General features: G+C 40.5%; 7 protein-coding genes, 2 long non-coding RNA genes and 1 pseudogene across 15 annotated transcripts in view; 9 read left to right on the top strand and 1 right to left on the bottom strand.

The window, feature by feature from the left end:
- LOC307009868 (uncharacterized protein) overlaps positions 1 to 14,277 on the top strand; it is a 27,513-nt gene extending 13,236 nt beyond the window's left edge. Inside the window, exons 34-67 of the mRNA XM_079634051.1 lie at positions 3,394 to 3,397; positions 5,037 to 5,220; positions 5,287 to 5,443; positions 5,547 to 5,599; positions 5,699 to 5,719; positions 5,824 to 5,989; positions 6,071 to 6,155; positions 6,227 to 6,341; positions 6,421 to 6,541; positions 6,639 to 6,748; positions 6,824 to 6,994; positions 7,074 to 7,301; positions 7,364 to 7,576; positions 7,655 to 7,804; positions 10,106 to 10,231; positions 10,303 to 10,396; positions 10,529 to 10,670; positions 10,756 to 10,981; positions 11,070 to 11,193; positions 11,263 to 11,384; positions 11,461 to 11,512; positions 11,608 to 11,691; positions 11,784 to 11,960; positions 12,092 to 12,167; positions 12,246 to 12,402; positions 12,477 to 12,551; positions 12,630 to 12,792; positions 12,860 to 13,044; positions 13,112 to 13,333; positions 13,420 to 13,541; positions 13,658 to 13,739; positions 13,828 to 13,911; positions 13,989 to 14,094; positions 14,178 to 14,277. Coding sequence (XP_079490177.1) covers positions 3,394 to 3,397; positions 5,037 to 5,220; positions 5,287 to 5,443; positions 5,547 to 5,599; positions 5,699 to 5,719; positions 5,824 to 5,989; positions 6,071 to 6,155; positions 6,227 to 6,341; positions 6,421 to 6,541; positions 6,639 to 6,748; positions 6,824 to 6,994; positions 7,074 to 7,301; positions 7,364 to 7,576; positions 7,655 to 7,804; positions 10,106 to 10,231; positions 10,303 to 10,396; positions 10,529 to 10,670; positions 10,756 to 10,981; positions 11,070 to 11,193; positions 11,263 to 11,384; positions 11,461 to 11,512; positions 11,608 to 11,691; positions 11,784 to 11,960; positions 12,092 to 12,167; positions 12,246 to 12,402; positions 12,477 to 12,551; positions 12,630 to 12,792; positions 12,860 to 13,044; positions 13,112 to 13,333; positions 13,420 to 13,541; positions 13,658 to 13,739; positions 13,828 to 13,911; positions 13,989 to 14,094; positions 14,178 to 14,218 — 4,238 coding nt within the window. The 3' untranslated portion in view covers positions 14,219 to 14,277. The remainder of the gene's footprint in view (positions 1 to 3,393; positions 3,398 to 5,036; positions 5,221 to 5,286; positions 5,444 to 5,546; positions 5,600 to 5,698; positions 5,720 to 5,823; positions 5,990 to 6,070; positions 6,156 to 6,226; positions 6,342 to 6,420; positions 6,542 to 6,638; positions 6,749 to 6,823; positions 6,995 to 7,073; positions 7,302 to 7,363; positions 7,577 to 7,654; positions 7,805 to 10,105; positions 10,232 to 10,302; positions 10,397 to 10,528; positions 10,671 to 10,755; positions 10,982 to 11,069; positions 11,194 to 11,262; positions 11,385 to 11,460; positions 11,513 to 11,607; positions 11,692 to 11,783; positions 11,961 to 12,091; positions 12,168 to 12,245; positions 12,403 to 12,476; positions 12,552 to 12,629; positions 12,793 to 12,859; positions 13,045 to 13,111; positions 13,334 to 13,419; positions 13,542 to 13,657; positions 13,740 to 13,827; positions 13,912 to 13,988; positions 14,095 to 14,177) is intronic.
- Positions 14,278 to 17,074: 2,797 nt separating this feature from the next.
- Positions 17,075 to 17,767, top strand: LOC307001138. Of its 2 annotated transcripts, XR_013798173.1 has the most exons (4): positions 17,075 to 17,200; positions 17,281 to 17,333; positions 17,422 to 17,536; positions 17,630 to 17,767. It is a non-coding gene; the product is annotated as an uncharacterized lncRNA (long non-coding RNA). The 2 variants fall into 2 exon arrangements; XR_013798174.1 differs by lacking the exon at positions 17,075 to 17,200 and having other exon boundaries at positions 17,206 to 17,333.
- An 828-nt stretch (positions 17,768 to 18,595) lies between these two features.
- LOC307000866 (uncharacterized protein) lies at positions 18,596 to 25,218 on the top strand. 3 transcript variants are annotated; one of them, XR_013798105.1, is made up of 2 exons: positions 18,596 to 18,733; positions 25,011 to 25,143. XR_013798105.1 is itself a non-coding variant. In XM_079616787.1 (2 exons), exons 1-2 carry the CDS (start codon positions 19,909 to 19,911, stop codon positions 25,092 to 25,094), a joined length of 1,155 nt encoding a protein of 384 aa, XP_079472913.1. In that variant the 5' UTR covers positions 19,769 to 19,908; the 3' UTR covers positions 25,095 to 25,218. The 3 variants fall into 3 exon arrangements, 1 of the variants encoding a protein (XP_079472913.1); XM_079616787.1 differs by lacking the exon at positions 18,596 to 18,733 and adding an exon at positions 19,769 to 20,979 and having other exon boundaries at positions 25,011 to 25,218; XR_013798106.1 differs by lacking the exon at positions 18,596 to 18,733 and adding an exon at positions 24,783 to 24,912 and having other exon boundaries at positions 25,011 to 25,107.
- LOC307001135 lies at positions 24,196 to 24,757 on the top strand. The gene is made up of 3 exons (XR_013798171.1): positions 24,196 to 24,323; positions 24,412 to 24,526; positions 24,620 to 24,757. It is a non-coding gene; the product is annotated as an uncharacterized lncRNA (long non-coding RNA).
- A 908-nt stretch (positions 25,219 to 26,126) lies between the features above and the next one.
- On the top strand, positions 26,127 to 38,186 carry LOC307000065 (alpha-2-macroglobulin-P-like). Its single transcript, XM_079615305.1, has 34 exons — positions 26,127 to 26,304; positions 29,126 to 29,309; positions 29,377 to 29,533; positions 29,685 to 29,737; positions 29,843 to 29,863; positions 29,969 to 30,134; positions 30,212 to 30,296; positions 30,400 to 30,514; positions 30,597 to 30,717; positions 30,803 to 30,912; positions 30,985 to 31,155; positions 31,234 to 31,461; positions 31,543 to 31,755; positions 31,834 to 31,983; positions 32,226 to 32,375; positions 32,463 to 32,538; positions 34,364 to 34,538; positions 34,628 to 34,853; positions 34,936 to 35,059; positions 35,131 to 35,252; positions 35,332 to 35,383; positions 35,479 to 35,562; positions 35,642 to 35,818; positions 35,979 to 36,054; positions 36,141 to 36,297; positions 36,381 to 36,455; positions 36,536 to 36,698; positions 36,773 to 36,957; positions 37,032 to 37,247; positions 37,335 to 37,456; positions 37,573 to 37,654; positions 37,748 to 37,831; positions 37,911 to 38,016; positions 38,087 to 38,186. The coding sequence occupies exons 1-34, from the start codon at positions 26,225 to 26,227 to the stop codon at positions 38,125 to 38,127; spliced, it is 4,347 nt and encodes a 1,448-aa protein (XP_079471431.1). The 5' UTR covers positions 26,127 to 26,224; the 3' UTR covers positions 38,128 to 38,186.
- On the top strand, positions 26,127 to 53,675 carry LOC307000161 (alpha-2-macroglobulin-like protein 1). 3 transcript variants are annotated; one of them, XM_079615551.1, is made up of 35 exons: positions 26,127 to 26,147; positions 44,289 to 44,446; positions 46,452 to 46,635; positions 46,700 to 46,856; positions 46,972 to 47,024; positions 47,155 to 47,175; positions 47,272 to 47,437; positions 47,507 to 47,591; positions 47,668 to 47,782; positions 47,862 to 47,982; positions 48,063 to 48,172; positions 48,250 to 48,420; positions 48,509 to 48,733; positions 48,801 to 49,013; positions 49,092 to 49,241; positions 49,476 to 49,625; positions 49,714 to 49,789; positions 49,974 to 50,106; positions 50,184 to 50,409; positions 50,492 to 50,615; positions 50,685 to 50,806; positions 50,885 to 50,936; positions 51,031 to 51,114; positions 51,203 to 51,379; positions 51,489 to 51,564; positions 51,650 to 51,806; positions 51,887 to 51,961; positions 52,044 to 52,206; positions 52,281 to 52,465; positions 52,535 to 52,756; positions 52,834 to 52,955; positions 53,056 to 53,137; positions 53,224 to 53,307; positions 53,375 to 53,480; positions 53,561 to 53,660. In XM_079615551.1, exons 2-35 carry the CDS (start codon positions 44,367 to 44,369, stop codon positions 53,599 to 53,601), a joined length of 4,308 nt encoding a protein of 1,435 aa, XP_079471677.1. In that variant the 5' UTR covers positions 26,127 to 26,147; positions 44,289 to 44,366; the 3' UTR covers positions 53,602 to 53,660. The 3 variants fall into 3 exon arrangements, 2 of the variants coding, with proteins under 2 accessions (XP_079471677.1, XP_079471676.1); XM_079615550.1 differs by lacking the exon at positions 26,127 to 26,147 and having other exon boundaries at positions 44,206 to 44,446; positions 53,561 to 53,675; XR_013797992.1 differs by lacking the exon at positions 26,127 to 26,147 and having other exon boundaries at positions 44,264 to 44,446; positions 52,542 to 52,756; positions 53,561 to 53,657.
- Positions 53,676 to 60,556: 6,881 nt separating this feature from the next.
- Positions 60,557 to 72,737, top strand: LOC307000091 (pregnancy zone protein-like; annotated as a pseudogene). The gene is made up of 34 exons (XR_013800677.1): positions 60,557 to 60,771; positions 63,545 to 63,728; positions 63,796 to 63,952; positions 64,070 to 64,122; positions 64,230 to 64,250; positions 64,353 to 64,518; positions 64,596 to 64,680; positions 64,760 to 64,874; positions 64,957 to 65,077; positions 65,163 to 65,272; positions 65,345 to 65,515; positions 65,599 to 65,823; positions 65,921 to 66,133; positions 66,212 to 66,361; positions 66,548 to 66,697; positions 66,783 to 66,858; positions 68,943 to 69,117; positions 69,207 to 69,432; positions 69,515 to 69,638; positions 69,710 to 69,830; positions 69,910 to 69,961; positions 70,057 to 70,140; positions 70,220 to 70,396; positions 70,531 to 70,606; positions 70,693 to 70,849; positions 70,933 to 71,007; positions 71,088 to 71,250; positions 71,325 to 71,509; positions 71,585 to 71,800; positions 71,886 to 72,007; positions 72,123 to 72,204; positions 72,298 to 72,381; positions 72,461 to 72,566; positions 72,637 to 72,737. The product of XR_013800677.1 is annotated as a pregnancy zone protein-like (transcript).
- Positions 72,738 to 79,005: 6,268 nt separating this feature from the next.
- LOC307009861 (uncharacterized protein) lies at positions 79,006 to 110,073 on the top strand. Its single transcript, XM_079634041.1, has 68 exons — positions 79,006 to 79,225; positions 81,241 to 81,424; positions 81,489 to 81,645; positions 81,761 to 81,849; positions 81,944 to 81,964; positions 82,061 to 82,226; positions 82,299 to 82,383; positions 82,460 to 82,574; positions 82,654 to 82,774; positions 82,857 to 82,966; positions 83,044 to 83,214; positions 83,303 to 83,527; positions 83,595 to 83,807; positions 83,886 to 84,035; positions 84,269 to 84,418; positions 84,507 to 84,582; positions 84,767 to 84,899; positions 84,977 to 85,202; positions 85,285 to 85,408; positions 85,478 to 85,599; positions 85,678 to 85,729; positions 85,824 to 85,907; positions 85,996 to 86,172; positions 86,282 to 86,357; positions 86,443 to 86,599; positions 86,680 to 86,754; positions 86,837 to 86,999; positions 87,074 to 87,258; positions 87,329 to 87,550; positions 87,628 to 87,749; positions 87,850 to 87,931; positions 88,016 to 88,099; positions 88,167 to 88,272; positions 91,407 to 91,551; positions 91,768 to 91,951; positions 92,018 to 92,181; positions 92,279 to 92,381; positions 92,461 to 92,688; positions 92,764 to 92,976; positions 93,055 to 93,204; positions 94,682 to 94,743; positions 102,024 to 102,138; positions 102,221 to 102,341; positions 102,427 to 102,536; positions 102,609 to 102,779; positions 102,863 to 103,087; positions 103,185 to 103,397; positions 103,476 to 103,625; positions 103,812 to 103,961; positions 104,047 to 104,122; positions 106,246 to 106,420; positions 106,509 to 106,734; positions 106,817 to 106,940; positions 107,012 to 107,133; positions 107,213 to 107,264; positions 107,360 to 107,443; positions 107,523 to 107,699; positions 107,860 to 107,935; positions 108,022 to 108,178; positions 108,262 to 108,336; positions 108,417 to 108,579; positions 108,654 to 108,838; positions 108,913 to 109,134; positions 109,222 to 109,343; positions 109,460 to 109,541; positions 109,635 to 109,718; positions 109,798 to 109,903; positions 109,974 to 110,073. The coding sequence occupies exons 1-68, from the start codon at positions 79,146 to 79,148 to the stop codon at positions 110,012 to 110,014; spliced, it is 9,156 nt and encodes a 3,051-aa protein (XP_079490167.1). The 5' UTR covers positions 79,006 to 79,145; the 3' UTR covers positions 110,015 to 110,073.
- On the top strand, positions 98,644 to 102,054 carry LOC307001027 (ovostatin-like). The gene is made up of 7 exons (XM_079617123.1): positions 98,644 to 98,821; positions 100,808 to 100,991; positions 101,060 to 101,216; positions 101,335 to 101,387; positions 101,495 to 101,515; positions 101,618 to 101,783; positions 101,861 to 102,054. Exons 1-7 carry the CDS (start codon positions 98,742 to 98,744, stop codon positions 101,947 to 101,949), a joined length of 750 nt encoding a protein of 249 aa, XP_079473249.1. The 5' UTR covers positions 98,644 to 98,741; the 3' UTR covers positions 101,950 to 102,054.
- A 2,464-nt stretch (positions 110,074 to 112,537) lies between the features above and the next one.
- cdc42ep1b (CDC42 effector protein (Rho GTPase binding) 1b) lies at positions 112,538 to 134,162 on the bottom strand. Its single transcript, XM_079617016.1, has 3 exons — positions 134,052 to 134,162; positions 117,932 to 120,015; positions 112,538 to 113,506 (listed from the first exon to the last, which is right to left on the bottom strand). Exons 2-3 carry the CDS (start codon positions 118,380 to 118,382, stop codon positions 113,049 to 113,051), a joined length of 909 nt encoding a protein of 302 aa, XP_079473142.1. The 5' UTR covers positions 118,383 to 120,015; positions 134,052 to 134,162; the 3' UTR covers positions 112,538 to 113,048.
- Between the last annotated feature and the right edge of the window lie 6,033 nt (positions 134,163 to 140,195).

Raw genomic sequence — 140,195 nt, 5'->3', positions numbered from 1 at the left:
AAGTCTTGGGAATAAAGGGGTAACAACCAGGAAAATACTGCGTAATTAAAACTAAATTACAGTGTAACTTTCGGTAATTACAGTGTACCTATAAAGTACGTACGTGTAAGTATATAGGGGAACAATGTAAAGTTTAGGAATAAAGGGGTAACAACCAGGAAAAAAAAAATAATATTTAGGCAAATTATTTACAATCTGATATAAAAAAATAAAAACAAATTACCCTACTTTATAAATGCACTGATATATAGGCTACCCCGTAATTTGAAAAAAGCCTTTATGTATTTGTATACACTATTATTACAAAAAGGTGCAGTGTATGTAGCCTACTCGCTAAATTGCTCCCAAAAGTAAGATTGTATTATAGTATAAGTACCCCGTAGTTCTAAAATACTTACAGTATAAATAATTTGCCTAAATAAAAATTTTTTTTTCCTGGTTATTACCCCTTTATTCCTAAACTTTACATTGTTCCCCTATATACTTACACGTACGTACTTTATAGGTACACTGTAATTACCGAAAGTTACACTGTAATTTAGTTTTAATTACGCAGTATTTTCCTGGTTGTTACCCCTTTATTCCCAAGACTTTACATTGTTCCCCTATATACTTACACATAAGTACTTTATAGGTACACTGTAATTACCGAAAGTTACACTGTAATTTCATTGTAATTACGCAGTACTTTCCGGGCTGTAATCTAAAGCGTTAGCGAAAATTCTATATGTGTTCAGACAATGTTAAGATAAGGCTCTTTCAAGCCTACTGTCCTCCACTCTACACTGCCCCATTGTGGGCCAAGTTTAAAAAGACAACCATACATAAGCTTCAGGTGGCTTATAATGACTGTATGCGAATATTGCTTCAAAAACCTAGGTGGTGTAGTGCAAGTGAATTGTTTTGTAAGGCAAGAGTCAACACTTTTCAGGCTTTATTGAGAAATCTGATGTACAAATTTATTGGTCGACTGGATGGTTCTCAGAATGGTATTATTAAGTTACTGGTAAATCCTAGTGAAAGTGTTGTGCCATACCAGTCACAGCTGTGGAAGCACTGGTATAACTGTCTTTTATAATTGGTAATTGTTTGGTTGTTGTTGTGTTGTTGTTGTTGTTGTTGTTGTTTTTTATGGTTTTCTAATGGACCTTGAGTCTGTCAATAAAGTTGAACTGAACTGAACTGAAATCAAGTCATATTATAATAATAATTTCAGTTTTGCTTATCTACCCCGAAGTGATAAAATTCTGTATCAAAATTTGAAGGCCAGACAAGTAGTTTGTTAAAGGTGCCATGTGTAAAAATTGAGGTAAACATATCCAAAAAATGAGCTACACGCATCAAAAGAATGAGAAGAAATAAAGGCGATGATGTCATAAGTCTGCAGAGTGCTGCAGAGATATCAACCTTAATTAGCATTAGCATTACTAGCCACGGCCCGACAGGTGTTGTAATACCAGTTTCGGCCATGGGAGGCGGTATGCAGGCAACATAACCAGCAGTCAACCAGCAATACACGAATAACTCGCACGGCTTGTGGGCGTACTTGAACCTGATGTCAATCGTGTGGACAGTACAGCCCACTACTTCATTTCAATTCAGGGAAGAGAGCCGCTCGTCACGGTCCGGGCTCGAAAGCGCGGGGGACGGCGAGCGAACTGCAGCGCATAGCCCTGTTTTACAACGTTCAGCACCCATTCTGACACGCCCGGGATCGCTTCCCATGCTTTCGCACGCATAGCTAGGGGCAGAATGGTCTCCGTGTTCTGACCGCCGCACTGCGCGGGTTCGAGAAACTGAAACGGAGGTATCAACGCGGCGCGCGCGCCCTCGTTGTCTGAATATTGCTGCTCGCTGACGACAGCAGCCGGCTGTTTCACATTCAATGACTCGGTCGCTAAGGACGGAGAACAATTTGTGGCGCGAACAGGTCATTTGTAGCCTACTGTATCTTTCAACAGTGTTCGTGTTTTTTTTTACTATAGAAGAGATGATCGGTTCACGTGCGCTGTCTGATGTTGACCAATGATGTTGACAGAATGCTGTCTGTCAAATTAATTTAATTTAAACAATGTGTATATACAACTCAAAATGTAATATGAACAAAACGAATATGAACATATTCACTGGTAAAGGTGAAGGGGAGTAGCTTGAAGATGTCATGTTTCAAAATCACTTGACATCACCCAACGTTCCTCTGGAGGCAAAACGTCCTCTATTAGGCTTCGGCTATGGCTCTAGGGTTGTTGTGAAGGTAGGGGCGGAGCATAGAGACTATGCCGTTTCTCGTCTGTTACTCTAGAGTAGACCAATTCACTTTATGGAGGTATTACTGCCCCCATCTGGTATGGAATGTGGAGTATGACTTGATTTTTTTTGCCAGACAATACACATGGCACCTTTACGGCTTGTTTTTTTAGGGAATTACAAACATGCGCACATATATTCAAACGCGCAAAACTATAGAATTAATTCTTGATGCACACGTGAGCGCCATCAGCGTTTCTCACAGGTTTGCGTTTAAAGTCTGTTTAGAGAGAACGGTGTCGTCTTAGCGGCCCCTAATTTAATAACTAATGATCGTTCAAAATTAAAAATAACTTTAGCTGGAAAATATCTTTATTCAAGAACAGCTATAAAGCCAAAACAATGTTACCTTGAATTATCCATTTATCTCTGTTAAGCAGCTTTGAAACAATCTACATTGTTTAAAGCGCTATATAAATGAAGATGACTTGACTTGACTTGACGTCCTCTGAAAGGCATTTTTTGGCCACAACCATCTCAATTTTTCTAGTTGTCCTTTTGTTTTTTTCCAAAACCCCTTCCGATTTTTTTGTCAACATGGAGGCATCCCCAAGATATACACCTAAATATTTTAAACCACCTTTCTTCCACTCAAGTCCAGCAGGGAGTTTAAGAAGGCATCTACCTTCCCACTTTACACCTATAGCTTCACTATTAATCCAGTTTACCAAACTCATTTATTATTACTTGCAGGGTGTCTACTTCTTCTTGATTTTTTTATCATGAAAACAATATCATCAGCATAAGCTGATAACTTAATTTTACATTCAGATTGCGGTATACTAATTCTTGATAACCAAACTCTCTTAGCGTCTGCCAGAGGTATTTATGCTCAACCCGGTCAAAAGCTTTTTCCTGGTCTAAGGAAATAAGACCAAAGTCTAGACCCAATGATCCAGAAATGTCTCTAATTAAATTAATATGGTCAAAAATAGACCAATTGGGAACACAGTATGTCTGGTCTACATGGATGACCCCACCAATCACTTCTCTCAATCTAATCGCAAAGGCTTTGGATAAGATCTTCATAAGATCTGACACAGGTCTCCAGTTCTTTATGTTTCTGAGGTCTCCTTTCTCCGGTAGAAGGGTGATCAAAGAATGCATATTTCTATTTTTTAAGTCCAAAAAAAATTTGGTTGGGCCATCCATCGCTACACTTTGAAAACGTGAGCGCACCAGAGCATTTGTGCTTTGTGCCTGTGCTTTAACACCCAACAAATCATCCAAAACTTTCTTTTTATCTTAAATTTAACACATTCTCTGTCTCTAACGGATTCCATTACATTTTGAATTTCAATTATTTCTCTCTCTAGATCTTCCAGAGATCGGGAAATGTCTATAGGAGCATTGAAAGTATACAGCACAGTTGCTGTATCTCAATTTTTGCATTATCCCACCATTGCTTTATAGGATCAAACAATGACTTCCTATTCTTAAATTGTTTCCAACAATAGCCAAACACCTCACAAAGAAATGTATCCTGCAATAAAACAGTATTAAAGTGCCAATAAGCGCTTCTTGGCTTTACATTAGTAATAAAAACATTACAGCTGACTAAACCATGACCTGAAAAGCCTATGTGAAATTGCACAATAATAATATTTTTTAATACATTTGTATTAAAATAATTTTTTATTTAAAGTCCAAAGTAGTCGATTGTCGAGTGAACTCGACAATCGACTACTGTGGACTTCGACCGAAGACAGGATGTAAATACAGGTATGTGTGCTGGCTGAAAAAACATCATTTGTATTCATATCTTTCACATCTAGTGCAGTCAGATTCACTCGTGTTCACTCTGAAGGAATCACTCAACATGGCTGGGCACTTGTAATGACACATCAAGGATGATAAGAGAAATAAAAGCAGGTTTAAAATTTGCCCCATTCAAGTCAATAGGGTGCAAATTTTAAAAAGAGGATAACACGGTGTAGGCAACACCGATTTTTGTCGTTGTTCTCTGTATTGACAGCACTCCAAATTTACAAAAAATATAGCTCAATGTTAAAATTGACTGGAGTTCTCCTTTAACTGAAAGCAACTTGCACTGACAATATCTTAAAATATGTTTGTTTTTTTTCCCTAAAGGCACATGTATAAAAGCTACTTAAATGCCCTAATTGAACAAATGCCTAATCCTGGCTTAATCTAAGCACCGTCTGTGAAACTGGGCCTACATGTGTCACTGGCAGTATTTAGATGTGTTTTAAATCAATAGATTCACCAGATAGAACTCAATTAACTCAATTAATTCCAGGTGGTGGTTAATCAATTAAATGAGCAAAATAAAGTTAGCATTCCCTGACAATTAAAAGTGTTTAAATATCCCTGCGTTCAGTGCAGAGGATTGAGAGAAGCAGCAGCAATAAACAGTGGTAGCGTAAGAGAAGCGCTCTAAGAATTGTGAAAGAGACTTGATTTTGGTTTGGTCTTGGATGATTTTTCCTCATGGCTGTGAGGGAGACTAGTGTTTGGAAAGGGCTCCTTTTAGCCCTTTTTCTTTTTGCTGTTGATGGACAGAAACCAGGGCCGTAAGTACTGTTAAATGTGATTTGAAAGGAACAAGCATTCTGTTGTCTGTTTTATGTTGGGATTAACTAAACTTTGTAGATAGTTTGTGAACCGATTGAAACTTTTTCAACGTCATTGTTAAAGATCACTATTCTTCATTTGTTGCTATCCAGTGATAAACTAGATGTCCTGTGGTTTCTGTATTTTTTTCACAGGTTATTCATGGTGACGTTCCCTGCAGTGATTGAGTCTGGATCTGATGCCAAATTATGCATAACTCTTCTGAAGCCCCAAGAGCGTCTCACAATGACAGTTTCTCTGCTTGATGAGAAAAACAGGACAACTCAACTTGTGCAGCAAGTTTCTTCAACATCGTTTCACCGCTGCTTTAGCTTCCAGGTCTGTCATGAGATGCATATGCCTTTTTTTTTTTTTGTCTGGTTTGTTAACTGAGTTTCTCCACAGGCTCCTCGAGTAGATAGAGAATCTGTGCAGAAGCTGAAGGTGGACGTTCAAGGGAAGGTCTTCAGAGCGACGGAAGAGAGGAAAGTCATGTTCAGACGTTACCTGCCTTTGACCTTCATCCAACCAGACAAACCCATCTACAATCCAGGACAAACTGGTGAGCTGTGAATGTCCCTTGGTTTAATATCAGAGGTGTAGAAAGTCCATTACGATACAAGTTTTGATCAAGTGCATTAATGTGAGTGTTGATTTCTTTGCAGTGAATTTCAGAGTTGTCACTATGGATGCCAGATTTGTGCCTTTTGATCAGATGGTAAGACCAAATGTTTCACCATATTGAGTTTTCTGGCCATTTCAGTGATCAGTGTGTGTGTTATTTTAAATGTTTAATCTTCATTCCTTTGTCTCGCAGTACAATCTGGTGGTGGTAGAGGTGAGTGTGCTCCAGTGCAAGTCTTTTGAATGGGAGTCAATGCAGCTTTTTGTACTTTTGCTTTGTTTGCTGTTTTTCCTCTGAGCTGTTCATTGTTTTATTAGGATAATCATAATAACCGGATTGGTCAGTGGACAAATGTTTCCTCAACGGGGTGGATATTGCAGCTTTCTCACGAGTTAAACCCAGAGGCTCAGATAGGGATGTACTCACTAAAGGCTTTTATTGGAGACCGAACAATCTCCCAGGTTTTTGAGGTGAAAAAATATGGTAAGTCATTGTGAATAAACTGTGCAGCAGTTCAGTGACCGATCTGAGGTCTTGATTCAAGTCATTTGGTTTCTGGTTAAGTTTTGCCCAAGTTTGATGTGACCGTAAACACACCACAGACGTACAGTGTTGCAGATGTGGGACTGAAAGTTGAGGCTTGTGCCAAGTAAGTAAAGATTTATTTTCTTGTCTTGAAGTTGGTCTGTTCTTGACCTTGTTCCTTGTGATGTTTCTCAGATACACATATGGCCAACCTGTGCTTGGTCAAGCATTGGTGGAAGTGTGCCGTGAGCCGTTTCCATATGTTGTGGTTCCTGATTTGACCCGTCATTGCCTGAATAAAACTGCAAAGGTTTGACTCCTGCCTTACAGTGGAGGGTTTTTCTTCTGCTTGTGCTTGACTTAAATGTGACTCCTTGTTCTGCTACCAGATGAATGCCACTGGCTGTGCCTCCCTTACCGTCGATACATCAGTGTTTTTCAACACCAAATTTGAAAATAATATGCAAGATACTTTTCTTGTAAATGTGAACGTCACTGAGGTGGGAACAGGTGAGATTGGCTGATCCAAACCAATGGCACTTGCTTTAAAGTTTGTTGGCTGTTCACTTTTCTATTGCATTCCTCAACCCCATCCTCACTCCCCCAGATGTAGTCATGTCAAAAGCTGCAACAGTGTCCATTACGTTTGAAGTCGGCAAAGTCACGTTTGTGGATCTCCCAGATTATTTTGAAACCGGATCAATGATTAATGGAAAGGCAAGTAAATGTTAATTCCATGTCACAGGAGCCTTCATATTGGTTCCCTTTCCTAACCTTGATCATTGCCAACAGATATCAGTGTCTCGTTTTGATGGGACTCCAATTGCATACAAAGTGGTTTATCTCCTGGATGGTAACAGCTGGCCCAACAAACTGCTGCAGAATCTGACTACAAACCAGAAAGGACTGGCCACGTTCTCCCTCAGCACTGCTAGTCTTCCTAAAGCTGCTCTGAATCTAGTGGTAAGATTTGCTCTGTGTTTAGTGAAATGGACTTCTCCCAATCTCTCACATGAAACTGATTCAATTCGTTGTTCCCCAGGCAAGTGCGACTCCAGAGGTTGTTTATGGTTACAAATCGCCATATTTCACTACAGATACAAGGGTTGTTCAGCTTCTCCAAACTGCTTCTCCTGACAACCCATCATTTAGTGAACTGACTGTAGTGAAGCTTGAGCAGCCGCTCAAATGTGGTGCTGCATTTCCAGTGACTGTCAATTATTCTTTTGTTGGAGAGGCTGGTGACTACACCACTGACATCATCTATATGGTGAGTGGACATTAGTTTTTTTTTTTTTTCAGCACCTTTTATGCATCCATTTGTCTTGTCAGGTCATGTCCAGAGGAGTGATCGTTCTCCATGGAATTCAGACGGTCACAGCAAGGGCTTCTAATACCGCCACAAGCGGCTCTGTGTCGTTCCAACTGTCTGTCAGTGTCGATATGGCTCCAGCAGTGCAGATTCTGCTCTACTGCGTTCTGCCCAGTGAGAATGTTGTTGTTGGTAGTGCATCATTTGAGACTGAAACATGTTTCCAAAACAAGGTATGATGTGCACTGGCATCTTCTGTCTTTAAGTGAGGAATGGTGATGTATCCTATAGCCTGTCAATTTTTGTCCCAGGTGTCGCTACAGTTCTCTCCTGCTACGGCAGTTCCTGCGGAGGAAAGCGTTATGACGGTCTCTGCTCAAGCAGGGTCTCTGTGTGGCATCAGTGCTGTAGATCAGAGCATCCGGATCATGGAGCCAGGAAGACGTCTGAGTGCTGAAATGGTATTGTGTGCCTCAATCAGATTTCCTTTGTAGCGAATTGGCTTAAAATAAATATGAATAAATCACTACTTGTTATCAATTATAAATATTTTGATCAGTTAATAGAATTTAATTTTATTGTGGAAAAATATAATATTACAATCAATAAACCTGTTTGTCCCATGAACACTTTAACAGTTTAATTATGAGAAATGCACATTTCTGGGGTATGGGAAATGTCTCCTATTGTACAGTACTAAAGAGCAAGTAGTCAAAATCTGCATGATTGGGGACTCGGGTATATGAGCATGAAACATGGACAACTTCATGTGTGACATGAACAAGACTTTTATAGACTAAACTTAAACTACTCTTAACATACACATGCATATGCATGCAAGTTGTAGCATTGTTTGAAATTCAGCAGATCATCAGCCTTGAGCAAACAATCAGTTTAGTTACAACACGCCCTTTAAAGGGGTAAGGATACTTAATGTATCAAATGAGACTTAAAGGGCACCTATTATGGAATTTTGACATTTACCTTTCATGTAGTGTGTAACATAGATCTAAGTGAACTAAAACATCCAGCAAAGTTTGAAATGTGAAAGTGCAACGTATATAAAGTTATTGTCTTTCAAAAGTAAGAGTCGACTCGGAGTCATTTTTATGAATCGTTAGAAGACCGTAGCTTTTTCTCTGACTAGATGACGTCAACTTGTCAAGTTATTTGAATATGATACGCCCACTTATTGCGCTCCAAAGCCAGGGAAAACTTCATGGTGTTATGAAGTGCGACTCAAAAGCCAACTTTTTTCATCTGCCCAAGGAGGAGCATTTGAAGACTAAGTGGCTACAATTCATATAACTATACCACAGAAGTATAGTCCGAGCCTGGTGCTTTGTTCGCGCCATTTTGAAGACGATTGCTTTTTAAATGCAGTCAAACTTGGATTTGCGAGCCGGCTGATATTGAAGGAAGGTTCATTTCTAAGTGTATTTGCATCAGCTTCCTCCTCCGTATCACAACCTGTAAGTGTTATTAATAATTGTTGCTTTTATGTTTTATGTAGCATGCTTAATTATTATTTTGTTTGTTGTGTAAGCACCGTTTAGCTTCTAGGTCTTCAATGGCAATTGTATTGAGATATGTGAAGTGTTTGTCGTTGTTTTCGGAGTTGTCTTAAAGAATAGAATAATACCTCGTAGTAACGTAACTGCATTTTTTTTTTATGCATCGGGCTAATGCAAACAAAGACTGATTGTGCTTTTGCAATATGAACTCTGGGCTATGCTCGCTAACATAACATTAAATTCTTTATCTTATTTTTAGTTTTTTACTACAAACTACAAAGCAGTGGACTATAATCCTTATTATAACATGATTTAATTGATAAAAGCATCATTGTACTCCGTGTTAAACAATAAGTATTATCTCTGTAAACACTGCTGGGTCATCTGACCAATCAACGCAGATTAGCGTCGCGCAAAAGAATGGTTTGGAAAAATGAGTCGTTGAACGAATCATTTGGGAGTCGGTGAGCAAATCAGGTAAAAATAAATGCATATTATACGAAAACAAGTGTTTTTTGACATTGCATGCACGTAAAACTGTTGTTGGGGACTCCCTAAACAACATTAGGAACATTTTAAATGTCATAATAGGTGCCCTTTAAGTTTGATACTTGCATGCCTCGCCCATTTGAATAAAACTGTCCTGATGCAATTTGAGGCTCCAGTTGATCTTTGCTGATGTCTTGATGAGAGAACCAGTGGGAATCAATCTTTGGTGACTGGAAAGACAAGGCCACAGCCTGGCACAAGCTTGGGGGTCCTTCGAAAACTTAGTTCAGCATCTTCACATCAGGATTTCTCAGACTTTATTGGATTTCTAAGATATCTTGTTTTTGGGTTTTTTATTTAAAAGCGTGTGAAGATGTCACACGCTCTGGAGTTGTGTGAGCTAATTTGGAGGGAATTTCTTTTTTACCATTTGTTCTAGCAGGCCCTTGAATATGTAACTTGATTGACGCATTTGTATAAGAATCTTGAAGATTATTTTCTAAACACCCAATGTAAAGTCTTAAGGCTTAATGTTTCCTGTAACTGTTTGCTGGATCATTCATTAAATATGGAGAATTATGTCTGATTTGGTCCAGATGCTACACCTTTTTAGAACTAAAACCCTGTCATGCCATTGAACTAATTTAACCAAATTGAAGACATTTGTCCTTTAAAATGTGATAACATTGTGACTTTGACTTTTGAAGACCAACGTGTGAGACTTAATACTAGAAGACCAGTTTCTCTCTATGTTCTCAGGTGTTCAACTTGCTCCCAGTGCGATCACTATCTGATTATCCATATGAAGTTGAGGATGAACAGGAGTGCATAAATGTTCGACCCCGTCGGGCTGTTCCTACAGACCAAGCCTACGAAACCTTCAAGGTATAAAACTGTTCATTATCCTGTTTAATAAATTCACCTTAATCTTCAAATGTTTTTCTCTTGCCTGACAGAGCATGGGGATGAAGGTTGCCACAAATTTGCCTATCAGAGTACCTCAGTGTGTCATGTACAGAGGCCTGAATTATTATCGTAACTTCCATGATGGTATGTCAGTTTGTTTCTTGCGCTCATATTGCCACATGACTTCATTGATTCCTTACTTTTATTATAGTTTGTAGCTTATGTGACCTGAAACTGCAAGCCATTTGGAAACTTAAAATTGCTGTTCTCTTTCAGTAATGTATTATCGTTATCCTATGGCTATGGCTGGAATGGCTCCTCCAGTAGCTGAAAGTGCTGGAGGTGACGCTTCCTCTTTTGATGTGACCATCAGGACTTACTTTCCAGAAACCTGGATCTGGCAGCTTGCTCAAGTGGGGTTTGTAATACCTTTTTTAACATCTAAAGCTACTTTCCCACAGTTTTTACTTCTTTTTATAGTTGTGTCCTTTTTTTTTCTTCAGAGCGACTGGATCCACACGAGTTCCCCTCACTGTTCCTGACACCATCACCACATGGGAGACTGAGGCATTCTGCCTGTCTTCCAAAGGTTTTGGTCTTGCTCCTCCTGCTCTGCTGACGGTCTTCCAGCCCTTCTTCCTGGAGCTCTCGCTGCCGTACTCCATCGTTCGTGGGGAGTCTTTTGATCTGAAGGCCACGGTCTTCAGCTATCTGTCCAAGTGCATCATGGTCTGTCATGGTTTCTTTATATACTGTAATGGATCTGTATAGAGAAGGTCATGTGTCTTTTCTCCATGTGCTTTTTTTTCATTGGCAGGTTAAAGTAACTCCAGCTTCATCCATGAACTTCACTCTTAAACCATATACTGATCCGTATTCATCCTGTATTTGTGGCAATGGGAGAAAGACCTTCAATTGGGTCCTCTCGGTGTCTGTTCTTGGTCAGTTTTAGACGTCTGATACCAAATTTAAAGTTTGTGGTGTTGCTCACTTCCTGTCTGTCACTGCAGGAGCTGTCAATGTGACTGTCAATGCTTCCGCTGAACCATCCCAGACTCGATGTGGCACTGAGGTTGTGACCGTGCCGACAAGAGGACGCATTGACGTAGTCACTCGAAGTCTACTTGTCCTGGTAAGTGTTACCAGCCTTCTGGAGTTTGATCATGGATCTCATGCGGCTTTACTGATGTTGTGTTTTGCGTTTATAGCCTGAAGGAGTTGAAAGGACAAACACCCAGAGTTGGTTACTGTGTCCAAAGGGTTTGTTTGCACTCAATGATTCCCCAAAACCTTCTCCCTGTATAGCCAAACATTAGCCTAGCACTCAATGCTGATCCATTTTGTTCGGTTTGCAGGAAAAGTTCTTTCTGAAGACGTGACTCTGACGTTTCCGACAAATGTGGTTCAAGGATCAGCTAGATGCTCAGTTTCAGTCCTTGGTACAGCATTTCATGGAGTATAAACTGACACAAATGTTTGGCGGAAACCGGAACGGTTTCTGATGTGGGTTTTATGCTTTACATCCTTGTAGGGGACATAATGGGACGTGCACTGAAGAATCTAGATGGGTTATTACGGATGCCATCTGGCTGTGGAGAACAGAATATGATAATTCTTGCTCCGAATATTTACATCTTGCTGTACCTGGAAGTAACAGGGCAACTGACCGCAGCCATCCGAGAGACCACCACAGGCTACCTTCAGAGTGGTATGGGCGAGCAGATCCATTTTTAGTGTTGTGGAGACTAAATCTTAATGACTTTATTCTTTGATTCCCATCGAAATTATCAAGACTCTCTTATAAGCTCATCCCCTGCCACTGTTCTTTCTTTTGAACAGGATACCAAGGACAACTAAACTACAGGCACAGTGATGGATCATTCAGCACATTTGGTTATGATGCATCCAATACATGGTTAGTTTCATACTAATATTCTAGTGTAACCTTTGTCATAAGTGGTTTGTTCAGTTTAACAACTTCCTCCACTGCCAGGTTGACCGCCTTTGTCTTGAGGTCTTTTGGTCTAGCGAAGCGTTTCATCTTCATTGATCCGAATGTCCTTCAGAGTGCAAAGGACTGGCTAATAAGCCAGCAGGGTTCAAATGGTTGTCTCATGCAACAGGGAACTTTGTACCACAACGACATGAAGGTACATGTGTTATCAAGTGCACCTTAACCATAAACCTTCCAAGTTTGTTTTTAATCTATGTGCTGGTGTTTTAGGGTGGAGTTGGTGATAACGTGACCATGACTGCCTACATTGTTGCATCGCTGCTTGAACTAGGCATCCCCACCACCGTAAACTTATCCAGTAGTTGTAAACTCCTTGCATATTTTCTTTTTCTGGCTGTTGTCTGACATCTGTTTTGCTTTTAGGATTCTGTCATTGCCAACGCTCTGTCATGCTTGAGGCCTGTCGTTGGGAACCTGGGAAACACTTATGCCACCGCTCTGCTGACCTACACCTTCAGTCTGGCTGGAGAGACCACCACTCGATCACAGCTTCTAACAACCTTGAACAAAGTTGCCATTTCTGAAGGTAAGATTTACCAGCATCTTGTTTAATCCAGTACTTTGTAATCAACTTCCTCCCATCTCATCCTAAGGCACTAAGCTCCATTGGTCTCAGACGACATCTGGTGATACTCTGGCAGTGGAGATCAGCTCTTACGTGCTGCTAGCGGTTCTCGCTGTTCAGCCTCTCACGACGGCTAATCTGGGCTATGCTAACCGCATTGTCAACTGGCTCGTGGGCCAGCAGAATCCCTATGGAGGCTTCTCCTCCACCCAGGTGCCTCTGACCACCAAACATGAGTGCAATCATTTGAGGAGATTTTTAATCTGGTGCTTGTTTTTAGGATACAGTGGTGGCTCTTCAGGCTCTGTCTGTGTACGCTGCTCAAGTGTTCAGCTTGGATGGCTCCAGCACTGTTACTGTACAGTCCTCAGTAGTGGGAGGAGACTCTTATAGCTTCGATGTGAATCGGGACAACAGGCTGCTGTATCAGGAGAAGCCGCTGAAGAACGTTCCTGGCAAATATAGTGTTAAAGCATCAGGATCCACTTGTGTGTCTGTGCAGGTCCGTATCTTAACCCTCTCTATTTCTCTTTCTTTTGTGCATATCCAAATCTGATTAGTCTTGTCTGCCTGGCGCTCATACCGTAGGTGGCGTGTTTCTACAACATCCCAACACCCGTTAAAGTCTCCAGGACACTGATTGTTGAAGCGAAGGTGACTGGAGACTGCAGACCGCTCGGGTCCAATCTTATGTTGAACTTCACAGTGAAGTAAGAATAGCTTTGGCTTTGTGTCCTGAAACCATCTCTTGTTTGACTCATTCAAAAGGATCCTGCATTCTTGATTCTGTTGACCTAAACCTCTATTCCCCATCACCTTTATTCAGATACGATGGTGTAAAAGCAAGCACTAACATGGTTCTAGTTGACATTAAGCTTCTGTCAGGCTTCACAGCAGATGCGTCACTGGTTCGTAGGTTTAAAATTTAGAAAGTTCCAAGATGCTTGAAGCTCCTTCAGATGTGATTGTGTCTGTAAATTATGGTATTTTCCTCAGCTTGGATCTCCACCCCAATCGTTCATCCCGCTAGTGGAGCGGGTTGATGTTGAAGATGATCATGTCCTAATATATCTGAAAGAGGTGAGACTGTGTACACTGGGTATATTACTAGCTGCCATCTCGATTGTGGTGTATGTGCTATTCATCCTTTCTCCCAGGTTCTCAAAGGTGTCCCCATGAGTTACACTCTGCAGCTGAAACAGGTTCTTGCAGTAAAAAATATCAAGCCAGCAGTCATCAACGTTTATGACTACTATCAGACAAGTATGCTTTCATCCTAATCATTCATTGCTCTGGCTGAATTCACCATTGAACAGGATCCAGTTAATTTCATGTTCCTTTTTCAGGTGATTCGTTTGAGACCACCTACACGTCTCCCTGTCCATGATTTGATTCAGTACTGGCTGTAGGATATGTGCCTTAATAAAACTGCTTTTATACAATCAGTCCTTTTGTTGCTTTTTATTTATTTGAACATTTGTTTGAATCAGGAATTTGTAGTGTTCATGAGTTTATATTTGTCCTGTGACTTCAAATCCTTAACTTTGCTCACTCAGGCAGTGTCTGTTCTAGTTTGTGGTGTTCAGCTGCAATGATTTACTCAAGAACTATTGCTGTGCTTTACTACAATAGGACAGGAAGAGCTAAATAAACTGATTGCATCTAAACCAGAATGTTTACTACATCGAATATCCACCAATTACTGAAACAGTTGTTACCTGTAGCAGAAGAGCCTCTTCTCAATATTAATTTGTCTTTATTTACAGGTCATGTCCCAAGACTGCTCAAGCTGGCAGTTATTAAGCCTCTCATTAAGAAACAATTAGATCCAAATGAATTGGCAAATTACAGACCCATTTCAAATCTTCCATGTATGTCTAAAATACTAAAGTCATGTCTGCTCATTTGTGATTTCAATCTGGATTCAGGCCCCATCATTGCACAGAAACTGCGCTCATTAGAATTACAAATGACTGACTTCTGACCAAGTCTCTCTCAATACTAGTTGATCTTAGCGTGGCATTATGGATCATAACATACTCTTAGATCGACTACAAAAATAAAGTACATGTATTCAGGGACTGGCATTAAGGTGGTTTAGATATACCTGTCAGACATTACCATTTTTGTCTATTTAAACTGAAAAATCTAAGATAACAACAGTGCCTCAAGGATCTGTGTTAGGCCCACTTATATTTTCAATATATTTGATACATCTTGGTAAACATGAAACTAGTTTCCACTGTTATGCCGATGATACTTATAAATTTCATCATGGTTATGGCCAGCTCGTTTTAAGCCGCAACATAAAAGGGATCAAACACAAATCTTTTTATTTTCTTTAATGTAGTGTCTTGACCAATCAGACAAACAAATTGTTCACATTTAATGAATAATTCAGCAAACTCACTCTCCCAACAATGGTCCTTGAGCCATCCCCTGAAAACTACAACTGTCATCCCAAATGATGCTAACACAGATATAAACCAGGTCTCTGTTTACATCAGCAAACATTAACTGGAGTCTCAAATTGCATTGGGACAGTTTTATTCAAATGGGTGAGACATGCAAGTATTAGCCTCATTTAAGTACCCTTAATACCCATTTTAAAGAAGAGTGTGTTAGAACTAAAATCTCATGGTTTGCTCAAGACTGTCAGTCCAAATCCACACACACTGGTGTGACTAACAGAATAAATAAGAGCGCAACTAAATCTAGACCAACATGAGATCACCAGTTGGAGTTCTTAATTAGGTGTGCACGCTGTACTGCTTAAAGGACAAGTTCGGTATTTTACACTTAAACCCCGGTTTACAGATCGTATCTGATGAAATAGAACGGTTAAGATTAAAATTTGGACACATGCTCCTGTCCCGAGAATTTTAGGTTTATTTCGCATGTGTCCAAATTTTAATCTTAACCGTTCTATTTCATCAGATACGATCTGTAAGCAGGGCTTTAAGTGTAAAATACCAAACTTGTCCTTTAAGTGATGAGGGGAGACTTCAAAAAATGCCAATGCCTTTATATTTTCACGGCAGACTGTTTCTGTTATTGTCAGGCAAACATGCAGTGCCATCTCTGTTCATCTAGGTCCAAAATACATAACGCTGCCTCTCACTGTGCCCAAAGCCCACGAGCTAGAGTCCGCATTTGAACACGCTCATGGTATGCCTCAGTGTTTAGGAGTCGTATATGGCACCCACATCGAAATAAAGCAGCCATCTGTCAACTCAATGGATTACCTGAACCGGACGGGAAGAGATTCCCTGTATGTGCAAACTGTATGTGACTACAAATGCAGATTTATGGATGATGTCATAAAATGGCCAGGGACTGTTCATGACACGCATGTCTTCACCAATTCCAAGCTATATCCATATTTTAAGACCGGAAAGATCCCTGCACTGGAGAAGAAGATTCTGGATGACGAGGAGGCGATACCCATTTTCCTTTTGAGTGATCCTGCCTACCCGCTACTGCCTTTCCTGATTAAAGAATATGTTAATAGTACAGTATCTACTATTGAATCGGTTTGCAATCGGTTGTACATGGGCAGCATACAGGTTTCATACTTTTCGATGCAAGTATCTGTAATAAGCTTATCCCTGGTTGCTTACAACATATTGCATTTTATCTGCTATAAACATGCTTGACGAATATAAACATTGCATTTAGTGTCAAAAAGTGCACCCTCCAATAATCACCATGTAAAAAACAAATTGCAACAAAACAGGTAGAATACTCAACAGGACACATAACACCCAGATTCATCAGTCTTACATATGTAAATATATAAATTGGAAGACATTAAATAAGGGGTCATGTCAAACTTAAACTCATGCCACAGTGTGCCCTCTTATAACTGAGTCAACAATAACTTAAAGAACAACAAATGGCAACATATTGCCACTTTTATATATGTATCTGCCCCAACAATGGAATTACAATGAAGTAAAGTGTCTACCATAGCGGAGGGAAAATGGCTGGTTTCAAAAACCATTGGACTAACATGAGGCTGCGGCTTGAACATTATGCCTCAGTAGTGAAAACCCCTCATGGATGCTGTTGGTAATGGTGGCTATGTTCTCTGTCAGTTTATCTAGCCTTTCTGTGTTACGCCTCTCCGACTCCTCCAGAAGGTCCACCATCCTCCTCTTTATTTGGAGGTCCTCCTGTACGGCTGGATCTGTGTGTAGTTTTCTCTTTAGCCTGTCCCCTCAGTGGCTGTTGATTGTAACCGAGTGAATGAGATGAGTGACATCAGTGAGCACCTATCAGCAGGGAGCCCTCCCTATTTAAGAGCTGGTTGGCTGTAGCTTGGGATGTGTCACGTCCGACTCCGCCTCCTTCCGTGTTTACAGCGACTGTAAGTGTGTGTTAGCATATAGCAATGTTGTTTTTCTGGTTTCTTGTGCGTACGGGACTAATGTATGGTGTTGTGTTTAGCCTGTCTTCTCTAGTTTCCCTCGGCTCGTCTTGGTCTGTGCGCTCACTTTCAGGTATGTGTTAACTGTTGGTGGAAGGCGTATTAGTTGTTTTTATTCAGGGGGGTTTTGGGATCGGCTGATTGCTTTGAGTTATGTGCAGTGTTCCTGAAGTCCAGCTGAACCGCCGATTTCATGATTTTAAGTATCAGTGCCTGACCAACACACAAATAGTTTTTGTGAACGAACACATTGTGTGGATCCATCGTCCCTTTCCGGTAAGCGTTGTGATGTATTTAATTTTAACTACGAGCTGAAAATGTAGCAGTTGAGCCATGCATCTTAGTAGTGTCTTTGTGTATCTGATTTAGGATTCTCCCTCTCGTCCAGGCAAATTGTTTGTCCGGCTGGTGCTATAAACAGCTGTTATAGCCCTGAAACCTCTTGCTGCAAGATTAAGAGAGCCTATTTATCTGCGGTGCTCCAGTTTACCAGACAACCTGTTGCCGTTTGAGAATATCGTGTCACTCCACGCATGAAGATCGTTGCTGTCTGGTTTTATTGACAATTTATTGATTTAATGTTACGTGTGATTGACTTTCTGAGGCTCACGTTTGTTAGCAGTTAAAGCCAGAGCATCAAACCATCTGCCAGTGAGCCCATTGTAGGGATCGAGTTATTTATGTGTTAGTGTTTACCTTTTTGCATACAATTGTATACTATTTGTGATTAATTATTATTTTTGTGATTTGTTTCTTTCAGGTGCTGGGGTCCACGGAGGGAGGATCTCTTTTGGTGGTGGGGTTTTCTTTGAACGTTTGCTGTGACACCTATGAGGCTGTTTGATGGTGTGAGTGTTGTTCTGTGAATTAATTTAGTGATCCCTCCTCCCGTGGTTAACCTCAGCCCTGTTAGTTGTGTTTTTTTCTTTGCTGTGTCTGTGTCTTTTTACTGTGTCTTTGTGATTAGGTGTATTGATACAGAAAAGTGTGTGTTTGGTTAGTTAAATGTGTGTTTTGTCTATTTGAGTGTGGTGTGGTAACCCAAACCCCTTGCCAGTGTGGCTCCTGGTTGTTAGTCTTTTTATGTGAGTATCTTACCGTTTTAAATCAAATTTGTAATAAAATTTTTGTACATTTTGTCTATATCCACGTCTCTGCCTACCTTATTTAGAGAAAGTGAACCTGAGTGACCTAATGATAATAATTTGAGTGTTGTCCATATCTCCCGGGGCGAAATTCCCCGGGTGGCGTAGTCGCAAACTGTTTCTACTGGTAATACCACCTTTCCATCGCCACAATCTGGCGTAGTCGGCAGGGTTCTCTACTGTGTAGCGCAAGGACGTGGGTATTGTTTGTTTAGTGTTTTGGGATATTTTGTTTTTTGTTGTCTTTTTGTTGTTGCAGAAACCAGACAGCAGCGGGTTTTCATCGTGAGTTGTGACAAGTAGACCCGTGAGTTTCATATTTGTATTGGTAAGTGACTTTGCGTGATTTATAATCATGGATGATGAACTACGGGAGTTAAGAGAGTTAGTAATTCAATTAAAGGCAGACAATGAAAGATTGCGACAGGAGCAAACGCCGGCTCCACAGCCTGGCTCATCTAGTACTTCCATGCATGCTGCCGGGGACCTCCCTCAACCAGCTGGTTCCAGCGCTACTGAGCGATTTGTTTTTGTTCCTCGTGACAGAAAGTGTCCAAAATTTAATGGTAGGTCTGGCATTTTTATCGATGAGTGGGTGGAGGAGGCCCAGGCCTGCATGCGGCTTCGTCATCTCTCTAATATCGATCAGGCGTTTTTCTTGGTTGATCATTTGGAGGGCGAAGCAAGGGAAGAGATTCGTTATCGGTCGAGGGATGAGAGGGAGGATCCTAAAAAGATTATTCAGGCATTGTGTGACTTGTATGGCTGTACCAAATCATATGTGGCTCTTCAGGAATCATTTTTTTCCAGGAGACAACAGGATGGGGAGAGCTTATTGGAGTTCTCCCTAGTTCTGATGAGTCTCATGGAAAAAGTAAAAAACCAGTCACCTCAGGGCATGCCTAATGCGGAAATTTTGCTGCGTGATCAATTCGTAGAATACGTAAAGGATGGTGCCCTTCGACGTGAATTAAAACAACTAGTCCGTCGCCAACCCGCTGCAACGTTGTTGGACGTTCGCGGTGAAGCCATCCGCTGGGAACGTGAGGGGGTGCCCGGGGGGACACGTGGTCGAAGCCAGTCCGTTCCTTCCGCGTATGGTATTCAGTATGGAGTGCAGGGTCATCAGCACACAGTGAGTAATGCCGTTTCAACTACATCTGAATTGAGTGAATTACGAGAGATGCTGAAAATACAGCAACAACAATTAAATAAATTGACTCAAAGCATAGCCCAATTTCAAAACCCCCAACCACGAATGCAACTATCCCGGCATAATCAGATTATTTGTAGACGGTGTCAACAACCGGGTCATTTTGCCAGAGATTGTGAGGGGGAGCGGCAACCTCCTCGTTTTCCCCCAGCACTTGCAGATTCCTCTTTGACGAGGAGCGCACAGTCACCATCTAGACAGGCGTCGGGAAACTAGTGCCCGCCAAGCTACAGGGCCACAGCTTGGTTGGGGGAGAGACAGGCTCGGGTGTTTTGATTGGTTCAGGTTTTATGTCTCGGTTTATGTCAACATGTCCCCAACTTATCGTGGGTATGGGTGGGGTCAAGGTGCCGTGTTTGGTGGACACCGGCTCTATGGTGTCCACCATCACTGAGAGTTGTTTCTTGAGAAATTTTGAATCTTGGGGTCAGGAACAGCTTCGGTCATGCCATTGGTTACAGCTCCGGGCCGCAAATGGCCTCTCAATTCCATACATTGGCTATCTAGAACTAGATGTTGAACTTTGCGGGCGAGTGGTCTTAGGGTGCGGAGTGCTGGTGGTCAAGGATCCTCCGGGCGGTTTGTGTGCTCAGGTTCCGGGCGTTCTGGGAATGAATGTCCTGAGCCGCTGCTACCAGGAACTCTTTGGACAGCATGGCATGAGCCTTTTCGATTTACCTGTTGTGTCTCAAGCCCCTAGTTCTGTTTTCCAGGCCTTACAACATTGCTGTTATGCTGACTCTCAGTCAGTTTCGGATCAGGGGGGGCGGGTCAAAGTACGTGGACGTCGGGCGTGTCGCATCCCAGGCGGCACCATGAAATTGGTTGCTGTGACCTGTTCGGCCCAGTACTCGAATGGTACAGTGCTGTTTGAGCCACCAGATGCTGGTCTTCCAGCAGGTTTGTTGGCATCTCCTTCCTTAGTGCCAGTGGAACGCGGTACAGCTTATGTGCCCGTGGTTAATGTTGGCACGGTAGATGTACTATTATATGCTAGCACGGTCATAGGTACTGTCAGCTGGGTTTATGTGGTTAGCTTACCTCCGGAGGTCACTGAGGTTCAGGTGGTTTCGGCTAGAGTGAATACACAAGCGGTGCTGGTTTCCCCCACTATACTAGAACAGATTGAGTCGATTGATTTATCTGTCCTGTCAGTGGGAGAACAAGATAAGGTAAGGGCGCTCCTTGAAAAATATCTAACTGTGTTTTCCAGGCATGAGGGAGATCTGGGATGTTCCAACCTCATTTCTCATGATATCCCTCTTCTGGATGATGTCCCTGTGCGGCAGCGGTACAGGCGTGTTCCTCCCTCTGAGTACGAGGTTGTGAAGGCGCACATTAACCAACTGCTTGACGCCCAGGTAATTAGAGAAAGCTGCAGCCCTTATGCTTCACCCATCGTCCTGGTCAAGAAGAAGGACGGTAGTCTGCGCATGTGCGTAGACTACCGTCATTTAAATTCTAAGACCAGGAAGGATGCCTTTCCTCTACCCCGGATTGAGGAAACATTGGACTCGCTGGCGGGGGCACGTTGGTTTTCCACCATGGACCTTGCCAGTGGGTACAATCAGGTTCCTGTTACTGAGGCAGATCGGGCTAAGACGGCCTTTTGCACTCCGTTTGGCCTCTTTGAATGGAACAGGATGCCATTTGGATTGTGCAATGCCCCCGGCACCTTCCAACGATTGATGGAACGGATGTTCGGGGACCAACAGTGCCAGTCTCTGCTCCTCTACCTGGATGACATTGTGGTGTTTTCCTCGTCAGTTGATCAACACTTGGCTCGAATGGAGGTAGTGCTAAGCCGGCTACACAAGGAGGGTTTGAAGGCCAAATTATCAAAATGTGCCTTCTTCAAACAGGAAGTGAAGTACCTGGGTCATGTCATTTCGTCAGAGGGGGTCTCCACAGACCCAGGAAAGATTGAGGCGGTTTCACAGTGGCCTCTTCCAACCAGTGTGACAGAGTTGCGGTCATTTTTAGGGTTTGCTAGCTATTACCGACGGTTTGTGGAGGGGTTCGCTAGGCTAGCTGCCCCCCTACATAGGTTGGTGGCTGAGCTGGCGAATCCGAAGCACTCAAGACAGCCAAAGCGTATTGATAATGCCTGGTCTGCGGAGTGTCAGAGTAGCTTTGAGGAGTTAAAAAGAAAACTTACCACCGCACCAGTACTTGCCTATGCTGATTTTTCACTTCCGTTCATCCTGGAGGTGGACGCCAGCCATGGGGGACTAGGGGCGGTCCTCTCCCAGGAACAGCAAGGCAAGGTGCGTCCCATTGCCTATGGTAGCCGGGGTCTTAGGCCCACTGAGCGCAATACATCTAACTATAGTTCTATGAAACTGGAGTTTCTTGCGCTCAAGTGGGCCATGACTGAAAAGTTCCGGGAGTACCTGCTGGGGCATAGGTGTATGGTCTACACTGATAATAACCCTCTTAGCTACCTGACCTCTGCCAAGTTAGGGGCCATGGAACAGCGCTGGGCTGCTCAGCTGGCAGCTTTTGACTTTGAGCTCAAATATAGATCAGGTAAGAGTAACCGCAATGCTGATGCCTTGTCACGGCAACACTTCTTGGTGGAGGGAGATCAGGATTTGTGCCGGGGTGTAGCTGTCCCAGTGTTGTTGTGTCAAGCCGCCCAAGGTGGGATGATGACTCGGGTGAACCAAATTGAATCATTCCCCTGTCCCACCAGTGATATGTCTACGCAGCAGAAGGCAGATTCAGTCATTAGGGAGCTCTTAGTGTTCTGGAGGCGGAAGTCACCTCCTAGCTCTGAGGAGCGTAAGAAACTCTCCAGGTCTGCTGTGGTCCTGCTTCGGCAATGGGACCGCTTGGTGGAGAACGAGGGAGTGCTTTATCGCCGGGTGTTTCGCCCGGATGGTGGAGAGGAGGTTCTCCAAGTGTTATTGCCGGCGGCCATGAAGTCTGAAGTACTGACTCAACTTCACCAACAACACGGGCACCAGGGGGTGGAGCGCACTGCCCAGCTGGTACAGCAGCGATGTTATTGGCCAAGGATGTCGGCTGACATTGCCCGCTGGTGCCAAGAGTGTGAGAGATGTCAGTGTGCTAAAGGCGACCAGCCCACCCATGCTAGCTTCATGGGACATTTGTTAGCTGCACGGCCAAATGAGATCTTAGCTTTAGATTTCACTTTGTTGGAGCCCTCAAGTACAGGTATTGAGAATGTTTTAGTTATGACCGACATTTTTACCAAGTATACCTTGGCTGTACCTACCAAGGACCAACGAGCAGAGACTGTGGCCCAGGTCCTGGTAGTCGAATGGTTTTGCAAGTTTGGCGTGCCTGGTCGGATCCATTCGGACCAAGGCCGTAATTTCGAGTCGGCTCTCATTCAGCAGCTCTGTTGCTTGTATAGAGTTGAAAAGTCACGCACCACACCATACCATCCGGCCGGAAACGGCCAGTGCGAACGTTTCAACAGAACCCTGCATAACCTGTTGCGCACGCTGCCGGTGGCAAAGAAGGGGGATTGGCCATCTTGTCTTCCTCAGGTACTCTTCGCCTATAACACTACCCCTCATCAAGCTACAGGGGAGTCACCTTATTTCTTGATGTTTGGGCAGGAGCCTAGACTTCCAGTTGACTTCCTGCTTGGGAGGGTTGAACAACCGCTGGGAGGTAACGTGCATAGGTGGGTCCTGGAGCATCAGGATCGGTTGCAGGTGGCCTTTGAGGGTGCTCGTGAGCGTTTGGGGGCCGCGGCAGATCGCCGGAAGGCCAGGCATGATCGGCAGGTACGAGAAGCACCACTGAAGGAGGGTCAGTTGGTATACCTCCGTGATCATAGTGTGAGAGGTAGACAAAAAATCCACGACCTGTGGAGCTCAGTGGTGTACCAAATCTTGAGGGCACCTAAGGAGGAGGGTGTGGTGTATACCATTGCCCCCACCACAGATTTGGGGAGAATAAAGCATGTGCACCGATCCTTGCTGAAAGCTCAGATTAGCCGGAACCCCCCTCCCATCTTGCACGATAATCCGGTGGTTGAAGTTGTACAGCTTCATGGAGAGGAAGAGTTAGATGAGGGAGATTTGTTTGTCCTGGTGCCGGAAACACCGCAGGTCGACTGTCGGCAGGTACCTGGGGGTAGTGCCCCTCCTGGCCCTCAAGAGGTTGAGGAAATACCACCTGGTGAAGCCCAGGGGGCGGAAGGGGGTCTTGAGATGGAGGTGAACTGGCAGCCTGTAATGAGCATCCCTGCCAGTTCTGTGGTGGTCAGGAGGACTGGAAGGACTACTGCTGGGCAGCATTCTAACGTACATCACCTTCCACGACCATTGGGGTTAGGTACAGTGTCCAGTATATCAGGTAGTGCAGCTGTTACTTGGTTCCGGCCTTGGAACTGATGACTCAGTTCATAGTTCTTTCTCGGTCCACCGCCGGGGCGTCGGTGCATAAGCTGGGGGTGGATTGTAACCGAGTGAATGAGATGAGTGACATCAGTGAGCACCTATCAGCAGGGAGCCCTCCCTATTTAAGAGCTGGTTGGCTGTAGCTTGGGATGTGTCACGTCCGACTCCGCCTCCTTCCGTGTTTACAGCGACTGTAAGTGTGTGTTAGCATATAGCAATGTTGTTTTTCTGGTTTCTTGTGCGTACGGGACTAATGTATGGTGTTGTGTTTAGCCTGTCTTCTCTAGTTTCCCTCGGCTCGTCTTGGTCTGTGCGCTCACTTTCAGGTATGTGTTAACTGTTGGTGGAAGGCGTATTAGTTGTTTTTATTCAGGGGGGTTTTGGGATCGGCTGATTGCTTTGAGTTATGTGCAGTGTTCCTGAAGTCCAGCTGAACCGCCGATTTCATGATTTTAAGTATCAGTGCCTGACCAACACACAAATAGTTTTTGTGAACGAACACATTGTGTGGATCCATCGTCCCTTTCCGGTAAGCGTTGTGATGTATTTAATTTTAACTACGAGCTGAAAATGTAGCAGTTGAGCCATGCATCTTAGTAGTGTCTTTGTGTATCTGATTTAGGATTCTCCCTCTCGTCCAGGCAAATTGTTTGTCCGGCTGGTGCTATAAACAGCTGTTATAGCCCTGAAACCTCTTGCTGCAAGATTAAGAGAGCCTATTTATCTGCGGTGCTCCAGTTTACCAGACAACCTGTTGCCGTTTGAGAATATCGTGTCACTCCACGCATGAAGATCGTTGCTGTCTGGTTTTATTGACAATTTATTGATTTAATGTTACGTGTGATTGACTTTCTGAGGCTCACGTTTGTTAGCAGTTAAAGCCAGAGCATCAAACCATCTGCCAGTGAGCCCATTGTAGGGATCGAGTTATTTATGTGTTAGTGTTTACCTTTTTGCATACAATTGTATACTATTTGTGATTAATTATTATTTTTGTGATTTGTTTCTTTCAGGTGCTGGGGTCCACGGAGGGAGGATCTCTTTTGGTGGTGGGGTTTTCTTTGAACGTTTGCTGTGACACCTATGAGGCTGTTTGATGGTGTGAGTGTTGTTCTGTGAATTAATTTAGTGATCCCTCCTCCCGTGGTTAACCTCAGCCCTGTTAGTTGTGTTTTTTTCTTTGCTGTGTCTGTGTCTTTTTACTGTGTCTTTGTGATTAGGTGTATTGATACAGAAAAGTGTGTGTTTGGTTAGTTAAATGTGTGTTTTGTCTATTTGAGTGTGGTGTGGTAACCCAAACCCCTTGCCAGTGTGGCTCCTGGTTGTTAGTCTTTTTATGTGAGTATCTTACCGTTTTAAATCAAATTTGTAATAAAATTTTTGTACATTTTGTCTATATCCACGTCTCTGCCTACCTTATTTAGAGAAAGTGAACCTGAGTGACCTAATGATAATAATTTGAGTGTTGTCCATATCTCCCGGGGCGAAATTCCCCGGGTGGCGTAGTCGCAAACTGTTTCTACTGGTAATACCACCTTTCCATCGCCACATTGAGCTGCCTTGACATAAATCAGAGTGAATATTTTCAAATGGATCAGAACTCACCAGCAACACATTTAGCACACCTACCAGTGCTACAAGTACACAAAGGACAACTTGCAACGGCCCCTCAACTAGGTACACATACAGACCAATAGAATACAAGCCAATAAAAATGTTCTGCCATGAAGTTCCCTTATATCCCCACTCATGGAATCCCATATTGTTCAATCAGAAATGTATCAATTATCGGGCCGGACCTGACTGTTGTATAAATGACAGTAATGACCTAAGTCACTTAAAGAAGGTCTCTTCGGGACTTAACAGTTTTTAGCTGTTTTCGCGGATCCATCTGAACGGGCATCTTTTTGACAATGTTGTCGTCTGTAAAAAGAAACATCTTTCCGGTTTTTAGTACATTGTTGTGTAAATGTAGCCTACCCTAAGAGCATGTGTTTCAGAGTTGGCAACCCTGTGATTAATTACCGGGGCTCCGCCCTAAAGACGTCCAGATTGCCTGTGATGCTAAATCAACCTGTTCTGAATTATTAAGAGCGTTTAAATAACGCTGGCATCAGTACAGCTGATTTAGAGTTAAGCTGTAGAGCTGTGTGGATCTTAACAGAAGTGCTGCAGGGTTTTTGAAAGAGACTCTTGATTTCTGTCTAGTCTTGGATGATTGCTCTTCATGGCTGTGAGGGAGATTTGTGTTTGGAAAGGGCTAATTTTGGCCCTCTTCCTCTTTGCTGTTGATGGACAGAAGAGGCCGTGAGTACCATGGGCTTTGAAGTGAAATGAAGACTAATGTTTATGCTGATGCAGTTTTAAAGATTGCAAAATTAATCCCCAAAGCTTTAACCATATGTTCAAAGTTAATTAGGCATATTTTACTTTGTGGCCATCTAGTGGTCAAATAATGAATGGTGTTCATTAACACTTGATACAAGTCATTGTTGAAATTAGTTTTTTGTTCCTCATCAACAAAACGGTCTTGTTCTCTTGTCTTTTTTACCATGGTAGTCCAGTGTTGCCAATTCAGTGTTTTGCTCGTTTTTCTGCAGCCTAAAGGTCTCACCCAGACAACCAATCACACATACTTAAACATTCAGTGCTCCAACATACAACCTAGAGCTGCACTATTAATCTTTAAGAGATTGTATCTCGATTCAGACACATCTTATTATTAAATGACAGAATTGCCTGTTTATTAAACCTTTGACAATCAAACAGAACATCAAATCTGTGTTGGTGCTGCTGAGCAGAGCGAGCAGTTGTCATTAAAGCTACACTGTGTTTTTTTTTGTGTTTTTTTTACCCCCATCTAGCGGTGAAAAGGTATATGACCATCCAGTGAATATTAGTTTCTGTTCCTCTCAATTCCGATTTCGTTTTAACTCCTACGGTGGCCAATGTAGTCCAAGATTTACATGGCTTCCAGTTCGACCTCGTCCATGAGTATTCCTTCAAGTGATGAGGTTACTTTAGAAAACTATTATAATTTGCAGTAATTTAATTTGTCAGTTAACATATAGGTTATGACATCTATGTAAAATGAATAGTTTTTTTTTTTTTTTTTTAGTTTTTTTTACCATTTTATTGCTAACATCAGCTATTAGGTTCCCAGACGAATGCAAGCTAATCTTAGTAAAGTAACTTTTATCAGTGCTATCATTATTCTGTATATTGTACGACATCACTAGCGTAAGGCAACGTTTACATTGTAGGCTATATCATTTTCTCCGTGAGCAGAGATCAGTTGATGTGACGGAGGTGCGAGGGAGAGGTAGGGGGAAAGGAAAAAATAAAAACAGGGCTGGTGCCAGTGAATTGCGGAGACGCGAAAGGCGAAGCTTGAATTAACGGGTATGTCCCTCTTTGGCTAATATACTTTCAAGATGGAGGGGCAACATGGCGATCGACATTCGAACCCCTCACCCGTATGTATTTTCAATGGCATATTATACACTCACGAGAATACTTTATTACTTGAACGAAGTAAATGTACATTAATGAGCACATATATTTTTGAAAGAGCTAAGTGTTTTTAGCTAAGAATAAACTAAAAAAGTTACACAGTGTAGCTTTAAACTCAAACTAGAATACTGTGCAAAAGTTAATTTCAGTAATTCAACTTTAAAGGTGAAACTGATACATTATATAGACTCATTACATGCAAAGTGATATATTTCATGCATTTATTTGTTAATTTTGATGATTGTGGTTTACAGCTTATGCACCTTTTCACAATATTCTAATTTTGAATTTGGGGTTTTCAAAAACTCAGTGTGGATTACCCCACCATAATTAGGGGGTAGGCCTACTACTCCTTCACTTCTATGATCATCATGGTCCACTACCATATCAATCCCCACCGTGGTCTAAACATGCGACAAACTGATAATCAGTAGGCTACAGAATATCTCATTGTTCTTATAAATCCAAAATAACTGTTTTGATCAACTCCCAAAAGTTAGAAGTTAAGTGCGCTGTAATGCCATTCTAATTACTAGGAAAAGTAATACCTTTAACAAGAAGCCTATTTCTTGAAATATTGATTTGGTTTATTTTTAGATTTCAGAAGACCTGGAGGTGAGACCCAACCCTCTCGTATACTAAACAGAAACAAATTCCTATACCTGCCTGGACAACAGGGCTATGAGTTGATTCAGTCCAGACAATCCCTACTAGAGGAATTTCCATAGCGTTTTGTCATTCAATGTTGACACTTGCTTGAGAAGTTGAAGTTGTTCTCTATCTCCGTTGTTTCTAGCCACGGCGGTTAAAAATGGTACGGTCCACAATAGAGGTGTCTGAAATCGCTTAACATTAAAATGTTCCTACAGTGAAAATAGGAGTTGACTTGTATTGTAACTGTAATATTTTTTCACAATATCAGAAATTATCTGACCCCCAAAACTGATATTTCTGTCCCTTTGGGAGGTACTGGGTCTTCATTGGGGGCTATAGTACCCCCTGTAATTCGAACTATGCATAAAATGTAAGCCATAATCTTCTAAATTAAAACAAAGGCTTGAAACATCTCACTTTGCATGTAATGAGTCTATAATATATCAGTTTCACCTTTAAGTTGAATTACTGAAGTTAACTTCAGCACAATATTCAAATTTTTCTTATGGAGTTTTGATTGTACACCACTAGGTGGGTGACTAGTAAATGTTAAAGTGTATGTCATTGAATCATTCAAGATATTAATTTAGTAATGAAACAAGTGAGTATTTAAAAAAATCATCTTGTCAACTTATTTTTTCAATAATTATTTTTTAAATGCACTACATCAATTAACATTGTTAGATTTTTCTGTTAAGTAACATGTTATTTGTTCAGAGCTGTGACCTCTTCCAGGTACAAAACCTAGTTTTTATCCAAAATCATGCAGCTTTAATACCACCCCAACTAACCACGCAAACCCTCTTCTCTCCTGATGATCTCTTTTGGGCTGTTTTTGATGCACCGACCTGGCATTCGCAACCCTGTGGCAGACACCTTCTGTGGATGTTAAACCAACATGTTAATGTTCTGACCTGATTCCATTTGGTCCCTGAACCTAAACTTCATGATGTTTACACAGGTTATTCATGGTGACGTTCCCTGCAGTGATTGAAACTGGATCTGATGCCAAATTGTGTGCAAGTCTTCTGAAACCCCAAGAGAGTCTCACAATGACAGTTTCTCTGCTTGATGAGGAAAATGGGATGACTCAACTTATGCAGCAGGTTTCTTCAAAGCCATTTCACCGCTGCTTTTGTTTCCAGGTATGCCATTAGATGCAAGTGGGTTTCTTTTTTTTCTTTTTCCTGGTTTAACTGGGTTTCTCTACAGGCTCCTCGAGTAGATAAAGAATCTGTGCAGACGCTGAAGGTAGAAGTTCAAGGGAAGGTCTTCAGAGCGACTGAAGAGAGGAAAGTCATGTTCAGACGTTACCTGCCTTTGACCTTCATCCAAACAGACAAACCCATCTACAATCCAGGACAAACGGGTGAGCTGTGAATGACCCTTTGTTAAATATTAGAGGTGTAGAAAGTCCATTACACTACAAGTTCTGATCGTCTTTAATTGCATAATGCACTTGATGTAATTTGATGATGTAATTTGTAATTTGATGTTGAATGTTATTGCTGTTTTTGCAGTGAATTTCAGAGTTGTCACCATGGATGCCAAATTTGTGCCTCTTGATCAGATGGTAAGGCCTGACCATGAACAAATTGCAAATTTATTGCAGGTTATTTTTGTGCACATTTTTGCTCTTTTCTTCAAAGACTGCATAAATGTTTATGCTTTCTTACAGTACAACCTGGTGGTGGTAGAGGTGAGAATTTGCTCCAGTGCCAAGTCTTTGAATGGAGCGAACGCAGCTTTTAGTACTTTTGCTTTGTTTGCTGTTTTTCCTCTGAGCTGTTCATTGTTTTATTAGGATAATCATAATAACCGGATTGGTCAGTGGACAAACATTTCCTCAATGGGGTGGATATTACAGCTTTCTCACGAGTTAAACCCAGAGGCTCAGATAGGGATGTACTTGCTAAAGGCTTTTATTGGTGACCAAATGACCTCGCATGTTTTTGAGGTGAAAAAATATGGTAAGTCTGTATATAATGTGCAACAGTACAACACCAGATCTAAGGTCTTAATCTAAAGCATTTTGTTTCTGGTTTAGTTTTGCCCAAGTTTGACATGACCGTAAAAACACCACAGATGTACAGCGTTGGAGATGTGGGACTGAAAGTTGAGGCTTGTGCCAAGTGAGTGGTGCTTTTTTTTTTTCTTTTTTTTTTTTTTTTCTTGCTGCCACATTTCTTGTCTTGTGGTTGGTCACTTGATCTTTTTCCTTGTGACTTTTTCCAGATACACATATGGCCAACCTGTACCTGGTGAAGCCTTGGTGGTAGTATGTCGTGAGCCGTTTCCATATGGTGTGGTTCCTGACTTGACTCTACGTTGCCTGAATCAAACTTCAGAGGTGTGTGTGACTCCTGCCTTACAGTGGAGGTTTTCTTCTTCTGCTTGAGCTTGACTTAAATGTGACTTTGTTCTGCTACCAGATGAATGCCACTGGCTGTGCCTCCCTTACCATCGATACATCAGTGTTTTTCAACACCAAATTTGAAAATAATATGAAAGATACTCTTCTTGTAAATGTGAATGTCACTGAGGAGGGAACAGGTGAGCTATTGGCTGATCTTAACCAATTGCATGTGTATGGAGGAAGTTGACTTGTTAATTCAGTGCGTTTGTTTATTTTCCCCAGATGTATTGATGTCAAAATCTGCAACGGTGTCCATTACGTTTGAAGTCGGCAAGGTCACGTTTGTGGACCTCCCGGATTATTTTGAACCTGGATCAACAATTAAAGGAAAGGCAAGTAAAACTTTATTCCTTGTAGCAGAAGCCTTCACATTGGTTCCCTTTACTAACCTTGAATCCCAACAGATATCAGTGTCTCGTTTTGATGGGACTCCAATTGCAAACAAAGTGGTTTATCTCCTGGATGGTAACAGCTGGCCCAACAAACTGCTGCAAAATCTGACCACAAATCAGAATGGACTGGCCTCGTTCTCCCTCTGCACTGCTAGTCTTCCTAAAGCTGCTCTCAATCTAGTGGTACGATTTGCTCTTGTATCTTGTGAAATGTAGACTTCTCTAAATCTCTTTTGCATTAAACCCATTCCTTGTTGCCAGGCAAGTGCGACTCCAGCGGTTGTTAATGGTTACAAATCGCCATACTTCACCACAGATACAAGGGTTGTTAAGCTTCTCCAAACTGATTCTTCCAGCAACCCATCATCTAGTGAACTGACTATAGTGAAGCTTGAGCAGCCACTCAAATGTGGTGCATCGTTTCCAGTGACCGTGAAGTATTATTTTGTTGGAGAGGCTGGTGACTACGGTGTTGACATCATCTATATGGTGAGTGGACACATATATATGTATATGCGCTCTGGCCTATTTGTCCAGCACATTTTATGCACCCGTTTGTCTCTTTTTCAGGTCTTGTCCAGAGGATTGATCGTCCTCCATGGATTTCAGACGGTCAACGCGAGGGCTTCTAATACAGTCACGAGCGGCTCTGTGTCTTTCCAACCGTCTGTCAGTGTCGATATGGCTCCGGTAGTGCAGATTCTGGTCTACTGCGTTCTGCCCAGTGAGAATGTTGTTGTTGGTAGTGTGTCATTTGAGACAGAACCGTGTCTCCAAAACCAGGTATGATGTGCACTAGCATCTTTTGATTTCAAGTGGGGTATGATGACGTTTCCTACAGCTTATTGGTCCTTGTTCCAGGTGTCTCTACAGTTCTCTCCTGCTACGGCTGTTCCTGCTGAGGGAAATGTTCTGACCGTCTCTGCTGAAGCAGGATCTCTGTGTGGCATCAGTGCTGTAGATCAGAGCGTCTGGATCTTGGAGCCAGGAAGACGTCTGAGTGCTAAAATGGTATCCATGCAGTCGATTTAAATTCTTGTTGGTCTTGATTAACATTCGGGTTCAACTAGAGAATTTGAGTAATGCTGATGGATAAATTTAAAAAACCTATGCTATTATGCAGCTCTTATGATTATAGTTTTTTTTTTACATTTAACACCTAAAATTGTAAACTGACCATAACATGCCAAAATATATTTAGTTAAACATTTTCCAGAAATATGACACAGACCAACACTGTTTTTTGGTCATAGGTGTTTGATTTGCTCCCGGTGCGATCACTATCGGGTTACCCATCCAGCGTTCAGGATGAACCAGAGTGTCTAGGCTTTCAACCCCGTCGAGCTGTTCGGATTAATCCGGCCTACACTGCTCCTACAAATCAAGCCTACACAACTTTCAAGGTAGAAAACAATTCATGACCATAGTTACTGAATAATACAGTCATTGACTTTAAATCTGTCTTGTGTTTTGGCTTGTTTCTATGACAGAGCCTGGGAATGAAGATTGCAACAAATCTCCCTGTACGAGCCCCTCCGTGCCCGCTGTATCCCAGAGTCCCAGAAAGTAGGTCTATGCAGATTGGGTATTTCAGTGGAAACAAATTCTGCATGACTTCCCTTGAGTTATGAGAGGTTATTCCATTTTTCTTTGTGGAGCAGCAAATTGTGCTGTTTTTAACCCTCTGGGGACCAATGTGTTTTTGGGGTCCTTGAGATGTTCTGACATGCCCTGACATTCGTGCTTTTTTCAGTTGCATATAAACCTATTAATGGCAAAGGTGTAATTACACTCTAATTCAATTCAAATTTATTTGTATAGCGCTTTTCACAATACATATTGTTTCAAAGCAGCTTTACAGAAAATGCATTTCAGAAATGTACATACAAAAATACAGTTAGTTAATCATAAATTTAGGGCATAACATATCGCCGGCGTTGGGTCGTCTCTTCACAGGCGTCGAGTCGTCTCTTCACAGGCGTTGGGGCATCTGAAGTCTCCATGAGAGGCTGGATACATAACTGGAGCTGACGAACTCTATTTGAGTTCTCGCATAATGAGCCCGCATAATGAGCTTGCATAATGAGCATTTTATCCAGGTGTCACACGCAAGAATGTTAGGAATAAATATATATACCAAATATAAAGTCAAAAGCACATTTTTAGTACATAGTCATACCTGGAAACCAATCATGTTCAAATAGGCTATATGAGCCATTCTACAGAATTGGTTCAAAGTTAGATTTGGAAACTTTTCTCTTTTCAAATTTTGTATATATGCAAATTGTATAATATCAAGGTAAACATTTCTAGTAATTGTGCAGTTAATTCTCATACTGTATTTTCAGAGTTTTGGAATACATCCTCTGCCCAAATGTGTCACTAATAAAAAACAATAAATCATTTAATGAGAAGGCTTATATTGACCTATTGCCTAAATATTATTTTACATCTACCTTGTAAATATATTTTTAGCCATTTTATTAGTGTTTGTCTATTTTACAGTAAAAACCTTTATAGTCGATCCAAAACTAGCCACAAGTAGCAACAGCGCGCATATATGCCGTTCATTCTTCACACACAGAAACGCGATTCATATTTAAACAGTCTTTTTGCGGTTTACAGACTATTCCATATCGCGATTACAAGGCATATAATAAAAAAACTTACTACTAATCCTCAACTGGATCCATTGCTCCTCGAAGTGAAACCAGCACTTCTGAGGTAAGTTTCCCAGGATTATTCCTCACCACCTCGCAAGATGACACAATACATTCATCTGATTAAACTTGAAGTGTTTTATCGAGCTGATGTGGCCGGTTTGCATGTATTGCCTCAGATCATTTGTGTTTATAGCGCGTGCTCTCCGTGGGTGTGGTCACATTACAAGACAACGAGCTGAAATGAGAACTCGCTCTTTTTATATAGATTACATAAATGGAGCATATTTGTTAGTTTTGAATTGGATAATTTAAAAGTACACACTTAAATGATTATAAAGATATATTGCTCATGCCTGGGTGAATCGTATTCACTGAGTTTAAGTTTACAGACGTGCACCAGAAAAAGTTCACGGAGACGGAGAGGCAGAAAGCACACCCTGTTTATTTTACAAAAACACAATGTTTTTTTTCGATTGTAAGTGTACACAAAGTAGACATTTAACAGCTTATTTTTTCATATGTCTTAAGTCTGAATGACCAAAAATAACAGTATTTTAAATCTATTTTGCTGCTATGTAAAAAAAGAGCAAAACGTGCCGGCGCATTTGCGGTCCCCAGAGGGTTAATCTTATTTTTATAAATGAAACCAGGGGCAATTATGGACCTTATGTTTATTCTGCAGACACTAAGTTCAAAGTAAGTAGGTGTAAAATCGCTTGTCTCTCCAGTGATGAATTTTCGTGGTCGTCCTGTGGCCATGGCTGCAAGGGCTCCTGCTGGAATGGCTCCTGTTGAAATTGCTCTTCCAAAAGAGGAAGTGTCCGCTCCAGCCCTTTCTGCTCCAGAAGTGACCATCAGGACTTACTTTCCAGAAACATGGCTCTGGCAGCTTGCTCAAGTGGGGTTAGTGAAGCATCTTGTTCCTTCTAGAGCTATTTGCCCACATCTTACCTCTCCTGTTCTCCTTATTTCTCTCTCCTGCTGTCCTTCAGAGACACTGGATCCACACAAGTTCCCCTCACTGTTCCTGACACCATCACCACATGGGAGACTGAGGCGTTCTGCCTGTCCTCAAAAGGTTTTGGTCTTGCTCCTCCTGCTCTGCTGACGGTCTTCCAGCCCTTCTTCCTGGAGCTCTCCCTGCCGTACTCCATCGTCCGTGGGGAGTCTTTTGAGCTGAAGGCCACAGTCTTCAGCTATCTGTCCAAGTGCATCATGGTCTGTCATGGTTTATTTATATAATGGATTTTTGTAGAGAAGGTCATGTATTTTTACTCCATGTGCTCTATTTCATTGGCAGGTTAAAGTAACACCCGATTCATCCACGGCCTTCACTCTTAAACCATATACTGATCCATATTCATCTTGTCTTTGTGCTAATGGGAGAAAGACCTTTAAATGGGTTCTATCAGCTTCTGTTCTCGGTCAGTTTTGTACTGCTCTTAGAATTAGAAGTGTATATTAGGTGTTGCTCACTTCCTGTCTGTCACTGCAGGAGCTGTCAATGTGACTGTCAATGCTTCAGCTGAAGCATCCCGGACTCGATGTGGCACTGAGGTTGTGACTGTGCCGACAAGAGGACGCATTGATGTAGTCACTCGAACTCTACTTGTCCTGGTAAGTGTTAACCAGCCTTCTGGAGTTTTATCATGGATCTCATGCTGCTTATTGATGTGGTGTTTAATTGCTTTCATAGCCTGAAGGAGTTGAAAGGACAAACACCCAGAGTTGGTTACTGTGTCCAAAGGGTTTGTTTTCACTCAATGATTCCCCAATACATTCTCAACGTACAGCCAAACATTAGCCTAGCTCTCAATGCTGATCCATTCTTTTCGGTCTGCAGGAAACGTTCTTTCTGAAGACGTGACGCTGACATTTCCAAAAAATGTGGTTCAAGGATCATCTAGATGCTCGGTTTCAGTCCTTGGTAAAGCATTTCATTGAGTAGAAACTGACAGGTAAACTAACTTTTTTCTGATGTGGGTTTTATGCTTGACCTCTTGTAGGGGACATAATGGGTCGTGCGCTGAAGAATCTGGATAGGTTATTAAAGATGCCGTATGGCTGTGGAGAACAGAATATGATTGTTCTTGCTCCCAATATTTACATCCTTCTGTACCTGGAAGTCACGGGGCAACTCACTGCAGCCATCCGAGAGACCGCCACAGGCTACCTTCAGAAAGGTACGGTTGACCAAATCCACTTTACATATGTTGGAGACTAAATTCCAAGGAGGTTTAGTCCTCAGATTAACTCCAATCAGACTAAAGTCCTCTTCCCATTGGAGTGTGCCAGACTGTTTAACTCCTTGACCAATTTACATGTGGCTTTTGGCCTTATCAGGATATCAAAGACAACTGAACTACAGACACAATGATGGTTCATACAGCACATTTGGTAATGATGAATCGAATACGTGGTGAGTTTCTCTGTTCTACTGTTGTGTATAATCTGCTGTGGCACCAGCTTTTTGTAAGTTCAGTTTGACTTCTTCTCCACGACCAGGTTGACCGCCTTTGTCATGAGGTCTTTTGGTCTAGCGAGGCAATTTATCTTCATTGATCCAAATGTCCTGCAGAGTGCAAAGGACTGGTTGATCAGCAAGCAGGGTTCAGACGGCTGTTTCATGCAGCAGGGAACTCTGCACCACATCGACATGAAGGTGCATTACATGTTTCTTAAACTATGCTCTAACCAATTGACTTTGAGACGGTTCTTCTAAATCAGTCTGTGGGTGTGTTTTAGGGTGGAGTTGGTGACAGCGTGACCATGACTGCCTACACTGTTGCATCGCTGCTTGAACTAGGCGTCCCCATCGCAGTAAAAATATCTCTAGTAATTGTATGAGCTCCTTGCAGATGACCTTCCTTTTCTAGCTGTTGTCTGATCTTTGCTTTCAGGATCCTGTCATTAACAGTGCTCTGTCATGCTTGAGGCCCGTCGTTGGGAACCTGGCAAACACTTACACAACGGCTCTGCTGGCCTACACCTTCAGTCTGGCTGGAGAGACCACCACTCGATCACAGCTTTTAACTAGTTTGGACAACTATGCCATTTCTGATGGTGAGATATACTAGTCTCATGATTGTTCATCAGGGTCTTTGTCAACAACTTTCTCCCCTCCATCTCATCCTAAGGCACTAAGCTCCATTGGTCTCAGACGACATCTGGTGATACTCTGGCGGTGGAGATCAGCTCTTACGTGCTGCTAGCGGTTCTCGCTGTTCAGCCTCTCACGACAGCTAATCTGGGTTATGCTAACCGCATTGTCAACTGGCTCGTGGCCCAGCAGAATCCCTATGGAGGCTTCTCCTCCACCCAGGTGCCTCTGACTACCAAACATGAGTGCAATCATTTATGGGTTGAGTTTTTTTTAAATCTGGTACTTGTTGTTAGGACACAGTAGTGGCTCTTCATGCCCTGTCTGTGTACGCTGCTCAAGTGTTCAACTTGGACGGCTCCAGCACAGTCACCGTACAGTCCTCAGGAGGAGACTCGTATAGCTTCAAAGTGAATCGGGACAACAGGCTGCTGTATCAGGAGAAGCGGCTGAAGAACGTTCCTGGCAAATATAGTGTTAAAGCATCAGGATCCACTTGTGTGTCTATGCAGGTCTGTATCTTCACTCCCTCGGTTTCTGTTTCTTTTGTGCACATCCTTATCCTACTGTGCTTTGTTTGCTCTGCACACATACTGTAGGTTGCGTGTTTCTACAACATCCCGACACCTGCTAAAGTCTCCAAAATACTGAGTGTTGAAGCGCAGGTGACTGGAGACTGCCAACCACTTGAAGCCAATCTCATGTTGAACTTCACTGTGAAGTAAGAACCTTTCACTTTGTGTCCTGAAACCAGGTCTTGTTTATGACCCTTACGAAGGGAAGCAGTGTTCTTGATCCTGTTAACTAAATCTTTGTTTCCCCATCACCCTCATTCAGATACAATGGCGTAAAAGCAAGCACTAACATGGTTATCGTGGACGTTAAGCTCCTGTCAGGCTTCACGGCTGATACGTCACTGGTTCGTATGCTTTTAAGTTGATTTAGAAAGTTCCAAGATGCTTGAAGCTCCTTCAGTTGTAATTCTGTATGTAAATGATGGTCTTTTCCTCAGCTTGGTTCTTCACCCCAATCGTTTGCTCCGCTAGTGGAGCGGGTTGATTCTGAAGATGATCATGTCTTGGTGTATCTAAAAGAGGTGAGACTCACCCTGAGCATATTACTAGATGCCATCTCATGTTCTGTGTGTGCTGCTGTTCATCCTTTCTGTCTCACAGGTTCCCAAAGGCGTCCCCATGAGTTACACTCTGCAGCTGAAACGGGTTCTTAAAGTGAACAACCTCAAGCCAGCAGTCATAAATGTTTATGACTACTATCAGACAAGTAAGCTTTCGTCCTAATCATTCTTTGCTCTGACTGAACTCCCAGTTTATTTTTCATGTTCCTCTCTCAGGTGATTCATTCGAGACCACCTACACGTCTCCCTGTTCATGATTTTGATTCAGTACTGATTGTACGATTAATGACTTAAATAAAACTGCTCTTAAACAATCAGTTCTCTTTGCCTCCTTTTGTTGCTAATCTGTGACGTTTGTTTGAAGCAGGAAATTGGTGTTCATGAGTTTTGTCCTGTGACTTCAAATCCTTACATGACTGAAGTGTAGGTTACTCAGGCAGTGACTTAACTTGTTTTTGGACTTTAAACTGCAATTTTTTTTAAATATACACTTATGAAGGCATTCAGTTATATACTATACAGTGCAGCCAGTTTTACTGTAACAAACCAAAAAGCAATAAACAGACAATTGCAGAATAGTGCAGTTGAGTCATTATTCAATGAGCCTCTCAGTGAAGCGGGTTTAATTTGACTATAAATCTATTGTTACATACAAAATACGTGTTTTTTTTTATTTATCATTTCATACTTTCATTGGATCCACAGCCTGTCAGTCTTCATTATGGAAGATTATGTCCTGGTTCTCACTATCACATTAAGCTTCCCTTTTCAAATACTAGTATCTCCACATCCCGCTTGTTCACTTTGCTGGTGCTCATTCACTATTAATTGTTTGCACTACATTTCAAGTACTTTTGTATATTTTTATTCTAATTGAGATGTTAGCAGTTACATGAGTGTTTGTCACTCCATATTGCTATTTCATCCATACTGGAGGCCAGAAGGTGCCCTTTTAGGTTATGGCTTAATATAAACGCATGATTAGTTGACTAATGGCTAAAATGAATGAGCAACTAGAATTTTTAGTCGGACAGCTCTATCTATAGACTATTTTTGTATTATTATATATTGATACAGGCAGTTAAGCAACATGGCACTACAGTAGCCAGGTATTTCAAACATGACTGACGTGTATGTATGGTGATTATTGGATCAAAACACATTCTCATTCATTGAGTTTGACACTGCTAAGGAATTCAAAGGAATGTGGGATTAAATAGTTTGAATATAAATATGACCGTAAAACAAAGTAGGGTTGACCTGTTAAATAAAATGCCCTTTTTTGTTCTACTGAAAATATGCCAGGAGCCCGCTGTTGCTATAGCAACGAGCGTGCATCTGATTGACATGTATCTTATTTCAGTTGTTGCTCATGTTGAGGTTATTTCAGCTTTGTACAAGGTTTGCTTCATACATTTAGATTAACTGGGTTAAGCTGGGAGTGTTAAAAATAGGCGCTGACATCTCTGCCGTGATGGAAAAAAGCAAGCTCTTGTAACAAAAGTATCCAAGTGTTCAGGTTGGCAAGTTAAACACCAAGTTACCTTACACACACACAGACCCAAGTGGGAAAGCAGTAGCGCAACCGCTCATTACACCGCAACATTACACACTAACTAAAGTTAGAAAAGTGAAATCAACCACCCCTTTAAGTAGCTGTTAAGGCATAGGCCTATGTTTACATATTTTAATAAATATGATGGAACATAGTTAGCTTTTTGTTAAAATGTCTTCAGTGAAAATTGAAATATGTTGAGAGAATAATGAAAAAAGACAACCATGTCAATATTAATGGGCTGTTAAGTGATGTGATTTTATATCCAAGAAAAGGGGGGATGTCATGTATCAGGATTACTTTGGTTGTTTCAAGTTTAAGTCAATAGAGGGCGCTTGGTAGTGAGTGCACCCTTTCAGGCTGTAAGAGTATGGCAGGCCTCTTTTACATTTAAGGCCTCCGATCTTTCAGTCACAGGTTGAGCTTTCCGATCTTTCAGTCAGTTTATTAAAAAAGGTATCACCTGTAGTGAGTATTGGCCTCTTCTCAATTAGTTATTTTTCCAAGCCGTCGCTTATCTGAGCTCCAGATAATTGTTATCTGAGCTCTACAAGTAATTGTGCCCAGGGGCCTCTGAACTCTTAATCCGGCCCTGCTGGTAATGAGGCAGCAAGAGCTGTCAATCAACTCCAGAACCTCGCTCATGAGGGAGGGGCCGAGGTCCACTGTGAAGGACGAGAGCGAATCGGATCGTGTCATGGAGACGTCGCTGTTCTCCGGTAGGGAACTCCCTCGACTGTCTTCGCTGAGCAGTTCAGACGTTTCTGCAAAGCTTTGGTCCAGTCGTGATACACGAGGCAGCGTGATGAAGCCAGATCGAAGACCTGCAGGAGAGGAGAGGAATAACAACATGTCTCCGCAAATCTTTCACATTAGTTAAGCGTGAAAGGATGACTATTTAGCCTACTATTAGTCGGGATGACTAAGACTATTTACTTTCTTAATTCACGTGGTTTTATTGTGAATGATTTATCACATACACACTAATATGTGCATTTTACACTCTTTTGACATCACCAGTCCCTCTTATTTTACAAACACCTTCATATTAAGACTTTCTCCATCCAATCAATTCCTCAAAAATCAAGTCCTGTCCTTTATTATTCATTCACTACACATATTCTTAACATAAAAGCTTGAGTGAAAAGTTGTATTGAAATGACAAACATAAATTTGAGAATTAACATAATTTTAAATCTAGATCTTGAATACTGTTTAATTCACTGTCTTTGGGTAAAAGCGTCTGCCAAATGCATAAATGTAAAAAATGTATGATAGCAGCACTGGAGCTAAATAAACAAAACCTGATGAAAATTTGACCAGCTGTACAATGAGTCGCATGATCGATGACACTCGTTTACAGTTTTTTTCAATCGCTAACAAGCGCTTACCCATACTTCAGATACTTTTTCTAAACTCTTAACACAGACTCACACCTACAAAACACAATTGGCCAAATGGATAATTTTCTTCTCAAAAACACATTTTGTTAATTATATACTAACTCTTCATTTCAAAATAGAACACATCTTTCTCTGCACACACTAACTTTACCAAAACACTGGAAATCTGACTCAAAATGAAATGATTATGTCAAAGAATAACACTTGTTTTCACTTCACAAGATACATGCAGTCAATCAAAGTACACCAGGTTTCAGAATACTGGCTATTCTTGACATTACAAAAACTGCATAGACTTTTATGTTTCTTGGTTGGGAACTGTATGTCCACATGTAGTAATGTTCACATTCAAAAGCATTCCAGTAACAAGCAAATCCTTTACTGTTTACTACAGGAGGTACAGTAGAAACAGGGTATGATAGAACAGAAAAAGTGTTACAGTATTGCTTACAGTGAACAAAATATCCATGAAACACATGAGCATTCTGAAAAAAAAAAAAAAAAAACCTTTTTTTAGTACTTTTGTTTTAGTACTAAAAAAGCACAAAATTACTGTATCTAGTCTCTGCGATCTTCAGGGTTATGCCACATGTTTTCATCAACATCACATCTGATATTATCCAAGACGATGCAATCAAGAACTGTGATGTCCCTGCACCAGCATCCATGGCTTCAAGGAGGGACATCTGGTCATGTGGATGATGGTCATAAACCTTCCACCTCCATGCAGAAACAAACTCCTCTATGGGGATGAGGAAAGGTGAATAGGGTGGAAGGAAGAGACTTACCAGTCTTGGGTGGACTTCAAACCATGTTGTTATTGCTTGAGAATGATGGAAAGCCACATTGTCCCAGGTAATTACAAAGGTTCTCATGTTTTCATGAGAACCAGGCGCTGCTCTGGAACCAGGCGCTGGTGGAGATCATTGAGAAAGGCAAGGTGTGTGTGTGTGTGTGTGTGTGTGTGTGTGTGTGTTATATTTAGTTGTCTTTATGTCAGTCTTTGAGGATTTTGGATTTCCCAGAATGAGGGAAGTTCCAGAATTCCTGAGACATGAAACACACACCATTGAAACCAGCACTGCACTTTTCCTCAGTCCCATTCTCAATTGTGTGAGTTTCTGCTTCATTTTGTGTGTGTGTGTGTGTTTTTCAGTGTCATGTTAAAAATCGCTTAACTGTAGACATGCAGTGCAGAAGATTGACCTCACTTTCAAGATTGTACAGGATTTAATGCAGTTATAAATGCAGTTTTTCTTCATTTCCACTGCAGCGTTCGTGCAGACTCGATTACAAAAGGACCAAAACTATGACTTAAACTGTGACGCAATCTTTTATTGGCTTCCATAGTCATTTGTTTGCCAACATGTTGGCTCTGCCTAGTGATGTGACATTTGAACCGAGGCGTCGGAGCTTGTGTCGAGAAAAAAGGGGCGTGCCAGATGAAGCCGCGATTCGAGGCTTGTGTTGTTAACGTGAAAATCACGTGACTCATGACAAACGAGGCCTCGGTTTGTGTGGATACGTCACCGGTTCGTTCTGAGTGTCGTTTCCGGATAAAGGGGGTTCGAAACTTGCGCCACCTTGTGGGTGTTGTCAGGAGTAGTTGAATCAGTTGTAGTAGAGTCAGAGAGTTAGAGTTACAGTTAGATAGTTGTGTCGTCGTCATTATTGTGTCATACATGTGTTAGGGCTGTATATTATTAGATTATATCAGGTTAGATTAGTTATAGTATATTGTTATTATTAATTATAGTAGTTATATTATTGTTAAATTAATTAGATAAGATTATTTGGATTGCTTTGGTTTTTGGATTTGGACTGGACTGCTTTTTGATTTGGATTGCCCTTTTTGATTTGTTTGCTTTTTGTGACCTCTTTCTTTTTCCTTGTAATGGAGCCAGCAAGAAAGAGGAAATCCTCCCCTGTCTGGGAGTTTTTTTCTTTGTACCTCCATTATTAGGTGACCTTTGGCATCTGCTGGATAGCACGGTGGATCACTGTAGAATGAGCTCAAGTGCAACAGCAGATGCTACTGTAGAAGTGGATCGATATTTATCCAAAGTGAACCTCACAAGATCTGAGGATCCACTAGTATATTGGGCTCAACATAAACATCTGTATCCTCATTTATACCTGCTGGCACTGACATTTTTATGTTCCCCCGCATCCTCTGTTCCATGCGAAAGGATCTTTTCCAAGGCTGGAGAGGTTCTGTCCAAGAAGAAGAATCGTCTAAGCCCCAACACACTTGAAAAAATTCTGTTCCTCAAAAAAAATAATGTGTGATCCTTCCTTCATCCACCCCAAACTTCAGTTTGTTCCTCTAAATTCATAGTCCCATAAGCACAACACTGCACTAAAACTGGTAACACGTCAATGCACAAAACACACCAGAAACTATTCTTAACATTTCCCACCCCACACTTTTCTGTTGCAATTTGCATTATTACACTCCCTCCACCATTAGCACTGCACTCAACACAGTCTCACTTTTGTTGTTCCTACTGTCACTATCCAAACAATTTATGAATAATTAATGAACTGTGTGTGACAGTTGTCTCTGCACAAGTAAATTCAGGCAGAGAGAGAAACATATTTTATTTGGTACCCAGGCAATGGAAAAATGTCTGCTCAGGACATTGATTCAGTATTCATTTATTGGTCTGCTATTTCTTTGCACAGTAGCTAGGTGTCACTAGTGAGCAATAGTGAATGCAGCTTCGAGTAATGAACCTTTTGGTGAAGCAATGGGCTGCGAGGTCTCAGTGGTTCAGAAAGCCTCATTTTGCCATCATTAATTTTGCGCTGACATGTTTCTACAGTGGCCCTAAACGGACAAACGCGTTTCGTCACTATGTTGTTCTTTATAGGGGATTATCACGATTCCGGGTTTCATGGGCGGGATTTTTCAACTTTGTGCATGTCCACTTCCGGCGCAGTTCAACAATGGCTGAAACGAAGGCTAGATGTCACTGCTCTGTTCCACTTTGTCAATCAAACAAACAACGCCAACCTTATTTAAGTTTCCATGGATTCCCGACTGAAATGAGTCTAAGGAAGAAGTGGATTAAAGCGGTTCGCCGGGATGAAGGGTCAAACTTTAAAATAAAACAAGGTAGCACGTTTTTTGGGATGCAGTAGCTATACTAGGGATGTAGTATAATTATACCAAATTTACCAGGATGCAGTATAAATAAACTTAGGGTCGTCCATCATGGGTTCGCCAGAGTGATGAGTGATTCCCCGGAAGTGGCAGTGCACAAAGATCACTGAATGCGGAAGTACTACGTATCAGCGTGATAATCCCCTATTGGCATCCCTGTGATTAATTACCGGGGCTCCGCCCTAAAGACGTCCAGATTGCCTGTGATGCTAAATCAACCTGTTCTGAATTATTAAGAGCGTTTAAATAACGCTGGCATCAGTGCAGCTGATTTAGAGTTAAACTGTAGAGCAGTGTGGATCTTAACAGAAGTGCTGCAGGGTTTTTGAAAGAGACTCTTGATTTCTGTCTAGTCTTGGATGATTGCTCTTCATGGCTGTGAGGGAGATTTGTGTTTGGAAAGGGCTCATTTTAGCCCTCTTCCTCTTTGCTGTTGATGGACAGAAGAGGCCGTGAGTACCGTGGGCTTTGACGTGAACTGAAGCAGACTAATGTTTATGCTGATGCAGTTTTAAAGATTGCAAAATTAATTCCCAAAGCTTTAACCATATGTTCGAAGTTAATTAAGCATCTTTTACTTTGTGGCCATCTAGTGGTCAAATAATGAATGGCGTTCATTAACACTTGATACAAGTCATTGTTGAAATGAGTTTCTTGTTCCTCATCAACAAAACGGTCTTGTTCTCGTCTTTTTTACCATGGTAGTCCAGTGTTGCCAAATCAGTGTTTTGCTCGTTTTTCTGCAGCCTAAAGGTCTCACCCAGACAACCGATCACACATACTTAAACATTCAGTGCTCCAACATACAACCTAGAGCTGCATTATTAATCTTTAAGATATTGTATCTCGATTCAGACACATCTTATTATTAAATGACAGATTTGCCTGTTTATTAAACCTTTGACAATCAAACAGAACATCAAATCTGTGTTGGTGCTGCTGAGCCAGAGCGAGCAGTTGTCTTTAAACTCAAACTAGAATACTGTGCAAAAGTTTATTTCAGTAATTCAAGTTTAAAGGTGAAACTGATGTATTATATAGACTCATTACATGCAAAGTGATGTATTTCATGCATTTATTTGTTAATTTTGATGATTATGGCTTACAGCTTATGAACCTTTTCACAATATTCTAATTTTGAATTTGGGGTTTTCATAAACTCAGTGTAAATTACCCCACCATAATTAGGGGGTAGGCCTACTACTCCTTCACTTCTATGATCATCATGGTACACTACCATATCAATCCCCACCGTGGTCTAAACATGCGACAAACTGATAATCGGTAGGCTACAGAATATCTCATTGTTCTTATATATCCAAAAGAGAACTGTTTTGATCAACTCCCAAAAGTTAAGTGCTCTGTAATGCCATTCTAATTACTAGTAAAAGTAATACCTTTACAAGAAGCCTATTTCATGAAATATTGATTTGGTTTATTTTTAGATTTCATAAGACCTGGAGGTGAGACCCAACCCTCTCATATACTAAACAGAAACAAATTCCTATACCTGCCCGGACAACAGGGCTATGAGTTGATTCAGTCCAGACAATCCCTACTAGAGGAATTTCCCTAGCGTTTTGTCATTCAACGTTGACTCTTGAGAAGTTGAAGTCGTTCTCTATCTCCGTTGCTTCTAGCCACGGCGGTTAAAAATGGTACGGTCCAAAATAGAGGTGTCTGAAATTGCTTAACATTAAAATGTTCCTACAGTGAAAATAGGAGTTGACTTGTATTGTAACTGTAATTATATTTTTTCACAATATCAGAAATTATCTGACCCCCTCAAAACTGATATTTCTGTCCCTTTGGGAGGTACTGGGTCTTCATTGGGGGGTATAGTACCCCCTGTAATTTGAACTATTCATAAACTGTAAGCCATAATCATCTAAATTAAAACAGACTTGAAACCTCTCACTTTGCATGTAATGAGTCTATAATGTATCAGTTTCACCTTTAAGTGTAATTACTGAAGTTAACTGAAGCACAATATTCTAATTTTTCTTATGGAGTTTTGATTGTACACCACTAGGTGGGTGACTAGTAAATGTTAAAGTGTATGTCATTGAATCATTCAAGATATTAATTTAGTAATGAAACAAGTGAGTATTTAAAAATCATCTTGTCAAACTTATTTTTTCAATAATTATTTTTTAAATGCACTACATCAATTAACATTGTTAGAACTTCTGTTAAGTAACATGTTATTTGTTCAGAGCTGTGACCTCTTCCAGGAACAAAACCTAGTTTTTATCCAGAATCATGCAGCTTTAATACCACCCCAACTAACCACGCAAACCCTCTTCTCTCCTGATGATCTCTTTTGGGCTGTTTTTGATGCACAGACCTGGCATTGGCAACCCTGTGGACACATTCTGTGGATATTCAACCAACATGTAAATGTTCTGACCTGATTCCATTTGGTCCCTGAACCTAAACTTAATGATGTTTACACAGGTTATTCATGGTGACGTTCCCTGCAGTGATTGAAACTGGATCTGATGCCAAATTGTGTGCAAGTCTTCTGAAACCCCAAGAGAGTCTCACAATGACTGTTTCTCTGCTTGATGAGGAAAATGGTTTGACTCCACTTATGCAGCAGGTTTCTTCAAAGCCATTTCACCGCTGCTTTAGTTTCCAGGTATGCCATTAGATGCATTTTTTTTCTTTTTTTTTTCGTCTTGTTAAACTGGGTTTCTCCACAGGCTCCTCGAGTAGATAAAGAATCTGTGCAGACGCTGAAGGTAGAAGTTCAAGGGAAGGTCTTCAGAGCGACTGAAGAGAGGAAAGTCATGTTCAGACGTTACCTGCCTTTGACCTTCATCCAAACAGACAAACCCATCTACAATCCAGGACAAACTGGTGAGCTGTGAATGACCCTTGGTTGAATATTAAAGGTGTAGAAAGTCCAATCTGCTACAAGGTCAGATCATCAAGTGCATTATGCAATTAATGTAAGTTCATTGTGTCTTTGCAGTGAATTTCAGAGTTGTCACTATGGATGCCAAATTTGTGCCACTTGATCAGATGGTAAGGTCTGGCCATGAAATTGCACATTTATTGCAGGTTATTTTTACTTGAGCAGTTTTGCAGTTCTCTTCAATGACTGCTGCAATGGTGTCTTTCTTTTAAATGCTTAATATTTCTGTCTGTCTTTCAGTACAATCTGGTGGTGGTGGAGGTGAGTTTGTTCTGGTGCAAGTCTTTGAATGGAGCTGCTGCCACTTTCTGTACATTTTGGTTTGCTGTTTTTATGAGCTGTTCATTGTTTTAATAGGACAATAACAATAACCGGATTGGTCAGTGGACAAATGTTTCTTCAACGAGGTGGATATTGCAGCTTTCTCATGAATTAAACCCAGAGGCTCAGATAGGGATGTACACACTAAAAGCTTTTATTGGCGACCAAATGACCTCCCATGTTTTTGAAGTGAAAAAATACGGTAAGTTGTGAATGTGCAACAGTTCAACGAAAGATCTGAGATCTTACAGTGTTTTTATTTCTGGCTTAGTTTTGCCCAAGTTTGATGTGACCGTAAACGCACCACAGATGTACAGTGTTGCAGATGTGGGACTGAAAGTTGAGGCTTGTGCCAAGTGAGTGAAACCTACAGATATTTTCTTATCTTGTGGTTGGTCCGTTCTTGATTTTGTTCCTTGTGACGTTTCCCAGATACACATATGGCCAACCTGTACCTGGCCAAGCCTTGTTGGAAGTATGTCGTGAGCCGTTTTCATATGTTGTGGTTCCTGATTTGACCCGTCAATGCCTGGATAAAACTGCAAAGGTTTGACTCCTGCCTTACAGTGGAGGGTTTTTCTTCTGCTTGTGCTTGACTTAAATGTGACACTTTGTTCTGTTACCAGATGAATGCCACTGGCTGCGCCTCCCTTACCGTCGATACATCAGTGTTTTTCAACACCAAATTTGAAAATAATATGCAAGACACTTTTCTTGTAAATGTGAATGTCACTGAGGAGGGAACGGGTGAGATTGGCTGATCTGAACCAAAGATGTGTATGGAGGAAGTTAACTTGTTTATTTGAGTTGGTTTAATTTTCCCCCAGATGTAGTCATGTCAAAATCTGCAACAGTGTCCATAACGTTTGAAGTTGGCAAAGTCATGTTTTTGGACACCCCGGAATATTTTGAACCTGGATCAATGATTAATGGGAAGGCAAGGAAAAAAGTTAATTCCTTGTTGCAGAAGCCTTCACATCGGTTCCCTTTCCTAACCTTGATCATTCCCAACAGATCTCGATGTCTCGTTTCGTTGGTACTCCAATTGCAAACAAAGTGGTTTATCTACTGGATGGTAACAGCTGGCCCAACAAACTGCTGATGAATCTGACCACAAATCAGAATGGACTGGCCTCGTTCTCCCTCAACACTGCTAATCTTCCTAAAGCTGCTCTGAATCTTGTGGTATGATTTGCTCTTTGTATTTTGAGATGTAGACATTAAATTTCTCTAAAAATAAAATAAAATAACGATTGCATTCATTGTTCCCCAGGCAAGTGCGACTCCAGTGGTTGTTAATGGTTACAAATCGCCATACTTTACCACGGACACAAGGGTTGTTAAGCTTCTCCACCTTGATTCTCCCAACAACCCATCTAGTGAACTGACTATAGTGAAGCTTGAGCAGCCTCTCAAATGTGGTGCTTCGTTTCCAGTGACTGTGAAGTATTCTTTTGTTGGAGAGGCTGGCGACTACAGTGTTGACATCATCTATATGGTGGGTGGACATAAAAAAATAAAAAAAATAAAAATATTAGGAACTTATGTATCTGTTTGTCTGTCAGGTCTTGTCCAGAGGAGTGATCGTCCTCCATGGATTTCAGACGGTCAAAGCGAGGGCTTCTAATACAGTCACGAGCGGCTCTGTGTCGTTCCAACTGTCTGTCAGTGTCGATATGGCTCCAGCAGTGCAGATTCTGGTCTACTGCGTTCTGCCCAGTGAGAATGTTGTTGTTGGTAGTGCGTCGTTTGACACAGAAACTTGTCTCCAAAACCAAGTATGATGTGCACTAGCATCTTTTGTCTTCAAGTGGGGAATGGTGACATATCTTACAGCGTCTTGGTCATTGTTCCAGGTGTCTCTACAGTTCTCTCCTGCTACGGCAGTTCCTGCTGAGGGAAACGTTCTGACTGTCTCTGCTCAAGCAGGATCTCTGTGTGGCATCAGTGCTGTAGATCAGAGCGTCTGGATCTTGGAGCCAGGAAGACGTCTGAGTGCTAAAATGGTATCCATGTGTAGTTAAATTCTTGTTGGTCTTGACTGACATTCAGGTTCAGCTTTAGAATTTGAGTTGTGCTGAGATCAATAGGACAAACCTTTTGTTGTGATTGTAGCAGTTTTAGTGTACGTCTTAACATACATTCATGTTCTGACATAACATGCCAAACATTAATGAATTTATTCAACATTTTTCAAAAGTGACATACCTAAACACTTTTTTTTTTCTTCATGGTTCCAGGTGTTTGATTTGCTCCCAGTGCAATCACTATCAGGTTACCCATACAACGTTGAGGATGAATCAGAGTGTCTAGGTTTTCAACCCCGTCTAGCTTTTGATATGGATCCTGGCTACACTGATGCTACAAATCAAGCCTACACAACCTTCAAGGTAGAAAAACATATTTTGTGACTACATGGTCATGAACTGAGTTATTGACTTTAAATCTGTATTGTGTTTTGACTTGTCACTCCAACAGAGCCTGGGAATGAAGATTGCAACAAATCTCGCTGTACGAGCCCCTCCGTGCCCGCTGTATCCCAGATTCCCAGAAGGTAGGTCTATGCAGAGAGGCCATTCTTTCAATGAAAACAAATTATGCATGACTTGAACTTTCATTAAGTTATGTGAGGTTACACCTCCTTAGTGGAAAAGCAAGTTGTGGTGTTGGGTGTTTTAATCATTTCTATAGATGCAACAAGAGGGGCAGTTTGGTGTAAAATTGCTTGTCTTTTTCAGTGATGAATTTGAATGGTCCTGTAGAAATGGCTCTTCCAGAAGCAGAAAGTGCTGGAGGTGACACTTCCACTTTAAAAGTGACTGTCAGGACTTACTTTCCAGAAACATGGCTCTGGCAGCTTGCCCATGTGGGGTTAGTGCCTTCTAAAGCTACTTACCCAGGTTTTACTTCTCCTGTTCCCCTTATTTCTCTCTTCTGCTGTCTTTCAGAAACACTGGATCCACACAAGTTCCCCTCACTGTTCCTGACACCATCACCACATGGGAAACAGAGGCATTCTGCCTGTCCTCAAAAGGTTTCGGTCTTGCTCCTCCTGCTCTGCTGACGGTCTTCCAGCCTTTCTTCCTTGAGCTCTCCCTGCCGTACTCCATCGTCCGTGGGGAGTCTTTTGATCTGAAGGCCACGGTCTTCAGCTATCTTTCCAAGTGCATCATGGTCTGCCATGGTTTTCTTTTAGATAATTTCTGTATAGAGATGGTCATGTGTCTTTGCTCCATGTGTTCCGTTTCATTGACAGGTTAAAGTAACACCAGCTTCATCCACGGCCTTCACTCTTAAACCATATACTGAACCGTATGTGTCCTGTCTTTGTGCCAATGGGAGAAAAACCTTTAAATGGGGTTTCTCAGCTTCTGTTCTAGGTCAGTTTTGGATCTATCTAAATTGTAAGTGTATATTTGGTGTTGCTCACTTCCTGTCTGTCACTGCAGGAACTGTCAATGTGACCGTCAATGCTTCAGCTGAAGCATCCCGGACCCAATGTGGCACTGAAGTTGTGACTGTGCCGACGAGAGGACGCATTGATGTAGTCACACAAAGTCTGTTTGTCCTGGTAAGTGTTAACCAGCCTTCTGGAGTCTGGTCATGGCACTCATGCTGCTTTACTGATGTTGTTTTATTGCTTCTATAGCCTGAAGGAGTTGAAAGGACAAACACCCAGAGTTGGTTACTGTGTCCAAAGGGTTTGTTTGCACTCAATGATTCCCAATACGTTCTCCATGTACAGCCAAACATTAGCCTAGCTCTGAATGCTGATTTATTCTGTTCGGTCTGCAGGAAAAGTTCTTTCTGAAGATGTGACTTTGACATTTCCAAAAAACGTGGTTCAAGGATCTGCCAGATGCTCAGTTTCAGTCCTTGGTAAAAAATGTAATTCAGTAGAAACTGACATGTGAAGGTTGGTAGAATAACTGTTTCTGATGTGGGTTTTATGCTTGACCTCTTATAGGGGACATAATGGGTCGTGCACTGAAGAATCTAGATGGGTTATTACAGATGCCATGTGGCTGTGGAGAACAGAATATGATCATTCTTGCTCCAAATATTTACATCCTGCTGTACCTGAAGATCACAGGGCAAATCACTGCAGCCATCCGAGAGACTGCAACAGGCTACCTTCAGAGCGGTATGGATGACAAACCCACTTTGCATATGTAAATGATAGTCCAATGGGAAGAGCAGGACTAGGCTTCCTTGGAATTTAGTATCCTACATTTGGCTTTTGACCCAATCAGGATACCAAGGAGAACTTAACTTCAGACACAGCGATGGATCATACAGCACGTTTGGTTATGATGAATCAAATACATGGTGAGTTTCTCATTGTTCTAGTGTATAATCTGCTGTGGCACCAGCTTTTTGTAAGTTCAGTTTGTGACCTCTTCTCCATGGCCAGGTTGACCGCCTTTGTCCTGAGGTCCTTTGGTCTAGCGAGGCAATTTATCTTAATTGATCCAAATGTCCTGCAGAGTGCAAAGGATTGGTTGATCAGCAAGCAGGGTTCAGACGGCTGTTTCATGCAGCAGGGAACTCTGTACCATAGTGATATGAAGGTGTGTTACATGTTTCTTAATGCACTGGAATCTATTGAGTAGGTTGAGACTTTTCTTGTAAATTGTATTTTTTTTATTAGGGTGGAGTTGGTGACGGTGTGACCATGACTGCCTACATTGTTGCATCGCTGATTGAACTTGGTGTCCCCTCCATGGTAAAATCGACCCAGTAATTGTATGAGCTCCTTGCAGATGACCTTCCTGTTCTGGCTGTGATATTTGTTTTGGCTTTTTTAGGATCCCATCATTACCAACGGTCTGTCATGCTTGAGGCCTGTCATTGGGAACCTGGGAAACACTTATGCAACGGCTCTGCTGACCTACACCTTCAGTCTGGCTGGAGAGACCACCACTCGAGCACAGCTTTTAACTGCCTTGGACAACCTTGCCATTTCTGAAGGTAAGATTTACCAGCTTGATGTTGGTTCATCAGGGTCTTTGGCATAAACTTTCTCCCCTCAATCTCATCCTAAGGCACCAAGCTCCATTGGTCTCAGACGACATCTGGTGATACTCTGGCGGTGGAGATCAGCTCTTACGTTCTACTAGCAGTTCTTGCTGTTCAGCCTCTCACGTCGGTTAATTTGGGCTATGCTAACCGCATTGTCAACTGGCTTGTGGCCCAGCAGAATCCCTATGGAGGCTTCTCCTCCACCCAGGTGCCTACCAAACATGAGTGCAATCATTTGGATTTTTTATTTATTTTTTAATCTGGTACTTATTTTTAGGACACAGTGGTAGCTCTTCAGGCTCTGTCTGCGTACGCTGCTCAAGTGTTCAGCTTGGATGGCTCCAGCTCCGTCACCGTACAGTCCTCAGCAGTGGGAGGAGACTCGTATAGCTTCAAAGTGAATCGGGACAACAGGCTGCTGTATCAGGAGAAGTGGCTGAAGAACGTTCCTGGCAAATATAGTGTTAAAGCATCAGGATCCACTTGTGTGTCTGTGCAGGTCTGTATCTTCACCCTCTAGATTTGCTGTGCACATCCAAATCTAAAAGCGTTTGTTTTTTTCTACTCGTACTATAGGTTGCATGTTTCTACAACATCCCAACACCCGTTAAAGTTTCCAGGACACTGAGTGTCGAAGCGAAGGTGACTGGAGACTGCCAAACGCTTGGAGCCAATCTTATGTTGAAGTTCAATGTGAAGTAAGTAGCATTGTGTCCTGAAACTGATGTTTATGACTCTTACAAAAATGAAGCGTTGTTCTTGATCTTTTTGACTAAACCTCTTTTCATCCTCATTTAGATACAATGGTGTAAAACCAAGCACTAACATGGTTCTAGTAGACATTAAGCTCCTGTCAGGCTTCACGGCAGACACGTCACTGGTTTGTATTTAAGATTGTTTAGAAAGTTCTAAGATGCTTGAAGCTCCTTCAACTGTAATTGTGTAAATGATGTCTCTTACCCATAGCTTGGTTCTTCACCCCAATCGTTTGCCCCGCTAGTGGAACGGGTTGATGTTGAAGATGATCATGTCCTAGTGTATCTAAAAGAGGTGAGACTGGGTATATTACTAGCTGCCATTTTCTCATGTGCTGTGGTTCATCCTTTCTGTCTCACAGGTTCCCAAAGGCGTCCCCATGAGTTACACTCTGGAGCTGAAACAGGTTCTTGTAGTGAAAAATCTCAAGCCAGCAGTCATAAACGTTTATGACTACTATCAGACAAGTACGCTTTCGTCCTAATCATGCTTTGCTCTGGCTGAATTCACTGTTAATAATCCAGTTAATTTTCTGCTCCTATTTCAGGTGATTCCTTTGAGACCACCTACACATCTCCCTGTCTATGATTTGATTCAGTACTGGCTGTAGGATGCGTGACTTGAATAAAACCACTTTTACAACCAGTTATGTTGCTTGTTCATTATCTGTGATTGTTTGAATTAGTCAGTGTTCATGAGTTTCTAGTTGTCCCGTGACTTCAAATCCTTAACATGGCTCACTCGAAGTTGCAGTTCTTTTTTTTTTTTTTTTTTTTTTTTAACTAGGCATTTAAAATTGAGGTGCTTTGCTTGCAGGTGACCTTCATTAACTGGCAAATTTAACTTTCTTTTCCAACCATGGTAATAACTGTTCCAATGCCTGATCAGTGACTTTCTGATTTGTATTCAAATTCAGACAGTCTTTCTCAAACCATTCAATACTGTTTATGCATCTGTAAATCAAGCCAGTGACTAAAATATCAAATCACATTGTTCCTCTTAGTAGGATAAAAAAATTATCTTATTTAAACTGATTAAAATGTATGCAGAGTAATCAAAGAACGCTCCATTTCCAATAGCCCAAGCTGTCAATCACACAACGTGAGTTTTTGGAGACTTGCCAAAACTCGTTACGTTCTCAATGCTGCTGTTACACTGCATAATGAAGCTCTTACTATACTGCATGTTTGCATTATTTGGTGAAAGCATTCGTGAGTGCAGAAATTGCCTAGCAATGCTGCTATCTTTTCATTCATGCGATCAACAGACCGTCTGCTCAATGCTCATCACTGCAACCTTTCATGTGATGGAATAGATCTAAATAGCAATCTTGATAGCTGTAAAAGTATTTGAGAGATTTCCACATGTAATGCTAGCTATTTAAATGCAAACATGTCAACCAATCACAGCAGTGGGCGTTAACACAAGTTTCACAGCAGACACTCCTCTTCAAACAGAGCGTTGAAATCTGAGGCTAAAATCAGGATAGGAAAATTGCTTTTATGTCTAAATTATGACAATTTTTCATGTAAAAATCATAGTAACATTATATAATAAAATAGTTCAGTTCATGACCCCTTTAACAGCTTTTAAGCCTGGGTAAGGAAGCATTTCACACTTGTTATTTAAAAAAGGGGTTAGCACTGCTTTTTACCTGGGGTTATGAAACCCAATTCTGATTCTACCAGACTCTTGTACATTTCATTTGTACAGAGAGTCTGGCCTCTCCATTGACAAGCGTTAACTTATTTGATGGCGGGTACTCTGTTGAAGTTTAAAACTATTGGATCTGCCCAGAGTCACTCTGGATCTAACCAATCGCTAACGTTTGGTCGTGACGTATGACGACTCAAACAAGCGCACAACCTCAACGTCATCGTTCTCAGCCACTCCCTCTGTTCGCTGATTGGACCTGCAAAAAAATGATCGGAGAAAACCCAAGAATACACCACAATCCCAGACCTAGTACTGAAGGAAAATGAAAATTGAGCGGAAGTACGTAGGAGGGCGGAGCCAGGCTAATGAAACCCTGCTCTGGAGCAGGATTAGCTCTGCTTTTATTGTGTTAACTCCACGTTGCGGTGCCAAACTTGTACAGTGTGAAGTGATGCGGTGTTAGAATGCTACAACTATGCTTAGCAACTGACAACTAATCGTGAGCCTTCTATTCACGCACTTTAGGCAGTCACGGAAACACAGCGTGGTGCCTGGGGATTTAGGAATGTGCAGTGTGAAACGACAGCTTATGAATAACCAGGATTAAATGAAACACCCGTTTCCGCTGATTGGCCAACATATCGTGCTGTCATCAGTTACTCAGTTATGCGCAACAGAATAATAGTAATACGGCCCGATCAATAATACTTATTTACTTGCACAGAAAAAGTAGAAACATTTTTGTTTAAGAAAATTCCAGGTTTAATGTATATTTTCAATTTGATTTCACACTTTTATTAACTAGTGCAGCCAAACAAGAGCTGCATTTACAGTAATTAAACTACAGTCTTCACATCCACTTTACAGAAACACAAAGTCGGTCACACAAAACAGGTGTGAAGATGTGTCTTAATGACCAAATATACAAACCAGGAATAATTTCACCACACAGATGGATCACAGATTTAATCAGATGTTAAATTTAACCCCTCTGATAAATCAAGTCATATTATAACAATAATTTCGGTTTTGCGTATCTACCCCGAAGTGATACAATTCTGTATCAAAATTTGAAGGCCAGACAAGTAGTTTGTTAAGGCTTGGTTTTTCAGGGAATTACAAACCTGCGCACATATATTCAAACGCGCAAAACTATAGAATTAATTCTTGATGCACACGTGAGCGCCATCAGCGTTTCTCACAGGTTTGCGTTTAAAGTCTGTTTAGAGAGAACGGTGTCGTCTTAGCGGCCCCTAATTTAATAACTAATGATCGTTCAAAATCAAAACTAAATTTAGCTGGAAAGTATCTTTATTCAAGAACCGCTATAAAGCCAAAACAATCTCTGTTACCTTAAATGATCCGTTTATCACTGTTAAGCAGCTTTGAAACAATCTACATTGTTTAAAGCGCTATATAATGAAGATGACTTGACTTGATTTGACTTGACGTCCTCTGAAAGACATTTTTGGCCACAACCATCTCAATTTTTCTAATTGTCCTTTTGTTTTTTTTCTAAAACCCCTTCCCAGTTTTTTTGCAACATGGAGGCATCCCCAAGATATACACCTAAATATTTAAAACCACCTTTCTTCCACTCAAGTCCAGCAGGGAGTTTAAGAAGGCATCTACCTTCCCACTTTCCACCTATAGCTTCACTATTAATCCAGTTTACCAAACTCATTTATTATTACTTGCAGGGTGTCTACTTCTTCTTGATTTTTTATCATGACAACAATATCATTAGCATAAGCTGATAACTTAATTTTACATTCAGATTGCGGTATACTAATTATTGATAACCAAACTCTCTTAGCGTCTGCCAGAGGTATTTATGCTCAACCCGGTCAAAAGCTTTTTCCTGGTCTAAGGAAATAAGACCAAAGTCTAGACCCAATGATCCAGAAATGTCTCTAATTAAATGAATATGGTCAAAAATAGATCAATTGGGAACACAGTATGTCTGGTCTACATGGATGACCCCACCAATCACTTCTCTCAATCTAATCACTAAGGCTTTGGATAAGATCTTCATAAGATCTGACACAGGTCTCCAGTTCTTTATGTTTCTGAGGTTTCCTTTCTTCGGTAGAAGGGTGATCAAAGAATGCATATTTCTATTTTGGCCATTTTTCTTTTCAAGTCCAAAAAAATTTGGTTGGGCCATCCATCACTACACTTTGAAAACCGTCTATGTGAACCGATTGAAACTTTTTCAACGTCATTGTAAAAGATCACTACTCTTCATTTGTTGCTATCCAGTGATAAACTAGATGTCCTGTGGTTTCTGTATTTTTTCCACAGGTTATTCATGGTGACGTTCCCTGCAGTGATTGAGTCTGGATCTGATGCCAAATTATGCATATCTCTTCTGAAGCCCCAAGAGAGTCTCACAATGACAGTTTCTCTGCTTGATGAGAAAAACAGGACAACTCAACTTGTGCAGCAAGTTTCTTCAACATCGTTTCACCGCTGCTTTAGCTTCCAGGTCTGTCATGAGACATATGCCTTTTTTTTTTTTTTCGTCTGGTTTGTTAACTGAGTTTCTCCACAGGCTCCTCGAGTAGATAGAGAATCTGTGCAGAAGCTGAAGGTGGACGTTCAAGGGAAGGTCTTCAGAGCGACTGAAGAGAGGAAAGTCATGTTTAGACGTTACCGGCCTTTGACCTTCATCCAAACAGACAAACCCATCTACAATCCAGGACAAACGGGTGAGCTGTGAATGTCCCTTGGTTTAATATTAGATGTGTAGAAAGTCCATTACGATACAAGTTTTGATCAAGTGCTAAGTGGTTTATCTCCTGGATGGTAACAGCTGGCCCAACAAACTGGTGCAGAATCTGACTACAAACCAGAAAGGACTTGTCACGTTCTCCCTCAGCACTGCTAATCTTCCTAAAGCTGCTCTCAATCTTGTGGTACGATTTGCTCTGTTTTGTGAAATGGACTTCTCCCAATCTCTCACATGAAACTGATTCAATTCGTTGTTCCCCAGGCAAGTGCGACTCCAGAGGTTGTTTATGGTTACAAATCGCCATACTTCACTACAGATACAAGGGTTGTTCAACTTCTCCAAACTGCTTCTCCTGACAACCCATCATTTAGTGAACTGACTATAGTGAAGCATGAGCAGCCGCTCAAATGTGGTGCTGCATTTCCAGTGACTGTCAAGTATTCTTTTGTTGGAGAGGCTGGTGACTACACCACTGACATCATCTATATGGTTAGTGGACATTCATTTAGTAGCTTTTTTTTCAGTTTGTTCAGCACCTTTTATGCATCCATTTGTCTTGTCAGGTCATGTCCAGAGGATTGATCGTTCTCCATGGATTTCAGACGGTCACAGCAAGGGCTTCTAATACAGTCACGAGCGGCTCTGTGTCTTTCCAACTGTCTGTCAGTGTCGATATGGCTCCAGCAGTGCAGATTCTGGTCTACTGCGTTCTGCCCAGTGAGAATGTTGTTGTTGGTAGTGCATCATTTGAGACAGAATCATGTTTCCAAAACAAGGTATGATGTGCACTGGCATCTTCTGTCTTTAAGTGAGGAATGGTGATGTATCCTATAGCCTGTCAATTCTTGTCCCAGGTGTCTCTACAGTTCTCTCCTGCTACGGCTGTTCCTGCGGAGGAAAGCGTTCTGACAGTCTCTGCTCAAGCAGGGTCTCTGTGTGGCATCAGTGCTGTAGATCAGAGCATCCGGATCATGGAGCCAGGAAGACGTTTGAGTGCGGAAATGGTATCGGCTTAAAATAAATATTAATAAATCACTACTTATTATCAATTATAAATATTTTGATCAGTTAATAGAATTTAACTTTAATGTGGAGAAATGTAATATTACAATCAATAAACCTGTTTTTCCCATGAACACAATTTAATTCTGAGAAATGCACATTTCTGGGGTATGGGAAATGTCTCCTACTGTACAGTACTACTCAAGATTAAGTAGTCAAAATCTGCATGATTAGGGACTCCAGTATATGAGCATGAAACATGGACAACTTCATGTGACATGAACAAGACTTTAACTAGACTAAACTTAAACTACTCTTAACATACACATGCATATGCATGCAAGTTGTAGCATTGTTTGAAATTCAGCAGATCAACAGCCTTGAGCAAACAATCAGTTTGGTTACAACACGCCCTTTAAAGGGGTAAGGATACTTAATGTATCAAATGAGACTAAGTTTGATACTTGCATGCCTCGCCCATTTGATTAACTGTCCTGATGCAATTTGTTGAGGCTCCAGTTGATCTTTGCTGATGTCTTGATGAGAGAACCAGTGGGAATCAATCTTTGGTGACTGGAAAGACAAGGCCACAGCCTGGCACAAGCTTGGGGGTCCTTTGAAATCTTCTAGTTCAGCATCTTCACATCAGGATTTCTCAGACTTTATTGGATTTCTAAGACGTTATCTTGTTTTTGGGGGCATTTTTTTTAAAGCGTGTGAAGATGTCACACCCTCTGGAGTTGTGTGAGCTAATTTGGAGGGAATTTCTTTTTGACCATTTGTTCTAGTAGGCCGTTGAATATGTAACTTGATTGACGCATTGGTTTAAGAATCCTTAAGATTTTCTAAACACCCAATGTAAAGGCTTAATGTGTCTTGTAACTGTTTGGGATGTTAGTTTTGAGGGAAGTTTCATTGACCTTTGTTGGGAGAGTTTGCTGGATTATTCATTAAATGATGGGGAATTATGTGTCTGATTTGGTCCAGATGCTACACCTTTTTAGACTTAAACTGAAGTGGGATTCTAATCTGATGTGTGCCACACTAAAATATTCAGTTTACTGCAGATCAAAGACAGGGAAACCCCTGTCATGCCATAATTGAACTAATTTAACCAAATTGAAGACATTTGTCCTTTTTTAAAATGTGATAACATTATGACTTTGGCTGCGTTCCAAACCGCATACTTCCCTACTATTTAGTATGGGAAAAAGAGTAGGCGAGCGAAAAAGTATGTATGAATCCAAAAGAGTAGGCGAGAATTACCTGGGTGACGTACTAATTATTGCGAGATTCGGACTTAAGTGCGTTCGAATATGCCTACTTTCCTACTATATAGTAGGTGAAAACAGTACGTGAAGGAAGCAGTACGTTCGAAACATCAGTATTCATAAAACTTATTAAAATTAAGTACCTACTCATTGAGTATGCGGTTTGGAACGCAGCAACTTTTTCGCTCGCCTACTCTTTTTCCCATACTAAATAGTAGGGAAGTATGCGGTTTGGAATGCAACCAGTGGTTCAGAAAGCCTCATTTTGCCATCATTAATTTTGCGCTGACATGTTTCTACAGTGGCCCTAAACGGACAAACGCGTTTTGTCACTATGTTGTTCTTTATAGGGGATTATCACGATTCCGGGTTTCATGGGCGGGATTTTTCAACTTTGTGCATGTCCACTTCAGGCGCAGTTCAACAATGGCTGAAACGAAGGCTAGATGTCACTGCTCTGTTCCACTTTGTCAATCAAACAAACAATGCCAACCTTATTTAAGTTTCCATGGATTCCCGACTGAAATGAGTCTAAGGAAGAAGTGGATTAAAGCGGTTCACCGGGATGAAGGGTCAAACTTTAAAATAAAACAAGGTAGCACGTTTTTTGGGATGCAGTAGCTATACTAGGGATGTAGTATAATTATACCAAATTTACCAGGATGCAGTATAAATAAACTTAGGGTCGTCCATCATGGGTTCGCCAGAGTGATGAGTGATTCACCGGAAGTGGCAGTGCACAACGATCACTGAATGCGGAAGTACTACGTATCAGCGTGATAATCCCCTATTGGCATCCCTGTGATTAATTACCGGGGCTCCGCCCTAAAGACGTCCAGATTGCCTGTGATGCTAAATCAACCTGTTCTGAATTATTAAGAGCGTTTAAATAACGCTGGCATCAGTGCAGCTGATTTAGAGTTAAGCTGTAGAGCAGTGTGGATCTTAACAGAAGTGCTGCAGGGTTTTTGAAAGAGACTCTTGATTTCTGTCTAGTCTTGGATGATTGCTCTTCATGGCTGTGAGGGAGATTTGTGTTTGGAAAGGGCTCATTTTAGCCCTCTTCCTCTTTGCTGTTGATGGACAGAAAAGGCCGTGAGTACCGTGGGCTTTGGCGTGAACTGAAGCAGACTGTTTATGCTGATGCAGTTTTAAAGATTGCAAAATGAATTCCCAAAGCTTTAACCATATGTTAAAAGTTAATTAAGCATCTTTTACTTAGTGGCCATCTAGTGGTCAAATAATGAATGGTGTTCATTAACACTTGTTACAAGTCATTGTTGAAATGAGTTTCTTGTTCCTCATCCACAAAACGGTCTTGTTCTCTTGTCTTTTTTACCATGGTAGTCCAGTGTTGCCAATTCAATGTTTTGCTTGTTTTTCTGCAGCTTAAAGGTCTCACCCAGACAACCAATCACACATACTTAAACATTCAGTGGTCCAACATACAACCTAGAGCTGCACTATTAATCTTTAAGAGATTGTATCTCGATTCAGACACCTCTTTATTAAATGACAGATTTGCCTGTTTATTAAACCTTTGACAATCAAACAGAACATCAAATCTGTGTTGGTGCTGCTGAGCAGAGCGAGCAGTTGTCTTTAAACTCAAACTAGAATACTGTGCAAAAGTTTATTTCAGTAATTCAACTTTAAAGGTGAAACTTATGTATTATATAGACTCATTACATGCAAAGTGATGTATTTCATGCATTTATTTGTTAATATTGATGATTATGGATTACAGCTTATGAACCTTTTCACAATATTCTAATTTTGAATTTGGGGTTTTCAAAAACTCAGTGTGAATTACCCCACCATAATTAGGGGGTAGGCCTACTACTCCTTCACTTCTATGACCATCATGGTCCACTACCATATCAATCCCCACCGTGGTCTAAACATGCGACAAACTGATAATCAGTAGGCTACAGAATATCTCATTGTTCTTATAAATCCAAAAGATAATTGTTTTGATCAACTCCCAAACGTTAGAAGTTAAGTGCGCTGTAATGCCATTCTAATTACTAGTAAAAGTAATCCCTTTACAAGAAGCCTATTTCATGAAATATTGATTTGGTTTATTTTTTAGATTTCATAAGACCTGGAGGTGAGACCCAACCCTCTCATATACTAAACCGAAACAAATTCCTATACCTGCCCGGACAACAGGGCTATGAGTTGATTCAGTCCAGACAATCCCTACTAGAGGAATTTCCCTAGCGTTTTGTCATTCAACGTTGACACTTGAGAAGTTGAAGTCGTTCTCTATCTCCGTTGCTTCTAGCCACGGCGGTTAAAAATGGTACGGTCCACAATAGAGTTGTCTGAAATTGCTTAAAGGAGAACTCCGGTCAATTTTAACATTGAGCTCAATTTTTAGTAAATTTGGAGTGCTGTCAATACAGAGAACAACGACAAAAATCGGTGTTGCCAACACTGTGTTATCCTCTTTTTAAAATTTACACCCTATTGACTTGAATGGGGCAAGTTTTAAACCTGCTTTTATCCTCTTAACATCTTTGATGTGTCATTACAAGTGCCCAGCCATGTTGAGTGATTCCTTAAGAGTGAACACGAGTGAATCTGACTGCAGGAGATGTGAAAGATATGAATAAAAATGATGTTATATCAGCCAGCGCAAATACCTGTATTTAGTTCCTGTTTTCGGTCGAAGTCCAAAGTAGTCGATTGTCGAGTTCACGCGCGTGATCATAGTAACTAAACCTATGCACGTGAACTCGACAATCGACTACTTTGGACTTCCACTGAAAACAGGAACTAAATACAGGTATTTGCGCTGGCTGATATAACATCATTTTTATTCATATCTTTCACATCTCCTGCAGTCAGATTCACTCGTGTTCACTCTTAAGGAATCACTCAACATGGCTGGGCACTTGTAATGACACATCAAGGATGATAAGACTAAGAACTGGTTAAGTTTAAAACTTGCCCCATTCAAGTCAATAGGGTGTACATTTTAAAAAGAGGATAACACTGTGTAGGCAACACCGATTTTTGTCGTTGTTCTCTGTATTGACAGCACTCCAAATTTACTAAAAATTGAGCTCAATGTTAAAATTGACCGGAGTTCTCCTTTAACATTAAAATGTTCCTACAGTGAAAATAGGAGTTGACTTGTATTGTAACTAATTATATTTTTTCACAATATCAGAAATTATCTGACCCCCTCAAAACTGATATTTCTGTCCCTTTGGGAGGTACTGGGTCTTCATTGGGGGGTATAGTACCCCCTGTAATTTGAACTATGCATAAACTGTGAGCCATAATCATCAAAAATAAAACAAAGACTTGAAACATCTCACTTTGCATGTAATGAGTCTATAATGTATCAGTTTCACCTTTAAGTGTAAATACTGAAGTTAACTTTAGCACAATATTCTAATTTTTCTTATGGAGTTTTGATTGTACACCACTAGGTGGGTGACTAGTAAATGTTAGTGTATGTCATTGAATAATTCAAGATATTAATTTAGTAATGAAACAAGTGAGTATTTAAAAATCATCTTGTCAAACTTATTTTTTCAATAATTATTTTTTAAATGCACTACATCAATTAACATTGTTAGAACTTCTGTTAAGTACATGTTATTTGTTCAGAGCTGTGACCTCTTCCAGGAACAAAACCTAGTTTTTATCCAGAATCATGCAGCTTTAATACCACCCCAACTGCCCACGCAAACCCTCTTCTCTCCTGATGATCTCTTTTGGGCTGTTTTTGATGCACAGACCTGGCATTGGCAACCCTGTGGCAGACACCTTCTGTGGATGTTCAACCAACATGTAAATGTTCTGACCTGATTCCATTTGGTCCCTGAACCTAAACTTAATGATGTTTACACAGGTTATTCATGGTGACGTTCCCTGCAGTGATTGAAACTGGATCTGATGCCAAATTGTGTGCAAGTCTTCTGAAACCCCAAGAGAGTCTCACAATGACAGTTTCTCTGCTTGATGATGAAAATGGTTTGAATCCACTTATGCAGCAGGTTTCTTCAAAGCCATTTCACCGCTGCTTTAGTTTCCAGGTATGCCATTAGATGCATTTTTATTTTTTTATTTTTCATCTGGTTTGTTAACTGGGTTTCTCTACAGGCTCCTCAAGTAGATAAAGAATCTGTGCAGACGCTGAAGGTAGAAGTTCAAGGGAAGGTCTTCAGAGCGACTGAAGAGAGGAAAGTCATGTTCAGACGTTACCTGCCTTTGACCTTCATCCAAACAGACAAACCCATCTACAATCCAGGACAAACTGGTGAGCTGTGAATGACCCTTGGTTGAATATTAGAGGTGTAGAAAGTCCATTACGCTACAAGTTCTGATCGTCTTTAATTGCATAATGCACTTGATGTGTTTATTGCTGTTTTTGCAGTGAATTTCAGAGTTGTCACCATGGATGCCAAATTTGTGCCTCTTGATCAGATGGTAAGGCCTGACCATGACCAAATTGCAAATTTATTGCAGGTTATTTTTCTGCACATTTTTGCTCTTTTCTTTAAAGACTGCATAAATGTTTATGCTTTGTCTTACAGTACAGTCTGGTGGTGGTAGAGGTGAGTGTGCCCCGGTGCAAGTCTTTGAATGGAGCCAACGCAGCTTTTTGTACTTTTGCTTTGTTTGCAGTTTTTCCTCTGAGCTGTTCATTGTTTTAATAGGACAATCAGAAAAACCGGATTGGTCAGTGGACAAACATTTCCTCAACGGGGTGGATATTACAGCTTTCTCACGAGTTAAACCCAGAGGCTCAGATAGGGATGTACTCACTAAAGGCTTTTATTGGCGACCAAATGATCTCGCATGTTTTTGAGGTGAAAAAATATGGTAAGTCTGTATATAATGTGCAACAGTACAACACCAGATCTAAGGTCTTAATCTAAAGCATTTTGTTTCTGGTTTAGTTTTGCCCAAGTTTGACATGACTGTAAAAACACCACAGATGTACAGCGTTGGAGATGTGGGACTGAAAGTTGAGGCTTGTGCCAAGTGAGTGATAGTTTTTTTTTTTTTTTTTTTTTGCTGCCACATTTCTTGTCTTGTGGTTGGTCACTTGATCTTTTTCCAGATACACATATGGCCAACCTGTACCTGGTGAAGCCTTGGTGGTAGTATGTCGTGAGCCATTTCCATACGCTGTGGTTCCTGACTTGACTCTACGTTGCCTGAATCAAACTGCAGAGGTGTGTGTGACTCCTGCCTTACAGTGGAGGTTTTCTTCTTCTGTTTGAGCTTGACTTAAATGTGACTTTGTTCTACTACCAGATGAATGCCACTGGCTGTGCCTCCCTTACCGTCGATACATCAGTGTTTTTCAACACCAAATTTGAAAATAATATGAAAGATACTCTTCTTGTAAATGTGAATGTCACTGAGGAGGGAACAGGTGAGATATTGGCTGATCTTAACCAATGGCACATGTATGGAGGAAGTTGACTTGTTAATTCAGTGCGTTTGTTTATTTTCCCCAGATGTATTGATGTCAAAATCTGCAACTGTGTCCATTACGTTTGAAGTCGGCAAGGTCACGTTTGTGGACCTCCCGGATTATTTTGAACCTGGATCAAAGATTAATGGAAAGGCAAGTAAAAGTTTATCCCTTGTAGCAGAAGCCTTCACATTGGTTCTCTTTCCTAACCTTGATTCCCAACAGATATCAGTGTCTCGTTTTGATGGGACTCCAATTGCAAACAAGGTGGTTTATCTCCTGAATGGTAACAGCTGGCCCAACAAACTGCTGCAGAATCTGACCACAAACCAGAACGGACTGGCCTCGTTCTCCCTCAACACTGCGAGTCTTCCTAAAGCTGCTCTCAATCTAGTGGTACGATTTGCTCTTGTATCTTGTGAAATGTTGACTTCTCTAAATCTCTTTTGCATTAAACCCATTCCATTCATTGTTGCCAGGCAAGTGCGACTCCAACGGTTGTTTATGGTTACAAATCGCCATACTTCACCACAGATACCAGGGTTGTTCAGCTTCTCCAAACTGCTTCTTCCAGCAACCCATCTAGTGAACTGACTATAGTGAAGCTTGAGCAGCCGCTCAAATGTGGTGCTTCGTTTCCACTGACCGTGAAGTATTCTTTTGTTGGAGAGGCTGGTGACTACAGTGTTGACATCATCTATATGGTGACTGGACACCTACAGATATTTATCTAATTTATTTTTTTATTGCTCTGCCCCATTTGTCCAGCACATTTTATGCACCCGTTTGTCTCTTTTTCAGGTCTTGTCCAGAGGATTGATCGTCCTCAATGGATTTCAGACGGTCACAGCGAAGGCTTCTAATACAGTCACGAGCGGCTCTGTGTCGTTCCAACTGTCTGTCAGTGTCGATATGGCTCCGGTAGTGCAGATTCTGGTTTACTCCGTTCTGCCCAGTGAGAATGTAGTTGTTGGTAGTGCATCATTTGAGACAGAAACGTGTCTCCAAAACCAGGTATGATGTGCACAAGCATCTTTTGATTTCAAGTGGGGTATGATGACGTGTCCTACAGCTTATTGGTCATTGTTCCAGGTGTCTCTACAGTTCTCTCCTGCTACGGCTGTTCCTGCTGAGGCAAACGTTCTGACCGTCTCTGCTGAAGCAGGATCTCTGTGTGGCATCAGTGCTGTAGATCAGAGCGTCTGGATCTTGGAGCCAGGAAGACGTCTGAGTGCTAAAATGGTATCCATGCAGTTGATTTAAATTCTTGTTGGTCTTGACTATGCTATTATGCAGCTGTTATGATTAGTTTTTTTTTACTTTACATTTAACACCTAAAATTGTAAACTGACAATAACATGCCGAAATATATTTAGTCAAACGTTTTCCAGAAACGTGACACAAACCAACACTGTTTTTTGGTCATAGGTGTTTGATTTGCTCCCGGTGCGATCACTATCGGGTTACCCATCCAGCGTTCAGGATGAACCAGAGTGTCTAGGCTTTCGACCCCGTCGAGCTGTTCGGATTAATCCGGCCTACACTGCTCCTACAAATCAAGCCTACACAACTTTCAAGGTAGAAAACAATTCATGACCATAGTTACTGAATAATAGTCATTGACTTTAAATCTATCTTGTGTTTTGGCTTGTTTCTATGACAGAGCCTGGGAATGAAGATCGCAACAAATCTCCCTGTACGAGCCCCTCCGTGCCCGCTGTATCCCAGAGTCCCAGAAAGTAGGTCTATGCAGATTGGGTATTTCAGTGGAAACAAATTCTGCATGACTTCCCTTGAGTTATGAGAGGTTATTCCATTTTTCTTTGTGGAGCAGCAAATTGTGTTGTTTTTAACCCGCTGGGGACCAATGTGTTTTTGGGGTCCTTGAGATGTTCTGACATGCCCTGACATTTGTGCTTTTTTCAGTTGCTTATAAACCTATTAATGGCAAAGGTGTAATTACACTCTCACAAACATGACTTCCATATGTGAACAACATGTTTGTATTTTTGAGAGAATAGTTTATGCATGGTTATTCAAAAAACAAAAAATTAAAGTGTCTGAAATAACGCCACAGAACGCATAGTAAATGTTTTCACAATACTTTTGAGTAATGGATGTTGTCGCCTAGAGTTTTTCCTTCAAAATGATCTGAAAATCATCCTGCCTAGTCACTCACATAAAACAATACATTGATTTACATTTTGTAAAACACTTTTTGTTTGGGAAGGCAATATGCGTAGGGGCGTGGATGATCCAACGCCATGTATAGTAAGTGTTTCACACCTGAGAAGACATTGGCCCACATAATGACCCCGCGTAATGAGCTTGCATAATGAGCCCTTCATTCAGGTGTCACACGAAAGAATGTGAGGAATAAATGTATATATCCAAATATAAATTAAAGTCAAAAGCACATTTTTAGTACAGTCACCTGGAAACCAATCATGTTCAAATAGGCTATAAGAGCCATTCTACAGAATTGGTTCAAAGTTAGATTTGGAAACTTTTCTCTTTTTTTATACATGCAAATTGTAAAATATCCAAGGTAAACATTTCTAGTAATTGTGCAGTTAATTCTCATACTGTATTTTCGGAAAGTTTTGGAATACATCCTCTGCCCAAAATGTGTCACTAATAAAAAACAATAATAAATAATTTAATGAGAAGGCTTCTATTGACCTATAGCCTAAAGATTACTTTACATCTACCTTGTAAATATATTTTTCGCTATTGTATTAGTACTCGCATGTAAATCAAAAACAATTACAATTTTAACAATATTTCAAGTGTAATCTTTCTTTTTTTAAAGTGTCATACATATTTCAAAGTTAAGGATTCATTAGTTTGATATAGCCTAACGTTACATCTATAGTTTGAGTTTTTGACAAAACATACTATATATTTAACATATCTGCAGAAACTGGCTAAAAAAGCTTATTTGATGTCTATTTTACAGTAAAAACTTTACAGTCTAGCCACAAGTAACAACAGCGCGCATATATGCCATTCATTCATCACACACAAACGCGATTCATATTTAAAGTCTTTTTGCAGTTTACAGACACTATTCCATATCGTGATTACAACAAAGCATATAAGAATAAAAAAACGTACTACTAATCCTCAACGTGATCCATTGCTACTTGAAGTGAAACCAGCACTTCTGAGGTAAGTTTCCCAGGATTATTCCTCGCAAGATGACACAATACATTTATCTGATTAAACTTGATGTGTTTCATCGAGCTGATGTGGCCGGTTTGCATGTATTGCCTCAGATCATTTGTGTTTATAGCGCGCGCTCTCCGTGGGCGTGGTCACATTACAAGACAACGAGCTATAAGCTGAAATGAGAACTCGCTCTTTTTATATAGATTACATAAACCGAGCATATTTGTTTTAGTTTTGAATTAGATAATTTTGCTCATGCCTGGGTGAATAGTATTCGCTGCATTTAAGTTTACAGACGTGCACCAGAAAAAAAGTTGACGGAGAGGCAGAAAGCACACCCGGTTTATTTTCTTTATTTTACAAAAGCACAATGTTTTATTTAGATTGTAAGTGGGCACGTAAAAAAGTAGACATTTAACATCTTATTTTTTCATATTTCTTAAGTCTGAATGACCAAAAATTACGGAGTATTTTAAATCTCTTTTGCTGCTATGTATATAAAAAAAAAGAGCAAAACGCACCGGCGCTTTTGCGGTCCCCAGAGGGTTAATCTTATTTTTATAAATGAAACCAGGGGCAGTTATGGACCTTATGTTTATTCTGCAGACACGAAGTTCAAAGTATGTGGGTGTAAAATCGCTTGTCTCTCCAGTGATGGATTTTCGTGGTCGTCCTGTGGCCATGGCTGAAAGGGCTCCTGCTGGAATTGCTCCTGTTGAAATTGCTCTTCTAAAAGAGGAAGTGTCCCCTCCAGCCCTTTCTGCTTCAGAAGTGACCGTCAGGAGTTACTTTCCAGAAACATGGCTCTGGCAGCTTGCTCAAGTGGGGTTAGTGAAGCATCTTGTTCCTTCTAAAGCTATTTTCCCACATCTTCCCTCTCCTGTTCCCCTTATTTCTCTCTCCTGCTGTCCTTCAGAGACACTGGATCCACACAAGTTCCCCTCACTGTACCTGACACCATCACCACATGGGAAACGGAGGCATTCTGCCTGTCCTCAAAAGGTTTTGGTCTTGCTCCTCCTGCTCTGCTGACGGTCTTCCAGCCCTTCTTCCTGGAGCTCTCCCTGCCGTACTCCATCGTCCGTGGGGAGTCTTTTGAGCTGAAGGCCACGGTCTTCAGCTATCTGTCCAAGTGCATCATGGTCTGTCATGGTTTATTTATATAATGGATCTGTGTAGAGAAGGTCATGTATCTTTACTCCATGTGCTCTATTTCATTGGCAGGTTAAAGTAACACCCGATTCATCCACGGCCTTCACTCTTAAACCATATACTGATCCGTATTCATCTTGTCTTTGTGCTAATGGGAGAAAGACCTTTAAATGGGTTCTATCAGCTTCTGTTCTCGGTCAGTTTTGTATTGCTCTTAGAATTAGAAGTGTATATTAGGTGTTGCTCACTTCCTGTCTGTCACTGCAGGAACTGTCAATGTGACTGTCAGTGCTTCAGCTGAAGCATCCCGGACACGATGTGGCACTGAGGTTGTGACTGTGCCGACAAGAGGACGCATTGATGAGTCACTCGAACTCTACTTGTCCTGGTAAGTGTTAACCAGCCTTCTGGAGTTTTATCATGGATCTCATGCTGCTTATTGATGTGGTGTTTAATTGCTTTCATAGCCTGAAGGAGTTGAAAGGACAAACACCCAGAGTTGGTTACTGTGTCCAAAGGGTTTGTTTTTACTCAATGATTCCCCAATACATTCTCCATGTACAGCCAAACATTAGCCTAGCTCTCAATGTTGATCCATTCTTTTCGGTCTGCAGGAAACGTTCTTTCTGAAGAAGTGACTCTGACACTTCCAAAAAATGTGGTTCAAGGATCATCTAGATGCTCGGTTTCAGTCCTTGGTAAAGCATTTCATTGAGTAGATACTGACAGGTAAACTAACTTTTTTCTGATGTGGGTTTTATGCTTGACCTCTTGTAGGGGACATAATGGGTCGTGCGCTGAAGAATCTGGATAGGTTATTAAAGATGCCGTATGGCTGTGGAGAACAGAATATGATTGTTCTTGCTCCCAATATTTACATCCTTCTGTACCTGGAAGTCACAGGGCAACTCACCGCAGCCATCCGAGAGACCGCCACAGGCTACCTACAGAAAGGTACAGTTGACCAAATCCACTTTACATATGTTGGAGACTAAATTCCAAGGAGGTTTAGTCCTCAGATTAACTCCAATCAGACTAAAGTCCTCTTCCCATCCCACCAATTTACATGTGGCTTTTGGCCTTATCAGGATATCAAAGACAACTGAACTACAGACACAATGATGGTTCATACAGCACATTTGGTAATGATGAATCGAATACATGGTGAGTTTCTCTGTTCTACTGTTGTGTATAATCTGCTGTGGCACCAGCTTTTTGTAAGTTCAGTTTGACTTCTTCTCCACGACCAGGTTGACCGCCTTTGTCATGAGGTCTTTTGGTCTAGCGAGGCAATTTATCTTCATTGATCCACATGTCCTGCAGAGTGCAAAGGACTGGTTGATCAGCAAGCAGGGTTCAGACGGCTGTTTCATGCAGCAGGGAACTCTGCACCACATCGACATGAAGGTGCATTACATGTTTCTTAAACTATGCTCTAACCAATTGACTTTGAGACGGTTCTTCTAAATCAGTCTGTGGGTGTGTTTTAGGGTGGAGTTGGTGACAGCGTGACCATGACTGCCTACACTGTTGCATCGCTGCTTGAACTAGGCGTCCCCATCGCAGTAAAAATATCTCTAGTAATTGTATGAGCTTCTTTCAGATGACCTTCCTTTTCTAGCTGTTGTCTGATCTTTGCTTTCAGGATCCTGTCATTAACAGTGCTCTGTCATGCTTGAGGCCCGTCGTTGGGAACCTGGCAAACACTTACACAACGGCTCTGCTGGCCTACACCTTCAGTCTGGCTGGAGAGACCACCACTCGATCACAGCTTTTAACTAGTTTGGACAACTATGCCATTTCTGATGGTGAGATCTACTAGTCTCATGATTGTTCATCAGGGTCTTTGTCATCAACTTTCTCCCCTCCATCTCATCCTAAGGCACTAAGCTCCATTGGTCTCAGACGACATCTGGTGATACTCTGGCGGTGGAGATCAGCTCTTACGTGCTGCTAGCGGTTCTCGCTGTTCAGCCTCTCACGACAGCTAATCTGGGTTATGCTAACCGCATTGTCAACTGGCTCGTGGCCCAGCAGAATCCCTATGGAGGCTTCTCCTCCACCCAGGTGCCTCTGACTACCAAACATGAGTGCAATCATTTATGGGTTGAGTTTTTTTCTAAATCTGGTACTTGTTGTTAGGACACAGTAGTGGCTCTTCATGCCCTGTCTGTGTACGCTGCTCAAGTGTTCAACTTGGACGGCTCCAGCACAGTCACCGTACAGTCCTCAGGAGGAGACTCGTACAGCTTCAAAGTGAATCGGGACAACAGGCTGCTGTATCAGGAGAAGCGGCTGAAGAATGTTCCTGGCAAATATAGTGTTAAAGCATCAGGGTCCACTTGTGTATCTATGCAGGTCTGTATCTTCACTCCCTCGGTTTGTTTCTTTTGTGCACATCCTTATCCTACTGTACTTTGTTTGCTCTGCACACATACTGTAGGTTGCGTGTTTCTACAACATCCCGACACCTGCTAAAGTCTCCAAAATACTGAGTGTTGAAGCGCAGGTGACTGGAGACTGCCAACAACTTGAAGCCAATCTCATGTTGAACTTCACTGTGCAGTAAGAACCTTTCACTTTGTGTCCTGAAACCAGCTCTTGTTTATGACCCTTACAAAGGGAAGCTGTGTTCTTGATCCTGTTGACTAAATCTTTGTTTCCCATCACCCTCATTCAGATACAATGGTGTAAAAGCAAGCACTAACATGGTTATCTTGGACGTTAAGCTCCTGTCAGGCTTCACGGCTGATACGTCACTGGTTCGTATGCTTTTAAGTTGATTTTGAAAGTTCCAAGATGCTTGAAGCTCCTTCAGTTGTAATTCTGTATGTAAATGATGGTCTTTTCCTCAGCTTGGTTCTTCACCCCAATCGTTTGCTCCGCTAGTGGAGCGGGTTGATTCTGAAGATGATCATGTCTTGGTGTATCTAAAAGAGGTGAGACTCACCCTGAGCATATTACTAGATGCCATCTCATGTTCTGTGTGTGCTGCTGTTCATCCTTTCTGTCTCACAGGTTCCCAAAGGTGTCCCCATGAGTTACACTCTGCAGCTGAAACGGGTTCTTAAAGTGAACAACCTCAAGCCAGCAGTCATAAATGTTTATGACTACTATCAGACAAGTAAGCTTTCATCCTAATCATGCTTTGCTCTGACTGAACTCCCAGTTCATTTTTCATGTTCCTCTCTCAGGTGATTCATTCGAGACCACCTACACGTCTCCCTGTTCATGATTTTGATTCCGTACTGGTTGTAGGATTAATGACTTAAATAAAACTGCTCTTAAACAATCAGTTCTCTTTGCCTCCTTTTGTTGCTAATCTGTGACGTTTGTTTGAAGCAGGAAATTGGTGTTCATGAGTTTTGTCCTGTGACTTCAAATCCTTACATGACTGAAGTGTAGGTTACTCAGGCAGTGACTTAACTTGTTTTTGGACTTTAAACTGCAATTTTTTTTAAATATACACTTATGAAGGCATTCAGTTATATACTATACAGTGCAGCCAGTTTTACTGTAACAAACCAAAAAGCAATAAACAGACAATTGCAGAATAGTGCAGTTGAGTCATTATTCAATGAGCCTCTCAGTGAAGCGGGTTTAATTTGACTAAATCTATTGTTACATACAAAATGCGTGTTTTTTTTTTTATCATTTCATACTTTCATTGGATCCACAGCCTGTCAGTCTTCATTATGGAAGATTATGTCCTGGTTCTCACTATCACATTAAGCTTCCCTTTTCAAATACTAGTATCTCCACATCCCGCTTGTTCACTTTGCTGGTGCTCATTCACTATTAATTGTTTGCACTACATTTCAAGTACTTTTGTATATTTTTATTCTAATTGAGATGTTAGCAGTTACATGAGTTTGTCACTCCATATTGCTATTTCATCCACACTGGAGGCCGGAAGGTGCCCTTTTAGGTTATGGCTTAATATAAACACATGATTAGTTGACTAATGGCTAAAATGAATAAGCAACTAGAATTTTTAGTCGGACAGCTCTATCTATAGACTATTTTTTTTTATTATTATATATTGATACAGGCAGTTAAGCAACATGGCACTACAGTAGCCAGGTATTTCAAACATGACTGACGTGTATGTATGGGGATTATTGGATCAACACATTCTCATTCATTGAGTTTGACACTGCTAAGGAATTCAAAGGAATGTGGGATTAAAATAGTTTGAATATAAATATGACCGTAAAACAAAGTAGGGTTGATCTGTTAAATAAAATGCCCTTTTTTGTTCTACTGAAAATATGCCAGGAGCCCGCTGTTGCTATAGCAATGAGCGTGCATCTGATTGACATGTCATGTATCTTTTTTCAGTTGTTGCTCATGTTGAGGTTATTTCAGCTTTGTACAAGGTTTGCTTCATTTAGATTAACTGGGTTAAGCTGGGAGTGTTAAAAATAGGCGCTGACATCTCTGCCGTGATGGAAAAAAGCAAGCTCTTGTAACAAGTATCCAAGTGTTCAGTGGTGTTGGCAAGTTAAACACCAACCAAGTTACCTTACACACACAGACCCAAGTGTGAAACCAGTAGCGCAACCGCTCATTACACCGCAACATTACACACTAACTAGTAAGAAAAAGTGAAATCAACCAAGTAGCTGTAAAGGCATAGGCCTATGTTTACATATTTTAATAAATATGATGGAACATAGTTAGCTTTTTGTTAAAATGTCTTCAGTGAAAACTTAATGTTGAGAGAATTATGAAAAAGAAAACAATGTCAATATTAATGGGCTGTTAAGTGATGTGATTTTATATCCAAGAAAAGGGGGATGTCATGTATCAGGATTACTTTGGTTGTTTCAAGTTTAAGTCAATAGAGGGCGCTTGGTAGTGAGTGCACCCTTTCAGGCTGTAAGAGTATGGCAGGCCTCTTTTACATTTAAGGCCTCCGATCTTTAAGTCACAGGTTGAGCTTTGAAGGTCACATGTTTATTAAAAAAGGTATCACTTGAGTGAGTATTGGCCTCTTAATTAGAGTTATTTTTCCAAGCCGACGCTCATCTGAGCTCCAGATAATTGATATGGCAAGCGTTCGGGCCTCTTAGGAGATTCTTTGATAAAATCTGTATGGTGGCCTGTATACAGTATATAGCACATGTCAAGCGGGATTTATCACTTATGCCATCACTTCAAAAGAATTATATTTAAAACTAGACCTCTGAGTAATACTGATGATTTTGCTATAAATGACAGCAATAACTCCCCCTTTTCCTTTTAGACGAGGCTAATTTTTATAACAGTAATCTTTGGGGGTGGACTCATTTAAGGTGATGCCAGAATTGACTGAATATACCATACATTTTTTTTACCCCATTAAATTTCTGTACTATTTTTTTTTTGTACTATACATGTGGAAATACTACAATGCCGACAATGACTGTAAATGACTATTTTCAACGGTATGTGTGGATAAATTAGTCTTATGTTATTAGCGAGTCATTGAGTTGACTCAACTGAGACACACACACACACACACACACACACACACACACACACACACACACACACACACACACACACACACACACAATATTCATTCACAAATGCCACTTTTATGCTTATTATATCTTTATCATTATCCTTAGACTAACTACTGAAATACGGTCATTTAAATGTAAAATGCCCTTTAGAAAAGTTTCTTCCCTACAAAATAATGTTCACTCACCTCCTGCTTAAAGTGCAGAATGTACTTGTGAGAATATGCAAGGACAGATTCATCAAATCAAATACACTTGATTCCAAGTTTAATTGCATGACAAATAAAGACATTTACAGCTGAATGTTGGCTCTTCTGAATGATGCTCATCTTTAGAGAAATACTCTCCATTCATGAACAGACTGTATAGCATGTCTCTTTCAGGTCCTTTAAAATGTAAGAATGGATTCTTATTTCCCAATTTGAACATTTGTGTTGTCTTAAAAATTGAGATCCTTTAAAAAAAAACTAAATTGTCTTTGAAATCAAACTGGTTTTTAATATCCTACCGGTGCATTATCTGATGTTCATACTTTGATTTCTTCATCCGCCTCAGTGAAGCTGTACGGCGTTCTTGTGTGTCTGAAAGACGAAGCTCTCTGCCGCTCCTCTTCAGATCTTGCTCCTCCAAAGTGACGTGTTAGCATGCTAGCAGCCTGCTGGAACCTCTTGGGCTCAATCCCGGCGTTTGCTGTGATCGGCCCATTATGATCCATCTCGAACACAGAGCTCGGCTCCTCCTCTTCCTCCTGACGGCTGGTAATGAGGCAGCAAGAGCTGTCAATCAACTCCAGAACCTCGCTCATGAGAGAGGGGCCGAGGTCCACCGTGAAGGACGAGAGCGAATCGGATCGTGTCATGGAGACGTCGCTGTTCTCCGGTAGGGAACTCCCTCGACTGTCTTCGCTGAGCAGTTCAGACGTTTCTGCAAAGCTTTGGTCCAGTCGTGATACACGAGGCAGCGTGATGAAGCCAGATCGAAGACCTGCAGGAGAGGAGAGGAAAAACAACATGTCTCAGCAAATCTTTCACATTAGTTAAGCGTGACAGGATGACTATTTACTATTAGTCGGGATGACTAAGACTATTTACTTTCTTAATTCACGTGGTTTTATTGTGAATGATTTATCACATACATACTAATATGTGCATTGTACACTCTTTTGACATCACCAGTCCCTCTTATTTTACCTTCATATTGAGAGACTTTCTCCATCCAATCAATTCCTCATGAAGAAAATCAAGTCCTGTCCTTTATTATTCATTCACTACACATATTCTTAACATAAAAGCTTGAGTGAAAAGTTGTATTGAAATGACAAACATAAATTTGAGAATTAACATAAAATCTTAAATCTAAATCTTGAATACTGTTTAATTCACTGGCTTTGGGTAAAAGCGTCTGCCAAATGCATAAATGTAAAAAATGTATGATAGCAGCACTGGAGCTAAATAAACAAAACCTGATGAAAATTTGACCAGCTGTACAATGAGTCGCATGATCGATGACACTTGTTTAATTACATCTACAATAAATGTAAGTAACAACTCTTGTAATATTGTTGCAATATGTAATATGTCCAGAGGGTGGCAGCATGAGATCTTTGTGTTGTGTGTGTGTGTGTGTGTGTGTTATATTTAGTTGTCTTTATGTCAGTCTTTGAGGATTTTGGATTTCCCAGAATGAGGGAAGTTCCAGAATTCCTGAGACATGAAACACACACCATTGAAACCAGCACTGCACTTTTCCTCAGTCACATTCTGAATTGTGTGAGTTTCTGCTTCATTTTGTGTGTGTGTGTGTGTTTTTTTCAGTGTCATGTTAAAAATCGCTTAACTGTAGACATGCAGTGCAGAAGATTGACCTCACTTTCAAGATTATACAGGATTTAATCCAGTTATGAATGCAGTTTTTCTTCATTTCCACTGCAGCGTTCGTGCAGACTCGATTACAAAAGGACCAAAACTATGACTTAAACTGTGATGCAATCTTTTATTGGCTTCCATAGTCATTTGTTTGCCAACATGTTGGCTCTGCCTAGTGATGTGACATTTGAACCGAGGCGTCGGAGCTTGTGTCGAGAAAAAAGGGGCGTGCCAGATGAAGCCGCGATTCGAGGCTTGTGTTGTTAACGTGAAAATCACGTGACTCCTGACAAACGAGGCCTCGGTTTGTGTGGATACGTCACCGGTTCGTTCTGAGTGTCGTTTCCGGATAAAGGGGGTTCGAAACTCGCGCCACCTTGTGGGTGTTGTCAGGAGTAGTTAAATCAGTTGTAGTAGAGTCAGAGAGTTAGAGTTACAGTTAGATAGTTGTGTCGTCGTCATTATTGTGTCATACATGTGTTAGGGCTGTATATTATTAGATTATATCAGGTTAGATTAGTTATAGTATATTGTTATTATTAATTATAGTAGTAATATTATTGTTAAATTAATTAGATAAGATTATTTGGATTGCTTTGGTTTTTGGATTTGGACTGGACTGCTTTTTGATTTGGATTGCCCTTTTTGATTTGTTTGCTTTTTGTGACCTCTTCCTTTTTCCTTGTAATGGAGCCAGCAAGAAAGAGGAAATCCTCCCCTGTCTGGGAGTTTTTTTCTTTGTACCTCCATTATTAGGTGTCCTTTGGCATCTGCTGGATAGCACGGTGGATCACTGTAGAATGAGCTCAAGTGCAACAGCAGATGCTACTGTAGAAGTGGATCGATATTTATCCGAAGTGAACCTCACAATATCTGAGGATCCACTAGTATATTGGGCTCAACATAAACATCTGTATCCTCATTTATACCAGCTGGCACTGACATTTTTATGTTCCCCCGCATCCTCTGTTCCATGCGAAAGGATCTTTTCCAAGGCTGGAGAGGTTCTGTCCAAGAAGAGGAATCGTCTAAGCCCCAACACACTTGAAAAAATTCTGTTCCTCAAAAAAAATAATGTGTGATCCTTCCTTCATCCACCCCAAACTTCAGTTTGTTCCTCTAAATCCATAGTCCCCTAAGCACAACACTGCACTAAAACTAGTAACACGTCAATGCACAAAACACACCAGAAACTATTCTTAACATTTCCCAACCCACACTTTTCTGTTGCAATTTGCATTATTACACTCCCTCCACCATTAGCACTGCACTCAACACAGTCTCACTTTTGTTGTTCCTACTGTCACTATCCAAACAATTTATGAATAATTAATGAACTGTGTGTGACAGTTGTCTCTGCACAAGTAAATTCAGACAGAGAGAGAAACATATTTTATTTGGTACCCAGGCAATGGAAAAATGTCTGCTCAGGACATTGATTCAGTATTCATTTATTGGTCTGCTATTTCTTTGCACAGTAGCTAGGTGTCACTAGTGAGCAATAATGAATGCAGCTTCGAGTAATGAACCTTTTGTTGAAGCAATGGGCTGCGAGGTCTCAGTGGTTCAGAAAGCCTCATTTTGCCATCATTAATTTTGCGCTGACATGTTTCTACAGTGGCCCTAAACGGACAAACGCGTTTCGTCACTATGTTGTTCTTTATAGGGGATTATCACGTTTCCGGGTTTCATGGGCGGGATTTTTCAACTTTGTGCATGTCCACTTCCGGCGCAGTTCAACAATGGCTGAAACGAAGGCTAGATGTCACTGCTCTGTTCCACTTTGTCAATCAAACAAACAACGCCAACCTTATTTAAGTTTCCATGGATTCCCGACTGAAATGAGTCTAAGGAAGAAGTGGATTAAAGCGGTTCGCCGGGAGGAAGGGTCAAACTTTAAAATAAAACAAGGTAGCACGTTTTTTTGGGAAGCAGTAGCTATACTAGCGATGTAGTATAATTATACCAAATTTACCAGGATGCAGTATAAATAAACTTAGGGTCGTCCATCATGGGTTCGCCAGAGTGATGAGTGATTCACCGGAAGTGGCAGTGCACAACATCACTGAATGCGGAAGTACTATGTATCAGCGTGATAATCCCCTATTGGCATCCCTGTGATTAATTACCGGGGCTCCGCCCTAAAGACGTCCAGATTGCCTGTGATGCTAAATCAACCTGTTCTGAATTATTAAGAGCGTTTAAATAACGCTGGCATCAGTGCAGCTGATTTAGAGTTAAACTGTAGAGCTGTGTGGATCTTAACAGAAGTGCTGCAGGGTTTTTGAAAGAGACTCTTGATTTCTGTCTAGTCTTGGATGATTGCTCTTCATGGCTGTGAGGGAGATTTGTGTTTGGAAAGGGCTCATTTTAGCCCTCTTCCTCTTTGCTGTTGATGGACAGAAGAGGCCGTGAGTACCATGGGCTTTGACGTGAACTGAAGCAGACTAATGTTTATGCTGATGCAGTTTTAAAGATGACAAAATGAATTCCCAAAGCTTTAACCATATGTTAAAAGTTAATTAAGCATCTTTTACTTTGTGGCCATCTAGTGGTCAAATAATGAATGGCGTTCATTAACACTTGTTACAAGTCATTGTTGAAATGAGTTTCTTGTTCCTCATCAACAAAACGGTCTTGTTCTCTTGTCTTTTTAACAATGGTAGTCCAGTGTTGCCAATTCAGTGTTTTGCTCGTTTTTCTGCAGCTTAAAGATCTCACCCAGACAACCAATCACACATACTTAAACATTCAGTGCTCCAACATACAACCTAGAGCTGCATTATTAATCTTTAAGAGATTGTATCTCGATTCAGACACCTCTTATTATTAAATGGCAGATTTGCCTGTTTATTAAACCTTTGACAATCAAACAGAACATCAAATCTGTGTTGGTGCTGCTGAGCCAGAGCGAGCAGTTGTCATTAAACTCAAACTAGAATACTGTGCAAAAGTTCATTTCAGTAATTCAACTTTAAAGGTGAAACTGATGTATTATATAGACTCATTACATGCAAAGTGATGTATTTCATGCATTTATTTGTTAATTTTGATGATTATGGCTTACAGCTTATGAACCTTTTCACAATATTCTAATTTTGAATTTGGGGTTTTCATAAACTCAGTGTAAATTACCCCACCATAATTAGGGGGTAGGCCTACTACTCCTTCACTTCTATGATCATCATGGTACACTACCATATCAATCCCCACCGTGGTCTAAACATGCGACAAACTGATAATCGGTAGGCTACAGAATGTCTCATTGTTCTTATATATCCAAAAGAGAACTGTTTTGATCAACTCCCAAAAGTTAAGTGCGCTGTAATGCCATTCTAATTACTAGTAAAAGTAATACCTTTACAAGAAGCCTATTTCATGAAATATTGATTTGGTTTATTTTTAGATTTCATAAGACCTGGAGGTGAGACCCAACCCTCTCATATACTAAACAGAAACAAATTCCTATACCTGCCCGGACAACAGGGCTATGAGTTGATTCAGTCTAGACAATCCCTACTAGAGGAATTTCCCTAGCGTTTTGTCATTCAACGTTGACACTTGAGAAGTTGAAGTCGTTCTCTATCTCCGTTGCTTCTAGCCACGGCGGTTAAAAATGGTACGGTCCACAATAGAGGTGTCTGAAATTGCTTAACATTAAAATGTTCCTACAGTGAAAATAGGAGTTGACTTGTATTGTAACTGTAATTATATTTTTTCACAATATCAGAAATTATCTGACCCCCTCAAAACTGATATTTCTGTCCCTTTGGGAGGTACTGGGTCTTCATTGGGGGGTATAGTACCCCCTGTAATTTGAACTATTCATAAACTGTAAGCCATAATCATCTAAATTAAAACAAAGACTTGAAACCTCTCACTTTGCATGTAATGAGTCTATAATGTATCAGTTTCACCTTTAAGTGTAATTACTGAAGTTAACTTTAGCACAATATTCTAATTTTTCTTATGGAGTTTTGATTGTACACCACTAGGTGGGTGACTAGTAAATGTTAAAGTGTATGTCATTGAATCATTCAAGATATTAATTTAGTAATGAAACAAGTGAGTATTTAAAAATCATCTTGTCAAACTTATTTTTTCAATAATTATTTTTTAAATGCACTACATCAATTAACATTGTTAGAACTTCTGTTAAGTAACATGTTATTTGTTCAGAGCTGTGACCTCTTCCAGGAACAAAACCTAGTTTTTATCCAGAATCATGCTGCTTTAATACCACCCCAACTAACCACGCAAACCCTCTTCTCTCCTGATTGCGATCTCTTTTGGGCTGTTTTTGATGCACAGACCTGGCATTGGCAACCCTGTGGCAGACACCTTCTGTGGATATTCAACCAACATGTAAATGTTCTGACCTGATTCCATTTGGTCCCTGAACCTAAACTTAATGATGTTTTCACAGGTTATTCATGGTGACGTTCCCTGCAGTGATTGAAACTGGATCTGATGCCAAATTGTGTGCAAGTCTTCTGAAACCCCAAGAGAGTCTCACAATGACAGTTTCTCTGCTTGATGAGGAAAATGGTTTGACTCCACTTATGCAGCAGGTTTCTTCAAAGCCATTTCACCGCTGCTTTAGTTTCCAGGTATGCCATTAGATGCATTTTTATTCTTTTTTTTTCCGTCTTGTTAAACTGGGTTTCTCCACAGGCTCCTCGAGTAGATAAAGAATCTGTGCAGACGCTGAAGGTAGAAGTTCAAGGGAAGGTCTTCAGAGCGACTGAAGAGAGGAAAGTCATGTTCAGACGTTACCTGCCTTTGACCTTCATCCAAACAGACAAACCCATCTACAATCCAGGACAAACTGGTGAGCTGTGAATGACCCTTGGTTGAATATTAAAGGTGTAGAAAGTCCAATCTGCTACAAGGTCAGATCATCAAGTGCATTATGCAATTAATGTAAGTTCATTGTGTCTTTGCAGTGAATTTCAGAGTTGTCACTATGGATGCCAAATTTGTGCCACTTGATCAGATGGTAAGGTCTGGCCATGAAATTGCACATTTATTGCAGGTTATTTTTACTTGAGCAGTTTTACAGTTCTCTTCAATGACTGCTGCAATGGTGTCTTTCTTTTAAATGCTTAATATTTCTGTCTGTCTTTCAGTACAATCTGGTGGTGGTGGAGGTGAGTTTGTTCTGGTGCAAGTCTTTGAATGGAGCTGCTGCCACTTTCTGTACATTTTGGTTTGCTGTTTTTATGAGCTTTTCATTGTTTTAATAGGACAATAACAATAACCGGATTGGTCAGTGGACAAACGTTTCTTCAACGAGGTGGATATTGCAGCTTTCTCATGAATTAAACCCAGAGGCTCAGATAGGGATGTACACACTAAAAGCTTTTATTGGCGACCAAATGACCTCCCATGTTTTTGAGGTGAAAAAATACGGTAAGTTGTGAATTATGTGCAACAGTTCAACGAAAGATCTGAGATCTTACAGTGTTTTTATTTCTGGCTTAGTTTTGCCCAAGTTTGATGTGACAGTAAACGCACCACAGATGTACAGTGTTGCAGATGTGGGACTTAAAGTTGAGGCTTGTGCCAAGTGAGTGAAACCTACAGATATTTTCTTATCTTGTGGTTGGTCCGTTCTTGATTTTGTTCCTTGTGACGTTTCCCAGATACACATATGGCCAACCTGTACCTGGCCAAGCCTTGTTGGAAGTATGTCGTGAGCCGTTTTCATATGTTGTGGTTCCTGATTTGACCCGTCAATGCCTGGATAAAACTGCAAAGGTTTGACTCCTGCCTTACAGTGGAGGGTTTTTCTTCTGCTTGTGCTTGACTTAAATGTGACACTTTGTTCTGTTACCAGATGAATGCCACTGGCTGCGCCTCCCTTACCGTCGATACATCAGTGTTTTTCAACACCAAATTTGAAAATAATATGCAAGACACTTTTCTTGTAAATGTGAATGTCACTGAGGAGGGAACGGGTGAGATTGGCTGATCTGAACCAAAGATATGTGTATGGAGGAAGTTGACTTGTTTATTTGAGTTGGTTTAATTTTTCCCCAGATGTAGTCATGTCAAAATCTGCAACAGTGTCCATAACGTTTGAAGTTGGCAAAGTCATGTTTTTGGACACCCCGGAATATTTTGAACCTGGATCAATGATTAATGGGAAGGCAAGGAAAAAAGTTAATTCCTTGTTGCAGAAGCCTTCACATCGGTTCCCTTTCCTAACCTTGATCATTCCCAACAGATCTCGATGTCTCGTTTCGTTGGTACTCCAATTGCAAACAAAGTGGTTTATCTACTGGATGGTAACAGCTGGCCCAACAAACTGCTGATGAATCTGACCACAAATCAGAATGGACTGGCCTCGTTCTCCCTCAACACTGCTAATCTTCCTAAAGCTGCTCTGAATCTTGTGGTATGATTTGCTCTTTGTATTTTGAGATGTAGACATTAAATTTCTCTAAAAAAAAAAAAAAATAACGATTGCATTCATTGTTCCCCAGGCAAGTGCGACTCCAGTGGTTGTTAATGGTTACAAATCGCCATACTTTACCACGGACACAAGGGTTGTTAAGCTTCTCCACCTTGATTCTCCCAACAACCCATCTAGTGAACTGACTATAGTGAAGCTTGAGCAGCCTCTCAAATGTGGTGCTTCGTTTCCAGTGACTGTGAAGTATTCTTTTGTTGGAGAGGCTGGCGACTACAGTGTTGACATCATCTATATGGTGGGTGGACATAAAAAAATTAAAATAAAAAAAATATTAGGAACTTATGTATCTGTTTGTCTGTCAGGTCTTGTCCAGAGGAGTGATCGTCCTCCATGGATTTCAGACGGTCAAAGCGAGGGCTTCTAATACAGTCACGAGCGGCTCTGTGTCGTTCCAACTGTCTGTCAGTGTCGATATGGCTCCAGCAGTGCAGATTCTGGTCTACTGCGTTCTGCCCAGTGAGAATGTTGTTGTTGGTAGTGCGTCGTTTGACACAGAAACTTGTCTCCAAAACCAAGTATGATGTGCACTAGCATCTTTTGTCTTCAAGTGGGGAATGGTGACATATCTTACAGCGTATTGGTCATTGTTCCAGGTGTCTCTACAGTTCTCTCCTGCTACGGCTGTTCCTGCTGAAAGAAACGTTCTGACTGTCTCTGCTCAAGCAGGATCTCTGTGTGGCATCAGTGCTGTAGATCAGAGCGTCTGGATCTTGGAGCCAGGAAGACGTCTGAGTGCTAAAATGGTATCCATGTGTAGTTAAATTCTTGTTGGTCTTGACTGACATTCAGGTTCAGCTTTAGAATTTGAGTTGTGCTGAGATCAATAGGACAAACCTTTTGTTGTGATTGTAGCAGTTTTAGTGTACGTCTTAAAATACATTCATGTTCTGACATAACATGCCAAACATTAATGAATTTATTCAACATTTTTCAAAAGTGACATACCTAAACACTTTTTTTTTTTTCATGGTTCCAGGTGTTTGATTTGCTCCCAGTGCAATCACTATCAGGTTACCCATACAACGTTGAGGATGAATCAGAGTGTCTAGGTTTTCAACCCCGTCTAGCTTTTGATATGGATCCTGGCTACACTGATGCTACAAATCAAGCCTACACAACCTTCAAGGTAGAAAAACATATTTTGTGACTACATGGTCATGAACTGAGTTATTGACTTTAAATCTGTATTGTGTTTTGACTTGTCACTCCAACAGAGCCTGGGAATGAAGATTGCAACAAATCTCGCTGTACGAGCCCCTCCGTGCCCGCTGTATCCCAGATTCCCAGAAGGTAGGTCTATGCAGAGAGGCCATTCTTTCAATGAAAACAAATTATGCATGACTTGAACTTTCATTCAGTTATGTGAGGTTACACCTCCTTAGTGGAAAAGCAAGTTGTGGTGTTGGGTGTTTTAATCATTTCTATAGATGCAACAAGAGGGGCAGTTTGGTGTAAAATTGCTTGTCTTTTTCAGTGATGAATTTGAATGGTCCTGTAGAAATGGCTCTTCCAGAAGCAGAAAGTGCTGGAAGTGACACTTCCACTTTAAAAGTGACTGTCAGGAATTACTTTCCAGAAACATGGCTCTGGCAGCTTGCCCATGTGGGGTTAGTGCCTTCTAAAGCTACTTACCCAGGTTTTACTTCTCCTGTTCCCCTTATTTCTCTCTTCTGCTGTCTTTCAGAAACACTGGATCCACACAAGTTCCCCTCACTGTTCCTGACACCATCACCACATGGGAAACAGAGGCATTCTGCCTGTCCTCAAAAGGTTTCGGTCTTGCTCCTCCTGCTCTGCTGACGGTCTTCCAGCCTTTCTTCCTTGAGCTCTCCCTGCCGTACTCCATCGTCCGTGGGGAGTCTTTTGATCTGAAGGCCACGGTCTTCAGCTATCTTTCCAAGTGCATCATGGTCTGCCATGGTTTTCTTTTAGATAATTTCTGTATAGAGATGGTCATGTGTCTTTGCTCCATGTGTTCCGTTTCATTGACAGGTTAAAGTAACACCAGCTTCATCCACGGCCTTCACTCTTAAACCATATACTGAACCGTATGTGTCCTGTCTTTGTGCCAATGGGAGAAAAACCTTTAAATGGGGTTTCTCAGCTTCTGTTCTAGGTCAGTTTTGGATCTATCTAAATTGTAAGTGTATATTTGGTGTCGCTCACTTCCTGTCTGTCACTGCAGGAACTGTCAATGTGACCGTCAATGCTTCAGCTGAAGCATCCCGGACCCAATGTGGCACTGAAGTTGTGACTGTGCCGACGAGAGGACGCATTGATGTAGTCACACAAAGTCTGTTTGTCCTGGTAAGTGTTAACCAGCCTTCTGGAGTCTGGTCATGGCACTCATGCTGCTTTACTGATGTTGTTTTATTGCTTCTATAGCCTGAAGGAGTTGAAAGGACAAACACCCAGAGTTGGTTACTGTGTCCAAAGGGTTTGTTTGCACTCAATGATTCCCAATACGTTCTCCATGTACAGCCAAACATTAGCCTAGCTCTGAATGCTGATTTATTCTGTTCGGTCTGCAGGAAAAGTTCTTTCTGAAGATGTGACTTTGACATTTCCAAAAAACGTGGTTCAAGGATCTGCCAGATGCTCAGTTTCAGTCCTTGGTAAAAAATGTAATTCAGTAGAAACTGACATGTGAAGGTTGGTAGAATAACTGTTTCTGATGTGGGTTTTATGCTTGACCTCTTATAGGGGACATAATGGGTCGTGCACTGAAGAATCTAGATGGGTTATTACAGATGCCATGTGGCTGTGGAGAACAGAATATGATCATTCTTGCTCCAAATATTTACATACTGCTGTACCTGAAGGTCACAGGGCAAATCACTGCAGCCATCCGAGAGACTGCAACAGGCTACCTTCAGAGCGGTATGGATGACAAACCCACTTTGCATATGTAAATGATAGTCCAATGGGAAGTGCAGGACTAGGCTTCCTTGGAATTTAGTATCCTACATTTGGCTTTTGACCCAATCAGGATACCAAGGAGAACTAAACTTCAGACACAGCGATGGATCATACAGCACGTTTGGTTATGATGAATCAAATACATGGTGAGTTTCTCATTGTTCTAGTGTATAATCTGCTGTGGCACCAGCTTTTTGTAAGTTCAGTTTGTGACCTCTTCTCCATGGCCAGGTTGACCGCCTTTGTCCTGAGGTCCTTTGGTCTAGCGAGGCAATTTATCTTCATTGATCCAAATGTCCTGCAGAGTGCAAAGGATTGGTTGATCAGCAAGCAGGGTTCAGACGGCTGTTTCATGCAGCAGGGAACTCTGTACCATAGTGATATGAAGGTGTGTTACATGTTTCTTAATGCACTGGAACCTATGGAGTAGGTTGAGACTTTTCTTGTAAATTGTATTTTTTTTATTAGGGTGGAGTTGGTGACGGTGTGACCATGACTGCCTACATTGTTGCATCGCTGCTTGAACTAGGTGTCCCCTCCATGGTAAAATCGACCCAGTAATTGTATGAGCTCCTTGCAGATGACCTTCCTGTTCTGGCTGTGATATTTGTTTTGGCTTTTTTAGGATCCCATCATTACCAACGGTCTGTCATGCTTGAGGCCTGTCATTGGGAACCTGGGAAACACTTATGCAACGGCTCTGCTGACCTACACCTTCAGTCTGGCTGGAGAGACCACCACTCGAGCACAGCTTTTAACTGCCTTGGACAACCTTGCCATTTCTGAAGGTAAGATTTACCAGCTTGATGTTGGTTCATCAGGGTCTTTGGCATAAACTTTCTCCCCTCAATCTCATCCTAAGGCACCAAGCTCCATTGGTCTCAGACGACATCTGGTGATACTCTGGCGGTGGAGATCAGCTCTTACGTTCTACTAGCAGTTCTTGCTGTTCAGCCTCTCACGTCGGTTAATTTGGGCTATGCTAACCGCATTGTCAACTGGCTTGTGGCCCAGCAGAATCCCTATGGAGGCTTCTCCTCCACCCAGGTGCCTACCAAACATGAGTGCAATCATTTGGATTTTTTATTTATTTTTTTAATCTGGTACTTATTTTTAGGACACAGTGGTAGCTCTTCAGGCTCTGTCTGCGTACGCTGCTCAAGTGTTCAGCTTGGATGGCTCCGGCTCCGTCACCGTACAGTCCTCAGCAGTGGGAGGAGACTCGTATAGCTTCAAAGTGAATCGGGACAACCGGCTGCTGTATCAGGAGAAGCGGCTGAAGAACGTTCCTGGCAAATATAGTGTTAAAGCATCAGGATCCACTTGTGTGTCTGTGCAGGTCTGTATCTTCACCCTCTAGATTTGCTGTGCACATCCAAATCTAAATGCGTTTGTTTTTTTCTACTCGTACTATAGGTTGCATGTTTCTACAACATCCCAACACCCGTTAAAGTTTCCAGGACACTGAGTGTCGAAGCGAAGGTGACTGGAGACTGCCAAACGCTTGGAGCCAATCTTATGTTGAAGTTCAATGTGAAGTAAGTAGCATTGTGTCCTGAAACTGATGTTTATGACTCTTACAAAAATGAAGCGTTGTTCTTGATCTTTTTGACTAAACCTCTTTTCATCCTCATTTAGATACAATGGTGTAAAATCAAGCACTAACATGGTTCTAGTAGACATTAAGCTCCTGTCAGGCTTCACGGCAGACGCGTCACTGGTTTGTATTTAAGATTGTTTAGAAAGTTCTAAGATGCTTGAAGCTCCTTCAACTAATTGTGTAAATGATGTCTCTTACCCATAGCTTGGTTCTTCACCCCAATCGTTTGCCCCGCTAGTGGAACGGGTTGATGTTGAAGATGATCATGTCCTAGTGTATCTAAAAGAGGTGAGACTGGGTATATTACTAGTTGCCATTTTCTCATGTGCTGTGGTTCATCCTTTCTGTCTCACAGGTTCCCAAAGGTGTCCCCATGAGTTACACTCTGCAGCTGAAACAGGTTCTTGCAGTGAAAAATCTCAAGCCAGCAGTCATAAACGTTTATGACTACTATCAGACAAGTACGCTTTCGTCCTAATCATGCTTTGCTCTGGCTGAATTCACTGTTAATAATCCAGTTAATTTTCTGCTCCTATTTCAGGTGATTCCTTTGAGACCACCTACACATCTCCCTGTCTATGATTTGATTCAGTACTGGCTGTAGGATGCGTGACTTGAATAAAACCACTTTTACAACCAGTTCTGTTGCTTGTTCATTATCTGTGATTGTTTGAATTAGTCAGTGTTCATGAGTTTCTAGTTGTCCCGTGACTTCAAATCCTTAACATGGCTCACTCGAAGTTGCAGTTCTTTTTTTTTTTTTTTTAACTAGGCATTTAAAATTGAGGTGCTTTGCTTGCAGGTGACCTTCATTAACTGGCAAATTTAACTTTCTTTTCCAACCATGGTAATAAGTAATAACTGTTCCAATGCCTGATCAGTGACTTTCTGATTTGTATTCAAATTCAGACAATCTTTCTCAAACCATTCAATACTGTTTATGCATCTGAAAATCAAGCCAGTGACTAAAATATCAAATCGCATTGTTCCTCTTAGTAGGATAAAAAAAATAATCTTATTTAAACTGATTAAAATGTATGCAGAGAGTAATCAAAGAACGCTCCATTTCCAATAGCCCAAGCTGTCAATCACACAACGTGAGTTTTTGGAGACTTGCCAAAACTCGTTACGTTCTCAATGCTGCTGTTACACTGCATAATGAAGCTCTTACTATACTGCATGTTTGCATTATTTGGTGAAAGCATTCGTGAGTGCAGAAATTGCCTAGCAATGCTGCTATCTTTTCATTCATGCGATCAACAGACCGTCTGCTCAATGCTCATCACTGCAACCTTTCATGTGATGGAATAGATCTAAATAGCAATCTTGATAGCTGTAAAAGTATTTGAGAGATTTCCACATGTAATGCTAGCTATTTAAATGCAAACATGTCAACCAATCACAGCAGTGGGCGTTAACACAAGTTTCACAGCAGACACGCCTCTTCAAACAGAGCGTTGAAATCTGAGGCTAAAATCAGGATAGGAAAATTGCCTTTATATCTAAATTATGACAATTTTTCATGTAAAAATCATAGTAACATTATATAATAAAATAGTCCAGTTCATGACCCCTTTAACAGCTTTTAAGCCTGGGTAAGGAAGCATTTCACACTTATTTAAAAAAGGGGTTAGCACTGCTTTTTACCTGGGGTTATGAAACCCAATTCTGATTCTACCAGACTCTTGTACATTTCATTTGTACAGAGAGTCTGGCCTCTCTCCATTGACAAGCGTTAACTTATTTGATGGCGGGTACTCTGTTGAAGTTTAAAACTATTGGATCTGCCCAGAGTCACTCTGGATCTAACCAATCGCTAACGTTTGGTCGTGACGTATGACGACTCAAACTAGCGCACAACCTCAACGTCATCGTTCTCAGCCACTCCCTCTGTTTGCTGATTGGACCTGTAAAAAATTGATCGGAGAAAACCCAAGAATACACCACAATCCCAGACCTAGTACTGAAGGAAAATGAAAATTGAGCGGAAGTACGTAGGAGGGCGGAGCCAGGCTAATGAAACCCTGCTCTGGAGCATGATTAGCTCTGCTTTTATTGTGTTAACTCCACGTTGCGGTGCCAAACTTGTACAGTGTGAAGTGATGGGGTGTTAGAATGCTACAACTATGCTTAGCAACTGACAACTAATCGTGAGCCTTCTATTCACGCACTTTAGGCAGTCACGGAAACACAGCGTGGTGTCTGGGGATTTAGGAATGTGCAGTGTGAAACGACAGCTTATGAAAAACCAGGATTAAATGAAACACCCGTTTCCACTGATTGGCCAACATCAAATCGTGCCGTCATCAGTTACTCAGTTATGCGCAACAGAATAATAGTAATACGGCCCGATCAATAATACTTATTTACTTGCACAGAAAAAGTAGAAACATTTTTGTTTAAGAAAATTCCAGGTTTAATGTATATTTTCAATTTGATTTCACACTTTTATTAACTAGTGCAGCCAAACAAGAGCTGCATTTACAGTAATTAAACTACAGTCTTCACATCCACTTTACAGAAACACAAAGTCGGTCACACAAAACAGGTGTGAAGATGTGTCTTAATGACCAAATATACAAACCAGGAATAATTTCACCACACAGATGGATCACAGATTTAATCAGATGTTAAATTTAACCCCTCTGATAAATCAAGTCATATTATAACAATAATTTCGGTTTTGCGTATCTACCCCGAAGTGATACAATTCTGTATCAAAATTTGAAGGCCAGACAAGTAGTTTGTTAAGGCTTGGTTTTTCAGGGAATTACAAACCTGCGCACATATATTCAAACGCGCAAAACTATAGAATTAATTCTTGATGCACACGTGAGCACCATCAGCGTTTCTCACAGGTTTGCGTTTAAAGTCTGTTTAGAGAGAACGGTGTCGTCTTAGCGGCCCCTAATTTAATAACTAATGATCGTTCAAAATCAAAACTAAATTTAGCTGGAAAGTATCTTTATTCAAGAACCGCTATAAAGCCAAAACAATCTCTGTTACCTTAAATTATCCGTTTATCACTGTTAAGCAGCTTTGAAACAATCTACATTGTTTAAAGCGCTATATAATGAAGATGACTTGACTTGATTTGACTTGACGTCCTCTGAAAGACATTTTTGGCCACAACCATCTCAATTTTTCTAATTGTCCTTTTGTTTTTTTTCTAAAACCCCTTCCCAGTTTTTTTGCAACATGGAGGCATCCCCAAGATATACACCTAAATATTTAAAACCACCTTTCTTCCACTCAAGTCCAGCAGGGAGTTTAGGAAGGCATCTACCTTCCCACTTTCCACCTATAGCTTCACTATTAATCCAGTTTACCAAACTCATTTATTATTACTTGCAGGGTGTCTACTTCTTCTTGATTTTTTATCATGACAACAATATCATTAGCATAAGCTGATAACTTAATTTTACATTCAGATTGCGGTATACTAATTCTTGATAACCAAACTCTCTTAGCGTCTGCCAGAGGTATTTATGCTCAACCCGGTCAAAAGCTTTTTCCTGGTCTAAGGAAATAAGACCAAAGTCTAGACCCAATGATCCAGAAATGTCTCTAATTAAATGAATATGGTCAAAAATAGATCAATTGGGAACACAGTATGTCTGGTCTACATGGATGACCCCACCAATCACTTCTCTCAATCTAATCACTAAGGCTTTGGATAAGATCTTCATAAGATCTGACACAGGTCTCCAGTTCTTTGTTTCTGAGGTCTCCTTTCTTCGGTAGAAGGGTGATCAAAGAATGCATATTTCTATTTTGGCCATTTTTCTTTTCAAGTCCAAAAAAATTTGGTTGGGCCATCCATCACTACACTTTGAAAACCGTCTATGTGAACCGATTGAAACTTTTTCAACGTCATTGTAAAAGATCACTACTCTTCATTTGTTGCTATCCAGTGATAAACTAGATGTCCTGTGGTTTCTGTATTTTTTCCACAGGTTATTCATGGTGACGTTCCCTGCAGTGATTGAGTCTGGATCTGATGCCAAATTATGCATATCTCTTCTGAAGCCCCAAGAGAGTCTCACAATGACAGTTTCTCTGCTTGATGAGAAAAACAGGACAACTCAACTTGTGCAGCAAGTTTCTTCAACATCGTTTCACCGCTGCTTTAGCTTCCAGGTCTGTCATGAGACATATGCCTTTTTTTTTTTTTTCGTCTGGTTTGTTAACTGAGTTTCTCCACAGGCTCCTCGAGTAGATAGAGAATCTGTGCAGAAGCTGAAGGTGGACGTTCAAGGGAAGGTCTTCAGAGCGACTGAAGAGAGGAAAGTCATGTTTAGACGTTACCGGCCTTTGACCTTCATCCAAACAGACAAACCCATCTACAATCCAGGACAAACGGGTGAGCTGTGAATGTCCCTTGGTTTAATATTAGATGTGTAGAAAGTCCATTACGATACAAGTTTTGATCAAGTGCTAAGTGGTTTATCTCCTGGATGGTAACAGCTGGCCCAACAAACTGCTGCAGAATCTGACTACAAACCAGAAAGGACTGGCCACGTTCTCCCTCAGCACTGCTAGTCTTCCTAAAGCTGCTCTGAATCTAGTGGTAAGATTTGCTCTGTGTTTAGTGAAATGGACTTCTCCCACTCTCTCACATGAAACTGATTCAATTCGTTGTTCCCCAGGCAAGTGCGACTCCAGAGGTTGTTTATGGTTACAAATCGCCATACTTCACTACAGATACAAGGGTTGTTCAACTTCTCCAAACTGCTTCTCCTGACAACCCATCATTTAGTGAACTGACTATAGTGAAGCTTGAGCAGCCGCTCAAATGTGGTGTTGCGTTTCCAGTGACTGTCAAATATTCTTTTGTTGGAGAGGCTGGTGACTACAGCACTGACATCATCTATATGGTTAGTGGACATTCATTTAGTAGCTTTTTTTTTCAGTTTGTTCAGCACCTTTTATGCATCCATTTGTCTTGTCAGGTCATGTCCAGAGGATTGATCGTTCTCCATGGATTTCAGACGGTCACAGCAAGGGCTTCTAATACAGTCACGAGCGGCTCTGTGTCTTTCCAGCTGTCTGTCAGTGTCGATATGGCTCCAGCAGTGCAGATTCTGGTCTACTGCGTTCTGCCCAGTGAGAATGTTGTTGTTGGTAGTGCGTCGTTTGACACAGAATCATGTTTCCAAAACAAGGTATGATGTGCACTGGCATCTTCTGTCTTTAAGTGAGGAATGGTGATGTATCCTATAGCCTGTCAATTCTTGTCTCAGGTGTCTCTACAGTTCTCTCCTGCTACGGCTGTTCCTGCGGAGGAAAGCATTCTGACAGTCTCTGCTCAAGCAGGGTCTCTGTGTGGCATCAGTGCTGTAGATCAGAGCATCCGGATCATGGAGCCAGGAAGACGTTTGAGTGCGGAAATGGTATCTGCTTAAAATAAATATTAATAAATCACTACTTATTATCAATTATAAATATTTTGATCAGTTAATAGAATTTAACTTTAATGTGGAGAAATGTAATATTACAATCAATAAACCTGTTTTTCCCATGAACACAATTTAATTCTGAGAAATGCACATTTCTGGGGTATGGGAAATGTCTCCTACTGTACAGTACTACTCAAGATTAAGTAGTCAAAATCTGCATGATTGGGGACTCCAGTATATGAGCATGAAACATGGACAACTTCACGTGACATGAACAAGACTTTAACTAGACTAAACTTAAACTACTCTTAACATACACATGCATATGCATGCAAGTTGTAGCATTGTTTGAAATTCAGCAGATCAACAGCCTTGAGCAAACAATCAGTTTGGTTACAACACGCCCTTTAAAGGGGTAAGGATACTTAATCTATCAAATGAGACTAAGTTTGATACTTGCATGCCTCGCCCATTTGATTAACTGTCCTGATGCAATTTGTTGAGGCTCCAGTTGATCTTTGCTGATGTCTTGATGAGAGAACCAGTGGGAATCAATCTTTGGTGACTGGAAAGACAAGGCCACAGCCTGGCACAAGCTTGGGGGTCCTTTGAAATCTTCTAGTTCAGCATCTTCACATCAGGATTTCTCAGACTTTATTGGATTTCTAAGACGTTATCTTGTTTTTTGGGGCATTTTTTTTAAAGCGTGTGAAGATGTCACACCCTCTGGAGTTGTGTGAGCTAATTTGGAGGGAATTTCTTTTTGACCATTTGTTCTAGTAGGCCGTTGAATATGTAACTTGATTGACGCATTGGTTTAAGAATCCTTAAGATTTTCTAAACACCCAATGTAAAGGCTTAATGTGTCTTGTAACTGTTTGGGATGTTAGTTTTGAGGGAAGTTTCATTGACCTTTGTTGGGAGAGTTTGCTGGATTATTCATTAAATGATGGGGAATTATGTGTCTGATTTGGTCCAGATGCTACACCTTTTTAGACCTAAACTGAAGTGGGATTCTAATCTGATGTGTGCCACACTAAAATATTCAGTTTACTGCAGATCAAAGACAGGGAAACCCCTGTCATGCCATAATTGAACTAATTTAACCAAATTGAAGACATTTGTCCTTTTTTAAAATGTGATAACATTATGACTTTGGCTGCGTTCCAAACCGCATACTTCCCTACTATTTAGTATGGGAAAAAGAGTAGGCGAGCGAAAAAGTATGTATGAATCCAAAAGAGTAGGCGAGAATTACCTGGGTGACGTACTAATTATTGCGAGATTCGGACTTAAGTGCGTTCGAATATGCCTACTTTCCTACTATATAGTAGGTGAAAACAGTACGTGAAGGAAGCAGTACGTTCGAAACATCAGTATTCATAAAAGAGTAGGCGAGAAGTTCCCGGATGGCTTACTGCTTCCGGCCCGATTTTTGAGTGCTCAACCGATGGATACTCTTCCATCCCAGGAGGCCACGCGAGAGGATACGTCATTATCAAACATCACGGAGATCAGCGAGTCAGCGACGCGGTGGGTTTCCAAATGTGAGTAAACACGGTTTCTTGTGTTAAAATTGCATGTGTTAAACTACTATAGAGTAAACGTTTTAACTGTTGAAGGTGTAAATGAGTTAGACAGTATAGTATAGTTGTGATTTTGCTGTAAAAACACGTTTTAGTATAGCTCTAGCTGACAGGGGAGCTCCAGTAAGGACACGTAAGTTAACGTTACGTCTCTAAACTGGATTGACATAAACCAAAAACATCTTAAATACGCTTATTTTAAACGTCTATTTATATCTGACAGGTAAATCTTCTATATGTATTGCAGAAGAGCACATCACAACATGAAATAGACATCTGAGTGATGTATGTGTGCTATTATGTAGAACATATCTATAAATTAACTAAACATAAGTTATCTATTTTATTTGTCCATTAGTAGCCTATACTGTTGATAAATTGGGGAACATTAATGTTGGATAAAAAGTTAAAACAACCTCAACATGTAAATGTAGTGTTGAGCTCATAAATCACAGAGGTTATGTTAATCTTGTCTGGATGTTACAGGGACAGAAGAACAGATGTGCGTTTATTCGATGAAGAGAGGCTCATGAAGCTGAAGGCTTTGAGTGAGTATACTACAGAAATGAATAACAACAACTATTTAAATATGAAGTTGTAGTTTATTTTAATTATTCTAATTTCAAACAGAGCTATTACAGCCCTTTTCTGATTCTTGATTTCTGTGCATTTGCTGCACAGCTTTTGTGGTGGAGCAGGACCGGCAAGGAAAGATGATGAAAAAAAGCGTTTTTGTTTTCTAAATAATACTGAAATCAAATTACATTGTGCCGTTAAAATGACTGCTTTTGTGTTATGCTTGTGCATTTTTGTAGGATCTGAAATGTCAGCAGACTGGTGTGAGCACTGAGGATGAAGAGCACAGAGCTGAATCCTGGAGATGGTGCCATGGACGAGACCCTCCATCACTCCACTGGCCCTTATGAGTCCCTCCATCACTCCACCGGCCCTTTTTGCCTCAGATTGTGAAGCACAACACATCACGCAACAACCTCCGGCACGGCTCACCTCCGGCGGTCCGCTGGTTTAATCAGAATAAAGCCGCAGAATGGGAACCGCTGTGTTGAGAAGATGGCAGTAGATGTGGTTCAGCGCCTGTAGTCTACATGATTGTAGTTTGAATAAAGCTTTGTTTCATGTGTTGACTTGTATATGCATTTGTTTATTGTGTGATGGTGACTTTCATTCATTAATTTACTCATTTATTAATATTTATCATTGTTGTCAGTAAATAAAATATAATTAATTAATTAATGCTTTAATTAATTGTTTGAATGAAAATGTAGATGTTTACAATATACACATCTAGAGTGTACTTATGCATAGCTATGTCCTATGACATACATTACATTTTGTTTGTTTTATTAAATTATATAATTTTCAGTAAAAAGTAATTTAATTAAGTATTGGTCAGTATTTGTCATTGTTATTATTGTATGTTTTGGGGTGGGATAGCAATGCAATTTATTCTGGGGTAGCCTAATATTGATTTGTAATATTAATGATACGTATAAAATCAACAGTTTTCTCCAAAGGCGAATCTTCATGCTCAACGTCTCCTTTGTGCAGACATTACAAACGCTGAGGAAAACCATTCTAGGGCTGTCGAGTTACTGATGTTATGAGGTGTGTGTATATATATATAATCATGGGTTTGCATACATAAAATGAGATTTTATAGGAAAAAAAATAATATCTTAATATATATTTTCTTAAATAATTCATTATAATACATAAAAAAAATGCATTTTTTGTTATTTATAGGCCTGAGGGATGAAACGAGAGTTAAATTCAACATGGAAAAGAGGAAAACAGCAGTAAGCCACTTTTGCTTGTGGATGAAAATGTTTGGATATAAAATAAAGAAATTAACTAAATATTCAAGAGATGACAATTTGGGGATTTCGTAATAAAAATAAATAATATCGTTAATGGTGGGTCTCATATGTAGGGTTAAATATAAGAACTTAAATCAACCCTAAATGTATTCACAAAATAAATGGGCAGCAGTTTATTAAAAAAGACCATAAAATGAGCAAGTTTAATCAATATCAAGATATTTACAGATAGATTAATTAAACGTGTCGTTCAAATCTTTTAAGTTGTTGCACTTGTGATAACGCGTCGTAGATCACATGATAACGTCAACATGGCAGATGTCCGGTTCGCATTCATAATTAACGAGATTTGGCTATAAATACCTACTCTTTTAGCGCTCGTTAAGTAAGTACTTATTAAAATTAAGTACCTACTCATTGAGTATGCGGTTTGGAACGCAGCAACTTTTTCGCTCGCCTACTCTTTTTCCCATACTAAATAGTAGGGAAGTATGCGGTTTGGAATGCAGCCAGTGGTTCAGAAAGCCTCATTTTGCCATCATTAATTTTGCGCTGACACGTTTCTACAGTGGCCCTAAACGGACAAACGCGTTTCGTCACTATGTTGTTCTTTATTATTTTTTTTTTTAATTGAATTTTAATAATAACAAAACAGTTTACACACAAGAACAAGAGTACATATAACCATACATGTCAGGGGTAGAGAAGAAATGAAAAGAAAAATAAATAAATAAAAATAAATAATAAATAGGCTACTGAAAGATTTTTTACAAAAAAAGCTTGTACTTGTCAAACAGCTGTTTAGTTTTCATAGCTTTCAGGTTTTTACTTTTGGAAATAGTTTCTAAATATATCTTAACATCAATTTTAAAATGTTCAAAATTTGGCATTTTTCCATTCCATTTGACCTTATGAATGTAGTAACGGGAAATTATAACAATTAAATCAAAAATAAACAAAATGTTTTTTTCACCCTCAAATGAGAAACACTTTAACATTACATCAATTTCTTCAAAGTTAACAGGAATCATAACTTTACTTTGCAAGTACTTACTAAGTTCTTTCCAAAACATTTGGGTCTTAGGACATTCCCAAAATAAATGCTTAATAGTCTCAGGGGTGGTTTTACAAAAAGCACAAATATCTTCAATGTTCACTTTAAAACGTTGTACCACAAGTGATTTAACTGGGTAAACTCGATGGAAAATTTTATATGAAACCTCTTTTACTTTGTTTGTAATGCAATACTTGTGAGGTGTCATCCAAACTTTACTCCACTCAATATGTTTCTTAAATAAAGAATTCCAGTGAATAGTAACAGCAAGTATACATTTAGATTGAAGAAGGGACCGCAAAAAAATATTATTACATCCAGAACTTGTGAAATCCTTACCCTGCAATTTAATACAAGAAGTAAATTCTTCTACTGTTGTTTGAAGAGAACAATTATTATGACCTTCCAATAATCTCAAAATTTCCTTGGGAATTGCATGTAAAACCAAAAAATATTTGACAGGATCAACTGAAAAGTTATATATATGAACAAACTCATTATAATTGTATAAGACACCATCACTTTTTATCAACTGTTTAACCCAAATAATTCCCTTTACGAACCAATTTTCAAAAAAAATTGATTTGTTTCTAATCCTTATACATCTGTTGTTCCAAATGGTACATTTATGAGGGGAAAAATTATGACTATACATTAGAGTCCATGAAAGTAAAGCTTGTTTGTGGAAACTTGCAAGTTTAACGGGTATTTTGTTAACATCATAATCACATTTTAGTATAAATTCTATACCACCTACTTTTTGAAAGATATAATTAGGTACCGTATACCATATACTTTGTTTATTCTTTAAATAATTTTGAAGCCAAAATTAAAATTCTTTAAATAATTACCGGGGCTCCGCCCTTAAGACGTCCAGATTGCCTGTGATGCTAAATCAACCTGTTCTGAATTATTAAGAGCGTTTAAATAACGCTGGCATCAGTGCAGCTGATTTAGAGTTAAGCTGTAGAGCTGTGTGGATCTTAACAGAAGTGCTGCAGGGTTTTTGAAAGAGACTCTTGATTTCTGTCTAGTCTTGGATGATTGCTCTTCATGGCTGTGAGGGAGATTTGTGTTTGGAAAGGGCTCATTTTAGCCCTCTTCCTCTTTGCTGTTGATGGACAGAAGAGGCCGTGAGTACCGTGGGCTTTGACGTGAACTGAAGCAGACTATTGTTTATGCTGATGCAGTTTTAAAGATTGCAAAATGAATTCCCAAAGCTTTAACCATATGTCAAAAGTTAATTAAGCATCTTTTACTTTGTGGCCATCTAGTGGTCAAATAATGAATGGCGTTCATTAACACTTGTTGCAAGTCATTGTTGAAATGAGTTTCTTGTTCCTCCTCCACAAAACGGTCTTGTTCTCTTGTCTTTTTAACAATGGTAGTCTAGTGTTGCCAATTCAGTGTTTTGCTCGTTTTTCTGCAGCTTAAAGGTCTCATCCAGACAACCAATCACACATACTTAAAAATTCAGTGGTCCAACATACAACCTAGAGCTGCATTATTAATCTTTAAGAGATTGTATCTCGATTCAGACACATCTTATTATTAAATGACAGATTTGCCTGCTTATTAAACCTTTGACAATCAAACAGAACATCAAATCTGTGTTGGTGCTGCTGAGCCAGAGCGAGCAGTTGTCATTAAACTCAAACTAGAATACTGTGCAAAAGTTCATTTCAGTAATTCAACTTTAAAGGTGAAACTGATGTATTACATAGACTCATTACATGCAAAGTGATGTATTTCATGCATTTATTTGTTCATTTTGATGATTATGGCTTACAGCTTATGAACCTTTTCACAATATTCTAATTTTGAATTTGGGGTTTTCATAAACTCAGTGTAAATTACCCCACCATAATTAGGGGGTAGGCCTACTACTCCTTCACTTCTATGATCATCATGGTACACTACCATATCAATCCCCACCGTGGTCTAAACATGCGACAAACTGATAATCGGTAGGCTACAGAATATCTCATTGTTCTTATATATCCAAAAGAGAACTGTTTTGATCAACTCCCAAAAGTTAAGTGCACTGTAATGCCATTCTAATTACTAGTAAAAGTAATCCCTTTACAAGAAGCCTATTTCATGAAATATTGATTTGGTTTATTTTTTAGATTTCATAAGACCTGGAGGTGAGACCCAACCCTCTCATATACTAAACAGAAACCAATTCCTATACCTGCCCGGACAACAGGGCTATGAGTTGATTCAGTCCAGACAATCCCTACTAGAGGAATTTCCCTAGCGTTTTGTCATTCAACGTTGACTCTTGAGAAGTTGAAGTCGTTCTCTATCTCCGTTGCTTCTAGCCACGGCGGTTAAAAATGGTACGGTCCACAATAGAGGTGTCTGAAATTGCTTAACATTAAAATGTTCCTACAGTGAAAATAGGAGTTGACTTGTATTGTAACTGTTATTATATTTTTTCACAATATCAGAAATTATCTGACCCCCTCAAAACTGTTATTTCTGTCCCTTTGGGAGGTACTGGGTCTTCATTGGGGGATATAGTACCCCCTGTAATTTGAACTATGCATAAACTGTAAGCCATAACCATCTAAATTAAAACAGACTTGAAACCTCTCACTTTGCATGTAATGAGTCTATAATGTATCAGTTTCACCTTTAAGTTGAATTACTGAAGTTAACTTCAGCACAATATTCTAATTTTTCTTATGGAGTTTTGATTGTACATTACTAGGTGGGTGACTAGTAAATGTTAAAGTGTATGTCATTGAATCATTCAAGATATTAATTTAGTAATGAAACAAACTTATTTTTTCAATAATTATTTTTTAAATGCACTACATCAATTAACATTGTTAGAACTTCTGTTAAGTACATGTTATTTGTTCAGAGCTGTGACCTCTTCCAGGAGCAAAACCTAGTTTTCATCCAGAATCATGCAGCTTTAATACCACCCCAACTGCCCACGCAAACCCTCTTCTCTCCTGATTGCGACGATCTCTTTTGGGCTGTTTTTGATGCACAGACCTTGCTTTGGCAACCCTGTGGACACTTTCTGTGGATATTCAACGAACATGTAAATGTTCTGACCTGATTCCATTTGGTCCCTGAACCTAAACTTCATGATGTTTACACAGGTTATTCATGGTGACGTTCCCTGCAGTGATTGAAACTGGATCTGATGCCAAATTGTGTGCTAGTCTTCTGAAACCCCAAGAGAGTCTCACAATGACAGTTTCTCTGCTTGATGAGGAAAATGGTTTGACTCCGCTTATGCAGCAGGTTTCTTCAAAGCCATTTCACCGCTGCTTTAGTTTCCAGGTATGCCATTAGATGCATTTTTATTTTTTTTATTTTTCGTCTGGTTTGTTAACTGGGTTTCTCTACAGGCTCCTCAAGTAGATAAAGAATCTGTGCAGACGCTGAAGGTGGACGTTCAAGGGAAGGTCTTCAGAGCGACTGAAGAGAGGAAAGTCATGTTCAGACGTTACCTGCCTTTGACCTTCATCCAAACAGACAAACCCATCTACAATCCAGGACAAACTGGTGAGCTGTGAAATGACCCTTGGTTGAATATTAGAGGTGTAGAAAGTCCATTACGCTACAAGTTCTGATCGTCTTTAATTGCATAATGCACTTGATGTGTTTATTGCTGTTTTTGCAGTGAATTTCAGAGTTGTCACCATGGATGCCAAATTTGTGCCTCTTGAGCAGATGGTAAGGCCTGACCATGACCAAATTGCAAATTTATTGCAGGTTATTTTTGTGCACATTTTTGCTCTTTTCTTTAAAGACTGCATAAATGTTTATGCTTTGTCTTACAGTACAGTCTGGTGGTGGTAGAGGTGAGTGTGCTCCGGTGCAAGTCTTTGAATGGAGCCAACGCAGCTTTTTGTACTTTTGCTTTGTTTGCAGTTTTTCCTCTGAGCTGTTCATTGTTTTAATAGGACAATCAGAAAAACCGGATTGGTCAGTGGACAAACATTTCCTCAACGGGGTGGATATTACAGCTTTCTCACGAGTTAAACCCAGAGGCTCAGATAGGGATGTACTCACTAAAGGCTTTTATTGGCGACCAAATGATCTCGCATGTTTTTGAGGTGAAAAAATATGGTAAGTCTGTATATAATGTGCAACAGTACAACACCAGATCTAAGGTCTTAATCTAAAGCATTTTGTTTCTGGTTTAGTTTTGCCCAAGTTTGACATGACCGTAAAAACACCACAGATGTACAGCGTTGGAGATGTGGGACTGAAAGTTGAGGCTTGTGCCAAGTGAGTGATGCTTTTTTTTTTTTTTTTTTTTGCTGCCACATTTCTTGTCTTGTGGTTGGTCACTTGATCTTTTTCCAGATACACATATGGCCAACCTGTACCTGGTGAAGCCTTGGTGGTAGTATGTCGTGAGCCATTTCCATACGCTGTGGTTCCTGACTTGACTCTACGTTGCCTGAATCAAACTGCAGAGGTGTGTGTGACTCCTGCCTTACAGTGGAGGTTTTCTTCTTCTGTTTGAGCTTGACTTAAATGTGACTTTGTTCTACTACCAGATGAATGCCACTGGCTGTGCCTCCCTTACCGTCGATACATCAGTGTTTTTCAACACCAAATTTGAAAATAATATGAAAGATACTCTTCTTGTAAATGTGAATGTCACTGAGGAGGGAACAGGTGAGATATTGGCTGATCTTAACCAATGGCACATGTATGGAGGAAGTTGACTTGTTAATTCAGTGCGTTTGTTTATTTTCCCCAGATGTATTGATGTCAAAATCTGCAACGGTGTCCATTACGTTTGAAGTCGGCAAGGTCACGTTTGTGGACCTCCCGGATTATTTTGAACCTGGATCAAAGATTAATGGAAAGGCAAGTAAAAGTTTATCCCTTGTAGCAGAAGCCTTCACATTGGTTCTCTTTCCTAACCTTGATTCCCAACAGATATCAGTGTCTCGTTTTGATGGGACTCCAATTGCAAACAAGGTGGTTTATCTCCTGAATGGTAACAGCTGGCCCAACAAACTGCTGCAGAATCTGACCACAAACCAGAACGGACTGGCCTCGTTCTCCCTCAACACTGCGAGTCTTCCTAAAGCTGCTCTCAATCTAGTGGTACGATTTGCTCTTGTATCTTGTGAAATGTTGACTTCTCTAAATCTCTTTTGCATTAAACCCATTCCATTCATTGTTGCCAGGCAAGTGCGACTCCAACGGTTGTTTATGGTTACAAATTGCCATACTTCACCACAGATACCAGGGTTGTTCAGCTTCTCCAAACTGCTTCTTCCAGCAACCCATCTAGTGAACTGACTATAGTGAAGCTTGAGCAGCCGCTCAAATGTGGTGCTTCGTTTCCAGTGACCGTGAAGTATTCTTTTGTTGGAGAGGCTGGTGACTACAGTGTTGACATCATCTATATGGTGACTGGACACCTACAGATATTTATCTAATTTATTTTTTTATTGCTCTGCCCCATTTGTCCAGCACATTTTATGCACCCGTTTGTCTCTTTTTCAGGTCTTGTCCAGAGGATTGATCGTCCTCAATGGATTTCAGACGGTCACAGCGAAGGCTTCTAATACAGTCACGAGCGGCTCTGTGTCGTTCCAACTGTCTGTCAGTGTCGATATGGCTCCGGTAGTGCAGATTCTGGTTTACTCCGTTCTGCCCAGTGAGAATGTAGTTGTTGGTAGTGCATCATTTGAGACAGAAACGTGTCTCCAAAACCAGGTATGATGTGCACTAGCATCTTTTGATTTCAAGTGGGGTATGATGACGTGTCCTACAGCTTATTGGTCATTGTTCCAGGTGTCTCTACAGTTCTCTCCTGCTACGGCTGTTCCTGCTGAGGCAAACGTTCTGACCGTCTCTGCTGAAGCAGGATCTCTGTGTGGCATCAGTGCTGTAGATCAGAGCGTCTGGATCTTGGAGCCAGGAAGACGTCTGAGTGCTAAAATGGTATCCATGCAGTTGATTTAAATTCTTGTTGGTCTTGACTATGCTATTATGCAGCTGTTATGATTAGGTTTTTTTTACTTTACATTTAACACGTAAAATTGTAAACTGACAATAACATGCCGAAATATATTTAGTCAAACGTTTTCCAGAAACGTGACACAAACCAACACTGTTTTTTGGTCATAGGTGTTTGATTTGCTCCCGGTGCGATCACTATCGGGTTACCCATCCAGCGTTCAGGATGAACCAGAGTGTCTAGGCTTTCGACCCCGTCGAGCTGTTCGGATTAATCCGGCCTACACTGCTCCTACAAATCAAGCCTACACAACTTTCAAGGTAGAAAACAATTCATGACCATAGTTACTGAATAATAGTCATTGACTTTAAATCTATCTTGTGTTTTGGCTTGTTTCTATGACAGAGCCTGGGAATGAAGATCGCAACAAATCTCCCTGTACGAGCCCCTCCGTGCCCGCTGTATCCCAGAGTCCCAGAAAGTAGGTCTATGCAGATTGGGTATTTCAGTGGAAACAAATTCTGCATGACTTCCCTTGAGTTATGAGAGGTTATTCCATTTTTCTTTGTGGAGCAGCAAATTGTGCTGTTTTTAACCCGCTGGGGACCAATGTGTTTTTGGGGTCCTTGAGATGTTCTGACATGCCCTGACATTTGTGCTTTTTTCAGTTGCTTATAAACCTATTAATGGCAAAGGTGTAATTACACTCTCACAAACATGACTTCCATATGTGAACAACATGTTTGTATTTTTGAGAGGATAGTTTATGCATGGTTATTCAAAAAACAAAAAATTAAAGTGTCTGAAATAACGCCACAGAACGCATAGTAAATGTTTTCACAATACTTTTGAGTAATGGATGTTGTCGCCTAGAGTTTTTCCTTCAAAATGATCTGAAAATCATCCTGCCTAGTCACTCACATAAAACAATACATTGATTTACATTTTGTAAAACACTTTTTGTTTGGGAAGGCAATATGCGTAGGGGCGTGGATGATCCAACGCCATGTATAGTAAGTGTTTCACACCTGAGAAGACATTGGCCCGCATAATGACCCCGCGTAATGAGCTTGCATAATGAGCCCTTCATTCAGGTGTCACACGAAAGAATGTGAGGACTAAATGTATATATCCATATATAAATTAAAGTCAAAAGCACATTTTTAGTACAGTCACCTGGAAACCAATCATGTTCAAATAGGCTATATGAGCCATTCTACAGAATTGGTTCAAAGTTAGATTTGGAAACTTTTCTCTTTTTTTTATACATGCAAATTGTAAAATATCCAAGGTAAACATTTCTAGTAATTGTGCAGTTAATTCTCATACTGTATTTTCGGAAAGTTTTGGAATACATCCTCTGCCCAAAATGTGTCACTAATAAAAAACAATAATAAATAATTTAATGAGAAGGCTTCTATTGACCTATAGCCTAAAGATTACTTTACATCTACCTTGTAAATATATTTTTCGCTATTGTATTAGTACTCGCATGTAAATCAACATTAATTACAATTTTAACAATATTTCAAGTGTAATCTTTCTTTTTTTAAAGTGTCATACATATTTCAAAGTTAAGGATTCATTAGTTTGATATAGCCTAACGTTACATCTATAGTTTGAGTTTTTGACAAAACATACTATATATTTAACATATCTGCAGAAACTGGCTAAAAAAGCTTATTTGATGTCTATTTTACAGTAAAAACTTTACAGTCTAGCCACAAGTAACAACAGCGCGCATATATGCCATTCATTCATCACACACAAACGCGATTCATATTTAAAGTCTTTTTGCAGTTTACAGACACTATTCCATATCGTGATTACAACAAAGCATATAAGAATAAAAAAACGTACTACTAATCCTCAACGTGATCCATTGCTACTTGAAGTGAAACCAGCACTTCTGAGGTAAGTTTCCCAGGATTATTCCTCGCAAGATGACACAATACATTTATCTGATTAAACTTGATGTGTTTCATCGAGCTGATGTGGCCGGTTTGCATGTATTGCCTCAGATCATTTGTGTTTATAGCGCGCGCTCTCCGTGGGCGTGGTCACATTACAAGACAACGAGCTATAAGCTGAAATGAGAACTCGCTCTTTTTATATAGATTACATAAACCGAGCATATTTGTTTTAGTTTTGAATTAGATAATTTATAAGTACACACTTAAATGATTATAAAGCTATATTGCTCATGCCTGGGTGAATAGTATTCGCTGCATTTAAGTTTACAGACGTGCACCAGAAAAAAAGTTCACGGAGACGGAGAGGCAGAAAGCACACCCGGTTTATTTTCTTTATTTTACAAAAGCACAATGTTTTATTTAGATTGTAAGTGGGCACGTAAAAAAGTAGACATTTAACATCTTATTTTTTCATATTTCTTAAGTCTGAATGACCAAAAATTACGGTGTATTTTAAATCTCTTTTGCTGCTATGTATATAAAAAAAGAGCAAAACGCACCGGCGCTTTTGCGGTCCCCAGAGGGTTCATCTTATTTTTATAAATGAAACCAGGGGCAGTTATGGACCTTATGTTTATTCTGCAGACACGAAGTTCAAAGTATGTGGGTGTAAAATCGCTTGTCTCTCCAGTGATGGATTTTCGTGGTCGTCCTGTGGCCATGGCTGAAAGGGCTCCTGCTGGAATTGCTCCTGTTGAAATTGCTCTTCTAAAAGAGGAAGTGTCCCCTCCAGCCCTTTCTGCTTCAGAAGTGACCGTCAGGAGTTACTTTCCAGAAACATGGCTCTGGCAGCTTGCTCAAGTGGGGTTAGTGAAGCATCTTGTTCCTTCTAAAGCTATTTGCCCACATCTTACCTCTCCTGTTCCCTTATTTCTCTCTCCTGCTGTCCTTCAGAGACACTGGATCCACACAAGTTCCCCTCACTGTACCTGACACCATCACCACATGGGAGACGGAGGCGTTCTGCCTGTCCTCAAAAGGTTTCGGTCTTGCTCCTCCTGCTCTGCTGACGGTCTTCCAGCCCTTCTTCCTGGAGCTCTCCCTGCCGTACTCCATCGTCCGTGGGGAGTCTTTTGAGCTGAAGGCCACGGTCTTCAGCTATCTGTCCAAGTGCATCATGGTCTGTCATGGTTTATTTATATAATGGATTTTTGTAGAGAAGGTCATGTATCTTTACTCCATGTGCTCTATTTCATTGGCAGGTTAAAGTAACACCCGATTCATCCACGGCCTTCACTCTTAAACCATATACTGATCCGTATTCATCTTGTCTTTGTGCTAATGGGAGAAAGACCTTTAAATGGGTTCTATCAGCTTCTGTTCTCGGTCAGTTTTGTACTGCTCTTAGAATTAGAAGTGTATATTAGGTGTTGCTCACTTCCTGTCTGTCACTGCAGGAACTGTCAATGTGACCGTCAATGCTTCAGCTGAAGCATCCCGGACACGATGTGGCACTGAGGTTGTGACTGTGCCGACAAGAGGACGCATTGATGTAGTCACTCGAACTCTACTTGTCCTGGTAAGTGTTAACCAGCCTTCTGGAGTTTTATCATGGATCTCATGCTGCTTATTGATGTGGTGTTTAATTGCTTTCATAGCCTGAAGGAGTTGAAAGGACAAACACCCAGAGTTGGTTACTGTGTCCAAAGGGTTTGTTTTTACTCAATGATTCCCCAATACAATCTCCATGTACAGCCAAACATTAGCCTAGCTCTCAATGTTGATCCATTCTTTTCGGTCTGCAGGAAACGTTCTTTCTGAAGAAGTGACTCTGACATTTCCAAAAAATGTGGTTCAAGGATCATCTAGATGCTCAGTTTCAGTCCTTGGTAAAGCATTTCATTGAGTAGAAACTGACAGGTAAACTAACTTTTTTCTGATGTGGGTTTTATGCTTGACCTCTTGTAGGGGACATAATGGGTCGTGCGCTGAAGAATCTGGATAGGTTATTAAAGATGCCGTATGGCTGTGGAGAACAGAATATGATTGTTCTTGCTCCCAATATTTACATCCTTCTGTACCTGGAAGTCACAGGGCAACTCACCGCAGCCATCCGAGAGACCGCCACAGGCTACCTACAGAAAGGTACAGTTGACCAAATCCACTTTACATATGTTGGAGACTAAATTCCAAGGAGGTTTAGTCCTCAGATTAACTCCAATCAGACTAAAGTCCTCTTCCCATTGGAGTGTGCCAGACTGTTTAACTCCTTGACCAATTTACATGTGGCTTTTGGCCTTATCAGGATATCAAAGACAACTGAACTACAGACACAATGATGGTTCATACAGCACATTTGGTAATGATGAATCGAATACGTGGTGAGTTTCTCTGTTCTACTGTTGTGTATAATCTGCTGTGGCACCAGCTTTTTGTAAGTTCAGTTTGACTTCTTCTCCACGACCAGGTTGACCGCCTTTGTCATGAGGTCTTTTGGTCTAGCGAGGCAATTTATCTTCATTGATCCAAATGTCCTGCAGAGTGCAAAGGACTGGTTGATCAGCAAGCAGGGTTCAGACGGCTGTTTCATGCAGCAGGGAACTCTGCACCACATCGACATGAAGGTGCATTACATGTTTCTTAAACTATGCTCTAACCAATTGACTTTGAGACGGTTCTTCTAAATCAGTCTGTGGGTGTGTTTTAGGGTGGAGTTGGTGACAGCGTGACCATGACTGCCTACACTGTTGCATCGCTGCTTGAACTAGGCGTCCCCATCGCAGTAAAAATATCTCTAGTAATTGTATGAGCTCCTTCCAGATGACCTTCCTTTTCTAGCTGTTGTCTGATCTTTGCTTTCAGGATCCTGTCATTAACAGTGCTCTGTCATGCTTGAGGCCCGTCGTTGGGAACCTGGCAAACACTTACACAACGGCTCTGCTGGCCTACACCTTCAGTCTGGCTGGAGAGACCACCACTCGATCACAGCTTTTAACTAGTTTGGACAACTATGCCATTTCTGATGGTGAGATATACTAGTCTCATGATTGTTCATCAGGGTCTTTGTCAACAACTTTCTCCCCTCCATCTCATCCTAAGGCACTAAGCTCCATTGGTCTCAGACGACATCTGGTGATACTCTGGCGGTGGAGATCAGCTCTTACGTGCTGCTAGCGGTTCTCGCTGTTCAGCCTCGCACGACAGCTAATCTGGGTTATGCTAACCGCATTGTCAACTGGCTCGTGGCCCAGCAGAATCCCTATGGAGGCTTCTCCTCCACCCAGGTGCCTCTGACTACCAAACATGAGTGCAATCATTTATGGGTTGAGTTTTTTTTAAATCTGGTACTTGTTGTTAGGACACAGTAGTGGCTCTTCATGCCCTGTCTGTGTACGCTGCTCAAGTGTTCAACTTGGACGGCTCCAGCACAGTCACCGTACAGTCCTCAGCAGTGGGAGGAGACTCGTACAGCTTCAAAGTGAATCGGGACAACAGGCTGCTGTATCAGGAGAAGCGGCTGAAGAACGTTCCTGGCAAATATAGTGTTAAAGCATCAGGATCCACTTGTGTGTCTATGCAGGTCTGTATCTTCACTCCCTCGGTTTCTGTTTCTTTTGTGCACATCCTTATCCTACTGTACTTTGTTTGCTCTGCACACATACTGTAGGTTGCGTGTTTCTACAACATCCCGACACCTGCTAAAGTCTCCAAAATACTGAGTGTTGAAGCGCAGGTGACTGGAGACTGCCAACCACTTGAAGCCAATCTCATGTTGACCTTCACTGTGCAGTAAGAACCTTTCACTTTGTGTCCTGAAACCAGGTCTTGTTTATTACCCTTACAAAGGGAAGCAGTGTTCTTGATCCTGTTGACTAAATCTTTGTTTCCCCATCACCCTCATTCAGATACAATGGTGTAAAAGCAAGCACTAACATGGTTATCGTGGACGTTAAGCTCCTGTCAGGCTTCACGGCCGATACGTCACTGGTTCGTATGCTTTTAAGTTGATTTTGAAAGTTCCAAGATGCTTGAAGCTCCTTCAGTTGTAATTCTGTTTGTAAATGATGGTCTTTTCCTCAGCTTGGTTCTTCACCCCAATCGTTTGCTCCGCTAGTGGAGCGGGTTGATTCTGAAGATGATCATGTCTTGGTGTATCTAAAAGAGGTGAGACTCACCCTGATCATATTACTAGATGCCATCTCATGTTCTGTGTGTGCTGCTGTTCATCCTTTCTGTCTCACAGGTTCCCAAAGGCGTCCCCATGAGTTACACTCTGCAGCTGAAACGGGTTCTTAAAGTGAACAACCTCAAGCCAGCAGTCATAAATGTTTATGACTACTATCAGACAAGTAAGCTTTCGTCCTAATCATTCTTTGCTCTGACTGAACTCCCAGTTCATTTTTCATGTTCCTCTCTCAGGCGATTCGTTCGAGACCACCTACACGTCTCCCTGTTCATGATTTTGATTCAGTACTGGTTGTAGGATTAATGACTTAAATAAAACTGCTCTTAAACAATCAGTTCTCTTTGCCTCCTTTTGTTGCTAATCTGTGACGTTTGTTTGAAGCAGGAAATTGGATTTCATGAGTTTTGTCCTGTGACTTCAAATCCTTACATGACTGAAGTGTAGGTTACTCAGGCAGTGACTTAACTTGTTTTTGGACTATTGTTACATACACAATACGTTTTTTTTTTTTTTTTTATCATTTCATATTTTCATTGGATCCACAGCCTGTCAGTCTTCATTATGGAAGATTATGTCCTGGTTCTCACTAATATCACATTAAGCTTCCCTTTTCAAATACTAGTATCTCCACATCCCGCTTCTTGCTCACTTTGCTGGTGCTCATTCACTATTAATTGTTTGCACTACATTTCAAGTACTTTTGTATATTTTTATTCTAATTGAGATGTTAGCAGTTACATGAGTGTTTGTCACTCCATATTGCTATTTCATCCATACTGGAGGCCAGAAGGTGCCCTTTTAGGTTATGGCTTAATATAAACGCATGATTAGTTGACTAATGGCTAAAATGAATAAGCAACTAGAATCTTTAGGTGGACAGCTCTATCTATAGACTATTTTTTTTTTATTATATATTGATACAGGCAGTTAAGCAACATGGCACTACAGTAGTCAGGTATTTCAAACATGACTGACGTGTATGTATGGTGATTATTGGATCAAAACACATTCTCATTCATTGAGTTTGACACTGCTAAGGAATTCAAAGGAATGTGGGATTAAATAGTTTGAATATAAATGTGACCGTAAAACAAAGTAGGGTTGACCTGTTAAATAAAATGCCCTTTTTTGTTCTACTGAAAATATGCCAGGAGCCCGCTGTTGCTATAGCAATGAGTGTGCATCTGATTGACATGTTATGTATCTTATTTCAGTTGTTGCTCATGTTGAGGTTATTTCAGCTTTGTACAAGGTTTGCTTCATACATTTAGATTAACTGGGTTAAGCTGGGAGTGTTAAAAATAGGCGCTGACATCTCTGCCGTGATGGAAAAAAGCAAGCTCTTGTAACAAAAGTATCCAAATGTTCAGGTTGGCAAGTTAAACACCAAGTTACCTTACACACACAGACCCAAGTGGGAAAGCAGTAGCGCAACCGCTCATTACACAGCAACATTACACACTAACTAAAGTTAGAAAAGTGAAATCAACCACCCCTTTAAGTAGCTGTAAAGGCATAGGCCTATGTTTACATATTTTAATAAATATGATGGAACATAGTTAGCTTTTTGTTAAAATGTCTTCAGTGAAAATTGAAATATGTTGAGAGAATTATGAAAAGACAACTATGTCAATATTAATGGGCTGTTAAGTGATGTGATTTTATATCCAAGAAAAGGGGGGATGTCATGTATCAGGATTACTTTGATTGTTTCAAGTTTAAGTCAATAGAGGGCGCTTGGTAGTGAGTGCACCCTTTCAGGCTGTACGAGTATGGCAGGCCTCTTTTACATTTAAGGCCTCCGATCTTTAAGTCACAGGTTGAGCTTTGAAGGTCACATGTTTATTAAAAAAGGTATCACCTGTAGTGAGTATTGGCCTCTTCTCAATTAGTTATTTTTCCAAGCCGTCACTTATCTGAGCTCTAGATAATTGATATGGCAAGCGTTCGGGCCTCTTAGGAGATTCTTTGATAAAATCTGTATGGTGGCCTGTATACAGTATATAGCACAAATGTCAAGCGGGATTTATCACTTATGCTATCACTTCAAAAGAATTATATTTAAAACTAGACCTCTGAGTAATACTGATGATTTTGCTATAAATTACAGCAATAACTCCACCTTTTCCTTTTAGACGAGGCTCATTTTTATAACGGTAATCTTTGGGGGTGGACTCATTTAAGGTGATGCCAGAATTGACTGAATATACCATAATATACCATTAATGTTTTCCAATTGATTTCTTGTTTTTTCCCCCATTCATTTTCTGTACTATTTATCTTAGTACAATATATGTTCTGGAAATACTGCGATGCCGACAATGACTATAAATGACTATTTTCTGTAGGCTTTCAACGGTATGTGGGGATAAATTAGTCTTTTATGTTATTAGCGAGTCATTGAGTTGACTCAACCGAGTCGTATACACACACACACACACACACACACACGTATATTCATTCACAAATGCCACTTCTACACTAATTATATCTTTATCATTATCCTTAGACTAACTACTGAAATGAAATACGGTCATTTAAATGTAAGGTCCCACTTTATATTAAGTGGCTTTAAGTACTATGTACTTACATCGAAAAATAAGTACAATGTACTTATTGTGTTCATGTTGTATTGTAAAACACTTTTTCTGCTATTGAGATGTGATACTGGTAAGGTTAGGGACAGGTGTGGTGGTATGGTTAGGTATAAGGGTGGGTTAAGGTATAAGGGAAGGGTCAACAGTGTAATTACAAATGTAATTACATACAATAATTACCGCTGTAATTACATGCAGGTATTTTAAAAATATAAGTACAATGTAAAATCATGTATGTACACAATAAGTCCATTGTATCAAACTATTAATTTCAATTTAAGTACATAGTACTTAAAGCCACTTAATATAAAGTGGGACCAAATGTAAAATGCCCTTTAGAAAAGTTTCTTCCCTACAAAATAATGTTCACTCACCTCCTGCTTAAAGTGAATAATGTACTTGTGAGGATATGCAAGGACAGATTCATCAAATCAAATACACTTGATTCCAAGTTTAATTGCATGACAAATAAAGACATTTACAGCTGAATGTTGGTTCTTCTGAACGATGCTCGTCTTTAGAGAAATACTCTCCATTCATGAACAGACTGTATAGCATGTCTCTTTCAGGTCCTTTAAAATGTAAGAATGGATTCTTATTTCCCAATTTGAAAATGTGTGTTGGCTTAAAAATAGAGATCCTTTTTAAAAAACTAAATTGTCTTTGAAATCAAACTGGTTTTTAATATCCTACCGGTGCATTATCTGATGTTCATACTTTGATTTCTTCATCCGCCTCAGTGAAGCTGTACGGCGTTCTTGTGTGTCTGAAAGACGAAGCTCTCTGCCGCTCCTCTTCAGATCTTGCTCCTCCAAAGTGACGTGTTAGCATGCTAGCAGCCTGCTGGAACCTCTTGGGCTCAATCCCGGCGTTTGCTGTGATCGGCCCATTATGATCCATCTCGAACACAGAGCTCGGCTCCTCCTCTTCCTCCTGACGGCTGGTAATGAGGCAGCAAGAGCTGTCAATCAACTCCAGAACCTCGCTCATGAGGGAGGGGCCGAGGTCCACAGTGAAGGACGAGAGCGAATCGGATCGTGTCATGGAGACGTCGCTGTTCTCCGGTAGGGAACTCCCTCGACTGTCTTCGCTGAGCAGTTCAGACGTTTCTGCAAAGCTTTGGTCCAGTCGTGATACACGAGGCAGCGTGATGAAACCAGATCGAAGACCTGCAGGAGAGGAGAGGAAAAACAACATGTCTCAGCAAATCTTTCACATTAGTTAAGCGTGACAGGATGACTATTTACTATTAGTCGGGATGACTAAGACTATTTACTTGCTTAATTCACATGGTTTTATTGTGAATGATTTATCACATACACACTAATATGTGCATTGTACACTCTTTTGACATCACCAGTCCCTCTTATTTTACCTTCATATTGAGAGACTTTCTCCATCCAATCAATTCCTCATGAAGAAAATCAAGTCCTGTCCTTTATTATTCATTCACTACACATATTCTTAACATAAAAGCTTGAGTGAAAAGTTGTATTGAAATGACAAACATAAATTTGAGAATTAACATCATTTTAAATCTACATCTTGAATACTGTTTAATTCACTGGCTTTGGGTAAAAGCGTCTGCCAAATGCATAAATGTAAAAAATGTATGATAGCAGCACTGGAGCTAAATAAACAAAACCTGATGAAAATTTGACCAGCTGTACAATGAGTCGCATGATCGATGACACTCGTTTAATTACATCTACAATAAATGTAAGTAACAACTCTTGTAATATTGTCGCAATATGTAATATGTCCAGAGGGTGGCAGCATGAGATCTTTGTGTTGTGTGTGTGTTATATTTAGTTGTCTTTATGTCAGTCTTTGAGGATTTTGGATTTCCCAGAATGAGGGAAGTTCCAGAATTCCTGAGACATGAAACACACACCATTGAAACCAGCACTGCACTTTTCTTCAGTCCCATTCTCAATTGTGTGAGTTTCTGCTTCATTCAATGCAGGTGTGTAGTGTGTGTGTCACTCACTCTGTCTTTGGTCATTACAGATTGTATCGCTGTTTTTCAGTGTGTCATGTTAAAAATCGCTTAACTGTAGACATGCAGTGCTGAAGATTGACCTCACTTTCAAGATTGTACAGGATTTAATGCAGTTATGAATGCAGTTTTTCTTCATTTCCACTGCAGCGTTCAGTGCAGACTCGATTACAAAAGGACCAAAACTATGACTAAGACTGTGAGGCAATCTTTTATTGGCTTCCATAGACTTTCATAGTAATTTTTTTGCCAACATGTTGGCTCTGCCCACAACCCAGCTAACAGACTTTTGTTATAAGAACGTTCTCCAATTATTCAGTGTTGGTTCCGGGAATGTGAAAATGTCCAGTTTTTAAAACACGTTCCTCCAACGTCAAGAAAACTGGACATTTTTACATTCCCGGAACCAACACTGAATATTTGGAGAACGTTCTTATAACAAAAGTCTGTTAGCTGGGAAAACACGTTGTCAATTTGTTAAACACCCAAATGGTCTATAGAGACAGAGCGTAACGCGTTGTCATAATATGCGGGAAAACAATCCAACCGTCTCCATTGACTTTGCACTGCGAGAGGCTGCCTCCTTGTCATTTCTTGCTCCTAACAAAATACAGAAAAATTCCTAAAAGCTGCTGTGTGACGAGGTGTACAGCAAACAAGCTAAGAAACCCAGAAATAAGTTTTTATAAGCCGTCGACCCCCAAAAAACAAGCGTTTAAGGACTTAAAAGTGGACACAGGCTGGAACGAATGGGTAAATTGTGGGATCCTGACACTCAGTATGCACTAAAAACACAGTTACGTGTGCAGTAAGTTAAACATTTGGTCACTGGTGAGTCAAATATCCAAATGTCAGTTATATATATTATATTTCTGTAAGATAAGCGATCCTGTGTTGCCGATTACATTCTCCTCCCGCGGGTGTACGTTAGTTCTCAGAGTAATGAGACACGTTACACTCTGTCTCAACTGCCTGATCCACTTTTAAGTCCTTAAACGCTCGTTTTTTGGGGTCGGCGGCTTATAAAAACTTATTTCTGTTTTTTTTTTTAGCTTGTTTGCTGTACACCTCGTCACACAGCAGCTTTTAGGCATTTTTATGTGTTTAGTTAGAAGCAAGAAATGACAAGGAGGCAGCCTCTCGAAATGCAAAGTCAATGGAGACGGTTGGATTGTTGTGGGCGTGGCCTAAATACTGTTGCATACTGTCTGAGTAGCTATTGACAAGGAACAAAAAAATTATAATAAGTATGTTCTACTGTATATAGTATGAATGTAAACTGGATGAACATCTGCCATAATATTGTAGGACAAGTCACGTCTGAATCCAATGATCGTGTCACACACTGAGATACCTTCATCTGATTGATTTTTGAAGACGGCATATCCTTTGTTGCCTTTGATATCCCACAATCCTGTGTGTTCCCTTCCCTGACAATTGAGCTAAAAAAGTAGTTGACTATCTAAAAGTTGCGGTCAGTTGGTGATCAGTTTGTGTGTAAATGTATGTTTTTCCACTTTTGATGTCATTTCCAGGTAGAAATGAGTATTGTAGAAGGCTAATTAAATATTTGCTTAGTTATCACTAAAGCTCTCTTTACTTTGCTGTAGATCATTAAACCGTTACGCAGCCTTTCGCAGTTTCATGAGGTACCTTTGTCTGCAAAGTCATTGCCTGATAAGACTAGGGTTGCCACCTTCAGTGTGGCAAAATAAGGGACACCCATTCACCCCCCCCCCCCCCCCCAAATGCTCAACTTTGACAAAGTCATTTTTATTGTTTTATTTATAATTGTGATTTCATAATATGTAGATCCAACTAAAAGCTATTGAAAATATGTATTTTAGTCAAATAGAAAATGGTGTAGCTCTGCAGCCATCTACTAAAGTGATGATTTCTTTACTTTTAAAACAGCATTTTCCAAAAGATGGGCAAAAATCTTACACTAAACCATGTCAAATTATCTATATCCATGAATGTTAGAAATGTGGGTCTTTTATAAAGTGAATTTAACTTTTTTTTTTTACTGTTTAAAAAATATTTATTTATACAGCCTAAAGTAAAAAAAATATAATAAATCATCCTAAAACTATAAATCCTAAAACTATAAATCCTAAAAAAAAAAACCTATTATGTTTCAAAATGACATTTTGTTGAAACAACACAAGTGTGACTTTTTCCCCCCACACTAACATAAAAAACAGATATTATTCAAATTTATTTAATTTTTTTTTGTAGATGTAGAAAGTGTTGTCAACCGTGCAAAGTCTCACATCATTTGGACAAATATAATGTTTTATTTATTTCAGCAAACGTCATTTGGGGTCAGAGACCCGAACAGCGCGCTACAAGGGGTTAAAAAACGTGCAGGTTTACAGCGCATGTTCACGAGACTCAGTCGCTATAGAAACAAAGACGCTAAAATGCAATCACGCAATGAGCTTCTCTACTAAGAAATTGATTTCTTTATATTTGCTATTAGTATTATCCATACTGCAAAATCCTTATGTTTTTATTCAACTATATGTGGGCCTAATGTAAAATACGGGACAAATCGCGTCCCTTATTGATTTGATACGGGACGAATCATCTTACTTGTAAATACGGGACGATTCCGTATTTTAAGGGACGGGTGGCAACCCTAGATAAGACAGCGAGGCAACGAGTCACTGCCTACGCTTTCAGACGCAGCCACTGCCATTCTTGCCCCATGGCCTCATGGGATAGTGTCCATCAGATGCGCATTTCAGAATCTTGGTGAAAGTACACCAAAAAATCCTGGGTTTTTCCAACCCAAATTTGGGTCAAATATGGAGAAACCCAACCATTGGGTTAAAAATGTAACCCAATGGTTGGGCTAGTTCATATTTGACCCAAATTTGGGTTGAAACAACAGTAAGACCCTTTAGTACTGGTACTTTTCGTCTAGTGTTTTATGAATATTACGAATTCGGACACTCTTTTCACATATTGGTTTTTGTATACTATACAGCCTATAGGGAAGAAGGCATAGTCGGACCAAGCGGAAACCTGCCTGCCTCTCTCTTGAAACCAGCACGGAAGTGTGACTTAAACTGCAATTCATCGACTGGCCACTAGAGACCGGCTGCAAAATTGAGTCAATCCCTTAGACCCCCATGTTAAAATGCCCAACTTTACAGTAGAAAAAAATGTGTTTACAGCCTGATGCAAAAAGTGGTTTTGGTCTGTATAGCTAATTTTGCCTTTCATGACGACTGTGAGGGTGGTGAATTTTTTTATAACTCATTGGTTTATATTATATTAAGCCTTAAAGTTCTGCATAATTAAGGGCGTGGCCACTTGAGTGACAGGTGTATTGTCGGTGCTGCCACTACTAGCCGCTTGTCTATTAGCGTCACGTCTCCTCAGCTAATCCACTTCTTTGCCCATTTTCGGTTATCCGGGAGTGACACGCTGCCAAGATGGCAACGCCCACTTTGGGCTTCAAAAATGCTCTTTTCAGAAACCTACGGGTGACGTCACCGACACTACGTCCATATTTTTTTACAGTCTATGATTCGAACGCATCACTAGACAAAACTACAGTGGTGTTTGATATGTTTGGTGTTCGTACCGTATGAGCAGAGCGGCTCGTCCGGCGAGCTGGTGGAGGAGGGCTGCAGCACCCTCATCAGGCCATCGTTGGTCATGTTCAGCTGAGGCAGCGAGATGGCGTTTTTAATGATGGGCGAGATGGGCGGCGGGGGGGACGAGAAGTCACGCGACCCTCCTCTCAGCCGGGGCATGGGGGGTTTCCGCACGTGCTGTAGAGTTCGCGAAAAAAACCGTGTCGTTCTGGAGCCAGAGGGTGAATCTGGGTAACTATCGTTGTTAGCCGATCCGCCGTAGTTGCTCAGGAACGAAGTGTCACCGAAGACGTCGCCACCGCGGCCCACGTGCATCGTGTGGCGGAAGTCGCCGAGCGGCGGGCTGATCATGTCCACCGACAGTTCGCTCTTAAACCGCCGTTTGGCGTGAGACGTGGACACCAGGCCTTTGATCGCCGGCAGCTTTCCCAGACTCATGACGAGAAATATGCGATTTATATGATCCTTAAAGAAGATCCAAAATGTCTGTCAAAAATATAGCAAGCTGTTGATGATGATGATGATGTGCTCCTCAAATATTAACAGACGTTGAACGTACTGCAAATGCAGCATAAGTAGCAAATTAATTCCCCAAAAAGTGATGGAAAGATGGAAGGTGTCTAAAAAAAATAGTTAATCAAACATTTACAGATAAATGAAGCATAATAGAGGCTAAACTAATGTCAAATAATCCCCAAAACTGATCCGGAGAGAGAGAGAGATTGTTTTATGAAGCAATAAAATACCCAGATGAACAAAGTTTATCAATAAATGCTAAAATAACGTTGAATAATCCTTAAAAAATGTATCAGAAAAATACTACAAAAAATGCCAAATTCTAGTTCTATGAAGATCTAATACCCATATAAATACAGCTGAAATAATGCTAAATTAATAAAAAGTAATCATTAGACAGATTAAAAAAGACAGATACAGAAAAATACAAAACAATTATTGTGATAGTTGAGGGAATCAATCAAATACCTGAATAAATCCAGATGAATAAACACTAAATTAATGTGAGATAATTATTAATGAGATCCAGAAGAAAATAATTTGTCAAAAAATGTCAGAAAATGCTCAAATAAATGTCCTAATGCTATAAGCTTAAATATAAACATAAATGCATTAATTAAACAAAACAGCAGTTTAGGTTAATTGAAGTGTTTTTTCAGATTCAAACTTCTAGATGTGCAACAAAAACACAACAACTCTGTCTGATTATAATGTTCTTCAATATTTGTCAGTTTTGACGAACTCCCAACCGCTCTGATACGAGTGCCATCTAGATAGTGATAACATCACATCTACTAATAAACACGAACTCCAAATTCATTCGTGTTTATAAGTGTTCATATAGAGACACGCATTCATCCTGTACTGCATGAGCGCCATCCGTCCGTGAGCCGCTGCCCATCCCGACCTGGAGTTTAAAAATAACCTGGTAAAGAAGCCTAATAGGATTTACCAAGAGTTTAAACACCTTCCAGTGAGCACACAACACTGCACTCTCTCTGATAGTGGAAAAAAAATAGCTTTCTTGCACAAAATGTCTTCAAAAATGTCTTTAAAAAAACAGCACACTGCTTTTAGAGACACCTTCAGATTTCAGAACTTCTTCCAAACATCCGTTTCTCCCCTTCATCACCTCGCATATCTCTGTTTGAGCATCCACACATGCACTGATCGCTGTTACTCCACAGATTTGGCTTTCCGTTAGATTTGTGACTTCCAGCACCGTGCTTTTCCTTCAGTCCTGGCACACCTGTCTTCCACTGTCGCCCTGACCCGATGTTTGAGTGTTTATGAATGCCACCGCAGGCCCTTCGGAGTCCCCGATTCCCCCAAAACACCCGATGTAAAGCGCATCAGGCGTGCGTGTGATCCGCTGTGTTTTGTCTGTGGCTCCAGAGGAGTTTGAGCGGCTGGGATTGGCCTGGATTAGCGGGATTATTAGTCCTCACTCTTTCTCTCTCTCTGTCACTTCTCTTATTCTTTCTCTCGCCGGACCGTCTCAATCCATTTAGCCGCCCGTCAGTCAGTATTTTCTTTTCACACCGTGACACGCGTCCTGAGAAAGAGAAAGAGAGAGTCAAAAAACAGACGACTATTGACATCATGTCTTCTGTTAAACAAGCATCTTTCTGATCGTCATTTATGCAACACTTTCATAAAACGATGCAAGACAAAAAATGCTTTACATATAGGGGAAAATGCTTAATCATCATGAAAATACACACAATGATAGTCACATATATAGTCACAATGATACTCAAATAATATATAATTTCTTCCTAATTGTCTTCATAGGCTACACTGTATTTTACAGAAAATAACAGACGTTCATTTTCTTTCATTTTAAATTGTACTCAAAACTCATTTTAGGTATTGGGACATTAATGACAAATTGCAGTAATTCACATTTTTATACAGAAAATGTACTGTATTTTTCATACAGTATTTTTTCTGTTTTCTTAAATTGACTGGGAATCGAATGACTGGTAGCCGCAAAAAAAGAAAAAACCTGTAACATTAAAGTGGAATATCCTAAGTTTAATAAACTGAAAACACTGTTATTTCACAGAACACCTCCTGAAGTGGTTTGAGCAATCTGATTAAAACCTGGTCTTGGATTTTCACGATTGGCCAGGTGTAAAAAGTTAAAGTAGACAGAGAAATGGAAAAGTTAAAAACTGAAAACCCAACTAAAGCAAACACTGATCTCCATCATGGTGTCATCAAACTTTATTATTTTCAATAAAACATCCACTTCTAAACCTCTGTTAATTCTCAATAAGAATGTTAATGAAAGAAAAAAAGTCTGGATTGTGTAATAATAAGTGAAGATGCTGAGATCTTGAGAGATCTGTTAGTGTGTAATGTTCTATTGGGATGTAAAGTGTGTCTGTATGCTGTGTTTTGTGTATCACCATTGTGTTGAAGAGTAGAGCTTGTGCTTCAGTGCAGGATGAGCAGAGAAACACTGAAGAAATGCTGTGTGTTGCTTTATTTAACTGACAGTAATAGTAAATCATGCATGTAGTTAACAGATTAATAATCCTGAAAGTGAATAGAAATCATGAGTGCAAAAAAAAATTCTTGCAGGTTTACGTTTATACACAACTTTCTCATGCAGTCACACTCAGACATCAAGTTTTCGCATAATAATCACAACAACGGTGATTATCAAAACAAACAAAGTTTCATGCTGCAATGCATGTATTCATATATAGCACGAAACTCATCATTCATTCCCAAGCTTTTTTGTCACCATTGTTGCGACCATCAGTGTCTGGAGAGAGCTGTGGTGAGGAGACCTGAAGCCCCTGCCAGCAGTGATCAACCTGAAGCTTTTGCCTGCACTCCCACTGAAGCTCAGGAGGGTTGAGCCCAGTCTTCATTCAGATGGGAAACCTCTGGAAGACTGGGTAGCTGCTGGAAGAGGTGTTAGAGAGGCCAGCAGGTCTGATCAACCCGGGGCCTGAGTGGGTCTCAACGCCCCAGTACAGTTGCAATAAACTGTACTGTATAAAGGGAAACCCTGGTGTAAAATAGTCCCTACAGCACATATCGCCAATGCCCCAGTACAGTCGCCATAAGCTGTACTGAATAAAGGGTTAAAATAAACCCCAGACAATATGGGGTGTAACCCTGGGGCAAAAAATTATCCCTAATATAACATAAGTTACTTAGTTTCACATCACAAATTATATCATACGTTAGTTAGTTCTTACAACTACAACTTTGTGTAATGGTTTTGTGTAGTGGCGTGATGCCAATTACTTTCTGTTGTATAGAGTGGCATAATGCCAATTACTTTTCAATGTATACAGCAGCGTGAGGTGTGAGGACAATTACTTGATTGTAAATGTGTATCTTTTTTTCTTCTACTGTTTTTATGTAATGTGTTTGTTTTATATGTTCGGCGCTGCTGTGGCTGTATTCGTGAGCCCAAAACAAATTTCCCTTTGGGACAATAAAGTATACCTAACCTAACCTACATGGAAGTGAAAAAACAAAATGCCATGAAAAAAGTATCTTATGCTCATCAAGCCTGCATTTATTTGATCAAATATACAGAAAAAAACTGTAATATTTTGAAATATTATTACAATGTAAAATATTTTTTTTCTATTTGAATATACTTTAAAATATAATTTATTTCTGTGATGCAACGCTGAACTTTCAGCATCATTATTCCAGTCTTTAGTGTCACATGATCCTTTAGAAATCATTCTGATATGCTGTTTCTGGAGGGCCACAGTCCTGTAGAGTTTAGCTTAATAAATAAATAAAATAAATAAATAAACACACCCGGACCAGCTAATCAAGACCTTCAGACAAACTACACAGCAAAAAAAAAAAAAAAAAAAACCTGTTAAATTAGCTCAGCGTTTATTTGGCTACGTTCAGACACTCAGTCCAAATCAGATTTTTTTTTTGTGCATATCCAATTGATCAAATCGGATACACAAATAATCGAATTTGGACTGACAGTCTGAACGTAACAAGTCCACACTGAAGTAGAAGTGTTAAAGTTAATGAGATAATTAAATGATTAATTAACTGTTGATTGACAATTAGTGATGAACACCTGATGTTATCAATCAGAATCACCGAAGGAAAGAGTGAAGAGTCCGCTTTAAGTCAGCATTATGGTTATCAGTGTTTGGTTTACTTGGGCTCTTGACCATTAATTATTTTGTATAGCTTTTGGCAAAGAAAGCAAAGAAAAAATATGATAATTTTTTGGTGCTTATGGTTTAACCTCATTAAATGCTTTTCAGTGTTGTTGTCACAAGTTGTTCTGCTCAAAAAGGTTTGATCTACTCTATCACTTACAGTGTATGAATCTCAACAATGGTGACAACAGAAAAGTATGATGCAGTGCATTCTGGGTGCACCAATCAAAATTAATCCATGGCTCCCAGCATGCATTGTCGCATGAATAAATTATAAGCTGAATTAGTAATTTCTGATAATTTTACTATTTTCTTTTTGCTCTTTTGATGTGACTTTTTAGTAGCTCGCTTTGTGAAGTTCAAAGCTATGTTCAAAGTATACATAAGCATTAAACTGATAGCTGATAGCAGTAGCAGACAGAGGTGGTTAATCCAGGGGCCAAAGAGTAAAAGTCCACCCATTCCACCCATAAACTCAGTCAGCTGATTTTGCTAATTAGTTCTCTCTCCTGTCTGAATTAGCAAATCCAGGTGATTGGAACAAAATACTGAGGAGGACTTTTACTTTCTGAACCTGGACTTTACACTAGGGCTGGGCGATATATCGCATGACATTGTTATGCGCATCTCGTCAGTAAAGCCGGTTCCTTGATTAGTAGTAAATCGCCATCACCTGCTTTCAGATGTAGCGGCATTTACTACACAGAGCCGTAGTTAACTGACAAGCTGAGCAATATCGCATAAGTATCGCGGACGTATCGCCTGCGATAATTAATGCGATATGGCTCAGCTTGTCAGTTAACTACGGCTCTGTGTAGTACAGTTAGGTTTTGCTGCAGGGGGTGTCAGGGAGACGTCCCTGTTCACTGCCCCGCCACCATGAGACGTTCTGGGTTAAGGGGCGAAACGTCAATGAGCGGTGGTCCCCAGCTGAAGACCCTGCAGCAAAATCGTGTGGTATGCGGTCAGGTTTAGGCCTGCCTCAGAGAAAAGGACGCCTCTGCCATGCATAGTCCACCAAAGGCACCGTTGGAGGTGCGACAGGCTTAAGGCCCAGCAGAAATACCATCTTACTGTAATGAAGAATGCATTTCTGGAGACAGTGGCTACTGTGAATAGAGCAGTTGGAGTCCAGGGAAGACTGGAGGACAACCAGGAGAGACTGGTGGCAGCAGGATAGACTGCTCCGGGAGAGGCGGGCTAGTAACCCTACCCTCTAGTTTTCCAAGAGGAAGGCACCCAAACCCTACTACGAAGAAGAAACAAAGAAAACAACCCGACGGCCCTCCGAGAGGCGGGATGAAAGAAGGGCCAACAAGGACGGACCACACGGTAACGAACGCAAGGATATCGGCAAAAGAGAAGATCCCAAGGAAGTGTGGGTGCGGCTGGGAAAAAACAACAACTTTGAGGGGACTTCACATCCACATTGGAAAGAAGAAGTGTGGTGGTGGTAGTCTGATGCAACCTTGCACTGCCTTGGCAAGGGCAGGTCAGACAAATGGGATCCAAGGCCGGGTTGACAACCACAGTGCCAACGGGCCCAATGTTGCAGAGGTAGAGCAGGTGGAAAGGGAGGAGGAAGAAGGGGATGTTGATGAACCCCAAGAAGCGAACCCAGTAGCACCCCCGAGTGACTCAAGAACAGAGTCGAGCCAAAGAGTCAGGAACCTGAAGAAACCATTCCGAAGGAATAAGATCAAGTGGCCAAAGGCCAACGAAGCTGAGGAGTGGAGGAAGTTGGACGAACATCTGAGCGGGCTGCTGCAAAAAGCTCTGCGCGGGTCAGTGGTAGCCAAGCTAAATCTGTTCGGGGAAATCCTGTATGAAGAATGCAGCAACAGATATGGTGAGGTGACCATCAGAGAAGCCGCAATAAGATCAAAGGGAAGGAGGGAGAAAGAGATTGATGACCTGGTAGCAAGCAGAAGGCTGGTTCGCAAGCGTTGGAGGAAGGCAGACGAGTCTGAGAAGGAGGGCCTGAAAGCTCTCTGGGATGAGATCAGAAGACGCCTTGCTAACCTCCGGAGGGCAGAACGCATTAGAAGACGGAGAAAAAGGAAGGAGAAGGAAAGATCAAGCTTCTTCAGGAATCCATTTCGGCATGCACGCGGGCTCCTTGAGGAGAAAACAAGTGGAACCCTGGATATCTCCAAAGAAGAACTACAGGAGCACATTCGCACTCAGTACAGTGACCCAGCAAGGAACAACCCCCTAGGCTCGCCAGGGTATGTGCCTAGACCCTCAGAACCATCAGCCCTGTTTGACGTATCACCACCCAAGCTCAGCGAGGTCAGAGAGGTGATCCAGCGGGCAAGATCTGCCTCAGCACCAGGCCCGAACGGAATACCGTACAAGCTGTATAAGAACTGCCCAGGAGTTCTGAAGCTGCTATGGACCCTGATGAGAATCACCTGGACTAAACAGACCATACCATCTGAGTGGCAGAGGGCAGTGGCAGTCTCTATTCCCAAGCAACAGAACGCCAAGACCATCGAGCAGTTCAGGAGCATAGCACTACTGAATGTGGAGGGGAAAATCTTCTTCTCCGTGATGGCAAGAAGAATGTCCATCTACTTCACGGAGAACAACTACATCGATACCAGCTGCCAGAAAGCCGGGATTCCAGGCTTTCCTGGCTGTGTAGAGCATGCTTCCATGATTTGGGAACAGATCCAGACCACTAAGAGGGAGAAGAAAGATCTGCACGTCATATGGCTAGACTTAGCCAATGCCTATGGGTCAGTGCCACACCTGCTCATAGCTTACGCTTTAGAATTCTTCTACATCCCAGATAATATCAGGACCATGATCATGAACTACTTCCAGGACATGCACATGTGCTTTGCACTGAAGAATTTCACCACTGGCTGGCAACAACTGGAAGTAGGGATCGCAATGGGATGCTCCATTTCCCCCATCCTTTTCGTGGCAGCGTTTGAGGTCATCCTGATCGGGGCAAGGCAAGTGGTGGGTGGGGTCCGGTTGCCTGCAGGCCGCAGGCTCCCGCCCCTAAGGAGCTATATGGATGACATCACCTGCCTGCTACGAACCGCCCCATGCACATCTAGGCTGCTCAAGAGGCTGGATGAGCTGATCACCTGGGCCAGGATGAAGTTCAAGCCGCAAAAGTCAAGGAGCCTCTCATTGCGAAAGGGGGAGAGAAATGACAGACTCACCTTCACCATCAGCGGGGAAGACATCCCCCGCATCGCGGATCAGCCCATCCGAAGCCTAGGAAGACTTTATACATCTGGTCTCTCAGATAAGGATATGGGGAAAATCATCCTTCTGCAGCTGTCAGAAGGCCTATCCAAGATTGACGCAAGCCAGCTACCTGGAAAGTACAAGGTGTGGTGTTATCACTTCACCCTGTACCCAAGGGTGATGTGGCCTCTGAAGCTGTGCGAAGTCACCTCATCAGCCGTGAGCCGGATGGAGGCAAAAGCCAACTCCTTCCTCCGTAAATGGCTTGGCCTTCCACGGTGCTTTTCAGCTGCTGGCCTGTATGGATGGAACTCACTCCGGCTACCCTTGAAATCCATCACCCTGGGCTATAGGCAGGAGAAGGCAAGGCTGGTGATGGAATTAAGGGACTCCTCCGACAGGACAGTGGCTGATGCAAATGCCAGAGTGGAGACTGGAAGGAAATGGAGGGCCAAGGAGGAGGTGCAGAAGGTGATGGGAAGACTGCAACATCAACAAGTCGTGGGCATGGTCCAGACAGGGCGGGCAGGCCTGGGATGGAGCAAGCCACTCATCCCTTGGTCCAAGGCAAGCAGGAAGGAGAGGAAGGACCTTGTTGTTGCAGAGTTAACGAGGATTGAGCAGGAGGAGATCAGAGTGAGGTCTGTGGTACAGGGGCAGCAGGGGCGGTGGACAACTTGGGAGGGTGTCGCGAGCCGAGAAATCAGCTGGGCAGAGTTCTGGAAACTGCCACAGGCTAGGCTCAGTTTCCTCATTAGGGCAACGTACGACACCCTCCCGAGCCCTAAAAACCTCCACCAATGGCTTGGAACAGAGCAATCCTGTGACATTTGCGGGACCATCAATGCCTCTCTCCAGCATATTCTGTCGGGCTGCAAAACAGCACTGACACAGGGGCGGCTTAGATGGCGGCACGACCAAGTGCTCAGAAAACTGGCAGAGGTGCTGGAGAAAAGTCGACAGGAGGCAAACAACAATAGTCCATCAGAGAGTCGATGCAGGATCCACTTCATTAGGCAGGGGGAACACGCAATGCATACCAGCAAGAGACAACCTGCCAAGCTTTTAACACCAGGGGCGGGGTGGAAGATGGAAATAGACTTGGGAAGGCAGCTCCAGTTCCCACAGGAGATATGCAGCACCACCTTAAGACCAGACGTGGTGCTGTGGTCTGAAGCTGTGAAATTAGTAATACTGATCGAGCTGACAGTTCCATGGAAGGAGGGACTGGAAGCTGCCTATGAGAGAAAGAAGGCGAAGTATGCAGACCTGGTTGCGGAGTGCAGGGAAAGTGGATGGAGTGTGAGGTTGTATCCGGTGGAGGTGGGAGCCAGAGGCTTTGTGGGCAGATCAACATCACGTCTGCTCAAGGATCTGGGACTACGGGGAGCCACACTAAGCAGATCCACCAAAGAGCTCTCTGAGGAAGCGGAGAAAGCAAGCCACTGGCTCTGGCTGAAATGACGAGACAAGGCTTGGGGGGTAACATCAAGTTAGGTTTTGCTGCAGGGGGTGTCAGGGAGACGTCCCTGTTCACTGCCCCGCCACCATGAGACGTTCTGGGTTAAGGGGCGAAACGTCAATGAGCGGTGGTCCCCAGCTGAAGACCCTGCAGCAAAATCGTGTGGTATGCGGTCAGGTTTAGGCCTGCCTCAGAGAAAAGGACGCCTCTGCCATGCATAGTCCACCAAAGGCACCGTTGGAGGTGCGACAGGCTTAAGGCCCAGCAGAAATACCATCTTACTGTAATGAAGAAAGGGGTCCTCAACTCTGGAGCACGAGATCCACTTTCCTGCAGAGTTTAGATCCAACCCTAATCAAACACACCTGAACAAGCTAATCAAGCTCTTCATGATTAATACAACGTTACAGGTACACAATAAAATCCCCAATGTTAAATCAACATTGCTCAGAGTACATATTTTCCCATTCTACAGAGTGTTAAAAGTGTTAAAGTTAATGAGATAATTAAGTGATTAATTAAGAGATGATTGAGCATTAGGGATGAACCAGTAAAGATTTGATTTCTGCCATGCTTGTATACAGAAGTTATTTTTGAGAATTAGCCTAACAGAGGTTTAAATGTTGATATTTTATTGATAAATAAATATTTATGATATAAAAATATAATGCCACCATTATAGAGATCAGTGTTTGCTTTAGTTGGGCTGTTGACCCGTCACTCACTATGATAGATTTTATTCTGCAACAACATATATAATGTTTGAAAAGCAGTAAAATCAGAATATGATAGCATATCATTGGAACCTGAAATTATTGAATGTAAAATCACTAATCAGTGTTTTGTCATTAATACATTTGAGGGCTTTGCCTTGTCTACGCTGGGAAACTACATCCATTATTTATCGTGTGGAATTTTAAAACTGTTAAGTGCATACAAGATATTATTGTGCAGTTTCTACCGAACTCACATACAGCAAAAATCAGCATACAAATCTCAACAATGGTGACAATAAACAAAAAGTTTCATGCTGCAATGCATGCTGGGTATCATAATTTGAAAAAAAATCCCAGCATGCACTGCAGTATGGATAATTATTGTCACCACTGTTGAGGATTGTATGGTAAGTGTTGATAGAAGTGTATACTTTCAGAAGATATATATGTGCATTTTTACCACTGACTATTGTTTATTAAGGTTTTTTTTTGTTTTTTTTTACAAATTTAGTTTAGTGTACCTCTCTCAATAACCAAAATAAAATATTAATTTTGTAACAAATGACCATTAACAAATATCTCATTATGAGTTTCATTCAAGCGTCTTGCACGCACAAAGTCATATTTTTTTTATCTGAACAAAACTTGAGCTTTGTTCAGCAAAGCTCAAGTGTTTATTGTGAAACACTATGGCAAATGCTTAAAGGGATACTCCACTTTTTTTGGAAACAGGCTCATTTTACAGCTCCCCCAGAGTTAAACAGTTGAGTTTTACCGTTTTCGAATCCATTCAGCCGAACTCCGGGTCTGACGGTACCACTTTTAGCATAGCTTAGCATAGATCATTGATTCTAATGGGACCATTAGCATTTCTTTCCAAATGACCAACGAGTTTCAATATTTTTCCTATTTAAAACTTGACTCTTCTGTAGTTAAACCGTGTACTAAGATCGACGGAAAATGAAAAGTTGCGATTTTACAAGCCTATATGGCTAGGAACTACTCTCATTCCGGCGTAAGAATCAAGGAACTGTGCGGCCGTACCATGGGTGCAGCAGGCGTAATGATATGACGAAACACTTGCCGTCAACAAACCAACGTGACAACCTGCTTGCACAGGGAGCGTGCTTTGTAGCATGGAGACATTTGTGAGAGACGATTTAGAGAACATCTAAACAGACCCGAACACCATACAAGGGTTAATTAAACTATACGCTGACAGTGACAGTGGGAAATCCATATTTACCTTTTGAATGTTGAGCGCGTTATTAACTTTTGAATAAAAGCTGACGCGGGACAAAATGCCCGATTTCCCAACGCGTTGAACTGAGCAATGCCATTGTGCCATTTTAATAGGCTACTTTTAAACGCATATAATGTCAGTTTTATGTATTTGCTGAGAGGGGGCGGGGTTTTTGTTGGGAAAGTCGGAGAGACGCACACTTTGATTAGACTGGATAAACACATGCAGCGTCTTAATTGTTAAGAAAATGAAACGAAATAAATGAATAAATCAGCCTTTATTAAAAAACACTAGGCGATATCATACAGCATTCAGAAAAATGCGCACCCCTAGTTCCGTCTATGGCCCATATGACGCTACGATGAGCATTTACTAGCTACTTTAAAAAAAACCGCGGATCGGGTACAATATTTTCTTTCTTTTTTTCCCGGTCCGAGTTGCGGGCGGGTTAGTTGAAAACGTCGGTCGGGTGCGGGTTGTTTATACATTGACCCGCGCATGGTACTTACAGCCATGGGTGATGATGATGATGCACTTGGACCTGTCTGTACATTGAAGATTGTTGGGATGGCTGTATCCTTAGACGCTGTACCGTACTGTCCGTGTTTTCTTTATAGTCATCTGGTCCAAAATGCTTTCAGCAAACACGCCATTTTTTGATAGATTCTATCGGTGTTTTTAGATCAATGTTCAGAGCACCATTGATTTTTTTAGTTTCTTTTTGTTCGTTGGTATTCGGTGTAACATTACGGTAGAATATACCTTCGCCTTACTATCACAGCCCTTTACTAGTACGCACAGAACCATGACTAATCGCACAGGAAACCTAATTTGCCGCCTAAAAACTACACAAACTTAGTCCCGGTCATGTTGGAAGTTACCGAGCTGGGGACTATTTTCAGGTGCTTCGTCATATCATTACGCCTGCTGCACCCATGGTACGGCCGCACAGTTCCTTGATTCTTACGCCGGAATGAGAGTAGTTCCTAGCCATATAGGCTTGGAAAATCGCAACTTTTCATTTTCCGTCGATCTTAGTACACGGTTTAACTACAGAAGAGTCAAGTTTTAAATAGGAAAAATATTGAAACTCGTTGGTCATTTGGAAAGAAATGCTAATGGTCCCATCAGAATCAATGATCTATGCTAAGCTATGCTAAAAGTGGTACCGTCAGAACCGGAGTTCGGCTGAATGGATTCGAAAACGGTAAAACTCAACTGTTTAACTCTGGGGGAGCTGTAAAATGAGCCTATTTCCAAAAAAAGTGGAGTATCCCTTTAAAGAAGCTTGCTTTGGAAATCAAATGGGTCACGAGACCAACCAAAGCAAACATTGACCACCATAATGGTAGCATACTTTTTTGAAGACTTAAACATCATCAACTCTCAACAATCAACTTGTGACAAAAATAAAGTCAGTCTGGTTAGTAATAAATGAAGCTGGTAATGCTGTTTGTGGAGTTGTTTATTCCTCCTCTGCTGATATCTTCACAGATTTAATGTTTTCTTCATTTGACTTCAACTAAGGGTGTGGTTGAAGTCAGTTGTAGTTCTTGTATTAATCATTAAGAGTATTAATCATTAAGTTGTATTAATCATGAAAAGCTTGATTAGCTTGTTCAGGTGTGTTTGATTAGGGTTGGAGATAAACTCTGCAGGAAAGTGGATCTCTCGGTCCAGAGTTGAGGACTCCTGGTGTAGTAAATGCCGCTACATCTGAAAGCAGGTGATGGTGATTTACTACTAATCAAGGAACCGGCTTTACTGATTAGATGCGCCTAACAATGTCATGCGATATATCGCCCAACCCTACTTTACACCTCTGCATAGCAATACCACATATTACATACGTCATTTCAGCCACAGTCTTAGATGAAATCAACTGAAGAGAAAAGAAGACATTACATCTGTGAAGATCCCAGCAGAAGAGGATTAAAATAACTCCATACACAGACATCAACAATCAGCTTATGAATCTCAACAATGGTGACAATCAAAAATACTTTGCTGCAATGCATGCTGGGTACCAGCATAGTACAAAACTCCCAGCATGCATTGCAACATGAATAAATTATGCAGCTGAATTGTCCTATAATTTAGTTTGATTCTTTAAATATTTGTTTTTGCTGTTGTTTTTGTTGTGAATTAGTAGCTTTTCATTGATGTTCTGAATTAATCTGTTTATCTAAATATTTGTGGTTGTCACCATTGTTGAGATTCATACGCTGATTGTTGATAACTGTGTGTGTCAGTGTAAGCCAATTATTTTGACATGTTTGTTAAAAGATTTGAACTGATTGTTATATGTTTGTGATGTGAATGTTAATAGAATAAAGTAATAAAACATATAAAAGCTCCTCAATATTTTGTTCCAATTACCTGGATTTGATAATTCAGACAGGAGAGATAATTAATTAGTGAAATCAGCTGACTGAGTTCATGGGTGGAATAAACATATGCAGGACTTTTACTCTTTGACCACTGGAATACCCACCATTGTGTTGAACCAACATCACATTGTAACATTGATTCAATGCCATCATTTTTTTTTGGATGAAATCTTTAAAAAATGTAAATTGTTGAGTAAAAAATTGACACATTAACATTGATTTAACAGTGTTTTGATGGTTGCTATCTATCTGGGACCCTAATCACACACACCTGAACTATATGAAATTAAATCTAAATGAACCATGCTTTTACTACAGATTTCCCAGCCTGAAATTTTGTCCCATTCCGGCCCTGTTCTACAATGTGATTGTTCAGCCTAGATACATTCCTTAGCTAACAAAATTTGAAATGTAAGTTCGTTTGTATTAATGTATTAATATAATGTGACTGAGGTCCAGTTACCAGCATGACACGTAGTAGTAGTAGTACTGACTACACTTTTTTACTCAAGCCTTTTTAAACATGAGTATACTTTAGTAAAGGATGTGTGCAGGTACTTTTGCCATCTGTGAGGACAGAACAACAGTGATTGGAGACAGGAATAATGATTTGTGGGCACCTTGTTACAATTTTATTATTAGCAGGCTACACAAAAGAAAGAAGGATTTATGTTTTACACAACATTATGGTGCATAACATTATACTTAGAATAAAAACGAAGGCTAGAAATACTTATGTTAGATGTAGTTCTGCCAAGAGTGCTCTGGTTTCCCCCACAGTCCAAACTCATGCAGGACAAGTGAACTGAAGAAGGTAAATATGTGGTAAGTATATTTTAGTTTTTTTTTTCTTTCAAATATTTGACTGCAAGAGATTCACTTTTAACAATAAATGTGTTTGTTAGTAAAAAATTAGGAAATGTGGAAAAAAAAACTGTGTTTCTGTTAAAAAGTTTAATGAAGATTTTTGTAAAAGTCTTTTGCACTTTATTGAAATTAGGATAATTCATTCATTTGATGGTTTTTGTAGCCATATGCCTTTTTTTTTTTACAGTGAAGGTGTTTAATAGTAATAATTCAGGAAATAGCTGTAAAATAACTGTTTTTCTGTAAAACATTTAAAGAACATTTCTGTAAAAGTTTTTTTGCACTTTATTTAAATTAGGATATTTGACTTTATTGTTACAGTGTTTGTTTGGCAGCCGCAGCTGACGACAGTCATTGGCCGTTTTTTTTTAAGATTTTTTTTTTTACAGTGTGTTTTCCGTTTTTTAGGCTCATTGTCAAATAAAATCACTAGATGAAGTGAGGATTGATCAGTATTTTATATTAAGCTCACTAAAAATTACAAACACTTCAAATAAAAGTCATTTTAAACAGAAAAGCGCTCAGAAAACTGCATGTGATACTAAAGTGACTCTAATGAGCCCCAGCAAGTTATTGTCAGCTAGTTATTTCCTCTCGCCCTTTTAATTTACACAATTAGTGTAGAGAAACAGCAGCATCTGGCTCGATTTTGTCCTCACAGACATGCTTGTTTACATGCTTTAACATAAACATAAACACACACACACACACACATGCACATGTGTCTCCATCCATCCAGACTGTTGTGTTTAATTACACCTGTGAGTCTCTCTCTACACACACACACACACACACACACACACACACACACACACACACACACGTTCAGCCCCTCTGAGGAAGTGAGTGGGAACTAATGGAAACAATCTGTGTGTTTGTCTGTTTCTTTCACTCACTCAGGCCATGCATTAATCTTTACACTTTTTGTGATGATCTCAATTTCCTCTTGATGAAGTGAACATAGTAGCTGTTTTCTACTATTTTTGTCTTGATCTGAATGTAACAAATCCTCACTGCATGCTCATATAATGATGTTTGACAGACAATTCAATTCAACTGTTTTCACCCCAAAATCAAAAGAAATACAAAATGATGTTTGGCATAATGAAAATGAAGTCCATTATTATAGTGCGATATATGTATTCTGATTTCTGACATTATTTTAATAACAATAAAGTTAATGTACACCCAAAAGCTCATTTCTGTAATGCAAAATAATCTCATTCTCATTACTGTAAAGTGAACAATTATTTTGTGATGACATTTACAGTATGACATATTCGCCAACTATGTCTGCCTGTTAGGGAAAAAACAAAAACAGTTCACAAACACAATATGACTGAACCATGAATCATTGCTGTCCTTCAATCTCGGTATCGTGATCGTCACAAATAACAGTTCGTTTGTTTACTTACAGTAATTAAACGTCATGAGGCGAGCGAATAAAATAACCAAACATGCATTCACCTTTAAAGCCTTTTAAAATGTCATTCACGCGAGCAGTTTATTTTCATTTTGACGGAATAAACATCAAACTTACCAAACACACAGAATAATGCCAAAGTTTCAGAGCGTTGATGGATAATCTCCAGAGATCGCTCAGCGCGCACCCATAGACAGGCGCGCACCCGCGACTGGCCGCGAGGCGAGGAGGACGCGCATGCGCAGTAGGATCAGCATGCTCACTTTTGACAGATTTTAGTTTTATTATTTTTATTTACCAAATGTTATACAGGAAATATATAAAGGCTACATGACATTAACAGCCATTTTTCTTTAACAAAAAAAAAAGAAAAGAAAGAAAGAAAAGAAGCAACCCACAGCTTATTTATTGAGGCTATGGCTATCTATGTCAATAGCTGTACTAACATGTAATGTTTACCTTCTCACTCGCTCTAAAACATGTTTCCTCCCAGAAAAGAGGAAAAACTAGAAGCAGAATAAGAATTTATATTATTCTGCTGCTTCTTTTTCCTATTTTCCCTCTGATTCTCATTCTCATTCCATTCATCTCCAAGAAAAACAGTCTGAACGGCTGAAGAAATTTATTCATATGAAGAGAAAATGTTTTTTGGATTTGGACGCCGGACAGACGCTCCCACAGCGAGGACAAAATTACACTTTCACCTTCACGTCTGCATTCCCAGACAGCAAACTAACTCCAGAACGGATCCGCCGCGGAGGTGGGCGGATCCGCAAAACGGGTCCGGAACGGAGTCCACTTGCACACCGCAACGGATCCGGAACAGATAAGGATTGCGGATCCAGACCAGATCCGCGGCAGACCCTACCCGTATCCGCTGATAAAGCTATCCGCCGCGGATCCGATCTGGACCCGTTTATGAAGCAGCGGATCTGCCGCGGATCCGATCTGGACCCGTTTATTTAGTGGATCATTTGTTCTGGAAACCTTTCAGATCCCTCATTCAAAACAAGTAATCTGGCCAATACTAGCTACAGACTCTCTACAAAAAGAAAAAAGTATCTCAACAGATTACAAGCAATATTATTAATTAAATTTAACAAATTAGAATTGAGTAATAATTAATCAAATTAATTCATTAAATGTTAACCATTTAAAATTAGTAACATTTACAAAATATATGTTATTGCCAACATTGAAGACACCTGATGTTAACAAGCAGAATCACTGAAGGAGAAAACCATAATTAAAGTCTCCATTATGGAGATGAGTGTGTGTTTTAGTTGGGCTCTTCACCCTTAAATTATTAACTTTTAGTTTTGTTTGGCTGCTGTACATGAGTTATAACAGCCAGAAGAACAAATAGAAAAGGTGATCTAATGCTGTTGGTTGTGTTTTAACATAATCAATATTTCACAATCATTTGACCTGAATCACTGAACTCATATAGAGTCCAACTTATGTAGAAATATATATATATTTCATATAGGATCTATCAAATGAGTAAGGTTAACTATATTACTTAAATAGTCTTATTAATTTATTAATCACTGGCCTTGTAACACCATAATATTTTTAATTTTTGCAATTTTATACAATTAATTTCTATAAAGTTTCTCTCAAACAAAAAAGTGTCACACAGACATCAATCATCAGCCTGTGCATCTCAACAATGGTGACATTTATAAAGCATGTTGCAGTGCATTCTATTTTCCACCAATCAAAACTCATTCATGGCTCCCATCATGCATTGCTGCATGAATAAATAATGAGCTTATGCTCGGAGGTGATCTGTTTGTCACCATTGCTGAGATGAATACGCTAAATGTTGATGTCTGCGTGTGTGCCTAAACAATTGTGTATATATGTATCATTTTTTTAATTGATTTGATCTTTTGGATTTCATTGAAAAGGCTAAAAATGTTACGCAGTTAGAATTAATTAAATAAACCCAACTCATAAATTGGGCTCTATATGAGTTCAGTGATTCAGGTCAAGTGATTGTGAATTAATGATTATGTTATAACACAACATCACATTTTCTCTTTGATCACCTGACTGTTATAACTCATGTACAGCAGCCAAACAATACTTAAAGTTAATAATTTAAGGGTGAAGAGCCCAACTAAAACACACACTCATCTCCATAATGGAGACTTTAATTATGGTTTTCTCCTTCAGTGATTCTGCTTGTTAACATCAGGTGTCTTCAATGTTGGCAATAACATATATTTTGTAAATGTTACTAATTTTAAATGGTTAACATTTAATGAATTAATTTGATTAATTATTACTCAATTCTAATTTGTTAAATTTAATTAATAATATTGCTTGTAATCTGTTGAGATACTTTTTTCTTTTTGTAGAGAGTCTGTAGCTAGTATTGGCCAGATTACTTGTTTTGAATGAGGGATCTGAAAGGTTTCCAGAACAAATGATCCACTAAATAAACGGGTCCAGATCGGATCCGCGGCAGATCTGCTGCTTCATAAACGGGTCCAGATCGGATCCGCGGCGGATAGCTTTATCAGCGGATACGGGTAGGGTCTGCCGCGGATCTGGTCTGGATCCGCAATCCTTATCTGTTCCGGATCCGTTGCGGTGTGCAAGTGGACTCCGTTCCGGACCCGTTTTGCGGATCCGCCCACCTCCGCGGCGGATCCGTTCTGGAGTTAGTTTGCTGTCTGGGTTACTTCCTCTCACTCTCACACACACACACACATTTATGTCACATATATTAATTTATGATTGAGAGGAAGTATTTAATATTTAAAGTATATAATATGATGTATGTAATATTAATATATATATATATATATATATATATATATATAATCAAAATCAAAATATCAGAAACTATAACTTTTCATGTTCCATAAGTAACTGTTTTCATGGCTCTCTCTCTCTCTTCTCGTGTCGGTGACCACAGACAGACACACCCTGAACCTCCAGCCAAACGCTCTCGCTGCCCACACTGGCTTCCCACAGCTCTTTACAACCTTCCCACAGCATCCATGCAACCTTTACTAGCGTCTGCGGGGTTCATGAAGCCTCAAGCTCTCCAGGCGTCACATGAGGATCCATCACGGTCACGGTTATGCTTAGAAATGGTTTTGCTGGTGTCTTCTGGTGTGGTCTGATGGTTTTCATGATCCCATGTTCCCAGGCAACACTGATCAAATATAAATTATGAAATCACTATGGATGAAATCTGCCAAATAAATACAGTTTTGAACTGACTGCTGATAAATCACATCAATTTCCATTTCCCCCCATCTGATTTATGCGTTCAATGTTTATAATTATTACACGTATGAGTGATTATGAGGTGTTTCATTCGTCTACACAGGTTTCAGGGTTTCGCCATCACTCATGAACATGACGTCACACTGACAGACACAGTTTGACAGATGTGGGTTTTTTTTTTTTCACTGTCTCTATCTTTCTCATGGGAAACAAACAGATAGTCTACTCTCATACTCCTGTGATAGAAATATTTGATATACAGTAATAGGTATTTTCAACCTTAAATGTACAGAGAAATGCAGACTAAAGATGCTTACATGTAGGTCAAAGGCCATTAATCAAAAAGTGCTTAACACAGTAGAACTAACAGTCATATGATTAGATCATTACAAACCAATCACCAGAACAAATCACAGCGAAGAAGACGAGTGACATTGATTATTAGTCAATTGTATGATATAAATGTACATGTATCTTTCTATTCAGGAGACTCACTTCTTGGTTGCTGTGGCCAGTGATCTCCCGGCGGTGAATAAAATGTAATTTCTACAAAGACCAACCCAGCTAACAGACTTTTGTTATAAGAACATTCTCCAAACGTTCACTCTCTGATTCTATAGCATATGGTTTTCAGCATTTTCTGTATAATCAAAATGATTTCTAACAAATAGTTGTTCTGATAAAAAAAAAAAAGACTTTGAACCCTTTTATTTATTTAAATACACTTGTCATCAATAACCAGCCTGTGAATCTCAACAATGGTGACGATAATAAAGCATGTGCATTCTGGGTACCACCAATCAAAACTCATCCACGGCTCCCATCATGCATTGATGTATGAATAAATTATGATCTGAATTGTCTTAGTAATTTTCTTTTCCTAATTGAATATTCTTTTTGTCACCATTGTTGAGATTCATACACTGATTATTGATGTCTGTGTGTGCCTAAGAGAAAGATTTTTTATTTATTTATTAGACTATTTTCTATAAGAAATCATTTGTATTAATGTATATCATCACTGGATCTTATTATGTAAATTCACTGTAATGCGATAATCAATAACATTAATTTAAACCCAAGATTAGGCTCTAAATAAGTTCAGTGATTCAGGTAAAATGATGAATATGTTGAGACATGACCACCAACACCTGATCACCTTTTCTTTTTGTCCATCTGTCTGTTATAACTCAGTTACAACAATAAAACAAGATCTAAGGTTAAATACATAAGGGTCAACTGGCCAACTGAAGCAAACACTAATCTCCATAATGGTGACGGTAATGGTAAAATTAGATTTTCTCCTTCAGTGATTCTGCTTGTTAACATCAGGTGTCTTCAATAATGCTCATTCATCACTCAGTTAATCACATAATTATCTCATTAACTGTAACACTCTTCAGTGTTAATGTAACACTCATAATGTAACACTAATGTAATATTTTGACACTCTTGAGGCTGGAACCAAATAAACTCACAGGAGAGTTATAATTTTTATATTTTATATAAGTATATATTTATAAGACTGGAGTTTTTGCTGTGTACCTTTTAAAACACGTTCATCTAGTCTAACGTCAAGAAAACTGGACATTTTCACATTCCCGAAACCAACACTGAACGTTTGGAGAACGTTCTTATAACAAAAGTCTGTTATCTGGGAACTTGGCAGTCTGGTGTCAGGTATATGCTGCGCAGCTGAGAAATAGTTTATACGCTCAAAAGACAACAACACAACATGTGTGATTGAGGTAGTGATATATCTCATTGACGGGACGCCGTCACCTTACTTTAGGGAAGTATTGTATTAAGAAGTCAGATTTAGTTGGTTATATTCGTATTACAAATTCCCATGACACTCCTCATTTGGATGAGGTCACTTTGGATAAGTGTCTGCTAAATGAGTAATATGAATAATACTATCATGATGACATTTAGTTGACATTACAACATCTCTGTGGCTGATGTGGGTTTCAAGTTAAAGTTGATATTATGTATTTACAGTAATAGTGTGCCCAATCAAAGCAGACACTTGATAAATGTTCCTCGGTGTCTCCGGGAAACACAGTTAGGAATCGTTTGGTGTCGGGACAACCGGAGCGCTCGGGGAAGCAGCTTGGGACAGAAGCGCGAGGAATCTCGCATGTTTTTGAGGAATCAATCACTGCTGAAGGAAGTTCACAGTCTGAGCAGATTGCAATGCAAACGAACTTGTGTTTAAGAGCCGGATTCCACAGCTTCCTGAACGCCGTCTCCCTGGTTTCGTTTTCCCAACAGTTCATAGAAGAGAGTCCACACACAGCACACACACTCACTGTGTGTTCACTGTAGCTGCACACACACACAGATATCAGCTTTTTACTGGCCCATCTAACAGGAAACGTTTCATAACTTTTGGCTAACGTTCTGGCAAGGTTTTCTCAAAGTTATGAATAGACGCTCTTCCAGTAAAGTTACAGTTTTTATTTCAACAATTTATTAACACAAACTGTAATAGAACCTTCGTTCAAAGTTATTCTGAAACATTTTAGTTGGATGTTTGTCTAACATTTTTGAATGTTATTTATTTCGGATCGAATGTTCCCCCCACATACACACTCGGAACATCATAAACTTATTTTACATCTTGTGAAAAGGGCTTTATACCAACCCTTTAATATATCGCTGCAGTAATAGTTGGGAAAAATACAGTACCGTAATTGTTGGTTGTGTCTGGTATGAGGATGATGTCTGAATTCTAGTGATATTCAGACTTGATCACCTGACGCTGACGAACCCTTTCTGATTGGTTGAACATGTGGAACTCATTATGTGATCAGTGTTGGTGAAGCTATTTCAACCTGAAGTTTGCCAAGCAACTGTACAAGCTCATTACACAAAGCATTACATTAGTACAAAAAATACTTCAAAGAGGCTGCGTGAACAACGATGACTCAAATGAATCAGTAATTTGAATCACTTTATTGAAATGACTCCTCAATTGGGTGAATATGAATCACAGGCGGCATTCAGAATAGT

Source organism: Phoxinus phoxinus (assembly GCF_949152265.1).
Source record: "Phoxinus phoxinus genome assembly, chromosome: 1".
NCBI classification, from domain to species: Eukaryota; Metazoa; Chordata; class Actinopteri; order Cypriniformes; family Leuciscidae; genus Phoxinus; species Phoxinus phoxinus.
Note: the sequence above shows the minus strand (reverse complement) of the source record. Positions and strands in the feature narration are given on the sequence as shown.

Coding starts and splice junctions, on each gene's coding strand:
- LOC307000866 (XM_079616787.1), top strand. CDS start 19,909: ATGTCTCGGTTTATGTCAACATGTCCCCAACTTATCGTGGGTATGGGT. Junction 20,980..25,010: donor ACCAACTGCTTGACGCCCAG/GTAATTAGAGAA, acceptor TGTTTCTTTCAG/GTGCTGGGGTCCACGGAGGG.
- LOC307000065 (XM_079615305.1), top strand. CDS start 26,225: ATGGCTGTGAGGGAGATTTGTGTTTGGAAAGGGCTAATTTTGGCCCTC. Junction 31,984..32,225: donor GACGTCTGAGTGCTAAAATG/GTATCCATGCAG, acceptor TTTTGGTCATAG/GTGTTTGATTTGCTCCCGGT. Junction 34,854..34,935: donor ATCTGTCCAAGTGCATCATG/GTCTGTCATGGT, acceptor TTTCATTGGCAG/GTTAAAGTAACACCCGATTC.
- LOC307000161 (XM_079615550.1), top strand. CDS start 44,367: ATGGCTGTGAGGGAGATTTGTGTTTGGAAAGGGCTCATTTTAGCCCTC. Junction 48,173..48,249: donor GATCAATGATTAATGGGAAG/GCAAGGAAAAAA, acceptor CATTCCCAACAG/ATCTCGATGTCTCGTTTCGT. Junction 49,626..49,713: donor AAGCCTACACAACCTTCAAG/GTAGAAAAACAT, acceptor TCACTCCAACAG/AGCCTGGGAATGAAGATTGC.
- LOC307009861 (XM_079634041.1), top strand. CDS start 79,146: ATGGCTGTGAGGGAGATTTGTGTTTGGAAAGGGCTCATTTTAGCCCTC. Junction 103,088..103,184: donor GTGTTGACATCATCTATATG/GTGACTGGACAC, acceptor TCTCTTTTTCAG/GTCTTGTCCAGAGGATTGAT. Junction 108,580..108,653: donor CAACTATGCCATTTCTGATG/GTGAGATATACT, acceptor TCTCATCCTAAG/GCACTAAGCTCCATTGGTCT.
- LOC307001027 (XM_079617123.1), top strand. CDS start 98,742: ATGGCTGTGAGGGAGATTTGTGTTTGGAAAGGGCTCATTTTAGCCCTC. Junction 98,822..100,807: donor GTTGATGGACAGAAGAGGCC/GTGAGTACCGTG, acceptor ATGTTTACACAG/GTTATTCATGGTGACGTTCC. Junction 101,784..101,860: donor TTTTGAGGTGAAAAAATATG/GTAAGTCTGTAT, acceptor TTTCTGGTTTAG/TTTTGCCCAAGTTTGACATG.
- cdc42ep1b (XM_079617016.1), bottom strand. CDS start 118,382: ATGAGTCTGGGAAAGCTGCCGGCGATCAAAGGCCTGGTGTCCACGTCT. Junction 113,507..117,931: donor CGAGCCGCTCTGCTCATACG/GTACGAACACCA, acceptor CCTCTCCTGCAG/GTCTTCGATCTGGTTTCATC.